General features: G+C 37.7%; 14 protein-coding genes across 17 annotated transcripts; 6 read left to right on the top strand and 8 right to left on the bottom strand.

Annotated features, from left to right (window-relative positions):
- Positions 1 to 64034: 64034 nt before the first annotated feature.
- Positions 64035 to 64877, bottom strand: LOC105217590 (collagen alpha-2(IX) chain). The gene is made up of 2 exons (XM_011192663.2): positions 64850 to 64877; positions 64035 to 64787 (listed from the first exon to the last, which is right to left on the bottom strand). The coding sequence occupies exons 1-2, from the start codon at positions 64875 to 64877 to the stop codon at positions 64225 to 64227; spliced, it is 591 nt and encodes a 196-aa protein (XP_011190965.2). The 3' UTR covers positions 64035 to 64224.
- Positions 64878 to 65297: 420 nt separating this feature from the next.
- Positions 65298 to 65939, top strand: LOC105217581 (collagen alpha-1(I) chain-like). Its single transcript, XM_011192652.2, has 2 exons — positions 65298 to 65407; positions 65482 to 65939. The coding sequence occupies exons 1-2, from the start codon at positions 65380 to 65382 to the stop codon at positions 65937 to 65939; spliced, it is 486 nt and encodes a 161-aa protein (XP_011190954.1). The 5' UTR covers positions 65298 to 65379.
- A 4763-nt stretch (positions 65940 to 70702) lies between these two features.
- Positions 70703 to 71984, top strand: LOC105216398 (uncharacterized). Its single transcript, XM_011190873.3, has 2 exons — positions 70703 to 70858; positions 70987 to 71984. Exons 1-2 carry the CDS (start codon positions 70828 to 70830, stop codon positions 71874 to 71876), a joined length of 921 nt encoding a protein of 306 aa, XP_011189175.2. The 5' UTR covers positions 70703 to 70827; the 3' UTR covers positions 71877 to 71984.
- Positions 71985 to 74528: 2544 nt separating this feature from the next.
- Positions 74529 to 75676, bottom strand: LOC128921411 (uncharacterized). 2 transcript variants are annotated; one of them, XM_054229053.1, is made up of 3 exons: positions 75516 to 75676; positions 75021 to 75390; positions 74529 to 74783 (listed from the first exon to the last, which is right to left on the bottom strand). In XM_054229053.1, the coding sequence occupies exons 2-3, from the start codon at positions 75327 to 75329 to the stop codon at positions 74574 to 74576; spliced, it is 519 nt and encodes a 172-aa protein (XP_054085028.1). In that variant the 5' UTR covers positions 75330 to 75390; positions 75516 to 75676; the 3' UTR covers positions 74529 to 74573. The 2 variants fall into 2 exon arrangements, with proteins under 2 accessions (XP_054085028.1, XP_054085029.1); XM_054229054.1 differs by lacking the exon at positions 75516 to 75676 and having other exon boundaries at positions 75021 to 75437.
- A 5446-nt stretch (positions 75677 to 81122) lies between these two features.
- On the bottom strand, positions 81123 to 82219 carry LOC128921412 (uncharacterized). Its single transcript, XM_054229055.1, has 3 exons — positions 82072 to 82219; positions 81576 to 81946; positions 81123 to 81361 (listed from the first exon to the last, which is right to left on the bottom strand). The coding sequence occupies exons 1-3, from the start codon at positions 82097 to 82099 to the stop codon at positions 81152 to 81154; spliced, it is 609 nt and encodes a 202-aa protein (XP_054085030.1). The 5' UTR covers positions 82100 to 82219; the 3' UTR covers positions 81123 to 81151.
- Positions 82220 to 82747: 528 nt separating this feature from the next.
- On the bottom strand, positions 82748 to 86360 carry LOC105216389 (collagen alpha-1(IX) chain). The gene is made up of 7 exons (XM_011190862.3): positions 86130 to 86360; positions 84665 to 85119; positions 84409 to 84600; positions 84040 to 84351; positions 83497 to 83986; positions 83343 to 83444; positions 82748 to 83286 (listed from the first exon to the last, which is right to left on the bottom strand). Exons 1-7 carry the CDS (start codon positions 86212 to 86214, stop codon positions 82880 to 82882), a joined length of 2043 nt encoding a protein of 680 aa, XP_011189164.2. The 5' UTR covers positions 86215 to 86360; the 3' UTR covers positions 82748 to 82879.
- A 5286-nt stretch (positions 86361 to 91646) lies between these two features.
- Positions 91647 to 93411, top strand: LOC105216381 (uncharacterized). Its single transcript, XM_011190850.3, has 2 exons — positions 91647 to 92296; positions 92356 to 93411. The coding sequence occupies exons 1-2, from the start codon at positions 92266 to 92268 to the stop codon at positions 93300 to 93302; spliced, it is 978 nt and encodes a 325-aa protein (XP_011189152.2). The 5' UTR covers positions 91647 to 92265; the 3' UTR covers positions 93303 to 93411.
- A 3727-nt stretch (positions 93412 to 97138) lies between these two features.
- On the top strand, positions 97139 to 98893 carry LOC105217566 (rho GTPase-activating protein gacF). The gene is made up of 2 exons (XM_011192627.3): positions 97139 to 97557; positions 97635 to 98893. Exons 1-2 carry the CDS (start codon positions 97503 to 97505, stop codon positions 98819 to 98821), a joined length of 1242 nt encoding a protein of 413 aa, XP_011190929.3. The 5' UTR covers positions 97139 to 97502; the 3' UTR covers positions 98822 to 98893.
- A 1284-nt stretch (positions 98894 to 100177) lies between these two features.
- LOC105216373 (transmembrane protein 19) lies at positions 100178 to 104083 on the bottom strand. 2 transcript variants are annotated; one of them, XM_054228568.1, is made up of 5 exons: positions 103943 to 104083; positions 101734 to 101882; positions 101397 to 101645; positions 101175 to 101327; positions 100178 to 101103 (listed from the first exon to the last, which is right to left on the bottom strand). In XM_054228568.1, exons 2-5 carry the CDS (start codon positions 101849 to 101851, stop codon positions 100622 to 100624), a joined length of 1002 nt encoding a protein of 333 aa, XP_054084543.1. In that variant the 5' UTR covers positions 101852 to 101882; positions 103943 to 104083; the 3' UTR covers positions 100178 to 100621. The 2 variants fall into 2 exon arrangements, with proteins under 2 accessions (XP_054084543.1, XP_011189138.2); XM_011190836.3 differs by having other exon boundaries at positions 103939 to 104075.
- Positions 102138 to 103951, top strand: LOC105216359 (ruvB-like helicase 2). The gene is made up of 2 exons (XM_011190815.3): positions 102138 to 102761; positions 102818 to 103951. The coding sequence occupies exons 1-2, from the start codon at positions 102294 to 102296 to the stop codon at positions 103778 to 103780; spliced, it is 1431 nt and encodes a 476-aa protein (XP_011189117.1). The 5' UTR covers positions 102138 to 102293; the 3' UTR covers positions 103781 to 103951.
- Positions 104084 to 104389: 306 nt separating the features above from the next.
- LOC105216346 (lysophospholipid acyltransferase 5) lies at positions 104390 to 108034 on the bottom strand. Of its 2 annotated transcripts, none has more exons than XM_011190794.3 (5): positions 107714 to 108034; positions 106491 to 106622; positions 105692 to 106429; positions 105338 to 105630; positions 104390 to 105272 (listed from the first exon to the last, which is right to left on the bottom strand). In XM_011190794.3, exons 2-5 carry the CDS (start codon positions 106600 to 106602, stop codon positions 104928 to 104930), a joined length of 1488 nt encoding a protein of 495 aa, XP_011189096.2. In that variant the 5' UTR covers positions 106603 to 106622; positions 107714 to 108034; the 3' UTR covers positions 104390 to 104927. The 2 variants fall into 2 exon arrangements, with proteins under 2 accessions (XP_011189096.2, XP_011189105.2); XM_011190803.3 differs by lacking the exon at positions 107714 to 108034 and adding an exon at positions 107290 to 107441.
- Positions 108035 to 108297: 263 nt separating this feature from the next.
- LOC105216337 (BET1 homolog) lies at positions 108298 to 109207 on the top strand. Its single transcript, XM_011190783.3, has one exon. The coding sequence runs from the start codon at positions 108623 to 108625 to the stop codon at positions 108968 to 108970; it is 348 nt and encodes a 115-aa protein (XP_011189085.1). The 5' UTR covers positions 108298 to 108622; the 3' UTR covers positions 108971 to 109207.
- Positions 109120 to 110591, bottom strand: LOC105216324 (protein max). Its single transcript, XM_011190764.3, has 5 exons — positions 110340 to 110591; positions 110159 to 110224; positions 109824 to 109931; positions 109636 to 109759; positions 109120 to 109578 (listed from the first exon to the last, which is right to left on the bottom strand). Exons 1-5 carry the CDS (start codon positions 110382 to 110384, stop codon positions 109418 to 109420), a joined length of 504 nt encoding a protein of 167 aa, XP_011189066.1. The 5' UTR covers positions 110385 to 110591; the 3' UTR covers positions 109120 to 109417.
- An 830-nt stretch (positions 110592 to 111421) lies between these two features.
- LOC128921413 (uncharacterized) lies at positions 111422 to 113347 on the bottom strand. The gene is made up of 3 exons (XM_054229057.1): positions 113174 to 113347; positions 112239 to 113056; positions 111422 to 112174 (listed from the first exon to the last, which is right to left on the bottom strand). The coding sequence occupies exons 1-2, from the start codon at positions 113345 to 113347 to the stop codon at positions 112262 to 112264; spliced, it is 969 nt and encodes a 322-aa protein (XP_054085032.1). The 3' UTR covers positions 111422 to 112174; positions 112239 to 112261.
- Between the last annotated feature and the right edge of the window lie 30832 nt (positions 113348 to 144179).

The raw sequence follows: 144179 nt of genomic DNA, 5'->3' as shown, positions 1-144179 counted from the left end.
AACTCTTAGAGTGCTTGGGGGCGCTGCTGGCGTCTGAAAGTCAATGTCACTAACGTTTAATATAACTTTTTTTATTGTACCCGTGGGCAGGTGTTGCACAGTGTATAATAGCGGTCTTAACCGAACAGTTATTTGAAAACCCCGTACAGAAAAATATCCATTAGAAGTAGATATCTCTCACTCAGCTATAACAATCGGACGAAAAATTTGTTAAACGAATATTTACTTGGACAAATTTGATCCTCAAGCTCGCAGAGCTCTGTTTTTCTCTCAGAACAGGGTGTTATCCATACTGAGAAAGTAACTGAGCATAATATACTAGACAGAAAGCTCAGTGTCCTTATGCTATGCTGACCACAGAACTGGTGCTAGGCTGATGAACGATATTTTGGGACTAAACTGTTACTATTCTCACTACAGTTATTTGGAATAGTGGTACAGGAGACTGCGTGACACGAGTGTAGTACATCTTTATCGGCTGAGATCTCGCATCCTGGCTACTTCAGCGTGACCTTGCGATTTGATAACGATTCGAGTTATGATTTCAGAAGTGTAAATAGTTAAAGCCCATCTTTAAGAGTATTTGCTAGTGGATATTATGGAAAGACTTGTTATGGAAAAATTACATTCGGAGCTTGAATGACCATTTTTAGGAAACTATTTTTGATGATGGTTGGAAACTGATATGGTGCTTAGGTTGTTGTTGTTGTCGTATCGGCTTAAAACGTTCTCCAAAAAATTTTGAGGAATGCTTCTTTGGAAGTTGAGAGGCCGGATAAAAATACGGGTACGTTCCGGTTATGTAAAACCGTTCAGGTCCAACGAAGCTGGTTTTAAAGATAAGAAATAATTTTATATGGTTCTACAATTCGTTTCTTCATACCATAATCCACTTCTGACTTCTAATGTTTCTACTCTGGACCAAAAAAAAGACGCTCGTTTGGCTGATCTGCTTAGATAATCTTACAGGTGGATTTCGTGCCAATCTGATTTCATTGAAATTGAAGGGCTTCTGAAAATGGCACAATAATCGTCGATATTTATAAGCTCATGTATCTTCCAGATAGTTCGATTACACTCGAAGTTGGTACTTCCTTACCAGTTTAAATTACATTTCTATACCTCGCATATATAGAATTTCCTGCGGCTGCGGTTGGCTTGCAAGTTAATGGTACACACACCTAGTATAAATGTATATGTAAAGTATATATGGCTGCAATGTGTCTCGCATTGCCAATGAGCCTGCGAAGTTATGACAAACTTTGCCTGCCACTTGCGCATTGATTTCCAATCAGTGTGGTGGACTCACTGCCGCACATGGCCGGAAGGCCTAAGCTAGGAAGAGCACTTCACACGAATGACCGTGCCGTCTTAGGACATGAGTACATATTCAACAGCTCATGCTCACGTTGCACACATGCCCACACGCACACACACACGTAACTATATTAATTTGATACATGGCTGTGGCTTGCTGGCAGCGTTTCTTCGACTGTGTCTGCTTGATATGAAATTTATGAATTACGATCACGCGTTCTGCCACTTAGCAGCCACAGCAGCAGTGGTAGCAGTAGCAACTATAAAAGCGGCAACAGCAACAGCAAATATGACACAGAAGTGCTGCTCTTCTTGAAGTCAATGAGTTGCAAGTTGTCTTCGCGTCGCAAAGCAAACTTTTACGCTCACAATCTTTCTTCAGTCTTCATTCATTCATTGATGCGTTGAAGACGTTTCTCTGTGTATATATATGTATAAATATATATCATTCTATTATGTTGTTGCCGTCTAGCACGCGTTGCATCGCAACTCATAATTTTCATCAGTTTTCAAAGACCACTTAGTTGCTTCTGTAGTTCTTAGTCTTCTCTCAACTAACTTTTCATACATTTTTCTTTCGTGTAATTTTATTAGCTAAGCCAGTTGGTATTTGTTAGTTTTGTTATTGCATTTCAGTACACAATGGCGAGACGCGTTTGACATGCCGTCGGACATGACTTTTAGAACTACGAAAACACTTCAATTCAATTCACTACTACTTACTTCGACATAAATGATTCTTTTCAAGCAAGTTTCACTGGAGTTTCTGTACATACATTCACCGTTATTTTCATATACATACATACACACAAATCGTCAAAGAAAGGACACATTTAATACGAACAGTAGTGCACTAGTTTTCTAAAAGTGCTTTAGGCTGGATATCTTTTTGAGAAAGAGTCGAATAAAAAACTGAGTAAAGTAATCTGTTTGAAGCTTCCCTTCTAGTTATCACGACTTTAAAGTTGGTTGACGAAAATTTTAGGAGAAGGTCAACAGCTCTCATTTATCAAGCTCTCAAACATCCGCGAACCCAACTCACATCTATTAAGTAAGGATTAAATATATAGAGCTGAAAGCAGATGACATATAAGGATATAAGACATATATCCCCTCAAATAGGCAAACCAAGCACCCAGTAACTACACCCAGAATTTGACTACATTCTCTTGAAATAATCAAGTGAGATGAACGAACTGGAACGAGATCTAGAGATTTTCTTGTGTGAATTTTCAATCACATGAATAGATATATACAGGAACGAGAGATATATATATAGAAAGGAGCTAAAGTCTCTTTGGATGACTGCGATGTTATTCTAAGGAAAGTCTAGAGGTACAAACTATAAAAAAAGTAAATAAATTTCTGTCTAATATATTATATATCAACAAAAGAGAGAGCTCTAGACTCAAAATATTTTATGTCGATATATTGTCCGTTGGAAATAATCATGAGAAAACTACAATGAATAGAAATGGATGGAAAGGGGCCCTACGATAGGGATATATACAGAAAAGTGAGAACTAATGAACCGCCTGAAGCTATAGACTCTCTGGGCAGCGAAATAACACTTTGTTATCCGCTTAGAATAATCAAGGAATAACTTAATTTAGAATTCAGGATTCATAAATGCGATCTTGAGCTGCATCATTTTGTCTTCGCAAAAATAATGCACTTGAAAATGACAAATAGCTGATGAGTCGGACAAGACCACTTTAAATCCAAAAAAAAAATGAAAAATCTATTACTGAACTTATAAACAGTGAAAGAGAAAGAGAGAAAAAGACGAGCTAGTTAGCTAGTGCTGGATCATTTCTGTGTGAACCCGAAGATGTACAGTATGTTCCCTGAAACCAAGAGGAATAACTTTATACTAATTGCCAACAAGCAGCTCACAAACGAAGTCTTCCTTCGAAAAGGCATCACAAAATGTTATGAAGATTTTGGATTATTTCAGGAAAAAATTGAATTTGATTATTTTTTTAGAATTCCTATCAATAAATCGTCTCAATAGTCAATAGCCTTAACTATTCATAAAGATCAAAATTTATTCTCTGCTAACAACCAATTTATACTATGTACGTACTTTGCTCTTTGATAGCACCACAAAGTGCTCACCAAAGTGCTCATTGTACCAAGAAGTATTCAAAATATAAAGTTTTCAATGTTTTCAAAATACATTACAACAAAACACGTCCACGAACCATTGAAAGCAAGCTCCAGTCGCAGCTGCTGCGCTGCCTGAGGCGAAGAAAAACTTCTACTAAGTAATAGTAGTAGTTGATGATGACGAGACAACGATGACAATGGCGTACGATGAATGAGTACAACAAATACAAGTACTGCAAATTTCACTGCCAAGTCTCAACTGCTAACTACGTGAAGTTTTGTACGAAAATTGACAGAATATTAAAGAACATGAAAAGTATTACGAAATACATAAAGCAATTTGAAAGATGGAAGAAAAGGAATATAGCGAACTATAAGTCGTAAAGCAGACGAAGTGGAAAACATTTTAAAGAGGCAAAAATGTGTGTTGTGAGTCCCCAATGAGAAAATGTGATTTTTGAAGAATCGATTCGATATGTCTTTCGGTAGTTTAGTTGCCTGTTGTTCTCTAAATTTATACACACCAAATTACCAATCCCGGAAGTATCTTTGAATGCGTTTTCAACTTCGTTAAATGTTCGACCAATCTGGCAAATAAATAGACCTACAATTTTGATCACTTATCCACCATCTGATGAAATTTTCCAAGAAGCAGATTTAAAATAGCATAAGGCTAAGGATATCTCACCCGAAGATCGACAAACCCGGTTCACGGTTCTCAACTAAACTAAATAAGATAAGCATGAACAACTTGTGAGTATTTCGTTCGCTACAGCAGGAGTTTCCTACGAAAAACGTTCATCTTTTCCATCTCTGGGGATTCTGATATCCTACCGCAGATTTCTAACACATCCAAGAACTTGATTTCTCTCAAAGGTCTTGTGAGAAAACCTCTAATATTTTGGAAGAATCATATAATATCACGAACTCCAAGAACTCGAAGATATCATTATTTTGTCCAGTCTTAAATTAAGACTAGTACTATCATTCGTCCGCCTCTTTCATAACAAGACAAACCGATTTGAGTGAACTTTAATAACAAATATATTACAGACACTAAAAATGTGATTCCTCTGTGGACCCATGAATCATATGCGGACTCCAATGTTTAAAATTATAAATCGTACATCTTTCCTAAAGGGTCCGTTGCCTAACTATAGGTGTCAGCTGCCTAGCATATTGACTAAGGTGAGTTTATATTGTATATGCCAAAGTTTACGTGCTCACTGAAGACGCGGCTGTTAAGTGCCGTTCAGCTGTCTGACGACGCAATGGCAGGCAGTCGGCGCTTAGCCCCCAGGGAGTCGGTGTAAACTTTTTCATAAATATTATTAACAGCAATAATGGCGAGTGATAGAGACACAGCGCATACAGAGCTTTAAAGAGAGAGATAGAGATAAAGACAGAGGCGACGACGAGACGTGATAAAGCGTAAGGGCCATATTGCTAACAATTGGCTGCTGCCGGCTACAGCGACACAACGAAAACAACCAGCAAAGTTACTTAACAACTACCGCGCAGTTTATTATGCAGCAACAACAGCAAAAACGAGACCAATGCAACACTGCAGCCGTTTGCAAGCGACACTCGGTTAGGTGCAACAGCTACTCTGTAGAAGCACGCCTGCGGCACGCAAACGCAAACCAATTTCAGCGACAGCAAACGACCGACCAAAGTTGTGTACGGTGGCGTCTTACATTGTGCGCCAGCAGACACCAGACGCTAGACATGTTTCTTGAAATTTTCATAAGATTTTTAGTGTACGCCAAAGTGCATTGTCCTGTGCGTTGCAAGCAACAATTACTAGTGGCCAAGCAAGCGCTTGTTGCAAGGCGCGCGTGCAACTGCGGTAACATTACTTGCTACTAAAGTGAGTTGTTTTCTTGAGCTTTTTTATTGCAAGCGTCCAGCTTGTACATGACCGCTGTGCATGTGTCGCTGAAAGGGTTTGTTAAACAATTTAATTTCGTTGCAAGTCCTGCGGCGCGTACTTAGCGCGCACTCCACGCGTCTAACTACGTTTCTTTATTAAAGAAAAATGGCCGGCGCATGAGCGATGATAGCGATGTTGCTGTAAACGGTGTACTAAGAAGACGTGCTTTTAGAAAAGACGCTTACAAGACACAGCATAAAGCTTTTGGCCGCTCATATTTCTAAGTTTAGCCTTTAGTTAGCGTTTTTATACCCTCGCACAATGTCTCAAAGTGTGAAAATATCTGTTAACCTAACGGTTATTCCAAAATATTTAAATTTAGATTAATGAAACTGGGTACTCGTTCACTCGCTTTGTAAGACATCTCATCTCATCTGTAAATATCTCATAAACTACAGACATACACATAATATAATAATTGGGAGTGACCCGCCCACTTTTGGCTGAAATTTCATAATTCAGAAATTCCTCGATTGATTTAGATTATAACTGATTTATAAAATTCCCATTATATTTTTAGGATACAAATTTCAAGTTGTTAGAAGATGTCGAAATCGAGCCATGACCACGCCCACATTTCTAGGAAATAAAGTGAACATACGAAATATGAAATATTACTTACATCACTATTTATTCCTCTAGTCCCTATATAGTCAATCCGATTATCGTTTATACCGATATCTGGCGCAATAAGTGGGATAACTTAGCCCGATACCTTTTTGGAATAAATTCGATGAATTCGACGTTAGACCCCATATACCTAATTATACATTGACTAAAGTATATATATAGTGACAGATATTGTAATGAAACTGGATAACAATATAGACTTATCCGATATGTAAAATAAATGGTCTCGATCTATATATAACTCCATTCCTCCTAGACCGAATATATCAATTGGTCTTCTACCAAAAATTTGGCACAATCGGTCCAAAAACCAAAACCGATATCCAGATACCTAATTCTTATATTATACATTTTTATTACCTCAATTTCAGAGTTTTCTGGGTTCAGTTCCGCCCGAAGATAGTTTTTGTTAAATTTTTTTCTTATCGCTCATTTTTCAACAGCGTCAATTTCTTCAAAATGCTGCCAAAAAAATAGCCAAAAAATATGAGAAAATAAAATAAAAACGGAAAAAAGTAGGTAGCTAAAGACATGGCAAAAGTTTAATTGAGAAAGTTGTGGAATTTCAATTAACCCAGGACATTCGTTATTTTTTCAAAAACGCGCACTACCAACAAGTAGCGACAATCAACCTACATACATAGGGTCGTCAGCAGCTACCGCTTCGCCGACGACTTCCTCAACTTTAGACTCATTTGGCTTGTAGCTGCTTCCGCCGGCACTTCAACACACACCGGCACCCCGGAGAGGGTGGGGAACGATTTTTTTAACCTTTTTTCCATCTCCAACTATTCAACATTCAGCTCAAAGGCAGCAAGCGGTCTACTGGCACTCCTTTCCTTTCTTCATCTCTTCTAGTACTTTTCTTACATACCAATCACTTCTTTTTTTGCTGCTTTTAACTTTATTTTTTTTCTTGAAATCACTTTTCATATTATACAAATATACATACATACAATTAGCGTGCATTTAGTAGGTGGAGCTGCTTAAGTAGCGCATTACCGCTACCATTTTTATTTGTATAAGCGAAGTAGCAACAACAACAGCAAATTCTATGAAATTTGTTAAACTTCAATCGCTGCCACCCACTAAAGTGCCGGAGCTGCCTTGGTTAACTTATGTATGTATGTATGCATGTATGTATGTATGTGCAACATCGACAAATGTTTAGTGGCTCATACGCCCCGGTGGCCCACACTTTAGTTGTTATTCAATAGCATTGCTTTCTTTACTTTGCTTTATTTATTTATTTATTTTATTGTTGTTGTTGTAGTTGATGTTGTTGTACTGCTTCGGCGTAATCGCATACGAACTGTTGCTGATCCTGGTAATTTTCCTTAATTGAAACTTTTGTGTATTTAATTGAATTGGCAGATAAGCTAAGTGAACTAGTGAGATAGAAAATAAAAAAACACAGTTCATGCAGTTGTACAAACAAGCATAGATGAGTATAATAAGTACAAGGTACAATAGAGCTTAAAATACAGCGCTTATCGTCAAGTAGCTGTGGCAATTGCAGAATTTCTAAATTAAGGATGATTTAAGAGAGTTGTACCTGTTTAGTTGTATGAGACATACATATATGAATAGAGAATATATATTATTATTACACATATTTATCAAAGCATATACAACTTCCAGATATTCGTACCTTGCGCATTTATAAATGACTTCAAAAATACTTCCAGGGTCAGAAAAACAAAATACTTCAAATTTCGTTTTGGGTGCCTTCTCTCGGGAGTTTGAAACACCAAGATTAGTAAATAGTCAACATAAATGCTGTAGTTTCGAATAGAATCTCTTCCAATTCTTCACCTTCCTTATATAATCTGTAGAATTGTGAAATTTAAGTTTGATTTTGAAGTGCTTTAAAAGGTTACAAATTTGGAATAGATTACAATTTAAAGATAATTAAATACTTATATACTAGATAAGAAAGCGAAGCGAGTGTGTCTGGTAGTGAACGAGAACAAGCCGAAATATCTCCTGTCATTACACAAACAGTCGACGCATTCGGGACTTGGCTCTCAAGTCACAAGCCAAGTCTCATGTCACAGTCATAATTTGGAAATTGTAGATAATTTCGTCTACCTTGGAACCAGCATTAACACCAATAACTGATTGGCATGCCATCCGAATGGACGAAAACACTTCTTTGAAGGTGTTCCCTGCAGTACCCGCTGGCGAAAGCCGAGCCTTTCCACTCCGTTGTTCTCCAATAAATTTCGAGTTCTACAAAAGATCGAAAATAAAATTCGATTGATTAATACGATATACCTGCATGTATTTATTTTTTAGCTCCGAGGTATTTAGGAAGCCTTTCTATACTCAAAAATACAAATTGAAGCCAATTTCATCGCTCCACGAATTTGAAATTTATAACCTTTCTACTTACTTAAGAGAATAGAAGCAGATGAAAAACTTACTTTCCATCAGTTGAAAAGGAATTATTATTTGTATTTTCAGTTTTTATTCCGTATTTTGACTGTAAGTCGTACTCTTCTATAACTATATATTACCCCAACACTTGTCTAGCTAAAATGTTCTTCTCAAAACATTTGCAAGAAACAAGGAAATGTTTCCTTTGCCTCAACTTAATAGGAACACTGAATAATCCCAATCAAAGCTACAACTCCAATTGCAGAGAAGTCGCTTCAAGCTACATCTAACAAGTAAGGAAAGGCTAAGTTCGGGTGCAACCGAACATTTTATACTCTTGCAATTTATTGAAGAAATTTAACCAATACATATATGCGGAATAAAGCTCACCGTATTTTTGAAAAACCTACAATGAGGTATATGGAAATGTTATGACCCGATTTTAATAATTTTTGGAACAGAGACACACTTATAGAAGAAAACAATTTCCTCTGAATTAAATTGAGATATCTGAGATATTTTCGGTTAAAATTTATCCTTAGGCGCTGAGTTCAACATGTTCGATATCTGGGGCCTTGAAAAGTCAATTTCCGTTTTCGACAATTTTTTCACAAGTGAAGCCAGAGATGATATGCACTAATTGTGTAAAGTTTTATTCCGCTATCTTCATTGGTTCCTTATTGTTTACATTATAAAGTGAAGGAATAAGATGGATTTCAAAATTGAGTTATAAGGAAAGTAGTAGTGGTTGTGAACCGATTTCGCCCATTTTTTGTCCGTGTCAGGGTGTCAAGAAAATGTTATATACCGAATTTCATTCGAATCGGTCGAGTAGTTCCTGAGATATGGTTTTTGACCCATAAGTGGGCGATGCCACGCCCATTTTCCATTTTGTAAAAAAATCTGAGTACAGCTCCCTTCTGCTATTTCTTCTGCAAAATTTAGTGTTTCTGACGTTTTTCGTTAGTTATTTAACCCACTTTTAGTCATTTTCAACCTAACCTTTGTATGGGAGGTGGGCGTGGTTATTATCCGATTTCAACTATTTTCATGGTGTGTGGTGGGGTACGTAAGAGAACCGACTGCAGAAAGTGTGGTTTATATAGTTTGCGAGATATATACAAATAACCGATTTGTGGGCGGGCCCACTTCCCCAAAAAAATTACATCCAAATATGCCCCCTCCTAGTGCGATCCTTTATTCCAAATTTTACTTTTATATCTTCATTTATGGCTTAGTTATGACACTTTATGTGTTTTTGGTTTTCGCCATTTTGTGGGCGTGGCAATGGTTTTCTGCCCATTTTCGAACTTGATCTTCTTATGGTGCCAAGGAATATTTGTGCCAAGTTTCGTCAAGATATCTCAATTTTTACTCAAGTTACAGCTTGCACAGACGGACAGACGGACAGACGGACGGACGGACAGACATCCGGATTTGAACTCTACTCTTCACCCTGATCACTCTATATCTAACTCTTTTAGCTTTGGGTGTTACAAACAACCGTTATGTGAACAAAACTATAATACTCTCGTAGCAACTTTTGTTGCCCTATCTACATATAACAAAATTCATTTGGAGAATTCAGAAATATGTATTAACATTTGGACGGAAACTCTGCCCTATCTTCATATAACAAAGTCCTTCTTTATATGCAGATACGCAGTCCGGTTTGGACTAGTAGAATTCAACTTTGGGGCTGCTCAAATCGTAGTACTCTCTCACAAATCCAACGACTTCAAAACAAAATCCGAAGATGGATCGCCAATGGGTATATTCACAGCCATGACTATGGAGGCGATCTCGGAATTGACTCAGTTGACGCATCAATCCACAAATATGCAAAGTCTCACATGCAAAGGCTTTCTCATTATGTTAACACCGATGTTTTTTGATATCGATATATACGATAAACCTGACTATAATTATGGAGTTGCAATACGTGACTTCCTTGGACCGGGTTCAAAATTGATTCAGCGCCTGCAGTATCAATATAGTTAAAGGTTTCAGTTTTTATATTTTTACGACATCCATTGTCCTCTTCTGATTTATAACTACATATTTGTAAGAATCCAACCAACCTGTCAATAACCGTTCAGTTGGCTGAAGAATCGCAACTATTTTCACAGTACAAAAAATGCGTCCGGAATTTCTTTGCATAAACCAACATTTCACAAAATTAAACGATCGCTTTTGCAGTGACGACTTCAAGCCTACCTTTTCATCAGCATCAGCATCAGCGTAATAACGCGTCCGTTACCGCGAGTTCCATTTGCGAAAACTAAACGAAATGCGTCGTACTCGCCAAATCCAATGACAGAAATGTCAAATAGAATTCTAAAAGCCGTAATGAAAGCGTAGCCAGCAATCAGCGGGCAGTGGCCACCCAACAACAAAGCACCGCTAACAGTATGTACTAGTCATCGCAAGCGAGCACACTCATCCCATCGTATGTTGTGGTCATTTCGTCGAAATGTGTTAATAACGTTCATCGAGCGAGTCACAACAAAAGTGTGCACGCAATCGATTTGAGTTTTGGAATTTCGAGTTGGTCGCAAGTTTGCCGTACCGCAAATTTCGTTGATTGATCGCATCAGCTAATTTGCTGGTAAGCTGCACTTTGAAGTTGTTGCCACGTTGATGCAACTCCGCGCTGGCGGATGGCACAAGTACTTTGTATTTATGCCGAATTGTTGGCGAAAATAACGTATACCAATGGAAAGGCTGGATGGCAAAGCAGTCACCTAAATTGAAAGGGACTTTACTGGTGTTTATGCAGCATTAGCGATGCAGCGACCAATAAACGAATAGGCCCTAGCAGCATCAACAATGGGTGTACAGTGGAGCAAAAGGGAGATGGTAGAAATATAAAAATTGGTTTAATTTAGCCGATGGTTCCATATTCCACAGGAGTTCCTAAACAGATTCCTAATATAAGTTACAGATTCCAAGTTAGCAATCGGGAGTCGTTTCCTCCTAGCTTTCTTCCACTCCGGAAACGCCATAACGATCTCTAGAGATTTCCTTGTTTGAGATGCGGTAGCAACCTAAGACTAAAATAAAAGAGGGATCCACCAGAATCGACAATCCTAATCGGTTTATGGCCGTGTTAGTCATCAAAAGACGCCCATCCCCTACTCTACAGAATACAAGCAAGAAAATTCAACGACGAACGAAGCAACTAGATGGTTTCGTAAAGGTTGAAGTTCATTTATGACTTCTTGGTTTCGATCATCTTAACGTCATCAACCTCAAAGAAGTTAAGAGGAAGTCTAGATAGGCAAAAGGAATAATGATTTAGAATATTATGTTAGATTCATTAGGCAGCGCCCTGTAGTCATATCCAGAATACAAGGACCGAATCCGTTGTCACTTACGACCAACGTACTGGAGAGTTTTCATGGAAGGTACATAGGTTTCAGTTGAGACTGTCAGGTTTCCTGATGGAGGTGACATTTGAAGATATATAAAATCCTGTATTCTGACTGAAGTACTAAGAATTTAATCTTAACCTTCATAAGTAACTACAAACTCAATTCCTTAGTGTTAAATGATTGTACTCTCCAAAGATTCCGCATGACCTTGGATAAATTTCCTCAAGAAAGATCTACAGATCTACATGAAGTCGACGCTGTGAAGTATTCTAAAGAGTCTGTCAAAATCAATCAAGCTACACTAAAGTAACCTCTGTAGCACTTCGAATTTAGTTAAAACTTTTCTAAAAACTCTTCACTTCGGAAACACAGTACAACATGAGCGCTGACATTTTAAGAACCCCAGCAATAGAACGCAGACAAAGTGCGAATGCGAAAATGTCGCAAATGCAGCGAAACGACAAAACAATTGTGATTGCTGAAGCCGTTAGGTCTAACAGCAGAGCCCCAACTACACTAAAAGCGACATTTATGTGCGCCAAACTGTCGGTCTAGGCACAAAAGGGTGGATGGAGGATGGTGGAATGGGGGACGTGGAGTGAGCAATGAATCTCATTGATTTTAGCAATTTGTGGGCATTTGTGTTTGGTGGCCGCTGCAAAGTTTGCTCAGGGCATTATTGGTCAGCATATGGGACGCATTTGCCTCATATGTTGCGAAATTCCGTTGCAATGCTCGAAAAGTTTCGATGTACTTAGCCATGCCACGTAATATGGATATGCACGTTGATGTGGGTGCGGCGTACAGAGTTGTTACGCTGAGGCAAGTATTAAAAATGTTGGTCCATACTCTTTCCATAAATACTGCAATTTCGCCAATTCAGCATACTCATTTATCTTTCGGGAAGGATATTTGAGTGACAAGTGGGAGTGGGAGGCGCATTTATTTCCAGTATGTTAGGGAGATTTGGAAGACAGGGTACATGGCGTGGTATTTGAAACGTACTAAATGGTTCACAGAGGCTTTTACTAATTAAACCAGATTAAGTCTTAAGAACATAAAAAAACAGATCGAGAAATATAAAAGCATTCTCTTTTCGTACCGTCGAAATATAATGTGATGTTTAAAACAAGATTTATCAACCTCCGAACTCTGAGTAACACTTTTCCTAACTCCGAGACAACAAATCTTGACCTTGTTGAGTATTGTTTTACGGGTTTTCTTAGTCTCGATAGGTGTGAAGGTTATGAAACAAATAGTAGTTGGGTCCTTAACATCACTTATTAAATACTCTGAGTTTAATAATCCTCGAACTTATCTCAGTGCCGTATCAACTGGGGAACGATTCTAAGAGAAAAGTACACTTGGAATAGACGACGAAAGGAAAGCTTAGATCCTAGTCAAGTATGAGGTTAGTCTTTTACCGGAGCCAGTTTAAACTTGGAATTCGTTATGGAGCCGAAGAAAGAGAACTCGATAAACGAAATCCAACTTTACCTCCAAGAGGTAATCAACGAAGATCTCTTTATGTGGATCCCCCATTTTACAATTTATTTCGAATGAACGAAGCTTTGTAGACCCACTCGCAATCTGATGTTAGATGACAGGTCAACAATTACAAGAACTAACAAAACTTAGCTCCTGATGTTAGAAGTTAGATGAACTGATGGTAAGTCCCGGAGGCTATAGAGTTCAATACATACATTCAAAGCAGAAAATAAGTTAAGCTAGTAAGTAAATAAATTTCACGAGTCCTCCTGTCCATCTGCTTTAAAAATTGAATTTTTCTCACTCAACCTGGCATCCCTTTGATGTAAAAATATTAAATTGATCGGTCATCTAACATTTTGCCACAAAACAAGAAATTCTATTTAGATCCATGTATCTTAATTAAAAAAAAAAAAACAAAAAACCACGAACGCCCTCTATTAAATACCAATGAATACCCCCACCCCCTATTATATGTAAATTAAAAATTTAATACTTCAACCATTTGTTAATTGCTCCTTTTGTCATTCAGAGTGCACCTATGAATACACTTGTATGACTGTGTGATTTTCCAAATCATTGCGAGCTCCTTTCAGCTCATGCCACAACAAATGCTCATATGTAAATAAATAAATATTTGTTTGTTTTTCCGCGCAGCTGTTTACGTCCATTCGCATTGCCAAAGCCACGCACAGCTGTGCGGTGCCAAAAAGCCGCAGTCAAAGCGGTTAACCGAAATGTGCAGCTGCAAACCGAGTTTTTATTTGCCAAAATACTATACGGGACAATGAAAATATTGTTGTAACACTATTTGTTTGTTTACTTACTATTATCCTTGCTGTTGGTTGTTGTGCCTTTTTTTATTTTGGCTAATGACGTTTAAATTTCACGGAAACGTTTAACGGGTGTATTTTCAAATAAATTTAGTTTTGGATTTAAAATTAATTTTGATTATAATGTATTATATGTTATTAATGTTATTGATATTTTTAAAGTGAGAACTGAAAAGATTCATATACGTAATTTCACCGTCACATAATTTTAAATGCGTTGAGATTAAAATATTTCCTATGGTGTTCTTCACATGAGATTTAAAGACTTTGACTCATTTTGGCTTTCACTATTTAAAACTTTGGACATGTTCACCTGATGTTATATACTATCCCAAGTTCAACTTCCGATTTTTGTTATATCTCTGAGGGGCTTTGAAAATTCAATTCATAGTTACGAAGTTATGCTATTTGTATTCTTCTACATTCTTAAGGTTAATTATTACGAGATTTACGAGGAAACAATAAACAAAATTAAGCAAATTGCGTGATCTCATTAATCGTTTACCTGTTCCTAGTGTGTATCATATTATATAGAATATAAACTCTTGAATACCAATAAAAAGTACCAATAAGGATCTACTGAATATAAGGAGTACAAATTATTTACAAGAGCTACTTCGAACTCAGTAGGTCACTCAGTGGTAGAGACCTCAGTCGCCAAATAAAAGTAACAATACCGTTACATCACATACTCTTATTAGAAGAAACATATTCCCTCTGAATTTCTTCTAAATATCTGATATTTCTTCTAAATATCTATATTTTCGGCCAAAAATTTGTTAGAAGCACCGATGTCCTCAAATTCGATATAAAGGGCCTTGAAAACTTATCTACCGATTTTGACGATTTTTAGAAGGACGATTCCACTCTTTAAATTCAGTATGTTTACAAAGTTCTATTCCGATATCTTCACTAGTGCTTACTTTATATATTGTAAAGTACACGATTCAGATCGAATTCAAAGTTCTGGTATATGAGAAGTAGGTGTGGTTATGATCCGATATGAACTATTTTCACAACACATCATTGGAAAGCTAGGAAGATATTATAAACCACATTTCATTGAAATTGGTCGAGTAGTTTCGGAGATATGGTTTTTGACCCATAAGTGGACGGAACAACGCACATTTTTACCATGCATCTTTACAATGAAATTTAAGGTTTCTAGTGGTTTTCCTTACTAAATTAAAGCATTTTTAGTATTTTCAACATAACCCTTGTATGAGAGGTGAGCGTGGTTATAATTCGATTTCTTTCATTTTTGGACTGTATAAGGAAGTGGCTAAAAAAAACGACTGCAGAAAGTTTGGTTTATATAGCTCTATTGATTTGCGAGATATGTACAAAAAACTTAGTAGGGGGCGGGACCACGCCCACTTCCCCAAAAAAATTACATCCACATATGCCACTTCATACTGTGATCCTTCATACCAAATTTTACTTCAATAGCTTAATTTATGGCTTAGTTATAGCTAAGGTTTTTCGGTTTTTACCATTTTGTGGGCGTGGCAATGGTCCGATTTCGCCATTTTCGAAAGTTTCATCAAGATATCTCAATTTTTACTTAAGTTACAGCTTGCACAGACGGACGGACGGACAGACATCCGGATTTCAAATCTACCCTGACCACTTTGGTATATATGACACTATATCTAACTCTATTAGTTTTAGTTGTTACAAACAACCGTTATGTGAACAAGACTATTATACCCCCTTAGCAACTTTGTTGCGAGAGTATAAAAATTACAAAGATCGATATACCAAAAGGCTTAAACTCTCATGCTTTCAACTATCCAATACAGGTCTATAATGGAACCCACTCCGCGTTGGATATATCGTATGGAGACTTGCTCCGAATGTGAATTAGTGTCAACTTCTGCAGAATGGAACAAAAGATTATACAACTATATTTCCCTATTATATAAGCCGGAAATCTATATTTCACGTTGTTGCTTTTCTAAGAGTCTGTTGAGAGCCACCAGAGACTCGAGCTTATGCAGTGAACTGCTCCTGATTCAAAATCATGAATTGTCCACCGTACCAGACAATATATTTTAATATAATGCGTTAGAGAAGCTCCGAAAACCACTCGATTCAAGGTTCACGAAAGGAACAGAGAAAATTTGTCTTAATGACATCAGTCAAGTGGTTTTCATTGGGGCGCTCATAGTGTTAAGTTGCTTATATGTAGCCGGAATGAACCTCTAAATATATTCGACCAATGACTACTAAGGGCGAATTTATTCCCAAAACTATTTCGGAAATATTTTATACATACCAACAACAGCTTTAAAGCACCGTTTCACATTATTCAAAATATAGAACAATAGGTTGTTTTATATATTATTATTGAATTAAAATGGGAAATTTGATATAATTTACAAAAATAGTATCAATAAACAAGCAATGAAAAATTATCTTCATATCACATTCAATAAATTCTAAATCATAATATCTTCCAATCAATCTCAGTAAACTTTAAAGAAATACTTTAAAATGTATGCTATCAACTCAGTTTAACAAGATTCTCCCCCCAAAAAATGCAAAGTTGCACGATGTCGAAAGGAAATGGAAGATTCTCGCAGTAGAAATAACAGCAAGTAAAATTCGTTCGACAAAGTTTGCCAAAAAATCACAGCCAAAGCATTCAACAAACACGGATCAATGGATCAAAGACGCGCCGCAGAAAATACAAAATCAAACGAATACTCTCACTACAGAAATTGTACTTTTAAAAAGTTCCAGGTAGGAAAAAGAAAAATTTAAGATAGGATATTCTTTCAGACATTGACTTCTTTCTCCATATGTTCTATTTGCTTGGGGTTTTTTTTTGTCAAAAACAAAATTGTTTCCGTAATTGATTTGGTCGAAACTTTTTAGTTTATAGTTCACATACTCATAGATTCCGAAATGATCTCAGAGAATATTCCTTTTTTATTGTCCACATAAATATATCCGTTTTTTTAATCCAACTGATTGGTCCAGAGTTACCCGTGGTTTATTTTAACTTTATGAGGTTCTGATTGTTTTACGAATATCATGAAATCGAAACTTGAGATTCTTGGGATATAAGTTTTTTTTATAATGCATTCCTACTGGGTACACCCACAAGCAAAGTTTTAGACCGTTTCGAAAATCAAAGCGACGAGTACCAACGACAGCGCCACGGGGGAGGGCACAAGTAATCCCAGCTATTGAATCAATACTATTTGAAACCAATGGCCAGCTATGCGATACCAACAGCCAACACTATTAACAATACGAAGACCGGGTAAGCTGGCTGCGGGCTCGTGACTGCTGACTGCTGAGTGCTGGTCGAAAGCAACGACGTTTGGCAACAGTGCCAAGCTTCAAATCGCCGCTGCTGCACTGACAATCCATCAATCAAAGGTGTTGGACATAATAGGAAAATGTCAAAAGTTTGTGTCATTTATATCATTCGCACGCCAATAGCTGGCAATGGAAAGGTACTGGACCGGCTGCGGTGTTGAAAGCGAGGGCGGAAGAAAAAATGAAACCGCTGTAACGGCAGTGTGGGATGACAATCCAAGTGTAGATTGTATCGACGAAGGGCAGTTGTGGCGCAAAATAAATGATATCCAGCCAGTTTAAGTTGCCTCAGGTGGGTCGACGTTGAAAAGCTGTGTGCGACTCTCCTGAGGATGTAATTTTCTCACCCTCTAGAGGCGCGCGTGTGGCAGACCAATTTCTTATTGATTTTATCTTCACCTTTTTTTTCTTTTTTTCTTGAATATTTATCCACTTATTTATATTCGTAACGCAAAATACTATTTGCATTGGTATGCGGTCGGTCTCCTTTTCTTTCACTGAATTTTACTAAACTTGGCAATTTTTTATTGGATCAACACAAAAACCATTAAAAGTTTTGAACTACAAACATTAATTGACAGGGAATTTAAAATTACAAAATTTTGTTTGCTCTTTCAAGGATATCGATACATGTAATTGAAATTGTAATTAATTATTTAAAGCTATTTAGGCTATTTAGTCTTCAGAAAAAAAGAATGCGGATGTTTGAAAACCATCTATCTTGGAAAACAGGACAAACACAAAATTAATTTTGAAGTTTTGGTTGTGTATGAACGAACCCAATTATAGAGACGCGATTTATATGTGCGCCTTAGGATTATACTTCTTCTTGGATTATTATTCTTCTTACGCGGTTATAGCCGAGTCCACAACAGCGCGCCATGCATCCCTCCTTTTGTCAGTTTGGCGCCAATTGGTAACAGCAAGTGGAGTGGAGGCTCCATCTACCTCGGCTTCCACCAGCGGGTACTGCATCGAACACTTTCAGAGCTGGAGCAATCTCGTCCATTCCAACAACATAACCTAGCCAGCATAGCCGCTGTCTTTTTATTCGCTGGACTATGTCTATGTCATGGAATAACACATACAGCTCATCATTCCATCATTTGCGGGATTCGCCGTTGCCAATGTGTCCCTTAAACATAAATCTTCCGCAAAACCTTTCTCTCGAAAACTCCTAGTGCCGTCTCATCGGATGTTGACACCGTCCGCGCTTCTGCACCATAAAGTAGGACGGGAATGATGAGGGACTTGTAGAGTTTAGTTTTTGTTCGTCGAGAGAGGACTTTACTTTTCAATTGCTTACTGCCTTACGTGAGTTTCACTTTTTTCAATAAAAATAGAAATTTAATGAACTTGCAATATTCCAAAAGTCGACAATAAACAGTTAACCGGATAGTTGGAAGTGAGCGGTTAATCGAATATGATATGGTTGATAAGCGAAATTGACAACAATTCAAAAGAGAACATTTGGACTACCTTTCAGGCAAAAATGGTGAGGTTCCCCACAGTAATATCAATCTTCTAATCATTTCTATATAGACTGTGTATAAACCTTACACCTCATGAAACCAATACATTTTGTGACGAACTTTGAGAGACTGGATAATAAAATCAAGGAATGAGTCGGTAAACTAGTCATTTTCATAATGTGATATCTATTGGACAACTTTTTCAGAGCAATAGTATTTGATCTATGCTGTTAAACGACTAACCATTTTTATATATATTTTGGGATGTTATTGAAGAGATATGCTAGACCAGTCTTTATAAGACTTAGTCACTATAGCGAAATGAAAGAAAATTTGTGTAAGCATCATATAAAAAAAAGAACTCACAAAGTCCTGAGATAATAGGAAACTTATCTTGTCCATCACTGTCTGTTAACGACGATACATCGGTAAACTGATTAAAGTTGCATTATCCTACGTTTGACCCGATTAGCCTAACTATTTTTTTAACGAACGTCAATATATGTAAGTTTGCAAAATATACACTGGCAATTAGCTTAGATTTTGCAGCGTGATCTTACTACCTAGATTGGACTACATGTGGACTCCAAATTCTATTATTAGTTCCTGGTAACGGACCATGAGTGTATTTGGTGACGATTTTGTAGAGTATGGGTCGGTGAGAGACTATCGATATACAGTTAATCAACGATCAAGACCACCTAAGAACATTCTTCTTGTTGACTGGCGTAGACACCGCTTACGCGGTTATAGCCGAGTCCACAATAGCGCGCCACGTATCCCTCCTTCTGACAGTTTGGCGCCAATTGGTTATACCAAGCGAAGCCAGGTACCTCTCCACCTGGTCCTTCCATCGGAGCCTCTTCCTTGGCTTCCACCAGAGGGTACTGCATCGAATACTTTCAGAGCTGGAGCACTTTCATCCATTCGAACAACATGACCTAGCCAGTCATGTCGCTGTCTTTTTATTCGCTGGACTATGTCAGCTCACGACTTCCGGTCTTAGACCAAGTATCCTCTGGGTAGCCAACAGACATCCGTTTGGAAAACCCGCTTATGCGGTTGTCGTAAAACACCCCCCAATGAAAAGGAAGCAACAGCCTCGGATGAGAGACCTAAGGATATTAGGGAGAATATTACCCAGCATCCAGAAAAGTAGCCGTCAATGGAACCAGGCTGCTGTCCATTTTGAAGAATGATTTGAAATTGCTTCAAAATATAGGAAAATTAACACACACAATATTAAAGTTGCAACCTGTATTAGAACAATTGCTGGTATATTTGTATTGACTCAAAATAGAGTTGAAGAGAGAAGAAGATGGTATAGAGACCCCGCGTATCTCACCAATTTTGATATAAGTATGATTCAATTAATTATATATTCATAGTTATAACACTCAATTTTATTGTGTTCTGAATAAAATCTACAAGTATTCCTCTAACAGCACAAAAGTAAATAAAATTATCCTACAAATGGCTATTTTACTACACAAGAAATTCGCCATGTAATCTAAATGCTTGTAAAAGGACAAATGGGCAGCTGCAGGACTTAGTTGCCGTAAGTATGCAATATATCAATCTACTGGAAAAAAGTGTTGGTACAATTCCCTGCCAGCGAAAGCAAGCAATGGCGGCACTCGTTTGAAGCGCAACAGTAGCATAACGGATATTTTGAGGCTAAGGGCAAAGAACATATACATACATACCGTTACATAGTTTGTCTATCTGCATATATATTTACTATACATCATTTTCTAACTAAACGAGCACCACTTGATTTTTTTCCCGAACAAATCCGATATATTTTTAGGCAATTTTGGCCAGTAGCTTTCAATGCCACACATACACTCACAGGTGTCTGTATGGCTGCAATTGTTGCCAATTTCAAGGCGTAACTCTCCAATGTATTTTTTTCGAGATTTGTTGTTGCTGTTTTTTTTTTCTTTTTTCGTCCAGCAATGATTGCATCCAAAACCTGCTGCTAGAGTGAGTATTGTGAATTCGCCGAATCGATTTGAGTGCGTCAAAGTTGGACGGCAGGAAGACATGCAGCCGGTCATGAGGGTCTCACCGTGTATGGCGCGTACATTTTAAACGGAACCGGATGCATACAAATCGAGCAATGGCCGCCAAAGGCGCTTGCCAAAGTGCAGCAGGCAGCGCCACACGGCAATCGACCAAATCGAAATCTGGATGAAGTTCGAATAAAAGAGAGAGATGACCAAACAAAAAATATCGGCGAAAAAAAAACAACCGGATAAAAGTAAAAAGCAAAATCAAAAGTGTGCAAATCGAAAAAGCGAAATCGCGCCGGCACGTCCAACTTGCACTGAATTGGATTGCTGGCGCTGCTGTGAAGATTGGCTGCGCGTCGCTATTGCTGCAGGTCAAGGTTTGTGCGGGTTGTAGTGCTTAGGAATAGTATTGTTGTTGTTATTGCTTTCAATTTTCGTTGTTTTTTTTTGTTGGCTGTCAGCTAGCTGTTAAATGCTGCAAATGCAATTTGCTTCATTCTTTTCAACTTAGGCGACTAACAGCAGACAGGAAGCAGACTTGCCACACATGTACTGCATGTACAAACATATGCGTGCTTGTATATGTGCACTCACACATATGTATACTCGTATATCACAAGTTGAGTACACACTCAACCAATTGCTTTACTACTCAATTATTGGAGCGACCACCTTCCTATTGCTGACTATCTCTCTCTCCCTGCCTCGCATACGCTCTGTCAATTATCGCATGCACGACTTGACTTTGATACATACTGATATATGGATATAGTTGTAACAGTATGGACCACACCAAAAATTCTAGAGGTTAATCGCAATTTTCAAATAATTGCATTCGACTCGAATTGCGAGAAGTGAGTAAAAGGATTGGAGTTTTCCGACAAACTGTCGGTTTTGGTGGCGCAAACAAGTTTCGGTTGTCGGACTTACATATATGACTAATAATAATTCCAATTTAAGTTTAAAAATGTTCAATATTACCGTTATATTCTAGATAGATGTAATAATTATACGATTTTATATATACATATTTCAAGTTCCAATAGATAAAGGGTTAGACCGATGGCACTAGACGATGAAAGTATTCAGTGAACAACACCAAAACCTTTGAAACATTTTCGAAAAAAAATTCCGAACCTTCCTAGCGATTCACCCGGATAACCCTACCTCTCATTGGACCACCATTCATTGTATACCGGTTTGACAAAACAACAACACCAGAGTCACCCTGACTTCCTCGAAACTAAAAGCTCTAAGAACGGCAACCAAAACAACTCAAATGGCTGGCCCAGCTATGATCTCGAAGACCTTAAGACTCGAAAACTCTCTCTCTAGTTACGTCCGAGTACCTATATAGCTCGAATTAAAAGGCGAGCGTCTTTCAGCCTTAGAATAGATTAAGATATTTATGATCGCACTGTGACATATGGTCTATTGTGCCCCTACCGTGTCACGTCAAACAAGCATAATAGCGTACCAGGGCTGATGGACGTGGCAATGGTACAGAGCCCCCATTACCTGACTCATTTTCCTCGCGATCGCAGAGCAACCAAGGAGTAGATGTTTACGTGACTCCGCAAAGTTTCCTGTTAATATTTATATTGTTCTAGATCACAGAATGGACATTAATCCGACGATCACATTCCTAAGTTTATGCAGAAAACACCTTATTCTGCAGTGTTCAGTATACAGTGCCACTATTAGTCTTAGTTGGTTTCTTAGGAGCTCGATCCTTTCTGATTAATCTTTTCTGATTGTACCCTTCAATATACAATTTGGAGTGGCCAAGTACCTGCAATTGTAGTCAGTAGCGACTCCAACTTGCCCGTTCGTCTTCTTGTAGGCGACTTCTAAGGACAAGTCGACCAACTGCAAGAAATGGCTTCGACCCTACCGGTCTGGTGGCCGCAGTATTTTTGGTCAATTGGTTCGCAAGTTCGTTTCCTGTTACCTATACTGTCTGCTGTCTTAGATCCGTCCGTATACCATTACTGGGTGCTTCTGCTTATGTATTCATTGAGTGCGCCCATTCCCTCCTGTTTTTCAGAGCTATTCTCATTAAAAGTACCGACCATTCCTGTCTTTATATTACGATCATTCTTATTACCAAATACCGCCATCTTTTTGAAGGACTAATAATAAGATACGGAGCCGTTTTCATCCCAAGAAGGAATCCAAATTTATGTTTGACGAATAATCAAAGAAAAAGGAGCTAATCGTCCTAAGCTCTTATACGATCGAAGAGTTTGAAACATACCCATTAGATTCGAGTCGCTTTCCAAAAAAATTTATCAATATTCTAGAGTTCTTCGTTTATCAAGAGGCATGATGAGGTAATTAAACACCTTAAATCATAGAAGGATGGTTCCTCTTATGGTAACAGAAGTAATGCTTGGTTTTTATTATTGTGAAGAATTGAGGTCCCAATTGAGGTCACTACATCCTAGACCGCGAATCACAATGTTCTGTACCTACAGGTATCTTTCGACAATTTTTAGAAAGCTCATAAATTGCCTTGGCTTTTTTTCTCAAAAATTACCACTGTCGTCTTCAACGAGCTGCTTATTTTAAATTACCCACAATACAGCCGAAATGGATTGTGAAAAAAGAAACTGAAAAAGTCACTTACATACAAACATTTGACATTGCGGCAACTACAAGTGTCATTGTGTGGCGAAATGCTCAAGTACGAGTAACAGTCCAAGTAGTTACCGGCTAACAAACGACAGCACAGCATATGCAACATGGTCCACAAGCATATTGCTGCAGCATCGCTCAATTGCGCCAAGTGCTCGTACGTTTAATTTCTATTTTTATACCTTCCATTTTATTGCTCACTCTCTTTTAGCCAATCTTTTATGGCAATTTAGTGCATTTCGGCAGGAGCAAATATGTATGTTCACTGTCCCTTGGATATAACACACTCATACAAAGTACTTTCGTAGGAAACTATTAAACACACATTAGGGTGGGGATTAAACTCGAATTAATGGTCGGTTGCCTTTAATGGTGGCCTATCACCTATTGAGACCAATATAAAAATATATATAATATAATAATGTCTAAAGAAAAAAAATATTGGTCGAACTTAACATTATTGTCTGAATCAAGGACTATCCACTAAGCTTTACATGCTTGGAACCCTGCTATACAAATTGTCTTCCAGTATGAAATTTTAACAATTTAAAGACCACCCTAATGCACTTCTTAAACAATTTCCTCCCGAACACAGGTCCACCACTACACTAACAAACCAAAAAAAAATGACGTTGGTCGAAAATGGTCGCCGTAGCTGTCACTAACAACATCCCATTTTATAGCGAATGTAATTTCGTTTAACTTTGTAAACGTTTCAATTAACCTTGGCAGTCATGTGGCGCATTGTAGCGCCGTCGCCGTGGGAGAGCGCTTATTGCATTTGCTAATGCTGCTGCAAATGGCCATAAAAGAGGTGCCAGCCAGCCTATTTTGTACGTTTGTCTGTATATTGTCAAGTAATATAATCCATAATTATGCCATCAAAAATACACTAACGGTGACCCAAATTTTAGTAATAATGGGTGAATTAACGTACATTTAAAAGGATTAAAGTCATCAAAAAATGTAAAGTAAGCGAAAATGACGTTATTCACAGAGGATGGCAGGGAATTTTTAATGTGGTATCTGAAAATTGTTTATTTTTTCTAAAAATATATTATTTAATTTGTTTTCCTTTTTGAACTTTTGCGGAGCGGGTCTATAAGAGTCCTTTAAAATACCAAAAGAACAAAGTCCCAATATTTCCCACCGTACGATTTTTCACTTACTGTAAAAATTATACCGCAATAACCGATGCCAAACCCTTATTGAAAAAGAATAACGGCTGAATGGATCCATCTGATTTGTTCCTAGTTTGTCTCGAAAAGTAGGATAATGGAACCAACGAATGGAGTCTAGATGGTTCCCAATCATTAGAAGCTCTGGTAGGTTTCTGGAAGTCTCCGTTCCCAGTTGACCAAATCGATTTTTTAAAACGATTATACATAGTAAGGGAGCGATTTACTCTTAAAACTGAGAAAAGCTCCGGTGCTTAGCTAAATACATAGCCGGAGTCAGTGGATATTGACTACCCGAACTAATGTCCGACCGATCCCCAAACTTTGACCGATGTCGATCCTGAATTTTTTTGGCAGATACTAACCGATGCCGGTGCCTAGGCCAATTAATCGATCGGGCTCTTGCCCAAACTAGTGCTCTGCTAAAACTCCTGAAGTTTGTAATACGACTACGGACTGCTGCGGTCACAGGATGTTCGTTTATGTCAGTTGCAATAGACCCACAGCCCTGGGGATCAACAAAAAGAACTTGCTTACTGACCACATACGGAGTTGTCGCGTCAGTTTAACCAAGCCGTTATCGGAAGACCCGATTTCATTGGTCAAATATATCTCGACCTGTACTGTCTTGTCTCGCTTTCGGAAAACTAAAAAATCAATGCTACGATGAACCTTCCTTGACTTTTTAGAGCTGCGATGATGCATATCCATATAAGTTATAACAGAGTAGACATACATAGGACTTTTTGTCGTGCAAGCCGAACTTAACCTCGTTGTTCGAACTTTCCTAATTTGTTTCTTATTTCACCAGATATAAATTAAATACTAATGATTTTATCCATGCAAAATAAGAAATAAATTCATTAAAATTATGCAAAATCAGAAACTTCTTTCATTGAAGAACACTACGAAATGTTTACCCCCAAAAAATCACAAAAATTACCAACATTAAAATTCCACGCATTTCGCTTTTCATTTATTCATAGAGATGCAACCAGGGATTTATTAATAATTATAGCAAATAAAGTGCTAATTACCAACATTTTTTTGCCGATCCCTTCGTTTCAAACAATTTACACCTCAAACAGATTTTTCAAATATTTCACATTTTTTTCCCACACACTAATATTTAATTGCCATCTTTGCTGTACCGACAGTAAATTGCTCCGACTTTCGGTTAGTAGCAGTAAATGAGCAATCAAACGAAAGACCGCATAGCATATTGATGAGCTGCCAACTTGTGAGAAAGATGGCGTAGTGATAAGCTGCTGACCGAGCAAATTTCGGGCGGCGTTGAAAGGACTTCAATGAGTCCGAGCGATACGAGATGTTATACTTTTGATGGTTATGTGCGAATATTGGCTAATTTTCAATTAATACATGGCAGAAATGCACATAGAATGCGAAACGTCGAGTAATCGAGAAGTGGCAATCGAAAGGAAATACAAAAATTACAACAAGAACAACGAAAGTCACAAATTTATGCGTGTCTTTATTGGAAATATGATTGCGTGAGTATGTTGCACGAGTAACGGTTGGTTGATATCCGCAATTGACCATTTCGCTCTCTCAGTGTGAGATGAGGTGAAAAGAAGCGTGTGAAAATCTAACGGCGGAAATTGGCCGAAATGCGCTGTTTTACTAATGTACAGTAATTCGAGCTGTGTGTATGTGCTGTTATTTACTACAAAAGTAGTTGTTTTGCCACTACAACAATTGCTTACTAATTTGTTGCACTGCTTGTTGTTCGAGATTTTCATTGTTGAGGTTAGAATTTTTGCTGTCCAACGGGTGTGTGTGTGAGTGTCGGCAAAAATATGCTCACACACGTAGACGTGACTGGTTTGTTAAATTCCAAACATTTCAATAGCTTTGATACCCACTTTGCTGCCATGTCCGATCCGAAATTTACTGAATAGACCGACATGAAAGGTCAACTCGTTAACCAATTAAGCGTGTTGCCCAAAAAAAGGTCAGTCATATTTCGGTTAGTAGGCGTTTGTAAACCAAAATATTATTGTAAAGCATCGAACAGTTGAGTTATTAACCCTTTCAACCCCGACTTTTTTCCTGTGGTTTTAAATTTTTTTTATCCAATGGGACCATAAAAGAATGCCAAAAAGAGATTACAAACAAACTTTTACCTAGCCACGCATTCTATTAATGGCGCTACAGAAGGTTGCTTGTGAGTAACATTGGAGCATGATGGTATACAAAAATCATAAAGCGAAGATTTTAAATTCATGAAAAAATGCTATAATACATTTCGAACAAAAATGCATACTCATTTTTTCATTGAATTAAATTATTATAATAATTGGATCGATTCTAACAAACGTTTGCAAATTTTCGTTCACAAATTATCAACGACTTTAATGCACTATGTTAAAAAAAACTATAAGAATAAAGATAAAGAATGTTGTTAACTGTTTTGATTTTCATTTTTAATATATTAATCTACAAGTAGCCACTTAAATCAAGTTAAAACATTGAACGCAGCTTTTGCTTTAAGTCATAAAACTGGTGAAATTGCTCACAGGCATCGTCGGGGTCGAAAGGGTTAAGTAAACTTGGTTTAAGAAGAATTTTCATATTTGTAGTGGAATCAAAAATTAAAGTATAGTTTGTAAAATTGAATAGAATCTGTATGGAATGAGCTAAATCACACAGTTTGAGGCTCTCACTACCACTAAACAAGGTCTGAGTTTAACCATACTTCTAGCTGAATTAAAAGGGTTTATTACAAGACTTAGTTTGTATTTCTTCTATGAAATTGAAACCAGAGATAAAATCTCAGTCGTTCGTCTTAATATTTGCTCTGTCAATTTCTTTATATATTTCCTAACTACATACGAAGAACCTTAGCGAAAGGCAGTCTTCCTTTGTTTTAGGCAAAATACTTAAATCGATTGCGGAGCGGAGATGCATAAATTGATACAATCTCTGGCATTTCCAATAAAGCACTTTATAACAATATTGATCTAACTATGTAGCCATGAAAACAATGTATCATACTAAGTTACGATATCACTTGGCAAATTCAAACAGAAATTCGATATAATTTCAAAATCAAGAGGTTAATAAACCATGGCCAAAGGACAATGGCCTCTAACAAAATATTAACAAACCCTGGCCATAGCTTAGTTACCTCTACCAAAATGTGTGCAAACACCCTCAAAAGTCATTGATCCCGACCAAAACGTAAAGGAACACCCGGCCAAATATCAATGACAAAGGTGATTGATTTCGACCAAAATGTCAATAAACCCTGACCAAAGGTCAATGACCCTAACCAAAATATAAAGAAATCGCGACATAAGGTCAATGAACTTTAAAAAATGTAACAAAACTCGGCCAAAAATCAGTGAGCTCAACCAAAATGTAATCAAACCCCAGTCAAAGGCCAATGAACCCTACCAAAATATAAAGAAACCGCGACATAAGGTCAATGAACTTAGAAGGGGTTTGTTGAAAATTTGAAGGGCACTTGGTTCCAAGTTCATTTACATTTTGAAGGGTCATGTGATGTCAGATTAGTTTCCAAGTTTGGGGTACCGTTAGAGTAAATTTGTCTATTATGGGTCAGGAAAGCTTAGACTTGTTTACAATTTTAAAGGTCTTGTGAGATCAGATTTGTTTGGGTTTGGTCACGAAAGAACAGGTTTCATAGACAATTTACACGTGAGATCAGATAAGTTAAAATTTTAAGGATCTTCTAAAGTCAGATTTGTTTCCATTGAGAGGGGTCTGTCGAGGTCAGATGTGTTTACATTTTCAAGGGTCTTATGAGGTCAGTTTTTATTAAATTTTAAGGGAGTGAGTTGGGGTAAGGTTTGTTTACATTTTGAGGGGTGTTATGAGCTCAGATTTGCTCATATTTTAAAGGGTCATGTATGGTGTGCAGATAGATACAGTCGATGCTTATTAACAGAAGGATAATAGGATAAGGATAATAAAAGGACACGAAAGAGTTACAGTTTGTCAACAAATTCTTTGCAAAATGAAAATTGACTCAAAAAATCAACTTTGACATTAAATTTCTTTAACAAAGGTTTAGTTTTTTATGATTTTTCTTTTACAGTATTATTATAGGATATATCTAGTCATAGAATATGTTAAAAAAAATAACAAAAGTAAAAACAAAAACATAAGATAGGACTCAAATAAGCAAAAACAACAAAAAACCAATTGTCAATCAATTCTTTGCAAAATGCAAGCACATGTCGAAGAACGAATTCATGAGAAATGAACGGGACATTTTCAAAAAAAAAAAAAAGCCAACACGTGTTCTTCTCGGAATATTCTGGCATATATTCATGTTTCGAATTGCACAGATCTAATTGGAACTACCGATCTAGTTGAAAATAAGAATCGTCAAGTAAATGAGTTCATGAGAAATTTAACCAATTGGTATATTTTCATTATTTCACAGAAAAAAATAAAAAATAGGTGTCCAAAATTTTTAATATTAAGCTAAGGACTATATACAACATTATTCAGGTGCAAAAAATAAAATATACTGCATTGAAAGAACTCTGGACGCAAACTTTCAGAGCTTTCATTTTGGGATTTTTCTAAAATAATACAATAAGTAGATAAAAACCCCAAAAATTTGACTGAAAGAGATGGGGAAAAATAAAAAATAGTATTACAGCAACAACAGTAACCATGAGGAAGTTTTTTATTTTGTTAACTCCAGCGTAGTCCGTAACTGCAAGAAGGCATGGAACACTCTGAAAGACAAAGTACAATTAGACTTGGTCTGGGTTCCCGGCCATAGGAACATCTCCGGTAACGAAAAGGCAGACAAGTTGGCAAAAGCAGGAGCCGTTCTAGACGAATCCTAAGCTATGCCAATACCATGCCCGCTAGGAACGATCAAAAGAGAGCTCAACATACAATTTGAACAATTAGCAGAGAACAGATGGAAGAATACAACAAAAAATAAAATAACTAAACAGATATGGCCAAAATATGATAAGACTAGATCTTGGGATTATTTAATAGGTCCAGGAAAAGTATTTTCAGACTTACAGCTACTCTATCGAGTCATTGGCCATTTGAAGAACATGCAATTAAAATGGGCATACCCTATAATAACATTTGTCGAGGCTGTGAACTAGAGGGGAATAAGGAAACAATATTCCACTTTCTCTGTGAATGCCCAGCCCTATCGCAGATCCGACACAGGACACTTGGAAGCCATCAGGCATCAAGCCTTGAATGGATGTCCACTAAAAGCATATCGGACATACGTAGCATCATCGAAAACACATAGTGGTTTGAACGGAAAGATGAAACGGGATAACAGTAAATTATAAGGTCTACGAATAGTGCATCAAAATGGCACATCTAGTGCTAATTGGGCCATATAATTATATGGCTGCACTCCTACCTACCTACCTACCTATAACTTATTTGTCCACGGATTGTGATAAAGTAGCGCTTGGTGCTTTGCGGCACACAACCGATTGTTCTCATATGCGGTTTTGATTTATTCAGTCCTAACAATAAGTACTTTTGTACTTTTGAATGAAACTCATCCGTTCTGATGCTGACTTCAATTTACAATGGAGGAATTGCTCTGTATAATGGAAGTGAGTTCTTCACCCAAAAGTATAGATGTGTCTTATCCAAGTACTATCGTGATGTTTATTCGAGAAAACTTTGACATAAAACAACATTGGGCCTAAATCTTCTGTGGATCTAAGCTTCTTGCAGGAAACCTTTTGAAAGCACATTAAAATGAATTTTAACCATTTTTTATACACACCGAAGGAATAAAACTAATGTTTGATTTAAGAAACTCACATAAATCTTCAGTATCTAATGAAAATTTGCACTCCATATAATATTTCCATTATTCCATTCCAACAGTAACAGAATTCATTTACTAACTTGCAGCATTGAATGCTTGCCTGAATGTATTTAAACGCCACCATAATACTCTTCATTAATATTCTTCAACGAGCGAACGAACGTTCTGGTCCCACTGGAAAAAGAATTATGGCATACAATCAGATTAGATTGTCGAATTGAAAAAGAGTAAGAGAAATCATTGACCCAAATAGATGCTAATTTATCCATTGTATGCGTTGGCATTAACAGGCAACAGATGCAACAACAACAACCGCAATAACAATAAAAACAACAAAAAAAGTAAAAACAACAACAAACAGGAACAACAACAATAAATGGGAGCAACAACAACAATAATTACAAGCATACCAACAAAAGCAGAAATCTGCAAATCTAACAACCTCCCAACAACAATAACCCGCATGAAACCCGTATTATAGCATGAGAGCAGCAGAAGAGAAAGACGAATCAAAAGAAGGCTATCGATGAAGGATACCCAACGGATTGGCATTTGCTTCAATGGCGTGTACGTGCCGGCCATTAGGTATTATCGACCAACAGCAGCAACAGCCGCATGCAAACAACAACTACAAGTGTGAATTAATGAAGCAACTGAACATGGTCCTCCGCCTACAGCGCCACCACCGCCACTGCCACAGCCACCCACGGGCCACACGCTTACCACATGCCCACACTGGCCCAGTGAGTTGCACGCTTCAAATGAGTTTTATGGCATTTTGCGGCTAACATACGAGTACATAGCGCCACTGCGCACGCCAACAAGACCAACAACGTCCGCATGCGAAGAGTAATTCCAAATAACGTATCATTATTCAAGAATCAATTGAAAGTAAATCGCCCACGAGCGCACACATGCGTAGGCACATACACTGGTTCATATGAAACACTTGAGTGAATGTAGACAAATGGCTGGACAAAAGCGCTTTGGCAGCAGCTGAAGCTGCAACAGCAGTGGCAAGCATTAGCGAGTGGTTGGTAAGGACCAAAGACTAAAGGAACGCTGGATTTTGTACCAGCGCCTGTGAAGGCAAGCACATGTTCGCATGAGTCTATAAGTGTATTAATAGATATATGAAAATATACACACATGTGTGTCTGTGTGTGTGTGCTTATAAGCTCAAACATCCTGCTGCGGCTTTAACACATTTGTTGTAATTTCCTTTATTGCTCGACTCGCTCATTTGTTTGCTCTGCTTTTTAACACTTTTTTGTGAACGAAATCCACAGGAATGAGAGATGTGAAATATCACTTAAAGCTGCAACAATAGCAAAAACAAGCTATTTTAGAAAATGTAAAAAATTGCCTGAAATTAAGGGCAGGTTTAAGCGTTAAAATCGATTGACACTCAATATGTTACTCATACGCCATGGTGCGCTGAAGAGTGAAGAATAAAGTTATGGCAAATGTTTAAGAACCTGGAAATCGAAATTTTATATATGTTTGGGTATGGGGTCATATGTAGAAGTTCACGTAAGTGAGGAAAGTTTCAGACTGACATTCACTTGAGAGTGACCCGTAACGATTCTTTTACATATGACTCAAGCAGCTCACGGTTTTAGACCAAGACATCATTTTGGAGGCGAGCTGATGTGAGAAGGCAAAGGCCACTTCTGCGTTTGGATAGGTTTTGGGACCCACCATGTAAAAAACCTCCACAATGAAATACCAAACATAGTCTCTGATGAAAAACCCTACTTTTGATGACGACCCCTACAAATGTTTTAAGGAGCATGATTTAAGGACATGCACCTGGAATGTCTCCACCCTTAATTGGGAAGGTGGCTCTGACCAGCTGGTTGATATCCTCATACAACTAAAGGCTGACATCACCGCCATCCAAGAAGTGCGATGTACGGGACAAAAAAGGAAGGTGGGGCTTTGTGACATCTACTACATCGACCATATAAAGGAGCGCAAATTCGATGTTGGGTTTGTGGTGGGAGAGAGATTCCGTCGCCGAGTCCTGGCATTCAACCCGGTGGATGAACGCCTAGCCACAATCCGCGTCAAACACGCCCCAACGGAAGAACGCTGCCGCCGCCACGATGTCAAAATCGTGCTTGGAGATTTTAACGCTAAGGTGGGTAAAGAAGGTGTCTTTGGCACAACGTCGGAAAATTCAGCCTCCATGGCGAAGCATCGCCAAACGGCATGAGGCTGATCTTCTTCGCTGGACCCAAAATATGGTCGTCTGTAGTACCAGATTCCAGCACAAAAAAAATCATCAAGCAACATGGCTGCCTCCTCATCGAAACACGCATCGATCATATTGTGATAGGCGAAGACATGTCTCCCGTGTTTTATACGTGCGTACGCTCCGAGCACCAAACATTGACTCGGACCATTATCTGGTAGCAGCGAAGATACGAACTCGCCTCTATGCAGCAAAGAACGCCCGCCAACAACCACAAGGAAGGTTCGACGTCAAAAAGTTGCAATCGCAACCGACAGCCAAGAAATTTTCTACTCGACTAGCACTATTGCTCTCTGAGAGCACTCATCAGGATCTCGATATAAGGCAGCTGTGGAACGGCACTTCAAACTCATTGCATACCGCTGCAGCCGAAACAATTGGTATTCGGCAACATCAAAAAACCAGTTGATACGATAAGAATTGTCGTACCGCAGTGGAGAGAAAACAGACTGCCTACCTCGCAACGTCGCGATCGACCACAACATGTTCGGGGTGGGATAGATATCAAGAGCTGAGAGGGAAGCGAGACGTATTTACAGACGTAAAAAGGAAGAGGCCGAAATGCGTAAGTATGAAAAGCTTGACAAGCTGGCCGACAGGGGTAATGATCGAAAATTTTATGAAAAAATGAGGCGATTTACACAAGGTTTCCAACCGGACCGGAGCATTATCATCTAGTGACCGTAGAGGTAATCTAGTAACGGATGTCCCGAGCATACTGGGATTATGGAGGGACCTGCTGAAAGTACAACTCCAGTAGAAGGGGAACCCGATTACCCAATCAATGATGATTGATGTTCTAATAACTTTCAAACTAGCTTACCTAGTTTTGAGGTCGGATCAGTTCTCCAGTCTTACTAAACATTAGCTATAATTTCTATCTAAACGTTTCTTTGAAGAAAAAAATTGAAGGACATTGTATTTGAGAACAGCAGAAAGTTGAATACAGTCTTTTATACCATGAAGAAGATGTCACATTTGTAGGACTTCGTTCTAAAAGATTCAATTCACTCTACAGAGCCCTTTTATTACTTTCGAAATATTTAAGAAAAAACTTCATTTTATTTAAATTTTTTAAATTTTTATCGAATGCATCAGTAAAAATGCAAATTTCTGTCGCGACAGTTCGTTCCCTCACTCTCCCACCAAAACGAAAAAGCCCACATGACTGTCGGCCAATGATTGGATTACCACGAAATATGTAAAGGAAATTTACATATTTGCCAATGGCGACGCAACGCTAAATTCCACTAATAAATTAGTAAAGTAACGGAATATTGATGCGACGCTGCGAGTCGCTGATGGCCACAAGTGATTTGCCGAAGTAACGAAATTTCAAAAAACATAAAACCAAACAAATTACCATCACACTGACGGCCAACTATTGTATTAGTCAAACGAGTAATACAAACAGGAAAAATGACCGGCAAACTGATTGCCAATTTATTGTGAAATGTTTTCTAAAATGCATAAAACATGTTGCAGTGTGATATATGTTGCAGCAACGACAGTTCGGCAGGGGAGGCAAGCGGCATATTTTAGGAGTAATATTTTTTAGTTTTTCGGCTGATATACGGTCACTTTGCCAATGCTGCAGGCTGATATGCGCGGGCGAGTCGTCGAATTATGCGCATACATACATTCATATATAAAAGTTATGTTTGTGTGTGTGTGGGTAAAAGCACGCCTGCCAACATGTCCAACAAATCAGTTGTCTGTTGTCTATACTCCGCTATTAGCCATAATTTCTAGTTTTGTTTGGCAGTTTCAGCGATAACTTTGATAGATGCTCGCCTGCTCGCTTGTGCTTGCACACACTCAACCCACACCCACACACACAAGGCCATCTGCATGCACTTAGTCGGTTATGTATAATTCTGTGTGTGCATTAGAGTTTCGACTAACGCGGATAACTGTCAGATATGCGCTGACATTTGCATATGTCGCTGCGGCAACTGGAATATTGTTGCATGAATAACTTCAAAATTTACAGCTATGTATAAAGTGAGTACACACGCATATATACATACACAGGGGTATGTGAAATAAGTACCCAGCAGGAACGTTTAGTACTTCCGACAATGTTCAGATCTGCAACTAAAACAATCCCATAAACGCCCTACCTGTGGAAAGAAACAAAAAAAAATGTTAGCCATCCTCCAATTCATATATTGAACATACACCTTTCTCTCTGGTTGAGACTTTTTAAGAGACCTTAGAGATCGCACTTCATATCAGAGACCAGTATATCGCATCCAATATATACCATATTCAAATTACCGTAAATTGGAAACCTCAGGTAATGCCAAGGCTTGTCCCACTGGATCTTTAGGAGCCTGTGTATATTCCGGTTCTATGTCACTAGCGTTTACGTCACCGACTGGAACAGTCTTGGGTTAAGATCTACCAAGAACTATCTACTCGTCAGCATTCAGATGTATATCTGGAGTCTTCAGGAAAGCTTAACTCCCATGAAACAACTCAGAAACAAAGCATACGTATTTGAAAGCATTTCCCATATTCAGTTATTTATGCTTAAATTAGAGGTCTGTAATTCTTTTCATCGAGAATCAACACAATAAGTCCTATAAGTACCTCGTCTAAAAAAACAAAAAATTTGGATTTTATTTTTCAAAATTTCAATACATTTGTTCTTGCAATGCTCCATCTTTTTAAACCCCTCCGAAATATGCTTTCTTTGAAGTTCTCGAAATATGCCATTCAAACTCTTCTTCCCTCTTCAAACTATACAAATTTGTGATCTGATCTGCGACGGACTTATTACCGTTTCGATATCAAGAATAATCCCATGCTGTCAAATCTGGAGAATATTGAGGATTGAGAAACAGTTCATAGACTAATTCGACCAATTTGAACAGAGTCATGGGAAAATTCCAAATTTTTCTTCGCAAAAGGGAACTGGAATCAGCCCAATAGGTACCGTTTTGCCCTATCTCCAAGTAGTCGATATACATAGATCACACCGGCCGATAAAATAGTTTTCATCCGACCAAGTTTCTTCGGGTGAAATCCACTGTTTCGACTGTTTTTGTCTCTGAAAATTATATTTCATACTACTGATGTGACATCGACTATATTCCTACCCTTATCACTGGGGAAACCTTAAACATTTGAGTAGGTAGGCTAGATAACCACACTTAGACCAGTATTGATCCTTTGCGATACCAGATGGAGTGCTGTCACGTAGTTAATGAGAAGTAGTCATCCTTTAAGATGTCTTCGCTTGCCGCGAATTTCAAAAGGTTATATGGTTTCACTAACGATATCTCTTCCAGATTAACGTACTGTGAATCTTTTAAATACTGAAGCCGTTTCCTTGATAATGCAGTACAAGCGCTCAAGAGAAGTTCTATGGAACCAATGAGTATCACAAGCATGTTTCTACATTTCCTTCTATCGAACGTCAGTAAAAATCTCGTGTACTTCTGATCTACCGTTTTACATATAACTTTAGCGGTTCCCAACTTTCTGTCTTCATTGCATGGCTTTACCATGCTTTCAGATGACAGTTTTACGCCTGGTAATATCGTCCACTCTTTCGTTACCCTCGAGGATGAAGGTAATTTCGGAAAGATAAATATTGGAAATTAAAGGAATAACAAAGCTATGCAAAGAAGCTCAAAGGCGTAATTAGATCAATGGAAACATTCTCAGAACTTTATTTATACTTTATTGTGATAAATGGCGACTTCACTCTCAAGCTTAGCTTTGAATAGCAAAATGTCCTAAATATTATAAATTAATACCAAATATTATTACGCTGTGGTAATTAATTCGAATTAACCACATCTTAACTAGTAGCATACTACCTTTTAATTAGAGTTTTTCCTACAGGCTAGCTACACATAGATATCCCATATCAGTCGCTCGTTGCATGCCATAAGCAAAGACAACACACGCCTACACATCATCGAGGAGAATCTCAGCCTTGTCACAACTCGCTGCCAGATAAAGTTGCCACTTGGTTGACTTTTGTTTAGTTAGTTTGGCTTAGAAGTAACACGCTGCTACACTTCATTCTTTTGTTGTATGAAATTCAAATTTGTTTCAACTTTGCAATCTTGGCGTTTCAAGCCGTTTTTAACAAAGTTTCTCAGCTAAAATATGTAATCGCACATATGCACATACGAGTACATGCATACCATTAAGACTAGATGTTCTCATATGCATGTGTCGGTGATTTTTATAGAATCCCACTCAAGGCGAATGAGAAAAGTTTGAAATTTTGCGTATAATCAAGCGCTGATTGAAGTGTGTCGAAAGAGGGAAAAGCTCGCACTTGTTTTTAATTTTTAACGGCAATTTGAGAGAGCAAGCATTTCTCTTTGATATTGTGTAATTGGAGGTGCAATTTAACCTAAAAGTAAGGTCTAAAGTGTTTCAAGATTAAATGTTTTCACAAATACTCACACTCACTAAAATGTGTCGATTTCATAAAGCGATATCCAGCTAGAACCCACAACAAAGCTAAAAGCAAAACAAAAACCGTAAACCATCAATGGCTGTTTTTTTATATCAATTTCTGACATTTATGATGCCTTAAATGTTATCATTAAATTTACCAAATGATCTAAATTAAACCATTGCAATTTTTTCGTTGTTCTCTACATTTAAATCAGCTAAATAAAAATGATTCATTGTATAATGAAGCGCAACACTTTTCCACTTTGTTGCCACATTTAAATTGTAATTAAAGTCAAAATGACCACTGAAGCTTTTATTAAAACCAGTCAAATTAATTAAAATGTAAAACCACTCAACTATTGAATTAAATAAATGCCGTAACCAAATCAAAAGTGCTGACCACTAATGCTATTACCGCTATGCAAAGTGTTACATTTCTATACGGAAAAAAGGCTTTGTTCATTTTTTTGCCTATTTTATTTAATAAATTAAGGAACATTTATTGGATTAACACTTATTTAATGTCTCTTTGTCAACACTCAATATAAAATGTCACATGTTGTTAAGTAACAAGTGGTTAAATGAGGACAAAGGATTGTTGAGTTTTTGTTTTGACTATGTAATGCTTTAAAGGTATTTAAATTTTTTGTAGGATACAGTTTGAGAATGTAACTGTAAATTGCGATTTTAATAATTTTGCAATTTTATATATAGTTTTATCTTCGCTTTATTTTCCGAATATGTGATCCCAGCAGCACGATGTTTTATGCACGATGATTTCAAAGCAACGATTAGTGCTCTAGAGTATATATATATATATATATATATATATTTGGCGTAGGAACCGGTTTAAGCGATTATAGCCGAATCCACCAGAGCGCGCCACTCATTCCTCCTTTTTGCTTTTTGGCGCCAACTGGAAACACCAAGTGAAGCCAGGTCACTTTGCACTTGGTCTTTCCACCGGAGTGGAGGTCGTCCTCTTCCGCGGCTTCCTCCAGCGGGTACTGCATCGAATACTTTCAGAGCTGGAGTGTTTTCTTCCATCCGTACAACATGACCTAGCCAGCGTAGCCGCTGTCTTTTTATTCGCTGAACTATGTCAATGTCGTCGTATAAATCGTAAAGCTCATCGTTCCATCGTCTGCGGTATTCGCCGTTGCCAATGTTTAGAGGACCATAAATCTTACACAAAACCTTTCTCTCGAAAACCCCAAGAGTCGTCTCATCGGATGTTGTCATCGTCCACGCTTCAGCGCCATACATCAGGACGGGAATAATGAGCGACTTATAGAGTTTGATTTTGGTTCGTCGAGAGAGGACTTTACTTTTCAATTGCCTACTCAGTCCAAAGTAGCACCTGTTGGCAAGAGTGATTCTGCGTTGGATTTCAAGGCTGACATTGTTGGTGTTGTTAATGCTGGTTCCCAGATAAACGAAATTATCTACAACTTCAAAGTTATGACTGTCAACAGTGACGTGGGAGCCAAGACGCGAGTGCGCTGACTGTTTGTTTGATGACAGGAGATATTTCGTCTTGACCTCATTCACCATCAGACCCATACGCTTCGCCCCTTTATCTAGTCTGGAAAACGCAGAACAAACGGCGCGGTTGTTGCTTCCGATGATATCAATATCATCGGCATACGCCAGGAGCTGTACACTCTTGTAGAAGATTGTACCCTCTCTATTTAGTTCTGCAGCTCGTATTATTTTTTCCAGCAATAGATTGAAGAAGTCGCACGATAGTGAGTCACCCTGTCTGAAGCCTGGTTTGGTATCGAACGGCTCGGAGAGGTCCTTCCTGATCCTGACGGAGCTTTTGGTGTTGCTCAACGTCAGCTTACATAGCCGTATTAGTTTTGCAGGGATACCAAATTCAGACATCGCGGCATAAAGGCAGCTCCTTTTCGTGCTATCGAAGACAGCTTTAAAATCGATAAAAAGATGGTGAGTATCGATTCTTCTCTCTCGGGTCTTTTCCAAGATTTGGCGCATGGTGAATATCTGGTCCATTGTAGATTTTCCAGGTCTAAAGCCACACTGATAAGGTCCAATCAGTTCGTTAACGGTGGGCTTTAGTCTAACACACAATACGCTCGACAAAACCTTATATGCGATATTGAGGAGACTTATACCACGGTAGTTGGCGCAGATTGTGGGGTCTCCCTTCTTATGGATTGGGCAGAGCACACTAAGATTCCAATCGTCAGGCATGCTTTCTTCCGACCATATTCTACAAAGAAGCTGATGCATGCACCTTATCAGTTCTTCGCCGCCGTATTTGAATAGCTCTGTCGGTAATGCATCGGCCCCCGCCGCTTTGTTGTTCTTCAAGCGGGTAATTGCTATTCGAATTTCTTCATGGTCGGGTAATGGAACATCTATTCCATCGCCATCTCCTGGTGTTGTACTTTCACTGCCATTGAGCAGGTCGGAGAAGTGTTCCCTCCATAATCCCAGTATGCTCTGGACATCCGTTACCAGATTACCTCCTCGGTCTCTACATGATAATGCTCCGGTCTTGAAACCTTCTGTAAATCGCCCCATCTTTTCATAAAATTTTCGAGCATTACCAATGTCGGCCAGCTTTTCAAGCTTTTCATACTCACGCATTTCGGCCTCTTTCTTTTTACGTCTGCATATGCGTCTCGCTTCCCTCTTCAGTTCTCGATATCTATCCCACCCCGAACGTGTTGTGGTCGATCGCAACGTTGCGAGGTAGGCAGTCTGTTTTCTCTCCACTGCGGAACGACAATTCTCATCATACCAACTGGTTTTTTGGCGTTGCCGGAGACCAATTGTTTCGGCTGCAGCGGTATGCAATGAGTTTGAGATTCCTTTCCACAGCTCCCTTATATCGAGATGCTGATGAGTGCTCTCAGAGAGCAGGAGTGCAAGTCGAGTAGAAAATCGTTCGGCTGTCGGTTGTGATTGCAGCTTTTCGACGTCGAACCTTCCTTGTGTTTGTTGACGGGCGTTCTTTGCTGCACAGAGGCGAGTGCGTATCTTTGCTGCTACTAGATAATGGTCCGAGTCAATGTTTGGTCCTCGGAGCGTACGCACGTCTAAAACACTGGAGACATGTCTTCCGTCTATCACAACGTGATCGATTTGATTGCGCGTGTTTCGATCAGGGGACAGCCACGTTGCTTGATGAATTTTTTTATGCTGGAATCTGGTACTACAGACAACCATATTTCGGGCCCAAGCGAAGTCGATCAGCCTCAGGCCGTTTGGCGATGTTTCGTCATGGAGGCTGAATTTTCCGACTGTTGTGCCAAAGACACCTTCTTTACCCACCCTGGCGTTAAAATCGCCAAGCACGATTTTGACATCGTGGCGGGGGCAGCGCTCATAGGTGCGTTCTAGGCGCTCATAGAAAGCGTCTTTGGTCACATCGTCCTTCTCTTCCGTTGGGGCGTGGGGCAAATCAGCGATATGTTGAAGAACCTCGCTTTTATGCGGATTGTGGCTAGACGTTCATCCACCGGGGTGAACGGCGACGGAGTCCCTCTCCCACCACAAATCCAACACCAAATTTGCGCTCCTTTATATGGCCGCTGTAGTAGATGTCACAAGGACCCACCTTCTTCCGTCCTTGTCCCGTCCATCGCACTTCTTGGACGGCGGTGATGTCAGCCTTTAGTTGTATGAGGACATCAACCAGCTGGGCAGAGGCACCTTCCCAATTAAGGGTCCGGACATTCCAGGTGCATGCCCTTAAATCTTTATCCTTAAAACGTTTGCAGGGGTCGTCATCAAAAGGGCGGTGTCTCATCCGAGGCTCTGTGTTTGTTTTCATTGGGGAGATTTTTTTATGTGGTGGGTCCCAAGCCCTACGCACAACCGCAGAAGCGGGCTTCGCCTTCTCATTTTAGCTCGCCCCCAAACGGATGTCTGTTAGCTACCCAGGGGATACTTGGTCTAAGACCGGAAGTCGTGAGCTGCTTGAGTCATATGCAAAAGAATCGTTTCTGGCCACTCCCAAGTGAATGGCAATCAGAAACTCTCCTCACTTGCGTGAACTTCTACATATGACCCCATCCTCCCCTAGAGTATAGACTGCTTAAAAGTAAGTTACGACCTTACTTGAGATGTCTGAATTTCCAGCTTTACTCTTGATAATTCCTGAGTTCTTTAAAATTAAATTAAATAAGCAGAATCATGATACATATTCTTGGGAGAGGGAAATTGGATCTTGTTGAGTTGAATGTGCAAACTAGATCAACGAAAAAGAGGTCTCTCATTGGTCACCCAAGTTTATCTAAAGCTCTCTCTTGTTTTATCCCATATACACCATCTTTTGTTGGCGATAAATTTGTTTTATGATCTTTTCTAATGAAATAATGTGATTTGGGTAGATCTACATATTTCCATTTACAGAATACGTAAGATTCAAAACTCAAACTTTACGATGAATTGAAAGCACATTTTAATGATGAATGAAGTTTAATCTAACTACTATATAAATACATAATATAATCAATTGATATTAAAAAACTGATATTTTTACCAACGACATTCTGTATTTACTGCCTATAGATCTATACTACAAATCAGTTGCAGCAAGGGACATTCTAACATACTCAGCAAGTTCCCGTTTCTACCAAATATTACGTACTTTCGTACTCTTTTAGAAGTGAAAATAAATTTGGCCCTAAAGATAGCCTTCCCTTCAAGGGAGGAGTAGAATAAGGGCAAGGTGGACAAAGTTAAGTTAGAGATAAGTATCTACACAGATGGATCCAAACTAGACTCGCGAGTGAATCAGGATCGCCTTCCGGCTACCGGCGCAGATGAACTAGCGAAACTTACGGTTAGATGCCAATAAAGAGGGAATTTCCATACCTCTATGTACATGAAAATATATAATCGACAAATATGCTGTAGATATAGCTGAGTATCGGTGGATACATTCATTGCCTTACTCAACAAGCAGACAAACGCACTTGCCGACTATTGATTTTTAGAAGTAATGACATAAGGTCCCTTGTAGGGATGTTAATAAGCAACACAACAGGTCACTGTCTGACTGGGAGACACGCTAGCAGCCTGGGGATGTCTTCCAATAAATGCTGCAGAACCTGCCAATAAGTAGAAAAAGAAATGGCTATAATTCACCTTTTATGCAGATGTAAGGCTCTATATGTGAAGATAATCGCAACAATCGGACGCGGTTTCCTCGGCAATATGGCGAAAGTCGCACATATCAGACTTTGTTAAGTAGACGAGTATAATTTTATCAGGACCATAATTGGTTCAGAGAGGACATAATAATATGAGGGGATTCCAATCCCGGTGGTGCCGGCCTCCCAAAGGCTTAGATGTCGATAGACAACCACTAAGCCAAACCTAACCTACCGACGGCATGTATAGCGAAATAAATCGCTTTCGACCTGATCAATATTATAAATATAGTAATATTAATATATTATATAAATGTATTTCCAAAACTAAACTTTTGAAAAGTCGATGCCAGAGAAGTCAGCAACTCAAAAAGGAATAATATTAGTTTCAAAGCCAGAACTCAATCCATACTTAGATCAGTTATTTGGGTTCTCGAGTTATCTACCATCCCACCGATATCATTTGGCCACTGTAGAGCTAAGACGGAACGCCGTTAGACTTTTCTGATGAACCTTGGTTTGAAAGAACATTTTGAAGTTCTGAAAAATTCGGAATTAATCAATTTGTTTAGCAAGTAAAACAGAGTTTTTCCAAAAGTAAATTCTAGGAAATATTTCAAATGAAAACAATATTAGATAATTTAAATATTAGATATTATAAAGTGAGATATAGACTCACATAAAACCATTATAAACGCTGCCCGGCTGAGTCTAATCCCTAATAAAAGAATAATACTACGCATAAAATGTAACCAAACATTTTTTAACTTCCAACAAGCGTGTCACAGCTGTGTAAATTTTTGTGTACCACTGTGAGTAAATAAAAAATATGTAATTACTTAAATGTGTTCAAATATATATGAAGTTACCTATAATATGGGTTTGTATGTAAGTAAAAGCCGTTGATTTATGAGCAAACTCTTTAACTGTGGGTCAATGGATAAACCGGAAAATACAATTAATCACGGCTGGTGATCAATTTCATTTTATTTCACTTTTATTCACAATATTTTACGCTCTTTTTTGATTTTTCTTTTTTATTTAACTGCCCTTTATATAACCTCACTGTCATTTCACAACTTTTTTACAGCGTTGCTGGCAGTAGTTTGTGTATAACCAATGCTACCACTACCATTTGGCTGCCAAATGATTTTTATTTTCTTTCTTTTACACTACAAACACTGCGCGTGAGTTAAATGTGGCAAAATTATATAGTGGAATTCCATAATATTCATATTTTTTACGCTTTTTGAAATGTTGTATATATTTTTTTCAGTTATTTGACTATGAATTATGAGCCTGTTGCTAAAACTTTGTTTAAATGTTTCTTGGAAATCTATGATCTATGAATGAATGTTTGAAGAATCAGTAGAAAACTATAGCAACACTAAAAAACTATATCTGATTCTAACAAAGCAAAGAAAAGTCACAGAAAGGCGGGCCAAAAGTGCATTGTTCACGCAGTCAAAAGACTCAAAGGTTCTTGTACAGAGAAACATATATAAAACAATCAGATTGGATGATTTTTCTTCGAGTATTTAAATTTGATTTTTCCTATTAGATTTTTATACTTTCGCAACAAAGTTGATAAAGGGGTTTTGTTCACCTAACGGTTGGTTGTAAGTCCTAAAACTAAAAGACTCAGATATAGGGTTATATATACCAAAGTCATCAGGGTGACGAATAGAGTTGAAATCCGGATATATGTCTGTCCATCTGTCTTCTTGGCACTATAAGAAGCTTAAGTTCGATCGAAGTTGGCGATAACCGAAAACATATAAGGAGCTATAGGTTAGGTTAGGTTTGTAGGCAGATCTTTGCAAAAACAAATTATCTCACTTAGACAGCCTGGCGCTGTCCATTGTGGTACCAATAAAACTCCCTGTGGATCAAAGACCTTTAAGATTCAGCAAAACGCTTGGTATCCTTTACTATTTTCTTAAGACGGCTAATATCGATTCTAGCCAATTCGCTAGGATCGCCGAAAAAGGGCCTTCCGAGGTGTTTCAACCTCAGTCTGGCAAAAGCTGGACAATGAAGAAGGAAATGCTTAGATGATTCCATCTCGCCTTCCTCCATACAGCTTTGGCAATTTGCATCTGCCACGATCCCAAATCTCACCACATGTGTACCCATTGGGCAATGCCCAGTAAGTACACCAATGATCGCGCTGAGGTCGACCTTGCCCAGAGAAAGCAGTTGAAAAGACTGCTTACGCTCCACAGAGGGCCAAAAGGACCCCGCCACTGCACAAGTACTGGTACTTGACCAGCGCTTGACGAACACATGCGTAGTCTGCATGTCCAGCGCTCTTGCGCAGGTGGACCATGGACTACCAATGCGCTCCCATTCCGACGTCATGTAGCTAGGGTACCCCCCCTGCTAGCTTGTCCACTATACAGTTACCAACGATCCCGTGGTGACCGGGTACCCACACAAGTCGGATCGCAAAATAGCTGGAAGCTATTGATAAGGATCTAAGACACTCCTTAACTAGCCCAGAGCGTACTGTCATCGATTCCAATGCCAGTATTGCCGCTCTGCCGTCGGAGTGAATACATACCTCTCTAAAAGAGGTCACCATACGGAGCAGTGCGTCCACTGCTGCTTTGATCGCAGCGACCTCTGATAAAGAGCTATAACTCAGGCATAAATTATGCTATGAAAGTGAAGTTTGATACAAAGCATCGCTCTAAGAAGGGGCATATTTGGATGTAATATTTTTGAAAACGTGGGCGTGACCACACACCTTCTAAGTTTTTTGTACCTATCTCCCAAACTACTAAAGCTATATCATCGAGTTGTTTTATCAATAGTAGTTTTCTTCAAGCTCTTCCTTATACAGACTAAAAATGGAGGAAATCATATTATAACACGCCCACCTCCTAAACAAAGGTTATGTTGAAAACAACTGAAAACGCTTTAATTCAGTAAGGAAACCCACCAGAAACCTTAAATTTCATTATAAAGATGGTACAGAAGAGCTACACTCAATATGGTATACACAATTTTAAAAGGGCGTGGTCCCGCCCACTTATAGGGCAAAAACAATATCTCTGAAACTACTCACTCTTCCTGGCTTCTCAATGATATGTTACGAAAATAGTCCAAATCAGTTCACAAACACGCCCACTTCCCATATACAAAAACTTTGAAGTCGATCTGAATCATTTAATTTACAATATATAAAGTGACACTAGTCAAGATATCGGAACAGATCTTTGCACAGCGCCCTTTTCAAAATCGACGAAATCGACAATATACATCGACCATGAGGACGTCAGACCTTCGAATCAATTTTTGACCGAAAATATAGGTAAGTCTCTCACATATTTTAAGGAACTCAGAGGGAATATTTTTCTTCTAATAATATGTCTCCGACCCAAAAATTAGTGAAATCGGGTCATAACATCACCTGCCTCCATATTCTCGGAGCATGGCTTCGTGTGACTTTTTCCTATTTCCAAAAATAAAGAGAGCTTTAAAGAGTAGTCGTTTTATAAGCTTAGAATAAAATGTTGGAAGCTCTCCCAAAAATCGAGTTTGAGATTATCTTTTGATGTTGCCCATCCCGTTCACACCGGCGACTCGATTCGACGATTTGCTTTATTCCCTTTTATATCATTCTCTTAAATTCTTATAGGCTTAATTTAAATGGTTCATAAAAATATTTTTCAGTAGCTAATTTTTATCTTAATCTAACATACAAAATAGAGTCTTCGTGTTTAAACTGGTCCTAAGTATTAGAAGAAAAAAATAATCAATTCTAATTGAAATTATTTATTTACTAGCTTTTAGCCGCGGCTTCGTCCGCATAAGTTTTTTCGTTTTCTCCCGGCTGTAAGTCCGCTTGCAACAATGTCCAACTATCGTGTTCCGGTCCTCAACTTCACATCAAAATCTCTTCAAAAGCAACCTAAGTACATCATGGATAGTTCCGAATGTTTCCTTAGTAAATATAAGAAGTAAATAATGTAAAATAATAATGTAAAAATAATGTAAATGTAATAATGTAAATCGGTTTAAAATACTACTAACTATCTGCCAACCCCCGATTCTGTGAACTTGAAATACGTGAGCAAGCCACGTATAATTGTCCGTGGGTAAAACAACTCTGTTCTAAATTAATGCCGGCTTCTTTTAATGTTTGCCCCTGAGCTTTATTTATCGTCATAGCGAATGCGATTTTCAGCGGAAACTGTAATCTCTTAAATTTGAATGGCAAATCTGTCAGAATTATGGGTATACGGGGGATTAAAACATTCACTCCTTTTGCCATTCCAGTCCAATCATTCCAAAAGCAATCATTCTTTTACAATATTGCGACCGAGGTGTGTTACTTGCAACCGTGTGCCAATACACAGTACACCTACTTTCAGCCTCAGTTTGTGTGAAGGTACTCCCGACAGTTCTAAAGAATTAAGAAATTTTACAGGGTATGATGTACTTGTTCTAAAGAATTAAGAAATTATAAAGGGTATGATGTTACTTGTTCAGTATCCATTACAGTGTCTACAGACAAAAACTCAACAATATCACCTCCCACGCGTGACATAATTTGCTCGTTTATCTGTCCCACCATTTCATTCGTCGGCGCTAAAATTGCTCTTTCATATAACCATTCTCTATTCCACATATTAGTTAGCATTTCGCTATAGACGAAGTTATTTAGATCATCTGGATTATGCACAACATTGCAGAATTCACGATCCAATGTAATCATGCACTGTGTAGTTGCCCTCTCATATTTGTAGACAGACTAAACGTTTTTACGTGCACCCATAACGTTGACGCTTTTAAACACGCATTTATTTCTTCTGCAGGGGTGCCTTTAGTGATAACCGGCAAAGTCTGTCTAAAATCGCACTTGAAAACTATACCATACCATGTAGCATAAACAATATGCTACATACATATGAACATGCACATGTATTGGGAATTAACAAATGAAAGCGACTGCAAAAATAAAGTATAATACGTATCTCAGTAAACCTAGAGATATGAATGATTGGTTAAGAAAATGCCTACATCTAACAGCTACTTTAACTACCTAATAATAAAAATGTAACTAAGTACTATCTATCACCTAACTAAATTTCATCAAAATCCGTTCAGCCGTTTAGGCATGAACAAGAGCAAAACTCCCTGCAAAAACCATAAAAAATCACTAACTGAATTCAGTTTTCTGCCTACTGCCTAACACATAAGAACGATGGCGTGATTATGTATAGCCTATGACCATTTCTATGTTATCATCCATCACCATACCAAATTTCATCAAAATCCGTAACAGACAGACAGAGTTACTTTCGCATTTATAATATTTATATGGATTTACTTTGGGATTTTTTATACTTTTCCTTGATTTTTTAATTTAATTATATTTTTATTGCCGTTGTGAGTTCCATCGTAAGCTATTTGACATTACATTACAACAATTTCGAAATTATTTACCATTTAGCTTGAATCTTCTTCCACTATTAATCTTACTATTATTGCACCGCTGTTGCTTTCACACTTGGGATTTTTATTGGCGCGTAATAAATTTGCACTTTTGAAATGCTATAAAATTGTCAAAGATATGCCGTCGCGTGTCAACGTTCAACAAATGCTAGTAAACAATAAACGCCGCGAATGGTCAAAGCATAAAACGAAATGTGCTCAACGGGAATACTTCTTCGCTTACAAAAAACCATTTAAGTGCAGTGTGTTAAACGAATGAGTGCATCAGCCAATAGTCGGCGATATAAACTGCGAATAAACGGAGTTGAAAGCTTGCATTTGACATTTGTCAACAATGAGGGCAGTATTGATAAGCTGACAGTTGCGGCAAAAAATCAGTTGACAAAAACACTAAAAAGAATTAATTTGCAATATAAAATTCGCACGAAAATTTCTTGATTTTTCATTACACGCCATTCATTGTGTGTTTTATGACCCCGTTATTTGTGGCCAACAGGTTTCATTGCAACGATGGCGAGTGTTTTGTGCTTGCCATGTACACTGTGTCACAATACACACACGTACACACACACACAATCGCCGTATGTCAATACCCATGCCATACGCCGTGGCGCACCTGGTCACAACAGAGTTACTGTCACCCGGATTGCTGCTGCTTGTTGACACATTCGAGTTTCTTTTTTGTTTGGTGTCTGTGTATATGTGCCATTTCAATATTATAGCACTGCATTAAATTCAACAAATACGTCGCAAATGCAGAAGTGTGTTGAAAAAAATGTCTCCCTTGTGTATTTGCATATTCTCTTGGCAGCAAACAAGTAATGCAAATAACTGTTATTTTTTTTTAATCTGACAGCTGTTTTTACTTGAAATGTAATTTTAAACAATTTTAATCTGCTCGTTGTGAAATTGCAGCTTCATACTCAAAGTAGAAATAATTTGAAATGATAGATTCATATGGCGTTTTGAGTAAGATTTCCACGATTTGTTTTGCTATTGCAGAAATCGGTCTATCGATCTACATAAAATTAAATTAAATTGTAAATGAGCGCAATCATATGACTGCTATTATTTCAACCCAAATGAGTGCATTGGAATTTCGTTTCTTTTCCACGAAAAATTGATCACATATGACAATATCAAGTGGAAAGGGTCGTGGTCGAAGGCCGATGAGTCATCCCAAACAGTGGCCAAGCCAGGATTGACGGCCAAGAAGGTTTTCCTGTGTGTTTGGTGGGATTGGTGGGAATCATTCACTATGAGCTGCTCCCATATGACCAGCGCTTAATTATACCATCTACTGCTTGAAGCAGGCGATCGACCAGAAGCGTCCAGAATTGGCCAACATGAAGGGTGTAGTGTTCCACCAGGACAACCCCAGAACACACACTTCGTTGATAACTCGTCAGAAGCTACGGGAGCTCTGATGGGAGGATTTATCGCATCTACCCTATAGCCTGGACATAGCGCCAAGGGATTACCACCTGTTCCTGTCCATGGCGAACGCCCTTGGTGGTGTAAAGTTGAACTCAAAAGAGGTTTGTGAAAAGTGGCTGTCCGAGTTCTTCACAAATAAGGATGGGAGCTTCTACGAGGGGGGTATTATGCAGTTTCCGTCTAGATGGAACTAAATCCGATCACTGTAACACCTTTTATAAAGCATTGAATAAAAATCAAAAAAGCGGATATTTGCCAACCTAATATTAGCTGTTGTCGATTCGTCAAGCATTAAACCGACAGTACTTGTGGTGCAATCATGCGTTAACCAGTTATGTAAAGCAAAACTTTGCAGCACTAAAGATAGCGGTTATACCAATTTAGAGTGGAAACCGCGAACGCTCTTGCATCTCATACAACTCGATAGCTTTGTTGTTGCTTTCCAAGTATATTTTTTGACAATAGAGCAGCACGTAAATATAACAGAAGAATTGCGAATCGAAGAAATCTATTATGAAGTAGTTCTCAGAAGTCTTATCTGATGGTGATCGTTGTCAGATGAAATTTGGTGGGAATATCTTTATATATAAAACTCTTCTGTACGTGTCACTATCACTATGTCACTGAACTCTTTCTAAACGGCTGGACCGATTTGAATGCAATTTTGTGTGTGTCTGCAGGTGGATTCGAGAATGTTTTGTAGAGACCATTCTGTCCAATTTAAATAGTACATTTAATTAATTTTAAATTTCTAAATTTTTCGATGTTTTATATTGGCCGAAAATTGATGGCGCCATTGTTACTAAGCGCCTAAAGGTATATAAAATTGTGTTTGATTGGAAAAATGTTTTAAATTGGATGTCGCTACTGTCGGTGTACCAAATCATCAATTCAATTATACATATAATATTTCCAATTATTTTATTATGTGTGCTTCTCTTCATACTTCATTTCATATCCTAATAACTTTAAATATCATGCAGGACAACGACTCTCAGATCCGCTAGTCTTTTATAAAATCTGACTCGAACGCACAAAGATATTTCACTGTTCCTGTTCTATAGTTTTTGTCATTAGAAGACTCATTCACTTCTAAACTACGTACTTAGTCTTTAAAATATTTTGGCTTTCATGAAAGAAATTATCAACAATTGACAAAAGTAAAAAAGTCGGAGATTTGAGGAATTATTTGAAAGCAGTAGGTGTTTGCAGATGTCAACGTAAGCCTTTCCCTATTTTCACCAAAGTTTTCTCCAACATGGAATTAAGGTAAATAGTTGCTGTGTGTTAACTTGGAGATCTTAGCGGAGAAAAACCTCACACCACAGATTCTGTCATGATGAAAGCCAAGTAAAGTGTTGTACCAGTGTTACCAAAAGTGAAAATTTATCTTTATAATTAAGATTTAATTTATAAAAAAATATCATTGAAATCTGAAAATGAAGATATTAAAACGAACGCCAAATTTCATACAAAATTATTTTCTCTAACAAAATAACTGACAGTACTTGAAAAATTTCGGAAAGTAAAGAAGTAAAAAAAAGTGCTTTAAAAGATTTATACAGTTTTATTCAGAGTAGACCAAAAACTTGTTAGTTATAAAATTCCAAATGTATTTGATCTGAAACCACATACGTTTTTCCATCCGAGCAAGACCTCTTTAAATGACTGCAGTTCGATAAGATAAGTTTCGGACTTTATGAAACTACCGAACACCTAAATGCAAATGGAAAAATTAATTTATTCAAACGATGAATTTTCGTAATTTTAAGCATTTTTGAAGATTTAATTTTCAAATGGCAGTTTTTTCTCGAAAACATTCTGGCAATACTGTGTTGTATAATTCAGTATTTCGAGCATAAATAGAACTTTTACTGTTATAGAAACTTTCGAAACAATGGTGATTCGTTTTTCTATTATATTTCCTCAGTAAAGATATCTTGGGCCTTAGTTAAATTGTATGGTATTAAATTTTCATTTACTTCCTTCGTTCCATAAAATTGGAAAAAAAATATTTCAATTTTAACTTCTAGATAACGACATGTTAATTAAACTTTTTCAACGTGGTCGTCGGAACTGTTCGGCTCCTATATTGTTTTTAAAACTGTTAGTGCTAAGGTCTAAACCTATTTTCTACGATCCCGACTTTTTCTACACTATTAAAAAATATTTTTTCATATACAAATATTTAGTTCCTAAACTTTCTAAAGCAATACGCAATTGTCGCTTAGTCTGTCATTGGCTCAGCTAAAGAGCACGTTACAATGCAAGTGCAAGTTTTCCCATCCACCATTATTCAGCGCTATTACACGACCATATTGCTTTTATTCTAAACTATATAAATTTTGGTTAAAATTTATTCCCTCAGATTGTCTCATGTTTTATATTAATCGTAACGGAGTAAATATTCAAAAAATAAGTCAATCAAAAAAAAAATAGATCGAGTACATTTTCAGCAGCACTCATACGCCCTGTTGGACCAAATCAATGAACATCGTCTATATACATACATACATATATTGTTGGTGTACACTATTCTATGTTGACAATATAGATAGCATAGAGATCGCTATACATACATAGGTATTGAATGTCTACACTAAAACACTTCACAGCCAAGAAATGCTTAAGAGTATTGCAAATCAACATTCAAATTCTTGCATTCAACATTTTTTGCAAGCATGTCTATGCGCTCACACAAAAGCCGCACAACCACAAATTGAACCGACCGCCTGCAAAATGATATCAAAAATTCCAAAAAATAAGCCAGTGACAGACAACCGCTGAAGTGCGGGGAGGGGGGAAATAATAGAATGGCAATGACAATGATGTCAAAGACAAAATCATACTTCCCTTGTGGTCGTACGTAATACAGTTAAGCGAAATTTAATATTAAGCAAATTTACAGTTACGCAGACAAAAACACACGCGCACATACACAGAAAGACAGAACATAAGAACGACATGCGGAATAAAAAACCCACAGACATTTGGTGCAAAGTCTGAATTGTTCATTACGTCTGGCTTTTCAGCCGCTTTATTCACATTTTTGCTCGTTAGTTATGCAATGCAAACGCAGACAGCGACGATTTAATGTTGATAAAACATCACGAATGCAAATGCACTATTTCCACTTTTTAAATTTTTTTTATTTTTCTTTTTTTCCTTTTTTTTGCGCTCTGAACACATTTTTCTCTTCAACAGTGTAAATTGAGTTGAATATGCTTACAGCTGTGTATATTGCTCTTGCATTTGAATGCAACGCTGGCGCAATTTTGTCTTGGTACGACGCGTAGTGCGTTAGCCGGCTAGTCATCGTCTGGCTGGCAATATAATATGGCATCGTTTGACTTCTTGTTTGACCTCGCGTTGTTAAATAAATTTAACATTTCGCGGAAAAAAAATTCATTAAAATGCCTGCGTTGGTTTTGTGTGAGGGTTAAAAGAGACAGGCGTGATTTCATAGCATATGTACTACAAGCGGAAATGTAGGAAGTACTTTAAGTCAGAGCTTTAATTTTGATACTAATTCGAGTAAAATAAAAAAAGGATAAAGTAAGTATTTTCTCCGATTGAACACAAAGAAATAATTTTACTGGCCTTTGGACTTATACTCGTAAAGTGTCTTCTATTCGCCTCGCGATAGAGAGTAGTGAAACGTACACATTATTACCAACCGTTCAGGCTGACTGACATCACTTCCAAACAGCTTACATTCGTCTTATTTTCTATAGTGGGGGTCTTTACTTACTGAAATAATTAATTCGATTTATCTTCTTATTTCTTTGTTCTTTCGTCGATTTGAAGCTTTATATAATACATACTCAACTCGTTAAATGAACATGTAAGGAAGGGCTAAGTTCGGGTGTCACCGAACATTTTATACTCTCGCAATTTATTTATTTAAATTTAATATAACAAACAATTTGACACAAATATTCGGCATACATATATATGGTATAAGGTCAATTGAAAGTTTGAAAACCCTAATATTAAGTATACGGGAGATAGATGAAGTTATGACCCGATTTCACTCATTGGCACAGAGACAAATTGTTAGAAGAAACATATTGTCTCTGAATTTCTTCAAAATATCTGAGAGACTTAACCATAATTTCGGTAAAAAAATGTTTAGAAGCACTGAGGTCCTCATATTCGACACATAGGCCGACTTCAAAATTCTGGTATATAGAAAGTAGGCGTGGTTGTGAACCGATTTGGACTATTTTCACAACATATCATTGGGAAGCTAAGATATTATTATATTAAGATATTATGAACCGAATTTCATTGAAATTGGTCGTGTAGTTTCGGATATGTGGTTTTTGACCCATAAGTGGGCGGAACCACATCCATTTAAAATTGTGTATACCATTTTGAGTGCAGCACTCTGTACCATCTTTATAAAGAAATTTAAAGCTTCTGATGGTTTTTCTCACTGAATTAAAGCATTTTTAGTGGTTTACAACATCCATCGAGCAATGGCCGGTTAATTGATCAATTAACTCCTGAGCGAAAAGCCTATAAGCCGTCCAAATTGTATTAAAAATTCCAGTAATCCATTGGGAGTACTAATATTAACACAGCTTGAGCGGAATTGTTCTCCAATATCTGCCGAAGTTAGAGATGGAATATCAACTAGAGGAAGTTACTGACATGGACACTTTATACTGAAATTAGTGTTTTTAAAACCATTTAAAGGAACTCAACATTCTGCAAATATAATTCTAATACCTGAGAAGTTAAGTGAGTTCTGCATACGCCGCTGTTAGAGACATTTAAAAGATTCCCTATGAAGAATTTCGTTCACTTCGACTTCTTTCATCAACTGAAGTCTTTAACTCCACAACCTATATATATTTTTAGTAGAAAATAAGAGATTTATTGATCTTTCAGTAGGTTCAAAGCAAAATGAGATCCTATGAAGAGCTTTTTTAGGCCTTCAACAGTTCGGTCGAGAATTTTAAAACATTTCTTCGCTGAACGAAATTCAACAAATAATTTTTTCTGCAACCAAACCAGCAAGATAATTGAGAGTCTATCCCTTTAGACTTCCTCTTTCCTCTGTGTTTTTCCAATTAGAACAAGTGAGAGTTCAAAGGTGACAGGAAAGCATAACCGTTTTATTTCAACTAACAGCTTTTTTATTATCATTTTGCTACTCATTCCACTTAAGTAAATATTCATTACTTGATGGGTGACCGTGCGTGTATTAAATGCATGAAAGTCAAAGTGTAAACGGTTTTCGAACACAACTCAATAAAACTGTAACTTTTGCATAGATGGATCGAGCCACCATTTGATGAACAAATCAAGATAAACACCAGTGAAACTTTGCTACAATGTGGAATATATGTATGTGTAGGATATATTGATGAGAAGTGAATGCATTTATACTTACTGGATATATTTTTGTCGAGTCGCCCACCTTTCCAGTTTCCTCGTAACGCTTTGTCTCAGAAATTGACTGCAGTTATCTTTTCGAATGCATTCGACTAGAAATTACTATGACTTTTTGCTAACGTGATAGCAAACTTACAATACCTAGATAGTGCTTCTACTTCTCCACTTTTCTTCCCCTTACAGAAATTTCTTCTCTTCCTCGAAGTTGACCCTTTGTTTGCTGTCTGCTGCTGTTGAAATGACGACAACATCGCCGATTGTTTGCTGGTCTGGTCGGTTGATTTGTTTGGCTCGGCGTTTGTCGACATTTGACTGGCTGCTTAGTTGACTGCTAAAGCATTTAGATGAGCGACAGACGGCTGTGTATACATGCAATCAAATAATCGAAGTATTGAATAACCGAGGTATTCTTTTTGCTGTTTCAGCTGTGAGCGAAGCGTGTTCTTGCCTCAATTTGTTTCAATCGGTAGACAAAACCGTTTGCATGTTGCTTGCACAAGTTAATATACTTAGTTGTTCACGAGTACTTACATCTTTGGCAACCCTGCTAGTACGAGGCTACATCTACTAATTTCAAGCCCCCACAAAACAATCTTTTTAGCTCAGAAATACTATCGAAGGTTCGATAATATTGCAAAAGATCTATTGTTCCCTCTACTGCTGAGATGAGTATCCACAATCCGCAGTGATATATTCACAGGTTCCACATACTAGACATATTACGAGCACTATAATATTTCGGAACGATTACTACTTCCACTCAGCAATGATGGAGAGAAGATTGTAACGATTAACGCTATAGTGTTTCAACGGTTTTATGTCTTACAGAGTTTCAGAAGTAGTATGGTGACCTTGACCAAGATACCTCTGGTTCAAACAAAGATCCCCGGAAAGATGGTCTCATATTCTGTGTTTTGGAATGGAATTATCTAATTTAAGGGTTCGAAGTTCCACCGAAGTTTAAGGTAGACGAAATGGAAACAGACTTCGCTGTATTTATTATTTCGCGCTCACCGATTTCCGTAAAGAAAATGTTGATACTAGAGATACATAGATACTACCATATAAATATTTCCTTCGAGGTCGATTTCATTACCTAATATTTAGATATGTAGGACAGACATCCAGTTCCATAGTAGTAGTCATGTTTGATTACCATATACAAACCAACCGTTAGAGAAAAAACTAAAACCGGCGCTGCTCAATTTGTTTGCCATCGCCTGCTCGCCATTTGACGTTGTTGCCACAAAAGCGACAGGTGGACATTGATGCTCAATGGACAGCAAATGGCTTTCCAAAAATTGCAATATGAAACTATCAAAGCGTAGATGTAGAAGAAAACGAACGCCGCATTCGGAGGCAACCAAGCGACGACGACTTTTTGCATATAATTTCCCTATAGCAGCTCCACTCCTGCGACGCTGCCGGATTAGACAGATGCATGAGTGAGCGCTGTGCAACATTCAACGAACCAGCTGTTTCTTGCGCTATAAGACACACTCACAGAAATGACTGAGAGGGGTGGTGGGTGGCTCTAACTGCACACTCCGACAATATCAATATTACCAACGGCAGCAGCAGCAGCAGCCAGTTATCATCTCAATCAGTCGTTTCTTGCGCATCACTGATTGCTCATTGCACAGTTTGCAAGGCGTCGCTGCACACTGGCTGATATGAACGCCATGCCGATGGTTCGAATCATTCAATCCTCCAGTCACCACATACTAGTTATTGCTCTGCCAGTCAGCTACCGCAGCGTGTCGTCCCACCGCTCTGCTGTCTTGTCGCATTCATTCGATTTCTCATCTAAGCAGCTGGCGGCAGCAAGCAGCCATTCAACAGCTTTTTGGAAGCCAGCCATACGCTCCGCTTGGTTGCGACTAAGAGTCAGCCAGCCAAGTAAAGCCGCACGGCACACAGCACACTAACTGACTGACAAATATTTTTGCACGGTTGAAAGAAATCGAAGGAAAAAAACTGCACTAAAAAGCATTATCGATCAGGCGGTCGCTGCTGTCTTCGATTGTCTATTTCTACATTTCGCTCGCAATGATAAGAAGCTGAAAACTATCGTTGCAATTGTGTGTGAAGCTGCAAGAGGTTGGAGTTATTAGAAATTGCACGATGTGTTCTGCTCACTTTCAATATTGGTGTCATTGCCAAGTGCAGAAAAAATATAGGAAGTGTGTAAAGAATAGGTGGACATTTTCTTCGTGTGTATTCTCCATTTCCTATTTTAGTACCGTGACCAGCAGCAGAGTTCAATTTCATAAGAAAGCAAACGCATATACTAGAAACTATGTATTCTTCCTTCCGCTTTTTTCTCTTTATTCAATGCTTTATAAAATTCCAGTGATCGGATTTTTTTCAAATATGCGCCATTTCGTTCGATAATCTGTTTCTATCTAGACGGCAACTTCATAATACACCCCTCGTAGAAGCTCCCCTCCTTATTTGCGAAGAACTCGGACAGCCACTTTTCACAAGCCTCTTTTGAGTTCAACTTTACACCACCAAGGGCGTTCGCCGTGAACAGGAACAGGTGGTAATCACTTGGCGCTATGTCCAGCCTAAATGGTGAATGCAATAAAACCTCCCATCCGAGCACCTGTAGCTTCTGACGAGCATCAACGAAGTGCGTGGTCTGGCATTGTCCTGGTGGCACACTACACCCTCCCTGTTGGCCAATTGTGGACGCTTCTAGTCGATCGTCTGCTTCATGCAGTCCAGTTGTTCGCAGTAGATGGTGGAATTAAGCGTCTGGCCTTATGGGAGCAGCTGATAGTTGATGATTCCCTTCCAATCCCACCAAACACACAGCAAAACCTTCCTGGCCGTTAATCCCAGCTTGGCCATTGTTTGGGACGATTCACCAACCTTCGAACACGACCTTTTTGTCGTATGTGATCCATTTTTCGTCGCCAGTCAGCATCCGCTTCAAAAATGGGTCGGTTTAAATTGGTTTGGTGACTAACTCTGATCTCCTGGGAGACGTTACGAGATGCCACATGCCGGTCTAACGCGATGTTTTCCATGATTTGATCGTCGTCACAGTTCTTCCGCCGGCTGTCTTATCCATAGTGTCCTTTTCACTCGCTCTGAATCATCGAAACCATTCCTTCGCACTTCGAAGTGATAGAGTACCATCCCAGTACCATCCCCAAAAACAAAGGAACACTTTAAAATAGCGCGAATTTCAACGTTAGTGAACTCCATGTTTACACGTCTATAACTGTTGAACGCAATATCCAAACTAATCAGGCATAGCGTTGTTTTTGTAACTCCTAATTTCATTCATGAAGTAATAAATGTGGATATTTGAAAGGCGAATTGGAGTTGAAACCCGAAAACTTAACGGAATACTTTATTGTGTTGTGGGTAAATTCCACAAAAATCAAATATGTGTAATTTGGAGCTACAATCGTTAGGACTTCTAAAATTAGCAAAATTTTTGTCCGTCTGATATTCATCAAGAAATTGAAACGAAATTCTCTACATTATTGGGCATTAATCTTCTAATTACGAACTGCGTACTTTAGGAATATATGATGTTAACTGAGTTTGCTAGTAAAACTCTATGGAATACCTATTTACGTACATACATAACCTTACAAAGATGTACTAGTCTCATCAGTTAACTGTAGCTTCTGCGACATGAAGTCTGAAACTCTGGTACATCTTTTGTTTGAGTGTGTAACACTTTATAGAAAATGGAGCAGAATCTTCGACTTATTAATCCAAGCGAGGGGAGCATCCACTCTCTTATTCCCAGCACTGTTCTGGAATACGTTAGAGTGCTGGGATTAATGAGGTCGATATACATCGATGTAGGGCACAATAGACCACAGGTCACAATGCATTCCTCGAATTACTATCTAGTTATCTGCCTAATACACAATCAATAGATCGAAAGAGAGAGTTGTAAACATTTAATTTAAAGCTAACATCTGTGTGGAGAGTTATACAGACGAATTCTAGTTCTATACCTGCTACATGGTGTATGTGTGGTCATGTGTAGAAGATCACGCAAATGAGGAAAGTTTCTGACTGCCATTCACTTGCAAGTGGCCTAGAACGATTCTTCTCCACATGGTTCAAGCAGCTCGCGGCTTCCGGTTTTAGATCAAGTATCCTATTGGATAGCCAACAAACAGCTATTTGGAGCCGATCTAAAGTGAGAAAGGCTTGGACACAGCACATAAAAAAGAACCACCCAATAAGAAATCAAGCAGAGCCTCGGATGAGAAATAACCACACCCGCTCCCCATTCGGTGACAATCCCTGAATGTTTAACGTTCATGATTTGAGGGCATTCACCTAGAATGTTTGGACCCTTAATTAGGAAGGTATCTCTATCTCTGCCCAGCTGGTTGATGTCATCATACGACTAAAGGCGCCATCCAAGAATTGCAATGGACTGGACTAGGACGGAAGAAGGTGGTTCCTTGTGATATTTACTAGAGCGGCTAAATAAAGAGACGGAAATTGAGTGTGGGATTTTTGGTGGGAGAGATTCACCCCGGTGAATGCGCCATTAAAGTTTCTTTTAAACCAAAACCTGTTGGCTGTTATAGAACAATTTTTCTTCAACTTTTCTGAACACTCTTAAAATCCAGTCATAGGAATCAACGTAGATGTTTGGGGATTGTGGTAATTCGACTCTATATATAACGGGTGTACTCAAAGCAGTCACACAAACTTCAATAGATACTCGGGTAAGACTTCTATTGAAATCACTGAAATCCTCGAAAACCCTGTACACACCTACATATTATATGTATGTATGTGAGTAAGAAAATATCACCAAAGAAATTGCTGCCGTTTTATTTACATTTCAATGGCTATGTGTCGATTAAACTTATTCATTTTATGCGAGAGGATATTGAGTAAATATTAGCTTAAAAATTTATAGGAATATATGTATGTGTGTGAGTATATTTGAATTTAGTTACAATAGTTATGCGATGGCATTCAATAAGAGTTGAGAAAGTGGCCAACACACACATATACGTACATATGTATGTATAAAGATATTTTCATAATGCCGAGTGCAAGAGTTAAAGTTAAGACAAGAATAATACTGTTATCGAAGAAAAATATATGCTTTACAAACAAACAGGAACAAAAGCAAACACTCAAACCACGCATATTAAGAAATACTTGATAAACTTCAAATGTTCGTGGTTGAATTGCGCATGTATGTATGTATGTATTTGTGCATTTCATTTAGACCTTTAGATTATTAAGACAGCCGCTAAAAGTGCAAGCACGCTCAAATTGATAGACTGCCAGTCAAGAGGTTGTAAGTCTGTAGGTAGTTCTGGATGACTATATTTAGTTAAGGCTGGCAGTCAGTGAACACATATGTGTGTTTGTGTGCGTAAGTCAGCAGCTAAAAGTTAATTTTTAAGACAAATTAAATGCAAATATTCCTCAATTCATGCATAGCTTAATATTCAAATGCACACACACTCACACACATCTGTCATTGTCAGCTAACAGTTATTTGTATAAGTATGTCTGTATGTATGCGCATTGTTCTCTATGTTTTCATTATTGGCAAAATTTTGAAGCTTTTGTAGATTGAAATATTTTAATTGAATCCCACAAAACGATAAAAGAAAAGAAGAAAAAAGCAACAACAAAATAACAAATGCATCAATGCGTAATTTCTCATGCATATGCATAACTATAGTACAAGGCATACTACATATAGTGCCTAGAGGCAATCATGTCATTTGCAATGCATTGAATTCATGTAAATATCAAAATATCCACAGAAGAAATACTGTTCGGTAAAGAAATGCATATAAATTAATATGTATGTGAGCGCATAAAATGCATACACATATTTTTTGGCAATTTCTGAATTATTAATATTGCAGTTAGTTTGAAATCAATCACGTTGTGGTCGAAGCAAAACAATAATTCGGCATTTTGTTGGTGTTTACTATGCTAAAACTATGAAGCGTGTGAGCAGGCTACAAGGAAACTGTGCACTCATAGTAAAAATGTATTTCCTCTCTCACTCAAGGTGCTTTGTGTCTTGAAACCGACTAATACTGGAAGCGATATTTATTGTGAAACTCCATACTAGTGTTTTATAATGATTTGACATACAGCACTAACTCAGCTAAGAAACGAATAGCTGAATAAGTGCTCAATTCGACTCGCTGTGTTGTAGAAATCCAACTGAAATGATTTCGGAATTCCATACTATGATTTTCTAACTCTTTCATATTCAGCACTTATTCAGCTTGTGAAACGGAAAGCTGCATAAAGTGCGCAGTTTGACTTAAATGTTTTAGAAAACCAATTGAAATAATTGTGCATCTCCATACTATGATTTTCTAACTCTTTGGTATTCAGCAATAATTCAGCTTAAGAAATAAGTGGAACCGAATAGCCGAACAGCACTTATTCAGCTTATGTAACAGTTGGCTGAATAAAGTGCTCAATATGACATAGTTGTTGTAGAGTATATATATATATATATATATATATATATTTGGCGTAGGAACCGCTTTAAGCGATTATAGCCGAATCCACCAGAGCGCGCCACTTATTCCTCCTTTTTGCTTTTTGGCGCCAACTGGAAACACCAAGTGAAGCCAGGTCACTTTGCACTTTGTCTTTCCACCGGAGTGGAGGTCGTCCTCTTCCGCGGCTTCCTCCAGCGGGTACTGCATCGAATACTTTCAGAGCTGGAGTGTTTTCTTCCATCCGTACAACATGACCTAGCCAGCGTAGCCGCTGTCTTTTTATTCGCTGAACTATGTCAATGTCGTCGTATAAATCGTACAGCTCATCGTTCCATCGTCTGCGGTATTCGCCGTTGCCAATGTTTAGAGGACCATAAATCTTGCGCAAAACCTTTCTCTCGAAAACCCCAAGAGTCGTCTCATCGGATGTTGTCATCGTCCACGCTTCAACGCCATACATCAGGACGGGAATAATGAGCGACTTATAGAGTTTGATTTTGGTTCGTCGAGAGAGGACTTTACTTTTCAATTGCCTACTCAGTCCAAAGTAGCACCTGTTGGCAAGAGTGATTCTGCGTTGGATTTCAAGGCTGACATTGTTGGTGTTGTTAATGCTGGTTCCCAGATAAACGAAATTATCTACAACTTCAAAGTTATGACTGTCAACAGTGACGTGGGAGCCAAGACGCGAGTGCGCTGACTGTTTGTTTGATGACAGGAGATATTTCGTCTTGTCCTCATTCACCACCAGACCCATACGCTTCGCTTCTTTATCTAGTCTGGAAAACGCAGAACAAACGGCGCGGTTGTTGCTTCCGATGATATCAATATCATCGGCATACGCCAGGAGCTGTACACTCTTGTAGAAGATTGTACCCTCTCTATTTAGTTCTGCAGCTCGTATTATTTTTTCCAGCAATAGATTGAAGAAGTCGCACGATAGTGAGTCACCCTGTCTGAAGCCTCGTTTGGTATCGAACGGCTCGGAGAGGTCCTTCCCGATCCTGACGGAGCTTTTGGTGTTGCTCAACGTCAGCTTACATAGCCGTATTAGTTTTGCAGGGATACCAAATTCAGACATCGCGGCATAAAGGCAGCTCCTTTTCGTGCTATCGAAGGCAGCTTTAAAATCGATAAAAAGATGGTGAGTATCGATTCTTCTCTCTCGGGTCTTTTCCAAGATTTGGCGCATGGTGAATATCTGGTCCATTGTGGATTTTCCAGGTCTAAAGCCACACTGATAAGGTCCAATCAGTTCGTTGACGGTGGGCTTTAGTCTTTCACACAATACGCTCGACAAAACCTTATATGCGATATTGAGGAGACTTATACCACGGTAGTTGGCGCAGATTGTGGGGTCTCCCTTCTTATGGATTGGGCAGAGCACACTAAGATTCCAATCGTCAGGCATGCTTTCTTCCGACCATATTCTACAAAGAAGCTGATGCATGCACCTTATCAGTTCTTCGCCGCCGTATTTGAATAGCTCGGCCGGTAATCCATCGGCCCCCGCCGCTTTGTTGTTCTTCAAGCGGGTAATTGCTATTCGAATTTCTTCATGGTCGGGTAATGGAACATCTATTCCATCGTCATCGATTGGGGAATCGGGTTCGCCATCTCCTGGTGTTGTACTTTCACTGCCATTGAGCAGGTCGGAGAAGTGTTCCCTCCATAATCCCAGTGTGCTCTGGACATCCGTTACCAGATTACCTTCTCGGTCCCTACATGATAATGCTCCGGTCTTGAAACCTTCTGTAAATCGCCTCATCTTTTCATAAAATTTTCGAGCATTACCCATGTCGGCCAGCTTTTCAAGCTTTTCATACTCACGCATTTCGGCCTCTTTCTTTTTACGTCTGCAAATGCGTCTCGCTTCCCTCTTCAGTTCTCGATATATATATTGTAGAGTATAAACAAAAATAAATATACGACTCTATACAAGATTTTCAATGATTTTAGCTTTCAGCACTTATTCAGCTAATGAAAATCATAGCTGGATAATAGCTCCGAGTATATTGTTGTAGAAGATCCAAAGATATAACGTGAAACTTCATACCAAAATATTGAAAGTTTTTAATATTCAGCACTTTGTCAGCAGATGAACTAATAGCTGAATAAATAACCAACAGAAATAATATTGCAACTCCCTACCAGAGATTTCTAATATTTTTGTTTTCAGCACATATTCAGCCAATAAAAATTATAGCTGAATAAAGCTGCATGTGCTAAAATCATTGTAAATGTCTAACTGCATATACAAAGCAACTCCATATCAGAGGCTCCATATCAGGCTCTCAGTACATATTCAGCTTATGAAAATAATAGCTGAGTGAGACCGTCAATATGATCTAAATTAGTTTAAAAAGCTAGAAGAAATAACAGTGGAACAATTTTCAGATGTTTTAATATTCAGCGATTATTCAACTTAAGAAAGTCATAGCTGAATGAAATGCTCGAAGTGTTCGAATTGTTAGAGAGTACTAACAGCAAAAACTTAACAACTCGACATCAGAGTGTTTTGGTTTTCAGCTCTTTTCATCTTACGGAAATGAAAGATAAATAAAATGGAAATTACCTTTTAGAGGAGATCTTTCTGATAACATTTTAAGAGGAGATACTTCGGACCAGTTGAGAGTAGACAAATGTCCTACTTACAGAATATTTACGTTCCTTGGTCGGAAAGTTCGAATCGGTTACTGATCAACTCATTAAGAGCTGCATAAAAAGAACTAAATCAAATAAGAACCACGCCTACACCTCACATAACGGTATTGAACAAAACTGCTATACAAAATATTTTATATTATATTCATTTCTGATCGAATCTGAAGTTTCCTTACTTCATTTATATATTTTATTTGAAAAATTTTATTTATTATTTTATTTGAGAAATTGAAATTCTACTACAGGGTGACCTCGGTAAGTCAATGGAAATGCCTTATAAACGCATTGGTTGCAAGCTTAGCTACAAGAATGTGCTTGATTCCACAACAGCGCCCTCTAACGGTGTATATGAACAATAAACTAAACGTTACCAAGTATGAAATTAATAAAATACATACAAAAGCTTTAAGCAACAAACTTGATTTAAAGCAAAAATATATTAATAAACATTTTAACTATCATCATATTCGACTGCATCATAGGCGTAATCGTCAAAATTATAATTAGCTCTACCCGTTGCTGCCACCGCATTTACGCCGGGCAAACCACGCGGTCCCGGCGCACCGGGCGGACCACGTCGACCCATTGGACCAGCAGGACCCGTAAAACCACGCGGACCACGACGACCGCTCTCACCAGGCGGACCACGTGCACCGCTGCGACCATCATTGCCACGTTCACCCGGTCTGCCTACAGGCCCCACATCACCGGGATCACCAGGCGGACCCTTCTCACCTGGATCGCCATCCAGGCCGGGTTGACCATTGGGACCGGGCAAGCCTGGTGGACCTGGTGGACAATTGCAGCCACCAACACCGACGCCAAAGCCAAAGCCACCACCACCAAAGAGCTGACGTGGCGTGGCGTACAGTAACGGTTGGTAGTAAGTGTAAGCTGTGATGTTGTCCAGTGATTTCTGTTGCAGCGTTTGGAGATTGTTGGGCGAATATGCTGCATACGCTGCTGACTGTTGTGGAACAAAGGCGAGGTAGGAGCGCCAACAGCTTATGAATACTGAAAATAAGAAATTTTAGTAATTTATTTTTAGTGAGTAGTGTTGTAGAAGAAGTGTGTACTTAGTAGAATGCTCTTGACGCGCTGCATTGTTGCACTGTAAATGCTGACGCGCACGCGTGCTTCAGCGCTTATATACCAACATTGTTAGAAATTTCGGCAGCACAAATTCTTTTATTGCGAGATTTATCTTAATTTAATTAAGTAGAACATATAAAAATTTATGGCAGCCCTTAGAGTTAATCTACCATTTATGGCTTAATCAAATTGATGCATTTTCATTGTGTGGCGGCGCTTTAATTTCCACAAGCGTTTGCCATTAAAATGAGCGTAATTAAATTTCAAGTGTCATTAAATGTCATCAAGTGCCGTTGGAGCGTTTAAAAATATATATTTCGGGGAATAAAATATAGACTGCAATAAATTACCTTAAAAATATAATAAAAACTTAATTAAGATTACCGACGAATTGGAAAAACTGAATTTTCACCTAAGTTTCTAAACAAAAAATCAACTTTTTATTCTAATTTACGGAAAATTTTCTATAAATAGTCTTAGAAGTGCCGTGCTCACGCGCAGACTGCTCGAAAACATGACGCTAACAACACTTACTTTGTGCTGTAAGTACATAAGTAGAAGAAAATTTCCGTTCCTCACACTAAAATCAGAATTTACTCTTCCACACAACTTATAGCGCTACTCCTACCCACACTCATCTACGCCGCCATATCGTCCACGGAACGTGAACCACGCGGTCTACTCATCCATCGCAATCGCAATAATTATCCCGCTTATCCGACACCGCAATGTATTTGTGTGCCGGGCGCACGCGGTAGTCCTGGTGAACCGGGCACGGCTGGTGTGAAGGGACCACGCGGCGAAACCGGTTTAAAAGGACCAAAAGGCCCACAAGGTGCCATCGGTCCGCCGGGTCAACAGGGTGCTAACGGACGTGATGGGCCAACTGGTGCGCCCGGTTTGCCTGGTCCCAGCGGCAGACGTGGCTTCCCCGGTTCGCGTGGTCCGCCGGGGCCAATGGGTCCACCTGGCTTGCCAGGACCGCAGGGTGCGCAAGGTGCACCAGGTGTTGCTGCGCCAGCGCCTATAAGTCCAACAGTCATACAACCGTCTCCGTCGTCTTCGCGACGTTAAGGAGAATTAATTGTAAATATTTTGTGCTGAATCGAATTTTGATATAAATTGTAGAATAAATTGTGTTGAGAATATCTGTTGTTTTTTTTTGTGGGCAGGATTAGAGATTTAGTGGAAGAATAAATGAGCATCTTCCATGTGTGAGCTTTCCGCTTTCTTTCGAGGTCAAAAACCATTGGCACCAACAAGGTGGACATTAAAATATTACGCTTGCAAAACTTGAAGGTATAAAGGGGTTTTCTAAAAAAGCGCATGACCGAGGCTGCCAATTGACTGGGCCATTTAGTTTTAGTTTTTAATAAATCGATTGTGACATGCTGGTCTTGATCATCACGGAAGAAGTACGGCCCGATAACGCCGCCGGCCCATAAACCGCACCAAATTTGAATTTTTTCGTAATCCAGTGGTGACTTATGGAGTACGTGTGGATTGCTGCCTGACCAATAATGCAAATTTTACTTGTTGACAAAGCAATTCAGCCAGAAGTGAGCTTATGATTGGATGTAGCGCCCTTAAAGTTGAGGCCACTAACTCCGAATAAAGTAAATTTTAATAATTTCGACTCGATGTTGGATCGTATATTTTTCCTATGATGAAATGGCAAACCTTACTGAAGAGAAATGTCAAAAGAGCGGGAAAAAATATGGTGCCGTTTGCTGTTCCTATCGTTCTACTTTTGTAGCGTCCCTTTTGAAAAACGCTTCAGTTATTGAACGCAAACTAGTTTATGGGTATGATTTTTTCTCTCCCATGATATTTATGTGCGTTCGCTTTTTTGCTCTTTATTCAATGCTTTATAAAAAGTGTTACAGTGATCGGATTTAGTTCAAATATGCGCCGTTTCGTTTGATCTTCTGTTTCCATCTAAACGGCAACTTCATAAAACCCCTTCGTAGAACCCCACTCCTTATTTGTGATTAACTCGGACAGCCACTTTTCACAAGCCTCTTTTGAGTTCAACTTTACACTACCAAGGGCGTTCGCCATGGACAGGAACAGGTGGCAATCACTTGGCGCTATGTCCGGGCTATATGGTGTATGCGATAAAACCTCCTATCCGAGCTCCCGTAGCTTCTGACGAGTCGTCAAGTGTGTGGTCTGGCGTTGTCCTGGTGGAACACTACACCCTCCCTGTTGGCCAATTCTGGACGGTTCTAGTCGACCGCATGCTTCAAACGGTCCAGTTGTTCGCAGTACATGGTAGATTTAAGCGTCTAGCCTTATGGGAGCAGCTCATAGTGAATGATTCCCTTCCAATCCCACCAAATACACAGCAAATAAATCTTCGTCAATCCCGGCTTAGCCACTGTTTGGGACGATTCACCGACCTTCGACCACGACCGGTTTCGCTTGATATTGTCGTATGTGATCCATTTTTCGTGGAATAAAAACGATGCACTCAATGAGTTGAAATAATCATATGATTGTCATTTACAATTTAATTTAATTTTATTTACATCGATAGACCGATTTCTGCAATAGCAAAACAAATCGTGGAAGTCTTACTCATAAAGCCATATGCCCTTAAGCTTTGTTTATCAACATTTTCATTATAACAAAATCACTATAATGATGCTGTATATACATATATACATAAACACACGAAATTAATTTTCTTTTTGAAGATCACTAAAAAATCCCCGCGCACCTACGCCCGCTTCCCCACAAACACGCTTAACACGCTTCACCACAACTTTCAACAATTTATTTATTTATTTTTGTCTATTCCTTTTGCAGCTAACATTGCTCACAGCTCACTCCAGCATCACCTTAACGCCGATCATGATCATTAATTATGCATAAGCCAAAGTGATCTTGTCGATCTTGTCGAAGAGAGCAAGCGGCATGCTACTTACTACTCGTGTGATGCTCGCACCACTGTTTTGGCTACATTTTATGTTTTGTTTTGGTTCAACTTTATTATCATTATTATTATCTGCTTTTTGTTGTTTTTTTATATTTCTTCCTTTGTTTTCTTCTATTTTTTTCTGGAAGGTTAATGCACCTTCTGTCACTAAGCACCCAATCAATGTGTGTTATTGTGTCTCTCGGTTAGTCGAAAAGCAACAGATGCAAGAGAAGTTTGTGGAGGAGAAAAAATAAGAAAATGAAATGAATATTCAAATCGTTCAATTTAACCAATAAGCAATGACGTTGCTTTTAAGTGGCAAAGAAGAAAGTTCGGCACAGTCAATCTTTTGAACTTGAAGAAAGTTGTTGAAAAGCTATAAAATTACAAAATAAAAAAATGATAACGAAGTAATGTTAATGTAAAGCACGTACTTAAGAAAGGGCTAAGCGCTGGCAGTATTGAACTCGCTACAAGTTATAGAAATGTACATAATTAACGATCAGTATCATTTATGTATTATTTAAGTCCTACCGATTTTATGGCGTAGGCAAGACTTGTGTATAATAGCGTTTATAGACATTTACCATACATTTTATAGATACATTCCAAACACTTGGTGTGTATTAAGTTGAATTTTAGATTGAGATAACAGACTAAGGAAAGTAAATATAACTATTATAAAATTAAATAAAATGATTATTATTGGGAAACTTCTTTAAAAATTAATCAATGATAATGTTCAGAATATTTCAAGTACTTGCAGAACTTGTAGACATTTTCTATGCAGAAAACCTTTAGCGAGTGACGATAAGAACAAAAAACTGGTATAAATTGGTATACTGGTATAATCAAAGAGAGTTGTAATATGAAATATTATTTTAATTAGATATCCACTTACTCTCTTGTATTAATTTGAACACTACGATCGTGTTGTTGCTTTCACATTGATTTTCTGTAAAGAGAGTAGAGCTCCATTTTAATAATGAGCAGAGAAGTGGCGAGTCGAAGGCGTGAAACTTCGTTAAAATTGATCTAATGATTACGATGCTTACAATTTATAACTTAGTCTATATAGTTTTTCACTATCGGATGATCCAAGTAGACTATTTTCAATGATATTTTTTGACAGTCTAACGCCTGAATAACGTTTAAAAAGTGTCCAACTTTATTACGAAAATTCAGGTTCTGTAAAGAATGTATTTCGCGCGATTCGCGCAACTTATGGTCAACATAATTGGCCTACTGAGCGTACTATTCACTATACCATCAACCATATTGAGACCCAGCATTTATTATTGGATAATTTTCGACCGAATAGATCACGGCAGTGATCTGTCGTAGCTGACAGTGTACACGAAGACCGTGGGATAGACGCTTGTGCAGCTTGTGCACGAACTAAAGCCGCCCGACCTTCCCAAACGACATCGCTTCGCTCTATGGGCGATTGAAAAGTTCCAAGAAGGTCCGACGTTCAGCGATAAGGCCCATTTCTGACTCAATGAGTATGTAATAAAGCAAAATTGCCCCATGTGAGATTAACAGCAACCTGAAAAAATACATGAGCTGCCATTTTATCCAGAAATAAAGTTTCGGAGTGGTTTGTGAGCAGTGTATTCATCGGTCCACTCTTTTTCAAAAATGATGTCGGTGAGAACGTAACAAGACTACGCCACTTCTAACACATCGCATCAATCAATAGATTTATTGAGAGAACTCTTCGGTGAGCAGATCGTGTGATATTAAACCGCTATACTTTTTCCTGTGGGGATATGTAAAATATAAAGTCTATGCGAACAATCCCGTTTTGATTCAGGCCTTGGATCAAAACATCACGCTTATGATTTGCCGGTTACCAGTGGAAATGCTCGAACGAGTCATCGAAAATTGCTCTCAACGGATGGACCATCTGAAATGAAGCCGCGGCCAACATTTGAAAGGGATAATGTTGAAAAAGTAAATGCTAAATAATGTTCTTTCGAATGATAATAAACAGTCTCCATTAAATTTAATATTTCAATGACGTTTTCTTTAAAAAATTAAGGATATGGATCACCCTTTATATGGTAGAATGCTTACAATATGTAGATTCAGTGTTATCATCTCTTCTCTAACCATTCTTAATTAAATTGCTGTCAACGACCGCTTGAAATATTTGAAACCTTCCCAGTATTATATAATTTATTTTTTCTTTGTCTAATGTCTTACTAAGTTAACTTGATGAAGCTATTATACATATACAGATTTCTTAAAATATAAAATCGTTCAGAGTTGCTTATGTAAGCGTAGATGACCTATTTACGACTGTATATTCAACACTGTCGGTGTGACTTTGTGAGGATAAATATATTTACTAAATTTTTTGGCGAAAATAAAGCTAACTATTACTTGCTTGATGCAAACTCATACATATTTACCAGACACAGTGACTCAAATACAACAACAATGAGTCAACAACAAAGGTGTCAATAGCCAAAATCAATATGCCAATTTTAAAGCGACTATTTGAACCGTATAACTAAAGGCAAATTTAAATAAACAACAAGAAAAAATGAAGATCAGAAGCGCAAACAATTTCGCTTTCTTTTGAAAACAGATTAACAAAACAAATACAAAAACGATAACATAAAGCAACTAAAAACGTACGTCCGAAATTTCAAGATGAGACACCGAGCTGAGTCAAGCAAATCGAGCATAAAACACATTCAGCAAATTTGAACGATGCTGATTGAGCGCATTACGAGCAGCGTGTTTTTTTCCTGCGGCAAGCGCGAGCAGCGACGCCGCCAACACGCTGCCATTATTGTCATCGTTAAGCGGCGAAATTGATTTGGATTTTTACTTTCATTTTTTACATGCGCCAGAGCAACTGCTGGTACAATTTTTCGAATACATATATTTATATTTAAGGGTATGTCTGTATGTGGCTTCAAGCCGCCGAATGTCCAAACATGGCTGGGTATATAAAAGACGACGGCGTTGCGCTGAATTCGCTCATAAAGATCGCACAAACTGCAGACTGAGAAAGTAAAATACGAAATGGGTGTCCGTGTCTTCAACTGCTGTGCCGGTGGGTTTCACTAAACACTAACAGTTAACATCAACAAAACAACAATAAAAATAAAATAAAATTCACAAAAATTTCAATATATTGTTTAGAATTCAAATTTTTACAACAAACACTTTTGTCACTTTCAGTTTTATTGGCGTTATTTTACATTTGTTTCGGTGCTATCGACGCCGCCGCCATTAACGGTGGTCCTCGCAGCGCCAGCGCCTTGACGCCAGCCAGCGAAAATGTGCATGCGCTGCGCGTCGCGCGTCAAGCATACTCCGACGAAGATGACTCTGAGGAGGAAGATGATGTGCAAGCGCAAAATTTCGCACAACATCAACAACAATTTCCTGACGACTCACAGGAGGATAGTGATGAGGATGATGCCGATGATGATGGTGATGACGATGGCAGACGTCGACGTCGTCGCGACACACAGGCCGCAGAGGCTGAGAAACCCGAGTTAGTTGAAACCGTCGCAGTACCAGAACCTTTGTCAGCGCCCGCGATGAACGCACCAACCGCTGCGCTCGATAAGGAACCCGAACAGAACGCGGAAGCTGGCGCACCAACTGTGGCTGCGACGCCGAATGCGCCATCACGCAACACATCTGTGTTAATACTCATACGCGATGCGCTGAAGAAGGTCACCACGCTGCCCACCGAACAGGTGGCCACCAACGCGTTGCAGTACTTCCAGCTGTTCGAGCATTTCATACAGCAGACAATCGAGAATGTGATTGGCGATGACGATGATGATGAGGATGAGGCAGCAGCTGGTGGCACCGCAGCAACCACTATTAAGCCGGATAGTATTTTCACGCCTGAGGAGGAGGAAATTATTGCCGGCGTTGAGGAGATTCTCAAGGAGCCCGAGTTGGTCAACAAGCAACCGCAGGAGCCGGCCAAACCAGCCGAGGAAGTTGAAAATGTAGTGGCAGAAACTATACCAGCTCCCAGCGCTTCAAATCCTGCATTGGTTGCGGAGGAAAAACCTGCAACTGCTGCGGAACCAGCTGCGAGCGCAGCTTAAATGAGCTAATTGATTTTATTTGGCGCTCTATAGTGTGTAGTTGTATGTACTTATTTATTTATTGCATAGTTATTTAGGAAAAAATATAAAGAAATTTCATTGAAGAAATTCGAAGCTGTCGTTGTTAGTTTTGAACTGCCTTTGAAGAGCTAATGTTATTTTCGTAAAGTCGTCTAGTTTCTTTCATGTACTTAACCGCCCCGACTATGTAGGTATCTCCACAGCCATCAGAAGGATTAAACGATCCCACGTCACTCAGTTGTAGGTATCCGGAACGGACCCATATTTATATCCGGCCAAGTAATTACTCAGTCCAAGGTGGATTGATTTGGAATTAAAATTTAAGGAAATAATTCCCAGGCTAGGAAATGCAAAGAAGCAGACCTTCAGACTAACCATTCAAAAATCGAAAGTTTTAAAAGCAGAAAAGAGTCCACTAAAATATTGTAAAGGTTCCAGAAGTGCCACGTTCACAAAGTCTACGTAAGTCCTGGATGTAGGATATTCATTTATTGCCTCCAAAGAGGGAATCGTAAGATTTCGGTCGAAATGAGTTTGATACACCTTGCCACATAGCATTGAGCTCAAAATGCAAGACTAAAAATGAAACTTTTGAGAGCGACCCCAGATGTGTGATTCTCGAATGTTCTATCAAAAAGATTTATATAGTCTACCTAAGTTAGACAACTTTGTAAAACGGCGACCAATAAAAACTAAAACTACACTAGATTGTGATACTAATCAGATTTTAGACAACATTAAATAGAAAGTGAGAGCCTCCGCAGTTTGGTTTTTGTTTCTTGAGGCCTCTTTCAACACCAAAGTTATACATTTATTTAAGGACAAAAGCTCTAGAAGTCTCTTGTGTTTTCTTGTGTTTTCTTGAAGTCAAGCACAGCCACAAATAATTTGATAATTTCTTTATTGTTTCTAGTATTTGAAGTTCAATCTCATAAAATAATGTCCAGATATTCCAGAGATTTTTTCATAAAAATCCAACAACTATGAAATGGGACCTAAGTTCTAAAACTATATTCGTTAGATAATTTCTAGAAACGCATCCCATCAAATAAGAAATGTCTACTTTTTTTCTCCTGTGAGTATGGACTAAACTCTTCTATATGTCCTTCTATATTCTTCTATAATCTTTTATGAGAGCATATAATTGCTGGAACGCGATGAATATAGATTGCTTCAATAATCGAAATTAAGTATTTAAGGGAAGAGTGGGCGATAAACTTCAATAGACATGAAAAAGAACTTGAAATCTTCGAGTTGTTTAACGAAAAACTTGATAGCACACATTCGAATTCTTACAGAAAGCTCTTTGATTAATGTAGATGACTATTACATAATATGTTCTTCACGAAGAATATCAAGGCCACATATTAAAATTATAGGCATTATTAGAAATAATTTAACAATAAAAAAATCGTAATTTCTTTATGTATTTTAAATCAAAACCTTTACGATTACAAGTCGAGATAAAGCAAGTGTGCAGCATCACTTTCACTTTCCCAAACAAAACTCAAGATGGAAATCATATCGTGCTGGGAGAGGAAAACAAGTTCTATGCAGCTAGTAAAATGTAAATTTTGAGTGCATTCATAACAATAATTACATCATTCAACGATAAACGCGTGTATAAAAAGTCAACGATGACACTGAAGTGGCGGCAAACGTCAAGTGGAAGACAAACCGAGGAAATGCAATTGATAGAAGCAACAACGGTCGGCTGTTTATGTTTAGGTTTGAAATTTAAAAAAAAATAGATCCCTTATACACTTATATAACAACCTTTTCACACTTTCCACATTTTTACTCAAATTCTAGTGTTGATTTGGTGCACTTGTTTGCCGCAAAGCGTGAGCGCTGCCGGTGTTGCACGCCTAGACGCAAATGCACACGCGTCCCAAAAGCATGCGGACACAGGTGCTCGTGTGTTACCGCGTCATCATGTTGCAAGCTATAGGCAAGCCGATTATGATTATGACGAGGAGGAGAATGAGGATGAAGAAGCAGAGGAGGAGCTTGAAGCGGCTATAAGTGGTGACACTAAGATCGGCGACGGAAATGTGGAAGCGGAGAGTGAGAATAATACCGACGATGATGAGGAGGAGGAAGAAGAGGAGTATGAAGAAGATGATGCAGACAATGGTGGTGAGGAGGGACGTGCAGTAAAAAGAAAATATTTAATAGAAAAGTTTATGGGAATAAAAGTTTAAAAGGAACAATTTAGTTATTTTCATTTCATGGAACAAAGGGAAACATATACGGAGGACCGTGAACTTAGAGAATTGAGAAATCCAGGTAAGCTAAAATGTCACATGAGATCCAACTATAGGTACTTTTCGGGTTGTACAAATCTGATGCCAATTTAACAACCAAGAAGTGTTAATCTTCCTGTTAAGTCTGGGAGTTTTGTAGAACTAAAAATGAAGCCGACGATACCGATGATGTTGACCTCATTCTGGTCGATATCAATCTTCTTGAAGCCAGAATCGTCGAGCGGGTATCCCCTTCTATAGACAGAAAATCGGAAACTAGCAAATACTGACTAAAACAATGGCCGATGAAGCTCATAGCTTCACACAAGCTCCCTTCATTCGACTTGATCTAACAACAATCACATGAGAAATAAGAGAACGAATACATATTTATTTCAGAATATACGAGTATGTTTATTTTATTTATTCCCTATGGTAATTTGTTGTATAACGATGTTGGAGAGACCTCTCTCTTCAGCGCACCTCTCAAACTGATACGATTCGCTTTGTGCGGAATCTGTTGACCACCAATCGATAGTGTCACTGGCAGACCGGGCATTGAATTCACGTATATTGGTATTGTTATATAAATAGGATTTCCGCCATCTGGGTTAGGAGTTTTGATTTTATGCGGCTTCAACTGGGAGAATAAGAAAAGAAAGCGATAACAAGTTTTAAATGAATCACACCAGGTATGATTATCATAAATATTATTATATAAATATTGAAAAAATAGATGATTATTTTACGATAAAGTAAAGATTACTTTATGTCATTGTAATGATTACTTTACGTCATTGTAATGATTACTTTAAGTCATTGTAATTATTGGTTTACGTCGCGGTCATCATTACTTTATATTACTGTACACACTTACCACAGCACTATCAGTAATACTTTGTGGATTCTCCTCGATATCTTCAATGGTATTAATTAATTCACCGTTCTTAATCTGCTCCACTACTTCTTTTTCATTTGCCACCTCTGCATTTTGTGTGTTTTCTTTTTCCACTTCACCACCCGATTTCTCCTCAGTCACAACAATTTCCTTAGCACGTTTACGCGATACTAACGGTACTTCTTTATATTCATAGTCCCCAATTCGTGCAACGTTTGGTGTCACATGTAATTCAGTTGCAACAACAGTTTCTTTGGGCACCAGGGAGACATCAGCGGAGTCAAGCATATCAAATGCCGATAAGGCAGTGCGCTCACCAAAGCAGCACAGGCATTGAATAAGAGAAACGCTACAAATAATTAACACTTTTGATGACAATAGTATCAAAAACATTCACTATAAACTCATATATAAACTATATATTTATGTTTCGAAAATGAAAATAACAAATTGAGTTTTTTAATAAACTCATACCAGACAATTTGGTGCTCGACTGCTTCATGGTTACGGCTTGTAAATAAAACTAAATTTCTTCTCCAATATTTTCGCCTTTTTATAGAAATAGCGAAAATCTGTAAATGCGCCAACTCTAGCGAGATTATGTGTGTTAAAATTTTTTTAAATAAAGAAATGTAAAATAATAGTAAATAACAAGAACAACAACACCACATATGATGTGCAGCTTTGATAATGAAAACAACAAAAATGTATGATGGAAGATGTAAAAAGGCGAAAGAATTTATTAATTGAATGTGGCAACTTTCTATAAACAAAAAAAAACAGTTTAGATAAAATTAATGACTATTTTGAAAATCGAAAATATATTTATATATGTATTTTATTGGAAGTTTGTTTGAGGTACTAGTTCGCACTATTATAGCCTTTACGCTTCCAAATAAGCTCTTAAATAATCTCCATATGTAGTTTGACAACTAAACGACAGGTACGTATTCAACCCTCTCAGAAACAATACTTTATTGAAAGTACAGTGGAACTTCCATAACTCGAACTTCCATAAGTCGAAGATGGCCATAACTCGAACTTTTTCATTGGCAAGCGTTTAGAAATCAAATTGCATACATTTTCCTTCCATACCTCGAACTTCTATAACTGGAAGTTCTCCATAACTCGAACTCTTGAAATGACAAAGAAGTAAAATTCCATACAAAATTCATTCCATAAATCGATCTTTTCGACCAGGGGATAATAAAAAACTTAAAATTTTACTATCGAAGCAGTATTTTAAATGAGTCTCTCTATATCGTACGGAGGCTAACAAAAAATATGATATTATGCTTATGGATTACATAAATCGTGTAACAAAGGCATGGGATACAGACGTCAAGAGCCAAACAATAGCCAACTGCAACAAAGAAAAGCACAGAATACATGTTTTAACGTATGTATATACATGAAACTTTTTCCGAAGTAAATTACTAAAACTGTGTATAAATCTATATTTTACAGGTTTTTCAATAATATATTATTTTTGATTCTGGATACTCGTACTCGTACTGGTACTGGTTTGGGTTGCATCCGCGAATAAGGGTAATATTCTTGCTTGGGTTCGCTAGGTGCACCAACAGTACCAGGTTCACCAGGCCTACCATCCTCACAACGACCTTCAGGGCCTTTTGGACCCGGTAACCCAATTAGTCCGGGTTGACCCGTCTCACCTCGATGTCCACGCAAACCTATTATGCCTGGATAGCCCCGTTCACCGGGCGGTCCTTGTACTCCAGGTTCGCCTAGAGAAAACATGAATGTAGCAAATATTTTCGTTGTCATGTTAAATGTGACGTACCTTTCGCGCCGGGATATCCTTGCGGTCCAGGACGACCTTTACCATCAATACCGGGTAAACCAGGATATCCTTTCTCTCCAGGCAAACCACGTGCACCGGGTTGACCAGGTGGGCCAGTTAATGTTGAGGAAATTTCACTTATGTAATCTAAGCGGTATATTGTTAATATATAATTATGAAACACAATTATGTTTGTTACCTTTTACAACAGCCAAACAAATCTCTCGAATTTCGCGATCTTCTATATTTTGAATTTCGATATTAACTGTATCAGATTCATAGAGCGATGCAGGTGGCCCAGAGGGTCCTGGTGGTCCTGCAACACCTCTTTCTCCTTTTTTACCCGGTAGCCCTGCTAGACCATTAAAACCTGGTAAGCCGGGAAATCCAGGTTCACCTGTTTCACCTTTACTTGGGCGACCATCCAGCTGATTGGCATGTGGAGATTTCTGTCCCGGCCCAACCACTTGTCCCTTTAACGAATAAATTAATTTTAATTGCCTATAATATAATGTGATTAGCTTACCGGTGGTCCTTGTGGACCTGGAGGTCCGGGTGGCCCTCTTGGACACTCTTCAGGACATTCATGCAATTTCTGTTCATAAGTCTCTAAGTCGATGATATCTATGTAGAAAGAATATTTCCCTTTTTGATTGCAATTATGATGGCAACTATCTGATGTCTTTCGTTTGAAAATCAGTTAGTCAACATGAGATTCAATAAGTTAAGACCAACAACTTAAGACTTAAACAAACCTCAATGCATATAATAATACCTAAGTTAATCAGCATTGAAAAATTTACAATGCACGATATACACGGGTATCTTACAATTAGGATCTGAGTCAATGAAACAGTTTCAGATAATATGTCAAACACGTAAATCCTATTAAGCTAAAGTAAGTTCCTCTGATTCGTGATAAAAACTTGATATACCCCTAATTTATTTTCCATCCTTCCCTGAAGCTTTCTGTTCTCAATTATTGATAAATAAATTAATAAATGGATATCAAACATGAATCAGAAATCTCTAGAGTAACTCAAATCTACTTCAACTACTGAAACCTAGTATTAGCGCTGGAATGAAGTAAAAAACTTAAAAAAATGTGGTGATTATAGTTCATAACCTTAAATCAAAGACATTAGATATTTAGACTAATGATTTATTTGATGTGCAATGTGATGTGCACGCGGTCGCTGCCAGATAGAGAAGGGTATTACAAAGCTTACGCGCTATGTTTTATAACAGCAGGCGGACTTGAGCCTAACTGTTGCTTATGTATTGGCAGTTCCCTTTTGTGTTATATTCGTTTCAGCAGTCCTGGAATTAAGTAGGACTTGCTGACTTGCTGACATGATGTTGCCATATAATATAATGTTATAAATATATTATAATATAATTAAAGATTGTGGTATGTCCCACAAAAAATCAAGTTTTTCAATCAATATTTTTAATTCTTTACATTAATTGAAAGCACGAGAGCGTTTAATGTTCAGCTCGGAAATTTGCCCTTCTATGCTTGTTGGTTCTTTTATAACTTCCTCCAAAAATTTAATACATTAAATACTAAAAAGTCATAAGTCGACTTATTTGTTTTTGTCACCAATTCACCAAATTAAAAAAAGCACAGAATTCTAGTCGAGTTTTATAGTATTTTGTTTATTTACCTATACTTTACTATCTTTTCTATTTGTATTTGATCATTTACTATTTCGACTTTGGCAGCCGTAAGCATGGAATGTGTGCTCTTTTGCGAATTTTGTGAATGTCTAAGGTTATCAGCAATGTTATTTTATTTTATTTTATTTTATTTTATTTTATTTTATTTTATTTTATTTTATTTTATTTTATTTTATTTTATTTTATTTTATTTTATTTTATTTTATTCTATTTTATTTTATTTTATTTTATTTTATTTTATTTTATTTTATTTTATTTTATTTTATTTTATTTTATTTTATTTTATTTTATTTTATTTTATTTTATTTTATTTTATTTTATTTTATTTTATTTTATTTTATTTTATTTTATTTTATTTTATTTTATTTTATTTTATTTTATTTTATTTTATTTTATTTTATTTTATTTTATTTTATTTTATTTTATTTTATTTTATTTTATTTTATTTTATTTTATTTTATTTTATTTTATTTTATTTTATTTTATTTTATTTTATTTTATTTTATTTTATTTTATTTTATTTTATTTTATTTTATTTTATTTTATTTTATTTTATTTTATTTTATTTTATTTTATTTTATTTTATTTTATTTTATTTTATTTTATTTTATTTTATTTTATTTTATTTTATTTTATTTTATTTTATTTTATTTTATTTTATTTTTTTGTATTTTTTTTCCCCCAAAATTTTTAACACTGATACACACCACTTTGGCTGTTTGAATCAACACCTATACTTGACAGAGTCCCGAAAACGAGCATAACAGCCAATATGTTGTAGAATAACGTCATCCTTTTAGCTTTTTATTTTTCAAAATTATTTATAATATCACTTTATTCAAATCGTTTGCATTCTAAGTTCAAATAACTAACTAAACCTCTTCAATCTATGAAGACCGTCTCGCAACTAAAGTATAAAATACTTGAAGTGTCTTAGCAGCCATGCCCAACCAATATATTAGATCATATTGTATAGCCTTAATCACATTAACGACATATTATATATTTACACTATACGACAAAATCGACTTTTTTACAATACAATACTATTCATCTTATCGCTCCTCTTTACGTTTGTTGCTTTGAAACAAGATTTTCGGTTTATGCGATCTAACAGTAGAACCATTAGAACTTATATGTATGTGTGAGTACCAAATGTTGACCATTTAGTGTTGCTAGAAGAAAGATCTGTTCACAACTCTACTCTCCCAATGCGATAAGTATTGAAGCAATTGTTGGTAAGTCCGTTCTATGTTTATATCATTAGATGATTTTTAAACTGTTTATGATTTCGCAAAAGTAACTTACAGTAAATTATACCCATTCCCAATATTCTTATTATATTAAATAATACTTAAGTGAGTCTTCTTAACCTAATTAAGGTACTGCAATGGATCTTCGATGTACCACAAATATCGTCAGCTCCTGTACGCAAGTCTATACAACTTTCTTTTTTTTTCAAAGAAATGTAACAATTCAACTTGCTCGAGATTCGACGTTGTGCTCCCTTAAATATGACTATTTTCAAATACACAAAAACTTAATATTAGTTTTACATATGTAAGTCTTCTTTTGATACAAAATTTAGATTAAATTATAATAAAATTGAACATATCGAAAATTGTATATACTCGCAATTTATTTATGTAATTGTACTATGAGAATGCACAATGCGATATTCGGCATAAAATTCACCGGAATAACGACTAACATATACTATATATACTATTGTACAAAGTCCACTGGAAGTTTGAAAACTCGTATAACAGGTATATGGAGCTAGAGGAAATATTGACTTGTACAGCGACACACTATTAGCTAAAACAAAACAATCTCCTTTTAAGTACTTTAGAATATCTGAGATATTTGCCGAGTTTTCGGAAAAAAACTAGCCACAAGCACTTGAGTTCTCATGTTCGATATATGTACATATGTGGTCTTGAAAAGTTATAATTCGATTTCGGCTATTTTTTTGTCGAGAGATGTCGCATTAGAAATACACATTGGTGCTAAGTTTGTTCCGATATCTTCACTGGTGCTTAATTTATACTTGTAAAGTGCACGACTCAGATCGTCTTCAAAATTGTGTTATAAGGAATGTAGGTGTGGTTGTTAACCGATTTCGCCACATTTCAACCTATGCTATTGGGATGCCCAGGAAATATTTTGAACCTACATTTGGTCGACACGAAATTGTTCGAGTAGTTCCTGAGGTATGGTTTTCCATCCATAAATAGGCGCCGCCGCGTCCACGCAGCACTTCTGTGCCATATTTACCATAAAATTTAAGGTTTCTAGTGTTTTTATATTGTCACAATATGTTGCAAAGAGAGTATAATAGTTTGGTTCATCTAACGGTTGTTTGTAAGTCCCGAAACTAAACGAGATATATTTAGTGTTATATATGGTATGACAAATCAATGAAGTGTTCTAATACTATATAACACTTCACGTTAAAATAAAAACGTTGTATTTCTACAGCAACAAGAAAGCTTGCCAATGAAGCTCATAGCCTCACAGCTATGCTCCCTTCATTCGACTTGATCTAACAACAATCACATGAGAAATAATTGAACGAATACATATTTATTTCAGAATATACGAGTATGTTTATTTTATTTATTCCCTATGGTAATTTGTTGTATAACGATGTTGGAGAGACCTCTCTCTTCAGCGCACCTCTCAAACTGATACGATTCGCTTTGTGCGGAATCTGTTGACCACCAATCGATAGTGTCACTGGCAGACCGGGCATTGAATTCACGTATATTGGTATTGTTATATAAATAGGATTTCCGCCATCTGGGTTAGGAGTTTTGATTTTATGCGGCTTCAACTGGGAGAATAAGAAAAGAAAGCGATAACAAGTTTTAAATGAATCAGGTATGATTATCATAAATATGTATTATTATATAAATATTGATAAAATAGATGATTATTTTACAATAAAGTGAAGATTACTTTATGTCATTGTAATGATTACTTTACGTCATTGTAATTATTGATTTACGTCGCGGTCATCATTAATTTATATTACTGTACACACTTACCACGGCACTATCAGTAATACTTTGTGGATTCTCCTCGATATCTTCAATGCTATTAATTAATTCACCGTTCTTAATCTGCTCCACTCCTTCTTTTTCATTTGCCACCTCTGCATTTTGTGTGTTTTCTTTTTCCACTTCACCACCCGATTTCTCCTCAGTCACAACAATTTCCTTAGCACGTTTACGCGATACTAACGGTACTTCTTTATATTCATAGTCCCCAATTCGTGCAACGTTTGGTGTCACATGTAATTCAGTTGCAACAACAGTTTCTTTGGGCACCAGGGAGACATCAGCGGAGTCAAGCGTAATCAAATGCCGATAAGGCAGTGCGCTCACCAAAGCAGCACAGGCATTGAATAAGAGAAACGCTACAAATAATTAACACTTTTGATGACAATAGTATCAACAACATTCACTATAAACTCATATATAAACTATATATTTATGTTTCGAAAATGAAAATAACAAATTGAGTTTTTTAATAAACTCATACCACACAATTTGGTGCTCGACTGCTTCATGGTTACGGCTTGTAAATAAAACTAAATTTCTTCTCCAATATTTTCGCCTTTTTATAGAAATAGCGAAAATCTGTAAATGCGCCAACTCTAGCGCGATTAAGTGTGTTAAAATTTTTTTAAATAAAGAAATGTAAAATAATAGTAAATAACAAGAACAACAACACCACATATGATGTGCAGCTTTGATAATGAAAACAACAAAAATGTATGATGGAAGATGTAAAAAGGCGAAAGAATTTATTAATTGAATGTGGCAACTTTCTATGAACAAAAAAAAAACAGTTTAGATAAAATTAATGATTATTTTGAAAATCGAAAATATATTAATATATGCATTTTATTGGAAGTTTGTTGTTGGTTTCATTCTTTACTCTACTCTTTTTCGCATGGGTTTCGGAAGCAAACCTCAGTTCAGCTGCGTACAAGTCACAAACTAAATTCAGTTGATTACGGCAGTTGGCAAACTTTGTAGCCAGAGCGAACTCCGATTATACATAGTATATTTATAAAGTATCAGTCACCATTTTGTATTTCTCAAAACCCTAGATAATAATAATAGATAATAAATAATCTACATATATACATAGTTTGCATGGAGCACCTCTTTTCTAGGGACCCAATCAAGCCATTTATACGACAGATTTTACGTATTTAACCCTCTCAGAAACAAAACTTTATTGAAAATACCATAATTTCCGAGATACGAAAACATTACTCTTTTTTAAAGAAATGTTTCACATAAACAAAAAAATGTCAACATTGCACACAATAATTGTAATTTTAGCCCTTATTGTAATAATTGGACGGCCCTTTGTTGTAATAATTCGGAGGTCCCTTATTATTTTGTTGTTGTTGTGCAAGCATTATTGGATACGCGTAAGCTGCTTGATAGGCATTACAATCCGGGCAAACTCCAGGCTGTCCAGGAGGGCCATGTACACCGGGTTCGCCAGGTGCACCAACAGCACCAGGTTCACCAGGCCTACCAGGTAAACCATCTTCACAACGACCTTCAGGGCCTTGTGGACCCGGTAACCCAATCGGTCCGGGATGACCAACTCCATCTTCGCCGCTATCACCTTTCGGCCCCTCCGGTCCGCGTGGACCAGTCTCACCTTGTGGTCCTTGCAAACCTATTACGCCCGGATAGCCCCGTTCACCGGGCGGTCCTTGTACTCCAGGTTCACCTAGAGAAAACATGAATGTTGCAAATAGTTTCGTTGTCATGTTAAAAGTGACGTACCTTGCGCGCCCGGATGTCCTGGCGTTCCAGGGCGGCCTTTACCAGGTCGACCGGGTGGACCAGGTGGCCCAGTTAATGTTGATGAAATTTCACTTATGTAATCTAAGCGGTATATTATTAATATATAATTATGAAACACAATTATGTTTGTTACCTCTTACAACAGCCAAACAAATCTCTCGTATCTCGCGTTCTTCTATATTTTTAACTTCGTTATTTATTGTGCCAGATACACCTGGCGGTCCAGGTGGACCAGAGGGTCCTGGTGGCCCTGCAACACCGGGAAAACCTCTTTCTCCTTTTATGCCTTGAAGTCCTGACTCACCACGTTCACCCATGCCACCGTCTAATCCGGGTAAACCACGCTCTCCTTTTTGGCCATTTAAACCGGGTAAACCAGGAGCTCCCTTAGTTCCGGGAAGGCCAACAGTCACATTTTGTATATCCGCCGTTACAACGCCAGGTGGACCTGGTCGCCCAATTAAACCTGGTTCGCCTTTCGGACCTGGTATACCATCCCAACCCCGTACTCCGACTTGTCCAGGTATGCCGGGAAGTCCAGGTTCACCTTTTTCACCTTTACTTGGGCGACCATCCAGCTGATTGGCATATGGAGTTATCTGTCCCGGTCCAACCACTTGCCCCTTTAAAGTATAAATTAATTTTAATTGCCTATAATTTGTTATTAGCAGCTCACCGGTGGTCCCTGTGGACCTGGAGGTCCTGGTGGCCCTCTTGGACACACTTCAGGACAGGCATGCAATTCCTGTCCCTGCAAAGCAACTGGTGTGGATGACAGAAGCGTTGGTCGATAAGTAGTAGTCGTTAGAAATGTTAAATCCGGACGCTGTGGTGTTGACGATGACGGCAACACAGTTGAACGCGGCGTGGTATATGACTCCTTAGCCGAATCTCCCTTAGGCGCCTTCGCATATTGCAGTATGTCTTCACATGTGGCACGATTAGGTTTGTCAACATCACAACTGAAGATCATCCATTGCAAGTCAATCTGTAAAGCGAGACTTTTAACAAGTGTTCTTGACATTGTCACAGTTAGTTTACTTACTGGTACTGTGCTTTTAGTTTTGCAATCACGTGCGACAGTAAAAGCACCTTCGGTCGCATCAATCGGACTGCGCACATCTAATCGCGTATTCAAACTGCCACTACGATCTGGCACAGGTTTGCAATCGATCCAAAGACGTACAGCATCCTGTGTAACACCAAGCATTACTTTGTGCCATGAATGGTCAAAAATCTGTTGAAGTATATGCAGAAAATTAACAAGTGGCAAATATCAGCAGGTTCATGCAATTATATACTTCCAACTCCTCATATGTAACCGTCTGCAAAGAACCATCATATTTGGGTAGTGAAAATTCCAGCGCATTGTAAAGTGGATTCATAATGACGCTCATCTGTGATTCGTATCTATAATTCGAGATTTCGAAGAGGAACCACTCATTTGGTGGATCAAATTCTGGCACACGAAATGTGCATTCAAATGAGAAGGCATCGGGTACACCTTTAGGGAAAGCCTGTGACGACTCGATTGTCATGTTGGAGTACTCTTCGAAATGATATGCGGTCTGATAGCCAGTCGAACCGACAATTTGTTGAACGCCTTGATATTGATGATACGCCTCGTCGAAGCGATACGAGGAGATGATATCATAGTTGGTGAGATCAGGATCACCAGCACGTTGTATGCTGCATGGGCTAACCGGCACAAAGTCGTCATCTTCAAACTGATCATAAGCATCCACGCCGATGTTGTCTATGGAAAAAAATATTGAATGAAAATCAGTTAGTCAGCATGTGAATCCATAAGTTAGGGCCAGTAACTAAAATCTTAAACAAAACTCAAATAAGTGCCTTTTCATTTATTTTTCACCCTACTCTGAAACTCTCTGTCCTCTGGTATATCAAAAAATAAGTATATCAAAAATCTCTAAAGTAACTTAAATCTACTTGAGCTATTGGATTAACCTTGGAATGAAGTATATGAGAAACTTTTTAAGAATCAAGCTAAACTAAGTCGATTCAAACTCTCTCCCTCTCTGTATCTCACTTATTATCGAATTATAGTGCTTATTCACACATAGAATGAGAATAGTTTTTATACTCTGTTCTATTTGAAGGCACGAGAGAGTTTAACGTTCAGCTCGGAAATTTGCCCTTCTATGCTTTTTGGTTCTTTTATAACTTCCTCCAATAATTGAATACATTAATTATTAAAAAGTCATAAGTCGACTCATTTGTTTTTGTCACCAATTCACCAAATTAAAAATAAAACACATTTGCAGGTAATTAACTCCACTGATGCACAAGAATTTTAGTCGAGTTTGGCAGATAGTATTTAGATTAATTTCATATACTTTACTATATTTATAGCACTTTCTATTTGCATTTGATCATTTAATATTTCGACTTTGGCAGCTTTTTAACGTAAGCATGGAATATGCGCTCTTTTGTGAATGAGGAAATAGTGTCAACAGCTGAGGTTATCAGCAATTATGTGGACTAATTTTAATTTAGCCGGACGCTAGTGTCTTGTTGGACTACCGAATGTGATATTTCTTGATATTTGATTTCGTTCTTATTTTTCAATTTCTTTTTTTATAATTTTTTTATTTATTTTAATTTAATTTTATTTTATTTTATTTTATTTTATTTTATTTTATTTTATTTTATTTTATTTTATTTTATTTTATTTTATTTTATTTTATTTTATTTTATTTTATTTTATAAATTTTTTTTAACAAATTATTTAACACCGATACACACCACTTTCTCGTTTCGAAACAGCAGCCAGATTCGGCACAGGCCCGAAAACGAGCACAGCCACCAATATGATGTAGAATAACTTCATCGTTTGTTTTGTTTTTTCAAAATTATTTAATATATCACTTTATTAAAATCCTCTGCATTCTAAGTTCAGTTTTAATTCGTTTTTTGTTTCTAATTCAACAAAGCTCCTCGATCTATGAAGACCGTCACGCAACTAAAATATAAAGTACTTGAAGTGTCTCAGACAGCCATGCCCAACCAATATATTAGATCATATTGTATAGCCTTAATCTACGCAATTGTCACATTAACGAGATATTTTTATGCTTGCTGCTCTTTTTATTTTAATAATTCTTATTCCATTTGCAACTGTCTACACTCCTCAGCTTATCGCTGCCCGCTTTTGTGCTGTCAATGGGATCAAGATTTTCATTTTAAGCGATCTTGCAGTAGAGCCATTAGAACTTATGAGTACCAGATGTTGACCATTTAGTGTTGCTAGAAGAAAAATTTGTGCACAACTCTACTCTCTCAATGCGATAATGAATGAAGCAATTGTTGGTATGTCCGATGTATTTTTGTGTCATTACATGATTTTTAAACTATTTATGATTTCGTAAAAATGATTTACAGTGGGATACCTAAATTTGAGTACGATTCAAAACGCTATATGAAATGAGAAAGAATCAAGCAGAAACGAACGAATTGAGTTCGGTGGTTTGAAGAACTTTGAGACAAAATTCCATTACCAAAAACTTTATTATATTAAATAAAATATAAGAGAATCTCTTTAAGCTAATTCCAAATTACGAAAGCTAGAACGGATCTGCGGTAGTATTCTTTAGTTTATATAGGGTGATTTTTTTGAGGTTAGGATTTTCATGCATTAGTATTTGACAGATCACGTGGGATTTCAGACATGGTGTCAAAGAGAAAGATGCTCAGTATGCTTTGACATTTCATCATGAATAGACTTACTAACGAGCAACGCTTGCAAATCATTGAATTTTATTACCAAAATCAGTGTTCGGTTCGAAATGTGTTTCGCGCTTTACGTCCGATTTATGGTCTACATAATCGACCAAGTGAGCAAACAATTAATGCGATTGTGACCAAGTTTCGCACTCAGTTTACTTTATTGGACATTAAACCAACCACACGAATGCGTACAGTGCGTACAGAAGAGAATATTGCGTCTGTTTCTGAGAGTGTGGCTGAAGACCGTGAAATGTCGATTCGTCGCCGTTCGCAGCAATTGGGTTTGTGTTATTCGACCACATGGAAGATTTTACGCAAAGATCTTGGTGTAAAACCGTATAAAATACAGCTCGTGCAAGAACTGAAGCCGAACGATCTGCCACAACGTCGAATTTTCAGTTAATGGGCCCTAGAAAAGTTGGCAGAAAATCCGCTTTTTTATCGACAAATTTTGTTCAGCGATGAGGCTCATTTCTGGTTGAATGGCTACGTAAATAAGCAAAATTGCCGCATTTGGGGTGAAGAGCAACCAGAAGCCGTTCAAGAACTGCCCATGCATCCCGCACTGTTTGGTGTGGTTTGTACGCTGGTGGAATCATTGGACCGTATTTTTTCAAAGATGCTGTTGGACGCAACGTTACGGTGAATGGCGATCGCTATCGTTCGATGCTAACAAACTTTTTGTTGCCAAAAATGGAAGAACTGAACTTGGTTGACATGTGGTTTCAACAAGATGGCGCTACATGCCACACAGCTCGCGATTCTATGGCCATTTTGAGGGAAAACTTCGGAGAACAATTCATCTCAAGAAATGGACCCGTAAGTTGGCCACCAAGATCATGCGATTTAACGCCTTTAGACTATTTTTTGTGGGGCTACGTCAAGTCTAAAGTCTACAGAAATAAGCCAGCAACTATTCCAGCTTTGGAAGACAACATTTCCGAAGAAATTCGGGCTATTCCGGCCGAAATGCTCGAAAAAGTTGCCCAAAATTGGACTTTCCGAATGGACCACCTAAGACGCAGCCGCGGTCAACATTTAAATGAAATTATCTTCAAAAAGTAAATGTCATGAACCAATCTAACGTTTCAAATAAAGAACCGATGAGATTTTGCAAATTTTATGCTTTTTTTTTTTTAAAAAGTTATCAAGCTCTTAAAAAATCACCCTTTACAATATGGAAAAAAAGCCTAGCAAGCTCAAAAAGTATCATGAGAAAAATTAGAATAGTCTTCCATACTTTCCGAAGAATGGAATGGAATGGAGAAAAAACAATTATGTGTCATAATAATTACTTCGATATATCATAAATATCATCAGCCACTGTATGTACGATGATTTTTTTCCAATGACCTTGACCAAAAAAAGATTTTATGAAGCAAGTCACATTCATACCATATATAAAATCAAAATGTAAAATTTACAAGGGGTCATATATTTAAAGTTAGACACACACAAATGAATTCTGTTAGTTTTACAGATGTCTACTTTACGTAGACAATTGATTCGAGACTCGATGTTGAGAACAAATCCTCTTTTGGGAGATACAGAGGCGGACATAATTATTCACACATCCTTCAGTTTTCCACAAAAACTGTTGTATCTTGGAAATCATAAAAACTAGGTTATAGGTTCGTGCTAAGGAAATCTTTATTCATATCTTAGGTATTTAAAAATAAAAATAATTTAATAAATTGACTTTCTATTTTAAATAAATCGACCAAAATTGCAAATTACTTCATTTATGCGAGGGTCAAAATTATTCACACAACTCAAAGTCATGCCATTTAAATCAAACATTTTAGCAATAAAATGTAACGGAAGCATTTGGAAATGTACTACTATGAATGCTACACTGGAAATTTATGATTTTACATTGAATTTCCGACATTCGGTATTGTTATTTGCGCAAGTGAGTTGTCATTATTTGAAATGTTCCGACACAAAAGAAACTACCGTTGTTTAAGTTCAGGTATGCAATCACGTACTTTCAGTAAATTGAAATATAACTTAAGCAGATCATTGGAGGATGGAGTAATATGTAGAAGTTCACGTAAGTGAGGAAAGTTTCTGACTGCATTCACTTGGGAGTGGCCAGGAACGATTCTATTACATGTGGCTCAAGCAGCTCACGACTTCCGGTCTTAGACCAAGTATCCTCTGGGTAGCCAACAGACATCCGTTTGGAGGCGAGCTAAAGAAGGCGAAACCCGCTTATGCGGTTGTGCGTAGGGTTTGGGACCCACCACATAAAAACACCCCCCAATGAAATCGAAGAAACAGCCTCAGATGAGAGACCCCAATTTTGATGCTTACATCAGCTTCTTTGCAGAATATGGTCGGAAGAAAGCATGCCTGACGATAGGAATCTCAGTGTACTCTGTCCAATACACAAAAAGGGAGACCCCCCAATTTGCGCCAATTACCGTGGGATAAGCCTCCTCAACATCGCGTATAAGGTTCTGTCGAGCGTACTGTGTGAAAGACTAAAGTCCACCGTCAACAAACTTATTGGACAATATCAGTGTGGCTTTAGACCTGGAAAATCAACAACAGACCAGATATTCATGATGCGCCAAATTCTGGAAAAGACCCGTGAAAATAGGATCGACACACACCATCTCTTTGTCGACTTTAAAGTTGCTTTCGACAGCACGAAAAGGGCTGCCTTTATGCCGCGATGTCTGAATTTGGTATCCCCGCAAAACTAATACGGCTGTGTAAGCTAACGTTGAGCAACACCAAAAACTATGTCAGGATCGGGAAGGACCTCTCCGAGCCGTTTGATACCAGACGAGGTTTCAGACAAGGTGACTCACTCTCGTGTGATTTCTTTAACCTGATGCTGGAGAAAATAATACGAGCTGCAGAGTTAAATAGAGGAGGTACAATCATCTATAAGAGTGTACAGCTACTAGAGTACACCGATGATATCGATATCATTGAAAACAACACCCGCGCCGTTAGTTCTGCTTTTTCCAGACTGGATAAGGAAGCGAAGAGTATGGGTCTGGTGGTGAACGAGGACAAGACGAAATATCTCCTGTCGTCAAACAAACAGTCAGCGCATTCGCGTCTTGGCTCCCACGTCACTGTTGACAGTCATAACTTTGAAGTTGTAGATAATTTCGTCTACCTGGGAACCAGCATTAACTACAATAACAATGTCAGCCTGGAAATCCAACGCAGAATCACTGTTGCCAACAGGTGCTACTATGGACTAAGTAGGCAATTGAAAAGTAAAGTCCTCTCTCGACGAACAAAAACAAAACTCTACAAGTCTCTCATCATTCCCGTCCTTCTTTACGGTGCAGAAGCGTGGACGATGTCAACATCCGATGAGACGGCACTAGAAGTTTTCGAGAGAAAGGTTTTGCGGAAGATTTATGGTCCCTTAAACATTGGCAACGGCGAATACCGCAGACGATAGAACGATGAGCTGTATGTATTATTCGACGACATAGACATAGTCAAGCGAATAAAAAGACAGCGGCTACGCTGGCTAGGTCATGTTGTTCGAATGGATGAAAGTGCTCCAGCTCTGAAAGTATTCGATGCAGTGACCGCTGGTGGAGGCCGAGGTAGAGGGAGACCTCCAGTCCGATGGAAGGACCAGGAGGAGAGGGACCTGGCTTCGCTTGGTATAACCAATTGGCGCCAAACTGCCAGAAGGAGGGATACGTGGCGCGCTGTTTTGGACACTGCTATAACCGCGGAAGCAGTGTCTACGCCAGTCAAGGAGAAGAAGCAGAGCAAGATTTTAGCAAACGCTACAGAAAGACTACTTCACGTATTTTTAAACTTACGGCTGTGGTCATTCGTTGGTTGAGAGGAGAACCAATCAAAAAGCAACATTATTTCAAAGATTGCAAAAGATTGTAAGAGAATGGGTAGGCAGTCTCAACGGTGTAATAGTTAGATATGAGCACTACTACTATGTTGGACCAGGGTTCGATACCTATAGCGGATCAATACGTTTTTTTTTTCGAATAGCTACAGGCAGCAATAAGCAAGGACTAAAAAACGCGCCAATTTTTGATATTAAAAGCTTATCTTAAAATCAAATAAACTAAAAACTTCAGTACAGAGTCCGTTTAAACTAATAAGATCCATCATTTTTCGGTCATTTCTAACACAAGAAAAGTGATGTTATATATAATGAGAGCGTATATGTAATGAGAAAAACTCTATAGAAAATTATTCATGAAATCGGTTAAATAAAAAACGAGCAATGCAAGCATACAAGAGTTTCTCTAAGAGACCAAATCTTTAATGCAAATTCTTCATCTTTCAGAAGTGCTCAAAAACGTGGGTGACCTATATGAGATATAAAATAAGGAATTATTCACGCCGCTGTTAGCTTAAGCATCCAAATTCGCAAAGTCTTCTTTACATTCTGGTAAAGAATTTTGCAAAAACGTGAGGCGATTTGGTGAAAGTAACGCACTCCAACTGAACTCAAGTACAAGTACCTATCATTTACACAATTTCTTTTTATCAAACAAAAAAAATAAAAAATATTAAAAACAACAGCATTTCAATTTCTCTCAAAACTTCTTGAAGTATACGATTTTTTTTATGCCGTTGAGTGCAAACAATATAGCAGATGAGAGATAATTCAAGCGAATCAAAATAAAAATCAAATGACCCAATTACCGAAAAACCGGCTGCTACTCCTATACTGAACGCAATAAACCGCATCTCCACGCGATATTTGTTTGTACGAAACATTAAGAAGCTGAAACTTCTAGGAAGCTGACTGGCGGCGCATTCAAATTTCACCCAAACGAACCAACGAACTGCGGCGTTGACTTACACGCACGCAACGAGAAAGCGGAGAAACAAACAGAAGCTGGAACTGTGTGTGATAAACAAACCAACGATCTAAGCCGAAGATACTCGAAAAAAAAAAATAAAACGAAAAACAAACAAAGCTTGCGCAAACCAGTCCAGAAGAAGCCACTAAAAGAATTCCCAGTTAAACGTCTGCTTATTTTATTTTGTACTTTTTTCAACTCACCTTTACAAATTCACTACTTTATCTTTAAGTTACTTAAGCAGCCCGCGGCTTGCTAGCGAGCGCAGTTGTATTGCGCCTGCGCTTACATCCAGTTAATATTGAACACATACGTTCCCCGTTTTCCAACGCAACAACATGCAGTGCTACAAAATCACTTTTATTGCGGGTAAGTTTTTGACTCAGCGTTACACGGCTGAACCGTTAACTAAACTTGCATACTTCTAGTGCTCATTGTCTTACTCGCCATCGCCGGCGGTGACGCCAAAAGGCACAAGAAACACCGATCCTCGTCCAGCGGCGCACCCTCCAGCAAGGCCAAAACCAAAACGAAATGGTCCACCTCCACCGATTTGGGACACAATGGCGCACAGCTTGCCACCGAGGAGCACGGCTACTATGTGAAACGCACGTTCCTTCCGCTGAACGCAACTACGGCAGCAGGACGCAGTCCACCCTACTTGGCCATACCGATTGCTTGGTACGCTTGCGATGGTGCCGCTTGCAACAGAGCCAATACGGCCGCCATAAGCGGTAGCGCTGTGGCGCTGCAAGAAGGTTTCCTCTGCGATGACGATTGCGTGGAGCCGTACGAGCCGATCTGCGGTAAGACAGCCAGTGAGTTGGCAGTGTTCTATAATAAATGCAAATTAAATGTGGCCAAGTGTCGTACGCATGGATTGTGGTTGGACGTCGCGTACGAGGAGTGCCAGAAGTCACATCCAAAGGAGGTAGCATATGCCGAGCGCAAATTCAAGACATCGCCATTTTTCAAAGACACCAAACGCATTGTGGTGCAGAAGAAAAAGGACGAAGACAACTCATCCTCCGAGGAGAACGACGCTGTGTTGGATGTCGCATTGCAGGCATTGGATAAAATAGGCCATCAAATTGCGGCAGCCGAGGCTGAGGCTTTGGACGAGGCCGCCACGAACACAGTGGTGAAAAGTGAAGTGCACGCGCCCATTGCGAAACCAGTTCAGGAAAACGCGTCGAGCGTTAAACCTGCAAAAGAGATCAGCACAACCGCAAAGCCAGTTAAAGCGAGCGTTGCACCAGCAGCGGTGGAGAATAATGTAAACAAACCAGTTGAGAGCAGTCACTTGCAGCCCACAGTTGGCATTGCTGCACCAGAGGCTGGTGGTAATGCCGCTAAAGTAGTTGTTAAGAAATAATTATGCTTGAGCATAGTTATGTGATATTCCTTTATCGATACTTTTAGAACGCAAACATACTTATATCTAATATATATTAGCGAATAAATATTTATTACTTCAAAATTTACGAAGCTATAGGTTTTATGGAGTTAAATTTCTATGCAATAAAGCTGGTTTGAGGGAAGAGAAGTGTACTTTACTTAGATTACTTAGATGGATTTTAGAATATATAGTCAATTCATTTTTGATAGGACAAAGAAGCGGCAAGAATCTCAAAGTCTTCCTCAACAAGTTTAACAAATTAAATCAAATCGTCTTGAACATGATGGTTGAAAATTTCAAAATGATCGAATCATGGATTAGATTATGAAATGAACGATCAATAAAATATTAGAAGTAATCATTTTGTGCCGTCTTCTAACTAATATTTCAAAGAAGGAGCAATACTTTGGCGGTATCGATGTACTAAGGTCAACTTCAAGATCGTCTTCCACTCACATGATCGCTGACGTTTATATAATAAAACCAAAAACTCATAAGTGCAGGATGAGAAGTTGAAAGACATCTTCCACTAACTCTTCAGCAGAATAAGGTCAGTGAAAGCAGGTTCAACGATTGTTATTTAGGCATAGCCATAACCTTCGAGTAATACTCAAATAATTATAAACGGTGACCCTTCATTAACTTTTAAACATAATAGGGCCAGATCAAGGAATCTATAAGTTGCGCCATCTATCGTGCATCTTTTATTCTAATTCTGAGAACTGAGAATTGAATAATTTGAAAAGGAAACACAAAACTTAATAATAAGTCGAGTGCATAGCTTCAAAGCCTTTTCAAAGCACAAATTTTGATAAACTTACGACTTGTTTGAGATGTTTCTGAATACAGAAGGTTAAAAAATGACGCCCTTTGAATTCATAAATATACCTACAATTAAGAAGAATGTGTTTAAGACGACTACTAGTCTTTTCTACCCAAACATCACCGTTAAACTTCGTTAATGGCTACGGAAATTATTCAACAACTGAGACACTTTGCTTTCTGTTGGGATCGTGCCAGATATCCTATTATGAAACGATAACGAACCAAAAGCATAGAACTTATGTTTGCGTTATAAAGGAAACTATAATTTGGTATTCGAAACAGATTACTGGATCACATGGGTTTTGTAGATATACTTAGTTGCAAGGTTGAGTTTGATCTTATTGAAACCAAATGTCGCCGGGATCTTCAATTTCAGACATCAATTATCATAGCGCGTCGAAGCATGGACCGATGATTCCACCGATACATAAACCATACCAAATCGTTGATGTTTCTGTATGAAATTGTAGCTCTTGAACCTCTTCATCCTATCATCATTCTATTCAGTCCATAATAGGTAGGTAGGTATGAGTGCTGCCATATCATTTTATGGCCCAATTAGTACTAGCTGTGCCATTTTGATACACTGTTCGCAGACCTTATAATTTACTGTTGTCCCGTTTCATCTTTCCGTTCAAACCACTTTGTGTTTTCGATGAAACTACTTATATCCGATATGTTTTTAGTTGATATCCATTCAAGGCTTAATGCCTGATGGCTTCCTAGTGTCTTGTGTCATATCTGCGATAGGGCTGGACATTCACAGAGAAAATGGAAAATTGTTTTCTTATTTCCCTCCAGTTCACAGCCTCGACAAATGTTATTATAGGGTATACCCATTTTCATTGCATGTTCTCCAAATGGCCTGTTAGAGTAGCTGTAAGTCTGAAAATACTTTATCTGGAGCTATTTAATAATACCGTAGATCTAGTCTTATCATATTTTGGCCATGTCTGTTTAGCTATTTTATATTTTGTTGTATTCTTCCATCTGTTCTCTGCTAATTGTTCCAATTGATTGTTGAGCTCTCTTTTGATCGTTCCTAGAGGGCATAGAATTGGCTCAGCTTCGGATTCGTCTAGAACGGCTCCTGCTTTTGCCAACTCGTCTGCCCTTTCGTTACCGAAGATGTTCCTATGGCCGGGAACCCAGACTAAGTCTAATTGTACTTTGCCTTTCAGATTGCTCAAAGCTTCTTGCAGTTGCGAACTACGCTGGAGTTAGTTAGTGACGTCGACAATGCCAGGAGCGCCGCTTGACTATCTGTATAAATAATTGCTTTTTGTATCCTCTGGTAGTTGACCAATAGAGCTCCATTGTTGGTCCCACGAGTAGTCCAGAAGGGGTTGGTCACTCGTACGAAGAGCCGGTATGCGCAGAGAAGGCATTTTGATACCTCCGACCTCGCCCGGGCATCGGAGGGGACCGTTCGCGATCAGCTACTCGTTACCGCCCGCTGACCATTCAGCCATCGGCACGGGTGCCTCAACACCTTGGCTTAGGGTGGTGTTGGTGCGGGTGTCCTAACAATTCCACAATAGGATACAGACGTAAAACCGTAGGCTTATTCATCTGTATCCCCATTGTGTAAATTGTTAAGTATCCCTCTTAGTTCGTAAAAGTAAGTGCGTGTTTCCATTTGGGATGCGCGCATTTACTCTTACTTAAGCCCCTTCGCCACGACAAGGCGACCAACGTAGAAGGAGCAGTCCATAATCATATTATCAAATAATCAATGGATCTGATCTGAGTCGATCTGAATAATGACAGGAACCTGAAGGTATTTTCTTTCAAATCAAACTCTATGTAGCAGTGTTCCAGATGTATCGCCGCCGCTTAAAGATCCCTCAGATTTGCGATCCAATTACGAACGGAGGAAACATTTTATGAGTTATTTCTCGAATTTTCGGAAATATACGATCGATTTTGATATTGACTAGCTAGTATAAACTTTTGCTATATATTTTTTCTAAGAAGTCTGCGAACTGGGAATGGATTCGAATTGTAGTTTTTACATGTTATAATTAAGATGTTGATAAATTCTGTAGAAAGAAATTAGTTTCAACCGGGATTCGAGCAGATCCCTTGCTTAATTGCCAAAGAAGTTTTATTTAAATTTAAGAATAAAGGAAATGAGATTGTTTCTCTCGATAAGAAAAGTAAAAGTTTTTTTCCTGCTCACTTCTACAACGACAAAAGCATTACTAACGGTAGAATATATGTATATTCCCACACTCTTCTACATATGAAGTATATTTCTGTAGGTAGCACACAATTTTTTCAAAAGCTTTAACTTTCTTTTATTACTCTTGAAATTGTCGGCGCCTTTTCGGCTCCATTTCATTAATTTGAAAAAGGTAAAGTCAATAATTGTAAGTAATGAGCCACCGAAAGCAAAATCTGTGCCCCAGGCGGGCTAAACAGAAGTCGGTGGTTGTGTTTAGACAGTTACAGTTAAGTACCACGCTACTTTCTGTGAATGAGCATTCATTACCGCTGCGCCCGCCCACAACCCGCTGGTAATCAATATACTTATGTACATAACAGATATAAATAGGGTACCTTTTTAGAGCTAGAATTTTCTAAAGCGATATAGCTTTCAAAGTGCATTTTATATTATGATTTTTAGAGCAAAAGAAATTGAAAGTGACATGGCTGTCAAACATCATTTCATCGGGTGCTTTAGAGCTAAAAAACTTCAAAATTTGATAGCTGTCAAAGAGTAGTTTATAAGATGTTTTTTAGGGCTAAAAAAGGTTCAAAGTGACATAGCTGCCAAACCAACTGTCAAAGTAAACAAATATTTTTGACAATTACATTAAGTATTTTTTGACATTTGAAATAGAAGCTCTTCGCCTCTAAAAATATCACCCTCTATATCGAACTAATTATCTATGCAAACAGTTAGATTATATATGAGCGATTGTGCGCAGCCACCACAGAGTGATTAAAACATGATGAGGCACTTTGATTGTTTTGATTGTGGCTCGAGAGCGGTATTAAAGATCACTTCACATACAATTTAATGAGCAACTCATTAAAAGAATTTCTAACCCGAAGATGTTTGTTACTTTGCTGCGCTCATTACGTTTTATTGATACCTCTTGACTCTCTATGGCGGCGAGAATTTGAAGGGTCATCGCAAAGAATTAAATTAGCTGCGAGACTAGCACAGTATAGCTAAAGGAATAGCTTAAAGTCTCAAAATATATATTTTTTCTTTCTTGACACAGTTTTTTTTTTTTAGATGCTGAAGCACTTGCTTCCATTGCTCAGCTTAGAGGAAGTGAACGCTGACAAGATAACGGTATAAAAGCATGCGCAAGGTCGACGCAGTGATGCATTAACAGAATGGCTACACGAAAACTAACTACAGCAACACTATTCTACGGCTTGTTTTGTGTTGGTAAGTCGACGGTCTTCTGCTCGAAACACGGAACATAAAAATTTATGATTTTCTCAAAATTTACTATTTCCTTGCAGCGCACGCAGCCGCTTTGGAGCCTACGTTGGTTAATGGCACCACCACAAGCGCGCCTGCGACAGTGAGTGTCAACACGAGCACAACAGCCACCACAACTACAACTACAACACCAATCAATACTTTGGACACCACAATTGTAACACCAAACGAAACTGAGCTCGAACTCGAAGTGCTCGACGAGCCTATGGCGCGTCAGGCTGTTGAAGAGGGACGCGCTGTCACACCGATTGGCACCAAAGATTTAGATGGACGTAGCGCCTACATAAACAATCAATATGTGGCCGATGAATCACCGTTATCCTACAATGATACCTCGCCACCGCTCTATCAATTTCTGCAAGAACAAATGGAGCACATACTCGCTTCGAGTTTGCCCGGTGAATATCGTCTGGAGAATAAGGAGAGTGTCTCAAGCAATGCGGTTGGCAAGGAGATGACCGTTAATGGTTATGGTATGCCAGCGTTACAAAATGCTGTCAGCAGTCCGGTATTCGCTTATGGCAGCACTAATTTTCAGGAAGAAGATGATGATATGGTGGGCGCGTATGGTAAGGGTCCTGAAGATAAGTACTATCAAGGTACAGCGCCTACCAAACCGAGCACACTGGAGTTACCGAAACCAATGAAAGTACATAGCGTTAACACGCGTCCCAAATTGACACACACAGCGACAACAACAACAACAACCACCACAACCACAGAGGCACCGAAAGCGCCCAGCTTAGGTGGCTATGGTGGCAGTCAGTTGTCATTGGCCGCGGCACAGCAGTACAAACCACAAGTCTCCAACAATAATAATAACAACAACAACAACAACAACAATGGTTATGGCACACAACATCTGTCCAGCTATAAGCCCCAAATAAAGGAAGAGTACTACACACCCAACCCGAGCAAGTACACTTATGTGCGCCAAAATAGCACCGTACACATGCGCAAGCGGCGCATCACATTCAAGACGGTGGCGTCTGCCTCGCAGATTATCTCCACACCACTGGCAGATTTGATGTTCAAATATTCGATTGGTGTGGCCAAGCCCTCGATGGCGGCCGGTGGCAATTCTCTGTACGAGCAGGATGATCAACCCATACGTAATACCATATCCAGTGGCTACAATGATAATCTGGATCTGCCTAAGCATTCGTACGGCGGTAAAATTTCGCACAGCAGTCACAGAAAGAATTAGGCGTGCTAGCTTAGAGATATTCTTACATATATTATTTATTGCATAAAATAAAAATCGAGACTATAAATTGAAGTATGAAGTATCTCAGTTCTCTCTGACACTTTTTTAGTCACAAACGGGCCGCATAAACCTTTTCTGTGTGATGTTTGAGTACGCAAGAAGTTTGACAGAGCTCACAACAGCTTGTATTCTTTTTACTAGTGTGGACACCGCTTACACGGTTATAGACGAGTTTACAACAGCGCGCCACTCATTCTTCCTTCTCGCAGTTTGGCGCCAATTGTACTATATATCCAAAAAGCAGCCATGTTCTTCTCCACCTGGTCCTTTCAACGGAGTGGAGGTCTTCCTGTTCCTCGGCTTCCATCAGCGGGTACAGTTCATCGTTCCATCATATGCGGTATTCACCGTTACCAATGTTTAAGGAACCATAAATCTCCCTCAAAACCTTTCTCGGAGACTCCTAGTGCCGTCTTATCGGATGTTGACATCGTCCACTGCTCAACGTCCGTTTACACAGCCATATTAGTTTTTACAGTGGTACCAAATTCAGATCGTGGCATAGAGGCAACTCCTTTTCGTACTGTCGAAAGCAGCTTTAAAATCGACAAAGAGATGGTTTGTGACGATCCTCTTTTCACTGATCTTTTCCAAGATTTGGCGCATGGATTTGGTCAGTTGTAGATTTTCCATGTCTAAAGCCATACTGATAAGGTCAAATCAGTTTGTTGACGTTGGCCTTTAGTATTTCACACAGTACGCTCGATGGAACCTTATAAGCGATCTTAAGGAGGCTTATCCCACGGTAATTGGCACAGATTGTTGGATCTACCTTTTTATGGATTGGGGAGAGCACACTTAGATTCCAATCGTTGGCAATGCTTTCTTCCGACCAAAGAAGCTGGTGCATGCACCTTATCAGTTCTTCGCCGCCGTATTTGAATAGCTCGGTCGGCAATCCATCCGGCCCCCGCCGACTTTTTGTTCTTCAAGCAGGTAACTGCTATTCTAATTTCTTCATGGACATCTGTTCCACTAGATCATCTCTGGGGATCCTACAAGAGAATCTTCCAGTCTTGAAACCCATTTACGTCGTGCGGCTTGATTTTGACCAGCAAATTGGGATTTCCAATAGTTTTAAGGCTCCTCCATTGATTTCTAATCTCTTTGCTTGCTAAGCTTGTTACATCTTGTATTCAGCAAATCAAACATGCTTGAAGCTCGGGTTGTCTCGAGAAACTAGAGTCCTAGACTGACTACAATGAAAACATTAAACGGAAAAGTTCTATAAACCTGGGAACATTAAATTGGTCCATAACCTAAAAATCTGTCACATTCTTTTCGATTATAAAGACCTTATTCTTACTTCATGCATATACTAATGTTTATTAGTCACACTTACATGCATATTATATATAAAAAGCTGCCAACGATAATTTAATAAAAAAAAAGTTCTTTTTTAGTTACATTTTGAGACACGTTACCTAGAGTTAATAATTAAAAATGTTTATATACGTTTCGCGTCATAGATCAGTCCTAGTAGTTGCATCATAAAACAGGATTTATAAAAATTAATAAATAACCCTCGTTGGTATTCGATACCACAAACATACATACACACATGCAAAACTATAGATAGCTGCACATATGAATGTTTACAAAATTCGTTCGAAAATGGCTTACTGTTTAACAGAAGCCTTTACAAAAAGTACACTATACTCAACTAATTTTCATATTTTGCCAAATCTCAACAGTTTGCACAAATGTATAAATATCAAAAATCATAACGCTGATTCTCACTCAATGCATGGGCCAAAACTTTAACGCTATTAAAGGCATTGTCACACCCGTTACAATGCTGGAAATCAAATTCACACTGTGATTATCCAATATGCGTAAACCGCTAATATGGCGCACACCCACTCCTGGACATTCAACAATTTTGCCTTCTTTATCCACACCAGAGTACTGCATTGTAGCACCGAGTAATGAATCCAACAAAGAACCAAGCAACCCAGCCACGCCGCCAAATATAATAAGCGGCCACTGTGCAGGCCCCGCTTGTAAGGTATGCGCATCAACGGTATAACGCACAGTTATGTAGTAGACGAAACCAACTAGCAGGCCACCAGCAAGACTAGCCACCAGACCTGGTACAGAAACACCACCATTAGTGCCACGTGGTACACGACGACGCGTTGTGATAAGGAAAGGTTCCTTTTTGGACAGTACACTGCCGAGTTCGCTAGCCCATGTGTCGCCATTACAGCATGCGAAGGCGCCTGTTAAAAATATTTATTTTAAAAATAACTTTAATAGTTGATTCAGAGTCAATTAATAGATTTTTGCTCACTCATAACTGCAACGCCTAACCAACTGGAGCGATACTCATTGCTGAAGTCAATGGCACGCTCACAACTACCGCAATCTATGAGATATAATATGGCTAACTGTGTCGCCATGCCGCCATTGCACAACACCTGCACCCAATTGCGTTGACCCTCACCTGTGTAATGCATATTTAAAATAATTTCGTTTTAAATTTTAATTTTTTAATGTTCAAAACGACACTCACCAGCCTTGAAGTCCTTTTCGAATTTTCGCTTTAAACTCGCACGAAATTTGGTGGCACGTGATGAAGTGAAGAAAAATGCCGCTAAGCTAGCGAAGAATGCATGATTGGCGATGGACAAAATAAAGGCAAATATGATGCCCAATGCAGCACCGGAATAGTTAACGGATTTCCTGCGCAGTGCAATTGTCATAAGCGTAAGCGGCGCTAATGTTGAAAATAACCAACGTGTTGGCGGTATAACGGGCGGCTCTACATTAGAAAATATAAAACTTTCAATTATTACATACACACAAATACGGGGGTGTGGTACTTAATAGTAAATTATGCATTGATTAACCTTCAAACTCATTATAATGCCAGAATTTCGAAAATGCCAAATTGCCCAACCACATGAATAACGATAATGGTATGGAGAGACTGCAAAAGATCACCGGCAACCAGGCGTGGACGTCCATCGCGATCAAATAAATTTGTGTATTGCAATCACTGAAAATAGAATGCCGACGAGTAAATGAGGGATAAGAGAAATTCTTCACTTTCTTATCTTTTTTCAAAAGCTTTTCTACTGATGTGCGCAAAAATGGCGAAAAAACAATATAGTTGCGAATGTTGATAGCAAAACAAAATAAAAGTAACACATTTTTTGTCATATTTTTTCTAATTAGACATACGAAATGAAAACAACCCTGTCTGTGCTGCGACACAGCACCCAAATTATTTTAACGAATGTCAGAGGTGGTAAAGAGAAAAACACGTTAAACAAATGAAAAGGCAGGCGGCCGGTAGTATTTCTTAGCAACGGCAAACAATTATAACTTCCAGAAAGTTTCATCAATAAACGATTGTTAATTGAAAATATATTTTGTGCAAAAGAAAAAATAAAATCCAAAACTAAAAATGGCTGATGGTGATAAAATTGAAGTACGCGATATTACGCGCATCGAACGCATTGGCGCGCATTCGCATATACGCGGACTTGGTTTGGACGATGTGCTGGAAGCGCGTGCTGTCTCACAAGGCATGGTCGGGCAGAAAGATGCACGTCGTGCGGCCGGTGTGGTGGTACAAATGGTGCGTGAGGGTAAAATAGCTGGACGTTGTATTTTACTAGCTGGCGAACCTAGTACTGGCAAAACAGCAATTGCCGTGGGTATGGCACAGGCTTTGGGCACAGAGACACCATTCACCAGCATGTCTGGCTCAGAGATTTACTCGCTGGAGATGAGCAAAACTGAGGCACTATCACAGGCGCTGCGCAAAAGTATCGGTGTGCGCATTAAGGAGGAAACCGAAATTATCGAGGGTGAAGTGGTGGAAATACAAATAGATCGACCAGCAACGGGCACGGGTCAGAAGATTGGAAAGGTAAATTTACTTATATTTGCAATAACTTACAAAATTTTAATAATCTCCTTTTGTAGGTGACTTTAAAAACGACTGAAATGGAGACAAATTACGATTTGGGCAATAAGATCATAGAGTGCTTTATGAAAGAAAAAATACAAGCCGGCGATGTGATCACAATCGATAAAGCGTCCGGTAAAGTAACAAAATTGGGACGTAGTTTCACACGTGCACGCGATTATGATGCTACCGGCGCACAGACACGTTTCGTACAATGTCCCGAAGGTGAACTACAGAAGCGCAAGGAAGTTGTACACACTGTCACACTGCATGAAATCGATGTTATCAACAGTCGCACACACGGTTTTCTCGCGCTCTTCTCCGGCGACACAGGTGAAATTAAGCAAGAAATACGCGATCAAATCAACAATAAAGTGCTAGAGTGGCGTGAAGAGGGTAAAGCAGAAATCAATCCGGGCGTACTTTTCATTGACGAAGTACATATGCTAGATATTGAATGTTTCTCATATCTCAATCGCGCTTTGGAGTCGGATATGGCGCCGGTTGTCGTCATGGCCACAAATCGCGGCATCACACGCATACGCGGCACAAATTATCGCAGTCCACATGGCATACCAATCGATTTATTGGATCGTATGATTATCATACGCACAGTGCCATATTCAGAGAAGGAAATTAAAGAAATATTAAAAATACGTTGCGAAGAGGAGGATTGTCTAATGCATCCAGACGCATTGACCATTTTAACACGCATTGCAACAGACACCAGCCTACGTTATGCTATACAATTGATTACCACAGCGAATTTAGTGTGCCGACGACGCAAAGCGACGGAAGTAACCACAGAAGATGTGAAGAAAGTGTATTCACTATTCTTGGATGAGAATCGTTCCAGTCAGATATTGAAGGAATATCAGGATGAATATATGTTTAATGAAATACAGGAGGTCAACGAGTGTGAAGTAGTAACAAAACGTGAAGAACCTGGCGCTGGTGACGAGGAGGCAATGGAGCACTAAATGCGTCTACTTTGTGGGGGCACAAACGGGAGGACAAGTTCAATTCAGTTTAGTTGCATACACACACACACACCTACATTCGTAACATAATTTGCACTTTAATTGAAACGGAAACCATGTTATTTTTAACGCTTTAATAATAAAAAATATATATATACCTACGTATTATAATAGCGTGACAATCGTTTTTTGTAGTACAACAGCAGAAGTAAGTACTTAAGTTGAAGTGTTGTGATTTTTCTTAATGTGTTTTATATGCAATTACGCGCTTAAATTAATTTATGTAATTAAAAATGAAGTTCGTAATTAATAACTTCTGTTGAACATTGCACAGTTAAGTAATGCATATAATTGCTATATGTATTGCATGTGTTGTGGTTACATATGAATTTAAATCATTTTGTGTAAAAATATTTTGCTATAATACTACACGCTCATATATCATTTTCTGACGCAGTTTTTTTCACAATAATACATTTGTACATACATATATATGTACCACAAATAGCCTTTTATAGCAAAAAAAATATATATATTTTACTTATTAGAGTTTGTTGTTGTTGTTAATTACAACACAATATATACAATGATGTGCCTGAGTGTGTTATAAATTAAAAAAAATAACTACTGACTAGAAGGCTGTAATGTATGTAGCTGCATAAATTCAAAAGTACATATTTTTTGTAAGAATCGAAAGGCAACAGCGTTTTATGAAAAATTTAGTTAAATGTGTAAATGTAACACTTTTGTTTACTAAAATAGTATGAAAAATTTACTTAAATGTAAAACTGTAACACGTTTGTTTACTCAAATAGTTTTTATGAATTTGAAAACGAAAATTTAGCTTAGTATGCATTACAATTTCGCACTGTAACAGCTGTTTTTTGTTTTGTTTATTTATCTTTGTTACACAATAATGAAATTTTGGCGCATCCGTTACGCGCATAACACACGACAAACTTCAAAACGTTTTTATAAAAAAATATGTCCTTAGCAAATTTCACTTTCTTAACAGCCTTTTCACTTGCACAGTTATGACATTAGTGCTTATAAAAAATTAGTAGCTATATAGATTTTTACAAATTTCACTATTACACAACGCTTGTTCTGACGCTTTTTAACAACTAATGTTTGTTAAGTACTTTTACTAATCTCTTTTATCATGTGCGTCAGCATTAATTGTTGGCGAAAGTGTTGTTGCACGTCCAAAGGTTGAATCTTGCTCACGTCGTTTTGCGGCACGTGCATAGTATTTGTATGTTTGATAGAAAATTGTCCAAACAATCACACCAATCAACACAAAATAATTCACCGCGCTATATGCCTTCATCCAACGTGAGTAGCTTAGCAAGATAAAGGGTGTCATGCACCAACCGATAACGAAGAGGTCGTAAAGTTTTTGAACGAAGTACTTAAGTGCTGGGTAAACAAATGGTGGACTAACGATATCAGCGTACATGTCAATATTGGTTTTCGCCCAGACGCTGGCAAACTATGTAAGAGAAATTTATACATGTATATAAGTGATGTATTATATATTAATATATGTATACTCACTTGTTTCTCCACCGTCACTGTCATGTATTCATTGAGGAAAGCCATGTAGTAGCCGCTGTGGAAGCCATGCCACACAGCCAAGAAACCCAAAGCTGCAGCATAACTAATCGTGCGATTATTAAGAAATTTAAGTCGCTTATAAACATATTGTCCAAGCCATTGATTTGTATTAATATTGAATGAATGCACATAATGTTGCATAGTGTAGCCGGTCTCCAATATGATCAGATTTACATTAGAACAACCAGACCAATCGTGTTCGCCATTTTCCTTTTTGCCCGCATAGGATATGCCTGGTAAAATTCAAAGCCATGTCATTAATAATTATAAATTGTAATTTTCAAAAATATTTACCCAACATTATGAGCGCACCCTCCGTTAGCAGCCAGCAGGCCACATACTTGTAAATTGCCACTTTCGCCCACACGCCCAAGTAGGCTAGACGCCAAAAATATGACACCTGCGTATATTCATCCGAAAGGAAATAGGAGTTCGGGAAATATACGGCACCAATTTGGCTAACAATTAAGTACACAAATCCTACGGACATACGTTTAAGGCCTGCCTCCATGTTGCCATCATGCTGCTTGAATTCGCCCTCGATAAAACTCTTATAACGCCGATATGGAAATTGTGGTCCAATTAGAAACGAACAAGGTAGATAAGCGAATGCAAAGAGCTCAAGTGGTGAGGGTAGCTCTGCAAGCGCACTCTCCTTTTGTTCTTTTGAAAGTTTGTCTTGCTCTTTCAGACCATCTGCCAAATCAAAACCGAAACCGATTAAACGCAGCACCAACACACAATGCGGCATTGTCCAAAGTATATCATATTCATCACTTTCCGTGTAATAGTAGCCAACAAGCAAATATGACATATGGAAAACGAAATTGAGAATTTTGAATTCACGTGGGCTGCCACGTAGTAAACGCGCCAGTACATAAGTTGTGGTGATTGCAATGAGTGAATGATATGTGTCAACGCCAAAATTGAAGAGACAAATCAGCAAACCGCAAATGACGAAATACAGGTGATGCAGTTGTTTATTGTGCTGAAATGTGACATATTTGCGATATATTATAGCAAATGCATAGCCTGAAAACAATAGAAATTATTAGAAATGAATATAAATGATAATTTTTTGTTTATATTTTACCGGCAAAAATTGAGAGCAACAAGCGCAGTGCAGCCTCATTCACACCAAATGACTGCGCCAGCTTTCCGACTAGGTTCAGCGCTGGCAACGCGGCAGCCTCCACGGACGACATGTCTCAAGTCTCAAACAACACTAAAATTACAAAATAAAATTAAGCAAAAATTTACACAACTTATATATGTATATACATGCATAATACAAAAACAGGAAATTTATAAATGGGCACAGTTCTTATCATTTTAAATATTTTTCTTATATATAAGTGCATTGGAACACAACACAAAGGCCTAAATGTATAATTTCTAACATCGTAATAACAGTAAATAAGTCTTATTAAAACAAAGTTCAAAATGACATACTGACCTATTTGCAAGCAAAACCAGTTATAGTACTAATAAGTCTGGCTTCATTTATATATATAATCAACGTATTATAATAATAAATATAACCGCTAATGTGTATGCAAATTGGCACATTTAAGTAGAGTACTATGAGAAACATAAAAATAAATATTTTATTTGTATTTGCGCCGGACAATGGCAAAACGCCAAGAGAAGTCACCTTAGAAAATATATATTTCTTTGTACAATAAAAAAATATTTGCTGATAAGCATTATATTTCTATAAAAACAAAGAAATAAATACAATGATAATTACGTTAATTAGTTATAAATCCTATTATAACTTAACCCTCGACATTTGCGCACTTTTATACACATATTTTTATTTATAAATGTTATTGATTAATGCATGCTTATTATTGAATTTACGGTCAATTCGGTTGTCACGTAAAACTTACACAAGACGCACAAGGAAAGGTGAATAAATGGCGCTGCCTCAAGCGAAGTGTGAATGTTTAGAGATAACAGCAGACACTAAACGAATAATATATTTAAAAACACATTTGAGGGGAGTAACTGATAGATTGACAAAAATAGACTACGAAAATATTTGCAAACAATAAGTGTGCGTACGTGTGTATATGCATTCGAATATTGCATATATGTTGCTACATATATAACCTGCATTTGATAACTTATAACGTACAAAATATTCATGACTAATATTTTCTATGCGTTTAACTGAAGTGTGTGTACATTTTTGTGTTAGTTAAACATATTACTGTATTGATAAATTTGCACTCTGCTCGAAATTTAAATTAATCTTTATTACGCTGATTACGTCAAGTGCTTTGTAAATAAGGTCATTGCATCTTTGTTTACCTTGACTTTGTTATGATTTTGATCAGCGTCCTTCCACCAAACCGCTGCCGAGTTTATACGATTTAACCACTGGCTAATAGGGTACGTGATTCTAATCGCGACTTAAATTTGTTATGAAATATGATTTCACTACTGCCTTTTGTGTGAAACACACTAACTAAATTAAGTATATATTGTAGTTACGCCGTTTTACACTACTACGTATTGATTTTCAACATTTTACCACAAATAATTTAGTTAATTTAAAATACATGTTTATCCAAATAGGTATAAAATAATACTGAAAAATATACAACGAATCCCATCAAATGCAGAAAACAATTGCTATTCACAGCTGTCCGATTTTATTTGTTTACGCCATTGTGAATGAGTTGTTGTACCATTGTAAATCATTTAATGTTGAATTTAATGAAGAGTGTTGTAAAGAATTTAATATAAAATCTGATATTAAAGTATTTCCATAAATAAATCTATTAGTCAATATTTTTATGAATGATTAAAAACAAAAATCAATTAAATATTTTCATTATAACTTATAACATTTTTCTTGCTTAGGTTTTTTGCAATTTATTGTGAACACACTACCTAAATGAATAAAAATCAGTTCACAGTTGTGAGTTGTAAATTCCAGCAACTATAGAAAATTACTTATGGGAAAACAACTAATTGTGTCACTAAAACAAAGTAATTGTTAAAAATAAGTTCATTGAATTCATTAACAATTAGGAGCGTAGTTGAAAAAAGAAACAACAACAAAATTCAAATACAAACTCCTGTAGCACCTACTATCCACTTAACTGACGTGTCAACACAACCTGCACTAAAACAACAAAGTTTTCCTTTCATAATATAAATTAAAAGCAGTATTGTATTAATTCCAACGTAAAACTGGCGCATTCCAGCAACAGTATGCGTCGTAATAACTATCCGTATCAACCTCTCAACCAGACGGCAGGTCAAAGTGCACAACCACACGACGCGCTGGAAGAGGAGAACGAACGCGCTGCTGAGGAACTAAAACATAAAATCGGTGCACTGAAGTCATTAACTATAGATATTGGCAATGAAGTACGCTATCAGGACAAGTTATTGCGTGGTATTGATGATGACATGGACAGAACGGGTGGATTTCTGGGTAACACAATGGCGCGCGTCGTACGTTTAGGGAAGAACAGTGGTGGCCGTCATATGTGCTACATGTTTCTTTTTATATTGTTTGTGTTTCTGATATTGTACGTTGTTATTAAAATTAAGTGAATCGATTGCTGCAACTAAATTAGAATCAAGTGTTTAGTTAAATTATTACGAGAAACGAATGTGTTGTGGAGCTACATGCAGCCAAACTTCTAGCGACTGTTTTATAACGAGCTATTAACAACATTGCGACTACATTTAATAGATTAAACTATTTTTGTAAACATAAAAAATATATATATATATTTGTTAGATTTTTTAAATGTAAATAAAATCTAAAAGAGCATAACCTACAAACTATTTATAAGTATTGTAAAAGAATTTATATGCCATCATCATTACACTGCACGCGTACTTAGCTTAATTGATTCGTCTCTCTCATAATTGAAAGGATTGTTCTTATAGTTAAAAAAGTGGTGAGCCACCTACAAAATATTTTTGGACGCCATTTGCGCTACATATATAGTTGTTTATGGGTAGCAACATTGGGAGACAGCCGTTCGACATTGTCTATGTTTGATAGGATGTCTTCATCTTTTTGCTGCGACGACTGAAATCTTGTTCATCGCCATCCGAACTATCTGCCGCTGAAGCTTGATACTCTTGATTCAATTGTTGATATTCGTTGGGGTCTATCACATAGCCTTTCTTGGCCTCCTCTAGCATGCGAACTGTAAAAAATCATTAAGATAAAAAATCGCCACCTCACAACTCTCAAGTGTACTTACTTTGTTGCTCCAAAATTGCATTTTGCTTCTTAATATCCTCGACATCTTTTTGATTCGCTTGTATCTTTCGTCTCATTACCTGTATGCATTCTGTTGTTTTCTTCAGTATTTGTGCACGGCTAGCCTGTAGTGGGAGTTGTGAGTCACAAACATTTACACAATGTTTTGAAAATATTTCAGAGCATTACCTTTTCACCCTTAAGTGTTGGCACTGCCTCACGTAGACTTGTAAAACTCTCTTTTATATGGTCACGTCTCTTCCGTTCCAAAGCATTGTGATGTGCACGCTTCTCAGCCTATTTAATTTAACATAAATTATGATTTCTTATTTAATTTTTTATATCAAAAGTCATGACGTCTGTGTATGTAAATAAACAACGAAAACGTAGGCAAAAACGACCATCACCACCACCCCCCAAGTTCCAATTAGTTTGATAGGTGCATATGTTTGTTTGTGTATGTAAGCATGTGCCAGCAGCACGCGCTCGCCAACACACAAGTTTACATAGTGACAAACACTCACCTGCGTAAAATTTTGTGTACTTGCATGCCTTGATGACTGTGCACCAGTATCCGAATCGTTATCATCCTATGAGTGAGAAAAAATAAACGGTGCAAAGTATCAAAATGAAACAATTTAAATGTTTGTTTTGTTTAGCGAATAATTTGTTGTTGCTATTTGTTATGACAAACAGATTCCTTACATCACTTTCAATGTCAATATCCCTTTCTTCGTCGCTCATTATCATCAATGCGAGGCCAGTACTTGGCTGATAAGCTCAATTAAAAATCGTTGCTAATTTATTTTGCGTAAAACACGGTTTTCACCAGTATATTTTGTAATCTGCTTGAAAATAAATCACAAATATTGAAACGCACTTATATCTGGGCCTCAAATTTTCACGCAAAAGCAAATGCGACACTCAAACAAACGAAAAACGTGCAAGGTAAAAAAGTAAAAATGAATCAGAATGATAAGAAAGACAGAATGGTAAATGGGCAATAATAAGAGTTGCCATGTAACAAAAATTAGCTAATTGTGAAGAATTGCCGTAATATATAAAAACAGAACATGAAATTGTTTACATGTTAATAATAAGTTTTGAATAATAAAAATAGGGGAGATTTTAGTTACTGGGGCGCCATGATTTGAGGCCTGTTTCATGTTAATTAGTCCAAAACAAACACTTTTTAAAGAATAAGATTTGAAATAAGTAATATATAATTAACACTGGATTCAAAAGAACACATTGAATACTAAATAAAATATAACATGAATATGTTTTGAAATATTTTTATAGAAAATGATGTCGCACAAAATTAAATTAAAATATTTTTTTATGTATTTATATATTTTTTAATTATTCAATTTTCTTGATTTTTCTGCTTGCCAAATATTTAAGTCTATAAATTCACAATAGCTATAATATACGGTTTTTGTCTTCGATATAGAAACTAACCGAATACTCCCATCATTTACTAAAAGCATGAAATTATTTATAAATATGCTTTGAATAAGAAGTCATGAATAACCCTTTATAGCAGTAGTAAAAGCTATACAAGTTATACGCTAAACAGTTTTCGAACATATTCGAATTATAGTTCACTTATCTTCGTTAAGTTCTTGGCTTTTCATGCCAATAAGGAACTATGAGTATTCGAAAATAATGGGATTTCGGAAGAGCAACCTCTCGGCTATAACCGCGTAAGCAGTGTCTACGCCAGTCAAGAAGAACCTGTTTTATGGCAAGGAAATCTAAACTCTGGAGCTTTGGAACCAAAAGCTTTTTGAGAGCAGCTTTATTTCAAATTTTATAACATTGCTGTTGCAGGTTGTATCGTATTTAAAATATTTATAACTTAAACAGAGTGAGTAAGGGAATTTAAAAAAGTTCTTGTACGGTAGTTTGTTGAAAGGTGTTATGACAAATTTCTGGTGCGTGGACTTTTCGTCTAGAGGAAATCAAAAATTTCACAGTCTCTGCATTCGCAATCAGTTAAGTCTCCAAAAAGTCTTCAAATCTATGTACATACGTATCGATATTATAGGTATTAAAGTTGTCTTGTATAAAAACGATTATCATATCATAAGTTCACTCGCCTCAATGAAATCTTTAACTTTCTTCAATCATAACACATTAGAAATATCGTTATATATAGTATATACATAGGTCCTAAGGTCTTACCAGCTTTCAAAGAGTTATTGTATGTGATTGGCGTTGAAACCGTTTAGCCGAAGCCGAATCGATTATAGCGCCCCATACCTATATTTCCTTCGCAGTTCGGGGCCAGTTGGAAATCCTAAGAGTATCGATATATTGTAATAGCGACTCACCTCTGGTATTTGTACTGGAGCTAACCCAATAGGGTGTGCCTGGCGTTGGCATCACACCCTATTAGGATATCTTCTCTGTTGTTGTTTTCGATTACTTTTCTGAGGGCTGCGGGTGGTACGTCCCCATCATGTGCCATGTAGGTTGAGATCATAAAGAAATGTTTTTCTTTTTGCTCCACCTTTACAACTGTGGTATCTGCTGTGCTGTAATTTGGACAAAGAAATGCATTTATATTTTTATTGATAAGAATGCATGCCCTTGGTTTACCTTCATTACGCATATAGAAAAGATTAAAATTGCTGCTGTTTAGCCCTTTGATCGTGTCCTCCTTGACCCAGGGCTCTTGTATAAGGCTGAGGTTTACCTTCATTACGCATATAGAAAAGATTAAAATTGCTGCTGTTTAGCCCTTTGATCGTGTCCTCCTTGACCCAGGGCTCTTGTATAAGGCTGATGTCGACGCCCCTCTCACTTATGAGGGTAGTCAGATTTGCTGTAGCACTCTTTGAGTTTCCCTCCAAAGGGGGTAACCAAATGCCTACACGAGGCCTCTTTGGAATTTCACTGGCGGGTATAAGCCTCAATTGGAGGCTCTCAAAGGCGTTGCTAATCTTATCTACACTACTCGTCAGGAAATCAAGAGAGGACTGGTTCATACATTTGATCACCCTGTAACCATTCAGGGTTTCGGAAGAGTCAAACTCCGGATGAGGACCCGCAGGATTGTCGAGCACATAGCTTAACACTGAACCCGACAATCTGACGTCGATCTCCACCCATCTGTCCTGTATAGTATTTGGTGAGGATGAATTTCCGTCGATAATGGCTACCTGTAGGCAGTCCCTGGCTACATCGCTGAAGTGTCTTGCAGCATTTGTACTATTCTTCTCGCTTTCACCCTGCCTAGGTTTCTTGAGCTGGGTTCCTTGCGGTTCATTGAGGGAGCGATTCCTTTTCTGGGAACTGTTCGCCTTCGTATTCTCTTCCAGTGGTTTTGATTGCTTCCTTTTCAGGAAGCTTTCATACTCCTCCACTGTTTCCTGTAGCCTCTTTATCTCCACTTCATCAACGGATTTACCGGCTACCTAATCCTTGGCTATCTTGCTTAGCACAAAGACTGCCCTCTGGTACCGGTTTTTCCGCAGTTGATTTTGCGATTTCTTCCTTTTCTTTTTTGTTGTTTCGCCTTTAGCTGCCAGTACACTTTGGTTGGTGTTCTTGGCGGCGCTGGAGGTGGAAGCTTCCACATCTGGCTTACGAGTACCCTGATTGGTACCCACTGCTGTCACAACCGGTGTACTGTGGCTGGTACTCCCGGTAGTACTCTTACTCGTCTCCGGGCTGGAGGCGAGTAACTCGTCCTCATCGGATTCCATTATAGGACTCCGATATGTAATAGCATTTCCGGTGGTCATAGCATTGGTCGTCAAGTTAGTTGTTGTAATTGTTGTTGTTGTGGTTGTTGTTGTTGTTGTCTGGTTCATAGTTGGTCCCACGAGTAAGCCGGAAGGGGTTGGTCACTCGTACGCAGAGCCGGTATGCGCAGAGAAGGCATTTAGATACCTCCGACCTCGCCCGGGCATCGGAGGGGATTGAGGACCATAAATCTTGCGCAAAATTTTCCTTTCGAAAACTCCAAGTATCCGTCTCATCTGATGTTGACATCGACAACGCTGCTGCACCATAAAGCAGGACGGGAATGATTAGCGTTTGATAGAGTTATTAGGATTTCCAAATAAAAAAGAAAGACAGTTGGAACCGTTCGCCAAATAAAGCTACTTACTTAAACAATATTTGTGGATTTACGGTATACGCAATATATCACGGACGCTTGATCCATTCTTCTTTTTTAGTGACAGAAAATTCCGATTTTTTCATCTCGTGCACATGTTTGGTTTAGTAAGGATTTGATAATTAGTTCGTATAAGTTATTGAATCCAAAGTTGTTTCCAGTGTGGACCAATGGTCTAAAATTTAAAGAAGTGGAGTCTGCACAGCCTTTCGGAATGTGTCAAAAAAGTTCTTCAGAAGTTCTGTTCGTAGTCCGTACGATCCTTGGATATACTTACATGTGTACATTTATACGAGGCTTGCGACTTACAACTTATGTATCTAGGTTTCATTACGTGTCACTGGATAAAGAATCGTCGGGGATATTGAAGATGATTTCGTCGTCTCTTTTCTTTCATGACATGACTGAAACATCCAGGTTCGAACAATTCATTCGTTTTGTAAAGCCGTATATTGTCAAAGCTGCTGTCTAGTTTTCGCAAGACTGAGAAGTCTCTGCTGTCCAGTTTTCACTAGACTGAGGTTGATGCATCTTGGATATCGTACTTTTGATAAACACTACACATTTACTGGAATCGTGCTGCCTTTACAGATTTGTGACAGACTCAAGCCTTTCTTCGATACATTAGGGTCTCCAGTAATCAATACCTGGACGTTTTTGGTATGATCATGGAACGGTGTTTCAGTTGTTCAAGTGAGATCCCCGAGACCTAGTTCCTGTTGATTACTCACGATTGCTCTGTGGAAGTAGGCTTTAAAGAAAGAACGATAACTGTTTGTTTACTCTGCCTTTCGATAAACAGTCAGTACGTGGAACACCTACATTGCTCCAACGTTATACTAGAGTAATTGCCTCCTCTAAATTCTCATGTGAAAAAAGAACCTTCATATTATGTAACAATACTCTCTAATCTCATGAGATGCAAAAGTTTCGATTTCAATAACCTCAATTACGGCCAGTCATATAATTTTCTTGTGGTCTCATTAATCTTGTTCGTCGAGTTGAAGACCTGGCTTAAGTATTACGAATGTTTTTAACCCATTCTATCTTAAATATATCCAGTGTTATGATGAGTTCGACGTTTTTTCGGTTGGGAAGTGTAGGGAGGTCCCGATCGTATTTACTGTTTCACGTTCATTTACTCCTTCAAATGAAGTTTTTACATTGTGAAGAACGTTCCAGGTACAGCTTTGAAACTTGAAACAACTGATATTCCTGCATATGACACAACATGTTGCCTGAAGGAGAACAACTACCGTTAATGTTAACATGCACCCCTGCAACATGTGCTGAATCTGTCTGACGCTGTTAATCCGCCGAATAACAGTGGATAAAGAGTCGCTTAACATTGGCTGAATACTTTTAGGCGCAAAGCGTATTTCTTACTGCAATTCCAACATTGCCGAGAGCGCGCGAAATTATTTAAAAATAGCTGACTGGGCAACGCGACAGACATTCACGTGCGTCTACAGCAGCAACATGGGTGTCATGGGCTTTGCCTTACATTAAAACCGATGTGTTGTGTGTTCTACTGACGAGAAGTGCTTACCCACATATGTATGTATAAATACAACGCTGGTCATGTATGAATGTACGTGTGGAGCTAACGGACACAACCTTTTCACGGTGTTAACGTGCATTAGGTGCCGTGCTTAATAGAAGCGCGCTAAGCTATAGACGCTATATGGGTTGAAAGGGCTGCTTGCTTCGTATGTTGAGCTGAGCTCGTTCGTGACGTCTATATTTTTTTGGTGATGAGTCTTGTACGGCGTGTCCTTCAGGGATAGCGGCAGCACTGCTTATAACTGCATACCTATGTATGTGTGAAAGGTACAATTAGACAAACAAGCAAGTGGGACAAGGGAACATGAAAAACAAGAAAAATAAATGAAAACAAAACAAAAGGAAAGGAAAACACAAATAAACAAATACTCGAAATACGGGCGACTGCCGAGCAGACAAACAGTTTAATATACAGGCATAACATACTGGAGACATCATATATATATCTAGTATATATGTATATAGAAAGTGAGATCTAGCTATGTGCGTCCAAGTGGCCATAAAAGCAGCAAACAAACTGTAACATAGACAGTTCGTAAAACAGCTGCTGCCAGCACTTTGGTGACAATGACTATGCCATACTAAAATAGCATTGCCTTGCGTGCGTGCTCGCCGGTTCCTTCTTCGTTTTTGTTTTTCTTTTTTCCACTTTGCGTGATTTTCCTAACCCGTTTAACCTGACGTCAACGTCATGTGCTGTTTGTGCGCGTCCCTTAAGCGCATTATTATCCATAGTTCTTGGCTGCTTAGCGTTTGCATTCTGGTGACACATATTTCCTCCACTATGACACTTTTCGTCATAGTACCGTTATTAGCTTTGTCGCTTTCGTCTGCTTAAATAAGTTAGGTTATGTAAATATCTAAGTTGATATACTTAACTCTATTTATGCCGGAATTTAGTGCGTAAAGGTGTGAAAGGTGCGCAATTTAATAGATTGCTTAGTTTCTTTTTCGATATGGTTGGTGTGAACTGATACATAGAAACTCCGGGTTGATTCCCTATTAGTTGATATGATGGATTGTTTCTGAAACAAATTTCCTAATTAAATAGAGTGGAGCTTTCACCAGCTTTCGAGCAGTGTTCATACCTATTGAAAATACCAATGGCGAATGCCTTCAGCACTTCAACAACTTATGAAAACGTGGAAGAAATTAGAAATATAATGGAATGGACCGAGGAATGAACGTTAGAAAGTTTTTTGGAGTTTTTGTCAATGAGTTTCCTAAGTTCATAATTTTTTCAAAGACAATCGTCGCATGAGCAATGCTCAGGTGCACTTGAGCATACTTGAGAATTCTTTAAATTTGCTTAAAAAGCGTGTGGTTATAACCAGAGTCCACTGTGAGCAATAGAATCAACTGGTTGGTGGTTTTAGGACTGAAAAATCTACCAGTTGTTCACCATGTGCCATATCTAGGAAAGGACCCATGAAAAGATGATCGAAGCACACCATCTCTTTGTCGATATTAAAACTGCCTTCGACAGCACGAAAAGGAATTGCTTCTATGCCGCTATGTCTTATATAGCTGTGTATACTGCCGTTAAGCAATACCAAAAGTTCCGTCAGGATCAGGAAGGACCGCTCTGAGCCGTTCTAGGAGTTTTCAAGTGAAAGATTTTTCGGAAGATTTATGGTATTTTGAACAATGGCAACGTCGAATACCGCAGACGATGGAACGATGAGCTGTATGGGTTATACGACGACATTGACATAGTTCAATGAATAAAAAGACAGCGGCTACGCTGGCTAGGTCAAGTTGTCCTAATGGAAGAAAACACTCCAGTTTTGAAAGTATTCGATGCAGTACCCGCTGAGGAAGGAAGAGAAAGATTTCTTACTCCGTTGGAAAGACCAGGTGGAGAAGGACCTGACTACAATTGGTATCCCTCTCTCCCGCTTTCGAAACTGTTGCGGAAAGCTCGCGGAACTTACGACTATACTAAAAGTACCTTTAAACTATGGATTTGCAAATATCAGATCCATGGATTTTAGTATTATTCTTGCCAAGATGGGATAGTCATGAAGAAAACGTTGAGCTGACCAACTAACTTCTACAACTGGCATTAGGAGAGAGAGCTCTTACCACGAGAACTCAAGCAATTATCAGTTAAAAACCCTACATCTAGGGAAAGGTATATCATACTGATAGTGAAGAGTTAACTATATCTCGGAATTGATTGTAGCTCAAAAATTAAAAATTTTAAAAATTCAAAAAAGTTAAAAAAAAATATTAAAAAATAAAAAAAAAACAAAAAGGGATTAAATGTCTGCTACGTCCACGTAGTTAATCCTGGGTTACGCTAAATTCTGATAATAATAGTGCATAAATCAATGATTTTTCATCATGTTTTGAGTTAGTTTTTTATTTGTAGCTCATACAAATATTGCTGTCCCAAAATTCCCTTTGGGGGGTAAAAAGGTGATGAAATAAGGAACATTTTAAGATATTTTCGAAAAAAATCGAAGGGGGCATAAGTTGTTAAAAATTCCAAAAAAAAAAATTTCTTAATTTTTTGCTATGAAATATTAATTTTAAAAATTTTTATGATATACAGTTTCAAAGTTTGAGAAATTCTGTACAAAAAAGTCAAATGGTGTCTGTCTGTCTGTTCATTAGTTTTAAAGTTATGGCGGTTCGAAATTTTTTTTACAAAAAACTTTGGCCCCTTATAATTTGGCCGCGTTACACAGACCTAAAACCATATGTTTTATTTTAGGTTTTACATGTACTATAAGATATATAATTGCCACAGAAAATAAAGAATTTTTTTTTTCAAGTGGCTTTTTTTCCAGATAATGCCCCATATAAATGATCAGGATGACGTGTGAAATAGAAATCCGAATGTCTGTCCGTCCGTCTGTCTATCCGTCTGTCCGTGCAAGCTATAACTTCAGTAAAAAATTAGATATCTGACGCCACGAAATGAGATATCACTGCCACGCCCACAAAATGGCGAAAACCGAAAACACATAAATCCATAAATAAAGTTATGAAAGTAAAATTTGGAATAAAGGATCGCATTAAGGAGGGGCACATTTTGATGTAATTTTTTTTAAGTGGGCGTGGCCCCGCCCTTAAATTGGTTTTTGTATATATCTTGCAAACCAATTAAGCTATATAAACCTAACTTTCCGCAGTCCTCTCTTTTCGACATTTCCTTATACAGACCAAAAATGAAGGAAATCGGATAATAACCACGCGGACCTCCCATACAAAGATTAGGTGGAAAATTACTAAAATTGAGTTAACTCACTAACGAAAAACGTCAGAAACAGGAAATTTTACATGAGAAATGACAGATGGCAGCTGCACTCAGATTTTTTTACAAAATGGAAAATAGGCTTGGCGTCGCCCACTTATGAGTCTAAAACCATATCTCAGGAACTACTCGACCAATTTCAATGAAATTCGGTATATAATATTTTATTGACGACCTGATGACACGAGTGGAATATGGGCGAAATCAGTTCACAACCACGCCCACAACCCATATACCTCAATTTTGAATTCTATCTGATTCGTTCACTTTATAATATTATATATACATAAGGAACCAATGAAGGTAGCGGAATAAAATTGTACACAAATACTGTATATCATCTGTGGCTTCATTTATGGAAAATTTTTTCGAAATCGGACTATAACTTTTCAAGGCCCCGGATATCTACATGAAGAACTTAGTGCCTAAGGGTAATTTCTCACCTAAAATATCGGCAAATCTTTCAGATATTTTAATGTAATTCATACGAAATTTTTTTCTCCTAATTGTGTGCCTCTGTTCCAAAAATTATTAAAATCGGATCAGAACTTCCCCTAGCTCCCATATACCTAATTATGTGCGGGCTTTATTCCGCATATATCGGTTAATAAGTGAGATATCTTAGCAAAATTTAGTGAGCATATAGTCTTGGAAATAGTGTAGATTGGTGGTGCATCGAGTGGAGTCCGTCCGTCTGTCCGTCCGTGCAAGCTGTAACTTGAGTAAAAATTGAGATATCTTAATGAAACTTGGAACACATGTTCCTTGGGACCGTGAGAGGCTTTCGAAAATGAGCAAAATCGGTCCACCCCCACAAAATGGCGAAAACCAAAAACACATAAAGTGTCATAACTAAGCCATAAATAGAGACATAAACCATATCTCAGGAACTACTCGACAGATTTCAATGAAACTTGGTTTGCAATAGTTTCCTTACATCTCAATGATATGTTGTGAAAATAGGCCAAATCGCTTCACAACCACGCCTACTTCCTATATACCAGAACTTTGAAGACAATCTGAATCGTTTACTTTACAATATATAAAGAAAGCACTAGTGAAGATATCGGTGCAGAACTTTGCACAAATACTACATTTACATTGTGGCAGCCCCATTCTAAATATCACCAAAATCGGACCATAGGTTTTCAAGGACCCATATATCGAACATGAGGACCTCGGTGCTTCTAACCTAATATTAGGGTTTCCAACTTTCAATGGACTTTATGCCATATATATGACGAATATATGGGTCGAATTGTGTTATCTCAATAAATTGCGAGAGTATAAAATGTTCGGTCGCACCCGAACTTAGCCTTTCTTATTTGTTTCAGCATCTATTTCTCCGATAGTTTAATTTCTTAAAAATATTCTACTGGATTTTCATTGGGAAACTAGAAAAAACCCTCCTCTCTTTCAATCAAAACGTAAAGTTTTAACTATTTTGTCTACAAAATATATAAAATTCTCTGCTTTCGATCCACAAAGTATTCACAACCCTTTTATGTGCCAAACTCCCACAGCATAATTTAATTTGTTGTTTTTATTATTTATCAACAGCAACACCCTGGTGCTATGCGGCATGAAGAAGCTGTAACGAAGCCACGAATTATTGTAATTTACACTTCGTTAAGTTCATAAATCTTTAAACATTGATTTTTAATGGAATTTCCGGTACAAACGCACCGCTAATTCTATATTCTGGTGTTGCTGTTGTGTTTGTTCTTATTATTGTTCTTGTTATTAGCTGTACTCAACACTTTGCTGCAGTTGTGTTGGTGTGCTTTGCAATTCAGGTCATTTAATAGCCACTTTATTGTTAGTTCGTGGTTGTAAGCGGTAATTTGCCGTTTTCTATTTAACAACTTTTGTTGGTTTTTGTTATTGTGATTATGCATTATGATTATATACCATGGTTGCTAAAATATTGATTTAATAACGGGATATCCAATTAAAACTTGACCAATGGCTAAAATGGTCTTTAATGGATTTTGTGTTGATGGTCTTGAAGTTGTAAATGTAAAGGGTGCATTCTATGGGGTATGGAATTTTCCTTTCAAACAAAATTATGATCAGGATAGATGGAAATTTAGGATTTCATATCCTAAATATTTTGGCATTTGGCTTTTGATAAGAATATAGTTCGTATATTATGAAAATTTGTTTTAGAAAAGATATGGAATTTCGGAACCATTTGTATGTAGACTTTTCCATTGATTGTGGACTCCACATTGAGTGACCAAGATCACTCTCCCCGTATTTTAATATTAAATCACAACCGCCACGATACTCACCGAGGCCCGTCCGCATGAGTAGGTTGGAGCAAACTCCAAGGGCTTCTGCTCTCCGTGGTACCAGAATTAAGTCCCTACCTCGTAGCCGAAACTACTATCAGTTGAGTTTCCATACTGCACAACTGCTGGTGACCAGGGATGAACTCTATAATCCCATCCAATTCACACAAGAAGCTAACTCCGGTTTTCAGCTAATTGTTTTCGCCGCCTGAACAACACATCCGCAAACCTTTCAAACGACCTTAACTGTTCGGCACTAGCGACTAGCAGAGATCATACCACTAATATCTAACCGTCCATCAGTCCAACTAGTCCCCATACCCCCGAGTACATCGTTCATTCTGCTATAAAATGCACCCAATCCTTAACACGCGCCCTATACATACACTCTGACCTATTTGAAAGGTACATCTGATGCAGAAATGGATTCATTGTAAGCTACATACCAAACGTCCCGAATGTACTCATAAGTCATCCGGCCATTCCTTGCCACCTACCCCTAACCCTATCATCTAGAAGCCTCTTGCTCCCTATATATCACTCCCTCTCCACATCATCATCAGAAATCCAATCATTCCGTAGCAATAACACACTCGGATCCCTTATTAAGCTGAATGCAACAGCACGCTGTATGACATCACCTACAACGCATCCATAGAAACCGTGCGAAATACAGGGAAACAGGCGAGCATCATACAACGTTGTACGGAGATGAGTTTTAGGCGACCCAAGACCGTCGTGGCTTGTTTCCCACCATATATGTACGATGCCCGAGATGCCCGACGTATTTACTACGCTGATAAAAAGTAAAATCATTTTAAGGAACCTTTGAGATCATTTCTAACTTTATTCTTTTGAGAACAGCTGTAATAGAGGAACTCATTTCAGATAATAGGATATGAGGATGTCTACTTATTTCGTACAAATAGTTTGATTTCTATTTAAATAAGAATAGTTCACAAGCACCATAAGGAGAATTAGAAATTACACAGCCACAAAAAAAAAACAATATTTTCGTTCCGACCTGGGTGTATCTTATGTTTTAGGGTCGCTGAATCCTAATCCGAGAGCCATATAATAAGGGTTTTGGCATAACCCAAAAAAAACAATATGGCGGCTTTTGCAAAAATTCACCGGATTCGCTTGAAACTCGCTACTCAGAATTTTGGGTTACTAAGTCCGAATCCGGAATCTATTTGACTCTAATAATTTTGATGGATTTACATTAATATTTTAATGGTTCTATTTTTTGAGCTAAATCGAGAAAGATATCTAGATCTATGTCCAGATTAACGTCCCATAGTTTCTGATAGCGAGTTTCAACAACTTTAATGTCTTGGCAAAAACGTCGATTGCCCTACGTTGTCAGCAAATTTGTCAAGATGAGAGTGCTGGAAATGCAGCTTCAAACTCATCAAGCATACTAGTTTCTCGTATTTTTAAATAATTTTGGCCACTTTTTCTTTGCATTGCGGACCTTTTTGATTTTCCAAGTAGCAACCTCTCGAAAACTCTACTTTCTTCGATATTCATTGTGAATATTGCTGAAATTGTTTTAAAAATAAAATCTTTTGACTTCACAAAAAAGAAAACACTTAAAGAGCTATAACTAAGCCATAAATTAAGCTATGGAAATAAAATTTGGTATGAAGAATCACACTATCTCAGGAACTACTCCACCGATTTCAATGAAACTTGGTTTGTAATAGTTTCCTTACATCCCACTGATATGTTGTGAAAATAGGCCAAATCGCTTCACAACCACGCCTACTTCCTATATACCAGAACTTCGAAGATGATCTGAATCGTTTACTTTACAATATATAAAGTAAGCACTAAAGTTTTCAACTTTCAATGAACTTTAAACCATATATCGGACGAATATGTGGGTCAAATTGTGTATTATATAATATTAATAAAATTAAATAAATAAATTGCGAGAGTATAAAATGTTCGGTTACACCCGAACTTAGCCCTTCCTTACTTGTTTTTATTTGAGATGCTTTTTGCGCACCCGTTCCGATAAACTATGCAAAACTGGAGTTAAAATTGCACGCGGTTACGGCTCATCATATACTTTTAGATCTCCACTTGAAGCATTTGGCATGAAACTGTTCTTATTAAAAGATCCGTCACATAAAACAGACTTTTAATATGTATTATTATACAAAAGAAGTTCAACTAAACAACTAAACAAAAGAAGTTCAACAGCTGAATAAAGCGCTGAATATCAAAACGTCCGCAAAGCATGCTCTTAGCACTTATTCAGCTTAAGGGATTTGGAAAGCTTCGAGGGTATAGGATTAAGCAAATTCATTATGCTTTTTGATACATTTTAGTTCTATATAAATACTGACTTTCATACATAATAGCTTATTTCACTGAAGGCCAGTAGTATATTAAAGTCGCTTCAAGAAGAATTAAATAATAAAGGCCAAGCACAAATCAAATTGGCAAAGAGCATATCAAAATATTAAGAAACATTAGAACTACGGGGACTGACTGAAGCAAGCACACAAATTTGTACCTTTCTATGTGTGTATGTAGGTATATATGATCCACATAAATTTGAAATCATAATAATTTTTTTATACAGCACATCCTGCCTCCCTCTCCCCGCAATTGTACTTTCACTGCAAAGCGTACATCTTAAAAATTACAATTTGCATTCCCATGACACCAACTGTCCGCAAATGTCAGAACAGCAGCAACACGACGAGACAGTGGTTACAATAAAATTACAACAATGCCAATGGAGAGGCAAAATGCGGGAGTTATTTAAAAATGTAGGAGAAAAAAATTTTTGTAAGAAAGCGAAATCATAGCAAAAGTAAATAGCAGAAAATATTTCAAAATAAAAAAATTCCCACACACAACGGGGCATAAATATGTGCATAGTGGACAAAGCCTTCTTGTTGCTTAGCCATGTCAGCTCGGTGAATCTCAGTGGAGAGAGCTGACAAGCAAAAAAATGAGAAAAAATTATTTTTTTTCAACTGTATGAAGGGAAATAGAAACCCAACAATTTTGAAGAAATACCAACACGTTTTCTTTAGCTTTTGTACTTATTGTTGTTTTTGTTGTTGTTAATCTTTTTTTCATTTACCATATTTGGAAGCTTGTGCAAGATCAGCAGCACACACACATTATTGGCGTTATGTTCAAACGTTCAAAACGCTGTCCAGCGTTGGGTCAGTTGAAGCTGCAAGCTGCGCTGTGAGGCAACTAACTGTGAATTGCTGAGTGCCAACTTGGCGCAGCTGCCAAACAATGTTACACGCATACACACATACACAGCGGTGTAAAGCCTGCTGTCAGGCGCCCTTGACCTTTCATTCGATATTCACACAAATACACGCATAGCTAACACGCACACACACACATGCCGTTGTATGTTTGTATGTATTTTTGTTGAAAGTTTAATGTTTTATGCTTACTTTGAGTTTTTTGTTGTTTTTCTGTTTGTGAACCTTTACCCAGCGTTTGTTTAGCCCTGACTGTTTTTGTTGTATTTTGGTTGGAGCTTTTTATGCATTTATTCTGTCTACGCGTCAGGTTTCTATGCTCCGCCAATTTTTCACTTTTGCATTATTTTTTGTGTGGCTTTTTCGCCAATTTTTTTCTATATTTTCTATTTTAAGTGAAAAGTAAACATTCTCAAGTCTTACGTGCAGGGATTATGTTAATTTCCAATGCTTTTTATGCATGCAAATTTTTTCACGTTATTACTATTATATTCTTCTTGCTGCTTACTTACTTTTGTGTGTGTGCAAATTTACAATAAATTTGAGAGTCATGTTGTAAAAATTGCCTCACCGGGTGGTCTTCTGCATAGTTTGATGAGCATATAAAAACTAACGGTGTTGCAGGCCCACCCCTTTTCTGTGCATAATGCTGCTTCTGAATTGAATTTATTGCATAATGTGTGTGAAAGAGAGTGAGAGAAAGAGAGAGTAGAAGTTAGTCGTTGCAGTAGCATCTAAGTATTAGTAGTTGCGGTTTTGTATCAAATAATGAGCAAACATTTGGAATTCATTCTACATTACGGCAATTTTCGTAAAAAAACGTTAATTTTGTCGGCTTCAAACTAGTTCTCATTGGATCTAATTGTCAAAACACTTAAACATTTCCCAAACTAGTTTTTGGGGATAGTATTTAGCTCTTTCAGCCATATTATATAACATTGTTCACTGTCTTCCATACTATCTAGAATCAATCTCATCGGAGTAGAGGCTTCCACCATCGGGTACTGCATCGAACACTTTCAGAACTGGACCACTTTCGTCGATTCGAACAACATGGCATAGCCAGCGTATCCGCTGTCTTTTTATTCGCTGAACTATGTCTATGTCGTCGAATAACACATACAGCTCATCATTCCATCGTCTGCGGTATTCGCCGTTGCCAATGTTCTGAGGACCATAAATCTTACGCAAAATTTTCCTCTCGAAAACTCCTAGTGTCGTCTCATCTGATGTTGACATCGTCCAAGCTTCTGCACCGTAAAGCAGGACGGGAATGATAAGCGACTTGTAGAGCTTGATTTTGGTTCGTCGAGAGGACTTTACTTTTGAATTGCCTACTCAGTTCATAGTAGCAGCTGTTGGCAAGAGTGATTCTGCATTGGATTCCAAGGCTGACATTGTTGGTGTTGTTGATGCTGGTGCCTAGGTATACGAAATTATCTACGACTTCGAAGTTATGACTGTCAACAGTGACGTGGGAGCCAAGACGCGAGTGCGCTGACTGTTTGTTTGATGACAGGAGATATTTCGTCGTTCACCACCAGACCCATTCGCTTCAATTCCTTATCCAACCGGGAAAAAGCATAACAAACGGCGCGGTTGTTGCTACCGATGATATCAATATCATTGGCATATGCCAGTAATTGTACACTCTTATAGAAGATTGTACCTTCTCTATTTAGTTCTGCAGCTCGTACTATTTTTTCCAACATCAGGTGAAAGAAGCCACACGATAGCGAGGCACCTTGTCTGAAACCTCGTTTGGTATCGAACGGCTCGGAGAGGTCCTTCCCGATCCTGAATGAGCTTTTGGTGTTGCTCAACGTCAGCTTACACAGCCGTATTAGTTTTGCGTCGATATCAAATTCGAACTTATCGGCATAAAGGCAACTCCTTTTTGTGCTGTCGAAAGCAGCTTTAAAATTGGCGTAATGGTGGTGTGTGTCGATCCTCTTTTCACTGGCCTTTTCCAAGATTTGGCGCATGGATCTGGTCAGTTGTAGATTTTCGAGGTCTAAAGCCACACTGATAAGATCGTATCAGTTTATTAACGGTGGGCTTTAGTCTTTCACACAGTACGTTCGATAGAACCTTATAAGCGGTGTTAAGGAGGTTTAACCCACGGTAATTGGCGCAGATTGTGGGATCTCCCTTTTTGTGGATTGGGCAGAGTACACTGAGATTCCAATTGTCGGGCATGCTTTCCCCGGACTATATTCCGCAAAGAAGGTGATGCATGCACCTTATCAGTTCTTCGCCGCCGTATTTGAATAGCACGGCCGGCAATCCATCGGCCGCTTTGTTGTTCTTCAAGCGGGTATTTGCTATTCTAATTTCATCACGGTCGGACAATGGAACATCTGTTCCATCGTCGTCGATTGGAGAATCGGGTCCGCCATCTCCTGGTGTTGTGTTTTCACTGCCATTCAGCAGGCTGGAGAAGTGTTACCTCCACAAACTCAGTGTACTCTGGTCATCAACAACTAGATCACCTTAAGAGTCAAATTAGATGATTCCAATTTTATGCCGTTGATTTTCGGTTTCCTACACGAAAGATGAACAGATTTCACACATTTTTGCCACCAAGCTTCAATATAACCAAGATTTCTTACTTATTTTTCTAAGATTTCTCACATATTAACCGATATAAAGTAGTGCTCTTGGTATTCGACAAACCGACTAACCAAATTAAACGGATACGACATTATTCGATTACTAATATTCGGTTTGCAGTATCCGGATATTCGTAAGTCGTCGACTATTCGATTAACCGCTCAAAAGAAAAAAGTTCCCTCTGAAATTCTTTCAAATATCTGAGTGATTGAGTTCGTGATATATGTATGGAAACTGAATCAGAATGATTAAACGGATGTTAGATGAGCTAACAGTACAACGTTTTATTCCATAATTTTTGTATTGAGGTACCAGCAAGTTGCGGAAATACTCAATCTATTCAATCAAAGGTGGATCGGCAGAAAACTGTTTAAATTAATATTGGTTATTATGCACTTATCGGAAGAAATCATGCCCGACGATTGGAATCTCAGTGTACTCTGCCCAATCCATAAAAAGGGAGACCCCACAATCTGCGCCAATTACCGTGGTATAAGTGTCCTCAATATCGCATATAAGGTTTTGTCGAGCGTACTGTGTGAAAGACTAAAGCCCACCGTCAACAAACTGATTGGACCTTATCAGTGTGGCTTTAGACCTGGAAAATCGACAATGTACCAGATATTCACCATGCGCCAAATCTTGGAAAAGACCCGAGAGAGAAGAATCGATACTCACCATCTATTCATCGATTTTAAAGCTGCCTTCGATAGCACCAAAAGGAGTTGCCTTTATGCCGCGATGTCTGAATTTGGTATGCCTGCAAAACTAATACGGCTATGTAAACTGACTTTGAGCAACACCAAAAGCTCCGTCAGGATCGGGAAGGACCTCTCCGAGCCGTTCGATACCAAACGAGGCTTCAGACAGGGTGACTCACTATCGTGCGACTTCTTCAGTCTAATACTGGAAAAAATAATACGAGCTGCAGAGCTAAATAGAGAAGGTACAATATTCTACAAGAGTGTACAGCTGCTGGCGTATGCCGATGACATTGATATCATCGGTAGTAACAACCGCGCCGTTTGTTCTGCTTTTTCCAGACTAGATAAAGAAGCGATATATATATATATATTATGCACTTAAATCATGTATTCTATAACAGTTCCCAATAAAAAAGGATGGTTCTACAAGGGTCTACTACATTTCCTGTCATTATTAAAGCACTAGTAGCCACCACACCGATAACAGTCACTTTATAAATCCATCATAGAATATTTCTTGGAGTAGGGTTCTTCAGCTTTTACCAGAGTGGACAGAGCAGTAATTTTCCATTCCACAATATAATAAATAAAACTGGGTTCAAGAACTGCATTAGTTCATTCGCTGTGCCTCAAAAACCTTAGACATTAAACTGCGTTCGCTAATAGTCATCTCCAGTTAAAATATCTGTGTACAGTACCTTATATTAGGGGGGTATATCATGCAATCATCAATACAATGCAAGCAGTAACCACATCAACATCAATCACTAACAGTTAAGGAACTTTTCAACGCATTCGTTGTTGTTTTGCTATACTGTATTTTTTTTTCTAATTTTTATTTCAGCAGCTGTGGAATTCCATTTGCAATCAATTAAAAAGCAACGTTCAACAAAATTTCTCCATTAAATTAGCATACACCCACGCCGCGCCAACTGCTTTGTCTCTAATTTCGTTTTTATTTTTTCGTTCTATCAACATTTCTCCAACGTCATTATCAAACTAAATCGCATTCGCATTTTGAATGAGTTGAACGTGAGTTGCACTTTTTTGTTGTTGTTGTTTGGGGGATGGCAGATGAAAAAATTGCATATCACAACGGCACCACCCCACCAGGCATTGCCGTGAACGAGGTCACCGCCGCCTCTGCAGACCATAGTCGTGCTTACAATGTTAATCAATACAAAGCCATGCAAGATAAATAGTGGAAGTGATCCGCAAATGATAAACAACTGCATGCAGCAGAAGGACAACGTATGCGTATGCCACACACACACACACAACACACACGCACACATTGACATGTGCATATGCAAATGTAACATACACCCAAACCTGGACATATGCACATATCTAAGTGCAAGTACAATTGCCAATCCCACAGTTGCATGCAAACGAACTTATTAAATCACTCAATCACTGCAACGTGCACCGCAGGAATGAGCGAGTGTCCGCTGTGTGTATGTGTGTGTGTGCGCGCCCAGGGCGACTGTAGTGGCGTGAGCGTGGTGCGGTGCGCTGCGGTTACAGTGGAATGCGGCTGGCCAAGCACTTTAGGAATGCAAATTCAAAACTGACAACGGAAAAAACGCGAGACTTGCAGAAAAAATGCACGACACATATACTCGTTTGTGTTATGTTACGGTATCGTAATAGCAACAACAACGACTAAAATTAGAATGCAATAGAAAAAATTGTAAAATCAGTAGCGTTTTGTGTTTGGAGACTGAGGATTGTGGGAGTATGCAGTGTTGTTCAAACATGCGAGGAAGCTAGGGTTATACTAGTGAGGTTAGCATGCCATGAGAAAACCAACAGATGAGAAAACTGTTTCGTTGTATAATTTGACTGTATTTTCGTTGTATCTATTTGACGCATTTATTGTTAATATTCATAAATATATATAATATTTGAAAATATATATAATATTTAAAATATAAATACTTTATTAAACATTATTTGGAGTATTATGTTTGAAAAGTGAATTTTTTATATTTATTTTTTTATATATGTATATATATATTTTTTTTTATTAAAAAAGTATATATTCATACGAAATTACTATTAAGTATAGGCATAGTTATATCTTTTTCATGTCCGATAGCTGTTTATAATATTGGGTCGTTCAATAACTAACTACTAACTAATTTCGTTTGAAGACAACAGCTGATTTTGTTGAATCTTTTCGCAGGCTACTTCACACTAAACCACATTGACGTTATACATTCGAACATCTGATTTTTTATAAAAAATTATGTTAAATGTTATTAAATAGAAAACAGCATTTTCAGCATATTTTAGAAGATGTGTTGACCGAACGCCAAAGCCAAAATTACATAAATATACAGTGGAGCTTCTCTAACTCGAATCACCATAATCCACAAAGAAACTTCGAGTTAGAGAGACTTCGAGTCATAGAAATGTTCATTAAAACATACATTTTTCAAAAAGCTGTAAAATATAGATTTACCCACAGTTTTAGTTATTTACTTCGCAACAAGTTGTATTTAAATACATTAAAATATGTTTTTTGTAATTTTGTTTGTTGCAGTTTGCTATTGTTTTGGCTCTTGACGTCTGTATCTCATGCCTATGTTACACGATTTAGGAAATTTATAAGTATAAAATCATATTTTTTCTTTGCCCCCATACGATATAGAAAGACTCTTTAAAAATTGTTCGCTAATAGTAAAATTTTAAATTTTGTGTAGTGTCTTGGTCGAAAAGTTCGATTTATGGAAGGAAATTTGTATGAAATTTGACTTCTATTGCCACTTCAAGGGTTCGTGTTATTGAGAACTTCGAGTTATAGAAATTCGAGTAAGGGAAGTTCCACTGTATATATTCCGTCAAATAAATACCCGGAAATTCTCATTTTAAACGGATAAAAATATTGGACAAATAGTTTGTGTCACAAATAGCAATAAAAATTGTCAGAATAGTGGCTGACAGTTGTGCCAACCTGGGAAAAAAATTTGAAATATTCTCAGCGGGGAAATTTAAAATCAGAATTTCCGGGTACTTATTTGACGGAAGTATATATTTGGCATTGGAACCGCTTAGGCGATTATAGCCGAATTCACCAGAGCGCGCCATTCATCTTTACGTTTTGCGTTTTGTCAGGTCACTTTCCACTTGTTTTTTCCAAGGGAGTGGAGGTCGTCCCCTACGGGGGCTTCGAACAACATGACCTAACCAGTGTAGCCGCTGTCTTTTTATTCGCTGAACTATGTCAATGTCGATGTTTAACTCGTACAGTTCATCGCTCCATCGTCTGCGGTATTCGCCGTCGCCAAAAGGACCATACATCTTTCGCAAAAGCTTTCTCTCGAAAACTCCCAGAGTCGTCTCATCGGATGTTGTCATCGCAAATGCTTCTGCACTCTACATCAGGACGGCGATTTGTAGAGTTTGATTTTGGTTCGTCGAGAGAGGACTTTAATTTCATTTGACTACTCAGTTCATAGTAGCACCTGTTGGCAAGAGTGATTCTGCGCTGGATTTCGAGGCTGACATTGTTGGTGTTGTTAATGCTGGTTTCCAAATAAACGAAATTATCTACAACTTCAAAGTTATGACTGTCAACAGTGACGTGGCAGCCAAGACGCGAGTGCTCTGACTGTTTGTTTGATGACAGGAGATATTTCGTCTTGTCATGTTTTATTACATTAGTTATCATTATTCCATAAATTTTGCTTGGCCAATAAATATGTGGTTATTTCGAATAAATATACTAAAATTTTAGAAAAGTCTCTAAACATATATTTTGATTAACACATTGATCAGAATATTACATATATTTCTAAAATAATGTTTTGCTAGATCTAAGATGGTTGGTAATGTTTGAATATTATTTATTATCACCATAAAATGTTGCCTAAATTTGTATGATTTTTCTCCAATGATTGACGAGCTAAATATAAGCCTTCGAAGTGTCCTAGAAAGTTTATAGCTCGTAAACTCAGTTCTAAGAATTATTTTAATCTTAAAACCACTAATGTTTTAAATATCTAATTTAATGTTACTGATACGCCCCGGAGTCCATATGAAAAATTTAAATTCAGTAATTTTTTGTATTTGTACGCATTACACAATTTATGAATACGTGCAAAAATAAACAAAAATTTATATGTATTGTGTAAATAGACCAACTTGAAGATAAGATGATTTAGTTGCCTTCAATGGACCACATGGCGTATACGTAATATGCAAAAAAGTCGAATACTTTATTCAATTATTTACAAAAAAAAATTGCTACAGAGCACAGTGGTTGCGCCCATAGGACAAAATTCAAAAAATTCATAACAACAAAAATTTCCGAAAAGTTGCCAAATCGTCTCTAAAATGTCCAAGCTTCTTCATGGCAAACCGGTTTTTTCTGCAAATCTAACGGGACATTCTAAAAATAGAATGCAAAGCGTGATCAACTGTTCAATTTTAAAAACAAAACAAAATTGAATTTAAAGTGGTCAAACGTTTGCTAGAGAGGTCCGATTTTGATTATTTAAAAATAATTTTATTGTTGCAGGTATTTACTTTAATAAATTCATCTTGTGAAATTAATTTTATTGATTTGTTATTTGTTGTGTATTTTTTTAACATAATTTTCATGTTTAAATAGACATTTAGTTATGTTACCCCATGATCCCCCCTTTATGAGTGTTTTCAGTGTATTTGTCAATGTTTTAAGGTAATACAAATGTTAGGTGTAGCTGCCGATATTTGCCCATATGTTTATATTCGTGAATAAACTTAAGCTGTCGTCTTACTGTTGCTCAAATTTGGTTTGGTAGAGCAAAGCATTAAAAATAAAGGCTACACAGTAGAGATGAGAAAACTTAACATTTGTATTGGTTACATTTGCAAAAAAAATTAGTGCTTATTGGACTAAATACAATCGTTGTAAGATTTCAATTGTTCAGTGGTTCCATCGTAGGCCAAAAATCAAAAAATTCATCTCTCGATTTTTTGACAAAATGTAAACCGATGGCCTCTAAATTGTCCAAACTTCTTATTTTCAAACCGGGTTTTCCCAAAAATCTAACGGTACTTTCTAAAAATAGAGTTAAACGCATGAACAACTGTATTTTTTTAAAGCACATCAGACATTTTTTTTTTAAATTCGCAGCAACAACGCACTTCAAATTGTTCAGGATAACGAATCAAGATTATTTTTAATGGCTTTTGAAGCTAAAGGTATTTATTTTAACTTGTGAAATTAATTAAGACTAACGTGATTTGTATTTTTTGTGAAATTAGTCTGCGTCTTCAATGTGTTTACATAAAGTTTTAGTTGTGTACCCCCGCGATTCCCCGTTAGATTTATTTTACATTGTCTTTTCCAGAGTCTTAAGGTAATAAAAGTGTTAAAATTAGGTGCGGAAATTTGCAGATGTAGAAGTAATCGTCAAAATAATAATGGCCTTTGAATTAACTATTTTTATGTTCAAACTCCTTATAATTGGACTAAAAAAGCTTGGAAAGAAGGATAAACTATCTTTATTTCAATCTATGTACGGTTTACTAGAGGATGCATTATAAGTTTTTGTTATAATTATAATGGCTGTTGAAAATGAACTGTATTAAATTGGTTGATAATTTGCTTTTTTCCTACATGACTTTTTTATATGATATGTGGGGGTTGGATGGGGGTAACTATAACGACAAATCGTGTTCAGCTTGTTTATCGCTTTCTTAAATGTTTTTACAAAGCCTTACTGAAAGTTTTGACGCTCCGACCATGACCATGAGAAGCATTTTTGCGCATGATTGCCATATACTGCCAATTACAGTTCTATGGGAGCTATAGAACCTAGTAGTCCGATGGGGCCAATTTTTTTACTATATATTTAAAATAATTTTCTAGATTTTTGGTGAAAATTTCAAAGCGATATCTCAACGGGAAGTATTTATGACCGCACCTTCATACAAGCCCAACCACTGTGCAGAGCTTTAATTCAAATTCTTATCTGCTTTAATTGGGCAGACTTTCGAAACACTCACATGTAGACCGACGAATATCTCATGTACCGATGGAGGTGAAATATCATATAAATATATATATAAATCCACTTAGACATTCAAAATTGCTATACTTTGCCTATGGCTTTGAATACCTTATGTGGAGCTTAGTCAACTCTTTTGGACCAAATATCACATCAGCAAATTAAAGGAATTTTTTTTTTCGTAGACCACAAAATTCGCTTGCTGGGAGTAAAATACAAAAAACAGATTTTGTAAATAAATCTCTCGACGCATACGTAAAAAAAAACAGAGTGCATCCCTTCCAGCTGCATACACGCTTCAAAGTGCATCTTGCGTTAGGATAATGCATTCACATAAAACAACAAATAAAGTATTTTTTACTGAGCGCTATCTATGGGAAAGTGTAGGCATAAAAACAACTCCCGACCTAGACGAAAACACACACACGTTTATACATACATTAGTGGATGACCGCAGCAACCGTTGAGCCATGGTGCACCAACCACCCAACCAAGCGAGCGGTCCTTGCAGTGATTGCCACTTCAAGGACTCGCAGACGCACTCAAATTTCCCGCATGCAGTCGCCAACCCGCCGCGCGCGCTTTGTCAAACGGATGTGTGCACTTTATTACGGATTCAGCGCCGAGTTGGCGTATTTAGATTGGCAAGTGCAACGCTTACGTACGGTACGTACGCTTTACAGTCGCCGAACGTGTTTTTTGTATGCATGTGGCATTGCCCACTGTGGCATACAACAAACAATGAAGCCTATAGAAGCTGCATTCGAATAATGGAAAAAATTACAGAAACAAAAACAGGAATGCTGTCAAGCGCGCACACAAACGGAAAATCCACGAATTTAGCGAGTGAATTGCGGTATTGGCGGGCTTTAGCGGTTGCCAATGTTGGTTTCTGTCTCTTCAGCAGCGCAAAAGTCTGCTCTTAACGCAGAATTATCACCAACGACCAAGCAAACATTTTTCCATTTACAAATGCGAGTGTGTCGCACAACCGCAAAGTCATCAAAGTGTGTGCTGACTAAACGATGAATGCTGCGGCTATACTGTTGTCTCTATAAACTCCATTTTTCCACGCCATAATATGCTCAGTGGTGTATATTTTTGGTAGCAATCAGGTGTAAAAACATGATCGGTGTTATAAAAGGTGCTTCAAAAGGAACGCTACAAAAGTAGACCGATAGGGAACAAACGACGCCATATTTTTTCGGCTCATTTGGCATTTCTTTTCAGTAAGATTTGCCATTTCGACATGGAAAGACATGCTACGTCCAACTTATGGTCGTCATAATCTTCTTGTCAGATCAACAATTCAGCGTCTAGTGGAATAATTTGAATCCACAGTCACGGGACCCAATGTTCCCGTGCCAGGGAGACAAATTACTGTCCGAAGTCTGAGAATATTGCTGTCACTAGCGTATCAATTGAGGAAGATCCAAACCGGTCTCTCATACGTCATTGGGCATCTCTGTGATATTATCGAGAAGAACCAATTTGGATCGGTTGGAGTTGACTTGAGCAGTAACTGATTTTAAGAGACTTATTTCTAGCAACCAATATATCAATAATAAGTTGTGGAAGATCAATGCATTGATCAAAGTCTAGCTTTGGAAAACAGGAACGGATACAAACACTTCAGTTTATGATATAACAAAGACGACTTACCGATACACCTGTAGACTGTTCATTTAATCTATTTTGAATAGAGAGGACTTTAATGAACTCATCAATAATAACTGAAGATAATAAATACACAATATTTGACATGTCATTTGTACAGTTTAGCGTTAGAAAATATGTGAAATAACAGTACTATACTAAGCCATGTTTAAAATTCAGTTTCTTTAGTTAGTTAGCCTTAGTTGAGATGATCTAAAATTAGATGACAAAAAATCAGTATAATTCATTATAAAATTCAATGAGTTAATTCTTTCAGGATTTGGAAAAGAACGCATTTTTCGAATCACTAAAATTTGGATATTACCGAATCGAATAAACATCGCACATCAATCTTATATAATGTTTTTTGCAAAAATAAATGGAATACAGACTAGAAGGAGATCTCAAGATATATGTATATACGAGTTAGTATAGTTGTTACTTATTTCTAAAATTGTCTTAGACAAGAGAGTAATGTTAGCGAGTAATGAAGTGGCGAATCGAACAGACAACAGTTATAACCTAAAAGAGATTGAATATTGCTTATCATATGGTATCTACATATCTATTATCTAGTATTCAAATGATTCACACAATTTTTGTTTTCTTAATATACATTTTTTTCGTTTAAAAGTCAGAGTTCCAATTCAAGTTTAGCGAGTAGAGCAAGCAATAATTAAAATATTGTTATATTCTATGAAAAAATCCAAATCCCTGGTCTTATTTCTTGATTAATTACACAATGTATCACTTTTAAATTAAAATAATTAAAGAAATTTCTTAAAAATATTTATTTTTACTAGCTTCTTCATGTGAATAACTTAAACTAACCAAAATGAATTTTTAAATTTCAAAATACCATATATAAGCTAGATGTATGAGTGCAAAGCTTTGAGCACGCACTATTTATTCTATCTGATTGAAATCTCAAATATTTTATGAAGGCGAAACTGGTTAAAAATATTTTCGTGATGCTCTATAAATATATTTCTTGTAGTTTCCTTTTGCTAATCTTTGCTATTGAAAGAGAATTTTTCAAATTAAAAATACGGCATCACATTGCAAATAGGTGCTTTGCTCACATTTCGGAAGAAAATTCAAGTAGCCACGCTTGAGCATGTCGAAATGAAATCAAAAACCAGCAAGCAAACAAAAAAAAAATGTAGAAAACTGAAGCAAATAAAATGCAATAAATGCAAGACGAGCGCATGGCTGAGTGGGCTAGTAAAAGGGTGATGCGGGTGTTTGCGGGCAGGTGTGAGTGTGTTGGTGTATGAGTGTTTGTATGATTGCTTGTGAGTGTTTATGTGTGTATTTAAGTGTGTGAAAAGTGGAACTAAGCTTCCATTGGAGGTAGTAGTTCGTAAATCTTAAATTGAGGTAAAGGTAGTGTTGTTGTTGTGCAAATTATATATACCCATGCACTTAAAACACATATATATGTATGGTATATATATTTTTGGGTGTGTAGCGTGTCTATGTTTGCTTATGATATGCCAAAGTGACAGACAGCCGGACGGCGTAGTCTGCAGACGCGCACACCTGCCTTGAAGATTACGCTTCCGCATGTTGGGTGAATGTAATGCGCAAATATAACGGTAAGAACTGTATATCCACACATATTAAGTCACCTCCACTTGAGTGCATGTGAGTGTATATGTGTGTGCGTTGGAAATGGGGAAATATGTGGAAAAATTGGGGTCAAACGTGATTTATTCAGACATAAAGTAGCATCAAAACTTAACAAGTGCAAAAAAATAAAGAAGAAGAAGAAGCAGAAGATGAAAACACACACGCTGAAAAATCGTATACAAAATAAAACATATAAGGAAGGGCTAAGTTCGGGTGGAACCGAACATTTTGTAAATAATAAAGATAACACAATTTGACACACATATTCGGCATAAAATACACTAGTATAACAAAAATCATTATATCCCTATAATATATACCGACCGAGGTAATTCCTTAACCGATTTCACTTATTTTCACCACCAAGGTACTTTATATCAAAGACGATATGCTCATTTAATTTTGCTAAGATATATCACATATTAACCGATATATGCGGTATAGAACTCACCGGAAGTATGATAATCCGAATATAAGGTATATATGGGGAAGTTATGACCCGATTTTCACCATTTTTGGTACAGAGACACACTATTAGATGAAAAAAATCCCTCTGAATTATTATACATCAAAGTATTGGAGAGATTTGCCGATATTTTAGTTTAAAAATTAACCTTAGGCACTGAGTTCTTCATGTTCGATATTCGATATTATTTTTCCACAAGTGATGTTAGAGCTCAAATGCAGTATTTGTGTAAACTTTTATTACACTATCTTCCTTGGTTCCTAATGTATATATTATAAAGTGAAAGAATCAGATGTAATTCAAAATTGAGTTATATGGCAAGTAGACTTAGTTGCGAACCGATTTCATCCATTTTCCACACGTGTCATCAGGATGTCAAGAAAATATTATATACCGAATTTCAATTGAAATCTGTCGAGTAGTTCCTTAGATATGTGTGGGCGATGCCACGCCCATTTTCCATTTTTTTTTCAACATCTGAGTGCAGCTTTCTTCTGCCATTTCTTCTGTAAAATTTAATGTTTCTGGTGTTTACAGTTAGTGAGTTAACGCACTTTTTCAATATAACCTCTGTATGGGAGGTGTGCGTGGTTATTATCCGATTTCAACTATTTTTATGGTGTGCGATGGGGTACGTGAGATAAATGACTGCAGAAAGTTGATATAGCTTTATTGGTTTGCGAGATATTCACAATAAACGTATTTAGGGGCGGGGTCACGCCCAATTTTAGGAATATATGTACCAAGTTTCAATTATATATATCTCAATTTTTACTCTTGTTTTCGCTTGCATGAACGGACAGACATTCGGACTTCAACTCTACTCGGCAACCTGATCATTATACCCTGAACAGGGTATACGAGGGCTGCTATATATATTTCTGGCCTAGGCAACACTAAGTGTTGCCAGGTGCAATCTGACATTTCCATTGGAAAGTTTGACATTTTTTAGCATAACATCACACAGAACATTAACGTTAAGAATTAACTCGTGAACATTTTCGTGCGATCATTTTTCACAACTTTCGATGTGGATTATCGCGACAAGAGTGCATCGATGAACCAAAATCTTTGTATGGCTATGAAGCACCATCCTATAGCACTGTGAAAAACTGGTACAACGAATTCAATCGTGGCCGACGCTCGCTCAAAGACGAATTCCGTGAAGGTCGTCCAAAAACAGCCGTTGTGCCAGAAAACATCGATGCCGTACGTGAACTGATAATGCAAGACCGTCATGTAACATACCTTCAGATAGAGGCATACCTATGCATTTCTCCCACCAGCATACATTCGATATTGCAAGAACACCTGGCCGTAGAAAAGGTTTGTTCTCGTTGGATCCCGCACAATTTGACAATCGCTCAAAAAAAGGCTCAAAAAAAGTGCTTCGAAAATTGGTTTGAGCGCATGCAAAAGTGTATAAATCTTGATGGAGAATATTTTGAAAAACAATAAAACCATTTTCGTTGATAAATATTCCTATTTTCATTATTAGGCCAGAAATATATGTATATAGCAGCCCTCATATTAAGTTTGTCACGGAGTTTGTAACACCCAGAAGCACGTATCGGAGGCCCTATAAAGTATATATATAACTGATCAGTACGTTGAACTGAGTCGATTTAGCCATGTCCGTCTGTCTGTCTGTCTGTATATATACGAACTAGTCCTTCAGTTTTTTAGATATCGTTTTGAAATTTTGCAGATGTTATTTTCTCTTCAAGAAGCTGCTCATTTGTCGATATCGGACCACTATATGATATAGCTGCCATACAAACTGAACGATCGGAATCAAGGGAAAACTTCCGCATTTTACTACATATCTTCACGAAATTTGGTGTGAGTTATTGCTCATAGAAATGATTTAATCTCCGAAGAAATTGTTCAGATCGGTTCACTATAGTATATAGCTGCCATACAAACCGAACGATCGGAATCAATGGCTTGTATGGAAAATTTTCGCATTTGACGTGGTATCTATACCAAATTTGACATGGATTACTGCTTAAGGTGATAATATAATCTCCGAAGAAATTGTTCAGATCGGTTAACTATATAAACTTAATGTTTCTAGCAAACAACCCGGCTAAAAAGAATTAGTAAAATGTTTTCTTTTTTTACTTACTTTTTCTTACGTCTTTAGATTTGCTTAAATACATAGTTAATAAAAGAAATGCACCTGTGAAGGGTATATTAGCTTCGGCACAGCCGAAGTTAACGTTTTTTCTTGTTGTGATATATGTTACCCTATATCTAACTCGTTAAGTTTTAGGTGTCACAAACAACCGTTATGTGAACAAAACTATAATGCTCTCTTAGCAACTTTGTTGCGAGTGTATAAAAATATAGGTGTGTATGTGAAAAGTCGCAGAAAAGTTGGCAAGTGTTGAAAGGTTGGAAAATAAACCATATAAATGCCAGCTTAAAATTGCCAATGCTTGGCGGAACACGCAAGGCACACACGTATCTACATATATAAATATAACTGTGGTTGTGTGTGCGTGACAGGTTTAGCTCACGGTTACTGGGTTACCGGCAATTAGGGCCATACATGTCAGGACTATTTGACATACACATACATTCAAACTCACACACCTTAAGCTTAAAGTCATATTTTTCTGTACAAATGTATGTATGTATGTATGTATAAGTAGCACTATCTTACTGCTTTCACGCGCATCGCTGACTGACTGACTATCTGTTGCAACGCGATTGCGGCATTCAGTTGTTGTTGTTGCATGTTAGCAATTGGCAAGTCAGCAGCAGTTGATCTACGCTGTGTTGGCGTCTTTGATGGATGATATTTGCGTAGACGTTAAAGCTGCTTGGCGACAAATGTGGCAAGGAAAGGAAACAAATATGTGACGTATACATACATATACACATTTATAAATATATATATAAAATATTTATATATAAATATGAAAGAATATTTCGCGCGAGAAACGCTTGCACACATACTCGAATATATTTATTATAAAATTGAAAAAGTAACCAATCTTGCAGCTGTTGCATAGCACTTGCAACAGCCAAATTGAATGCATACATGTACATACATGCATATGTGTATGTGTGTAGTGCAAACACTACAAAGGAGTTGTAGCATATGACTTATGGTTATGCATATGAGCACCTACATACATATATATATCTCAAGCTATATCTGCCGTTGCAAGATTTCCAATCATTGCCACAAAACAGTCGCCACATTTGTGTTTGTATGTGTATGTTAGCTAATGTGTATGCAGCTGCACACAGTAGTTAAGTTGTCTTGTGTGCGCGTGTGTCAAATATTTTCAAAAATGTCATTCGCAACTTGTCAAACGTTTGCTACAATATTTATTTTTGCGGATGCGTGGGTGCATCTGTGTCAATGGTTAAAGTGTTGGCAACACGTTGGCATATTTGTTTGTCTGCTATGAGCAAAGTTGATTGAATTGTCAAGTGAATCTGCTCTGTTTTGGTTTGTTATTTCAAATAATGGAACGCATGCTTATTTGAATTTAAAGGAAATGGGGAAAATTTAGCAAAAAACGAAGAGAAAGAGCAGGACTGGAGTTGTCAGTGAATAGGGACACATTTTTTCAAGAATTTAGACCCAAGGAACGAAAGTTATACACCGATTAATGATATCTTCTAGCTTTTCGATACTATATGCGTATAAGGTGCAGGAGGCCAAATAAAAATAATTTGTTGAATTTGGAAGCAAATCGAGCACAATTTGTGATAAGTTTTTTTTTATATACATATCTTGCAAACCAATAAAGCCACATAAACCAAACTTCCTACACTCGTTTTCCTTACGTACCCCATCACACCATAAAAATTGATATAATCGGACCCACCTCCAATACAAAATTACTTAAAGTGAGTTAACTCACTAACGAAAAACGTCAGAAACACAAAATTTTACAGAAGAAAGAGAAGAAAGAAGCTGCACTCACTTATGGGTCAAAAACCATATCCAGATACTGTTCAAAATTATCGATCGTGAGTTCTCGTGGTATACCCTTTGTACAAAGTTTTTTCAGATCCAAATATTATTCTAAACGAAGTACAACAAGTAAGGAAAGGTTAAGTTCGTGTGCAACCGAACATTTTATACTCTCGCAATTTATTGCCATATTTTTATTAAGATAATACACAATTTGACCCATATATTCGGTATAAAGTCTAATAGAAAAACGAAAATCATCACATATGGTATATAGGCTGAGGTAATTTCTGAGCCGATTAAATTCATTTTCATCACCAACATACATTATATCTAAAATTAGATGCTCATTTAATTTGGCCAAGAAATTTCATATATTAGCCGATTTATAAGCCCATCGTATTTTTGAAAATCCTATAATTAGCTATATGAGAGCTCGGGGAAGTTATGACTGATTTCTGATACAGAAACACACTATTAGAAGAAAAATATTTCCTTTGAATTAAACTAAGATATCTGAGAGATTTACCGATATTTTCGGTGAAAAATTACCATAAGTCACTGAGTTCTTCAAATTCGGTATCCGGGGCCGTGAAAAGTTATAGTCCGATTTCGACAATTTTTTCACAAGTGATGCCATGAATCATATACATTATTTATGTAAACTTTTATTTCGCTGCCTTCATTGGTATCTAATGTATATCTTATAAAGTGAAGGAAGTTGTCGTGGAGGTGAACCGATTTCAGTAATTTTCCACACGTGTCATCAGGGTGTCAAGAAAATATTATATACCGAATTTCATTGAAATCTGTTGAGTAGTTCCTGAGATATGGTTTTTGATCCATAAGTGGGAGATGCCACGCCCATTTTCCATCTGAGTGCAGCTTCCATCTGTCATTTCTTATGTAAAATTTAGTATTTCTGACGTGTTTCGTTAGTGAGTTAACTCAATTTTAGTAATTTTCAACCTAACCTTTGTATGGGAGGTGGGCGTGGTTATTATCCGAGTTATTTCATTTATGGACTGTATTAAGAAGTGGCTAAAAAAACGACTGCAGAATGGTTTATATATGTAGCTCTATTGGTTTGCGAGATATGTACAAAAAACCTATTTGGGGGCGGGGCCACGCCCACTTCCCCAAAAAAATTACATCCAAATATGCCCCTTCATAGTGCGATCCTTCATACCAAATTTTATTTCCATAGCTTTATTTATGTCTTAGTTATGGCACTTTATGTGTTTTCGGTTTTCGCCATTTTGTGGGCGTGGCAGTTGTCCGATTTTGCCCATTTTCGAAAGCAACCTTCCTATGGTGCCACGAAATAAGTGTGCCAAGTTTCATCAAGATATCTTAATTTTTACTCAAGTTACAGCTTGCCCAGACGGACGGACGGACATACATTCGGATTATGACTCGCCTCGTCGCCCTGATCACTTTGGTATATATAACCCTACATCTAACTCGTTTAGTTTTGGGTGTTACAAACAACCGTTATATGAACAAAACTATAATGCTCTCTTAGCAACTTTGTTGCGAGAGTATAAAAATGTACTTGATTTACGATTGTTATTCATTTCCTATATGAAGCCTTGCAACCGCATAGAAGATATGCTAGTAAAGTCTCATCGGCAGTTTCTACAGTAGATAATCATTGTATGGTATAGCCAAATCAGACAGTCTAACATGTGTAACATACAGTGTACATTTCAGTAATCGGCATGTGCAATCCATATCCCATTCAGACCATGTTTGCCTGTTTGTGCAACAAGTTAGGGATTGTTTTCACCGAGTTTACAAGTTCCCAATTTCATCGGGATCTAATTGTAACATAGTGCCTAATTTGACTCGTTCATCTGCTTCAGAGTTACCTGTAATAACGCTATGTTCAGGAACCTATTGCAGGTTTATCGTGAAATAGGAAACAAGTTCTACTAACAGCTCAAGGCATTATTTTATTATATTCGAAGAGATTCTTAGATATTTTAGTGATTTTAAACGGCTGACTGTCTGTAACTTCTTTGTCAAAACAAGAAGGACTTCTTTAATAGGAGTAATCTCCGCTTAAAATACCCTACAGTGATCTAGTAGTCAGAAGGCCATTCTGGTATCTAAGTTTGCTGAGAAGACACCAGCTCCGAATCGTTTATCACGTTCGGATCCCTCCGTATAGATACTTAACTATGTGTTTTTGTCAAAATAGTGGGACGCCTCTTTAGAGGTGAGGCAATATTGAGAGGTGAATCAAGATTTATTGTTAATGGATTACGAAAATCCGTATTATTGGTTAAGACCGACTTCGCTGATAAAAAAACAAGTCTATAGGCTGTAAGTAAAGAATCAATTGAAAAGGGTTATATTAATTGAGGGTGTCGAGTTACGATGACGATGAGGCCGATCCGTTTGAAAAAAAGATTGATAGGCTGAGTTTAAAAGTTATAAATTAGGTTTATTTATACGGATGTGTGTTGACAATATTGTTAATTTTTATACTCCAGCAACAAAAGTGGCTAAGAGAGTATTATAGTTTTGTTCACATAACGGTTGTTTGTAACACCCAAAACTAAACGAGTTAGATATAGGGTTATATATACCAAAGTGATCAGGGTGAAGAGTGGAGTTCAAATCCGAATGTCTGTCTGTCCGTCCGTCCGTCCGTCCGTCCGTCTGTGCAAGCTGTAACTTGAGTAAAAATTAAGATATCTTGATGAAACTTGGCATACTTATTTCTTGGCACCATAGGAAGGTTGCTTTCGAGCAAAATCGGACCACTGTCACGCCCACAAAATGGCGAAAACCGAAAACACAAAAAGTGCCATAACTAAGCCATAAATAAAGCTATGGAAATAAAATTTGGTATGAAGGATCACACTATGAAGGGGCATATTTGGATGTAATTTCTTTGGGGAAGTGGGCGTGACCCCGCCCCCTACTAAGTTTTTTGTACATATCTCGCAAACCAATAGAGCTATATAAACCAAACTTTCTGCAGTCGGTTTTTTTAGCCACTTTCTAATACAGTCCAAAAATGAAAGAAATCGG

The sequence above is a fragment of the Zeugodacus cucurbitae genome, chromosome 4, assembly GCF_028554725.1.
Source record: "Zeugodacus cucurbitae isolate PBARC_wt_2022May chromosome 4, idZeuCucr1.2, whole genome shotgun sequence".
In the NCBI taxonomy this organism is placed as follows: domain Eukaryota; kingdom Metazoa; phylum Arthropoda; class Insecta; order Diptera; family Tephritidae; genus Zeugodacus; species Zeugodacus cucurbitae.
This window is presented reverse-complemented; position numbering and strand designations above follow the sequence as displayed.

Bases quoted from the DNA above. Each gene is read 5' to 3' on its own strand.
- LOC105216337 (XM_011190783.3), top strand. From the start codon at position 108,623: ATGCGTCGTAATAACTATCCGTATCAACCTCTCAACCAGACGGCAGGT.
- LOC105216373 (XM_054228568.1), bottom strand. From the start codon at position 101,851: ATGGACGTCCACGCCTGGTTGCCGGTGATCTTTTGCAGTCTCTCCATA. The intron at 101,646-101,733 runs GTTAATCAATGC...TTTCTAATGTAG, and splicing joins GCATTATAATGAGTTTGAAG to AGCCGCCCGTTATACCGCCA. The intron at 101,104-101,174 runs GTGAGCAAAAAT...TATTTTTAACAG, and splicing joins GTTAGGCGTTGCAGTTATGA to GCGCCTTCGCATGCTGTAAT.
- LOC105216381 (XM_011190850.3), top strand. From the start codon at position 92,266: ATGCAGTGCTACAAAATCACTTTTATTGCGG. The intron at 92,297-92,355 runs GTAAGTTTTTGA...GCATACTTCTAG, and splicing joins CAAAATCACTTTTATTGCGG to TGCTCATTGTCTTACTCGCC.
- LOC105217566 (XM_011192627.3), top strand. From the start codon at position 97,503: ATGGCTACACGAAAACTAACTACAGCAACACTATTCTACGGCTTGTTT. The intron at 97,558-97,634 runs GTAAGTCGACGG...ATTTCCTTGCAG, and splicing joins CTACGGCTTGTTTTGTGTTG to CGCACGCAGCCGCTTTGGAG.
- LOC105216359 (XM_011190815.3), top strand. From the start codon at position 102,294: ATGGCTGATGGTGATAAAATTGAAGTACGCGATATTACGCGCATCGAA. The intron at 102,762-102,817 runs GTAAATTTACTT...CTCCTTTTGTAG, and splicing joins CGGGTCAGAAGATTGGAAAG to GTGACTTTAAAAACGACTGA.
- LOC105216398 (XM_011190873.3), top strand. From the start codon at position 70,828: ATGGGTGTCCGTGTCTTCAACTGCTGTGCCG. The intron at 70,859-70,986 runs GTGGGTTTCACT...TGTCACTTTCAG, and splicing joins TGTCTTCAACTGCTGTGCCG to TTTTATTGGCGTTATTTTAC.
- LOC105217581 (XM_011192652.2), top strand. From the start codon at position 65,380: ATGACGCTAACAACACTTACTTTGTGCT. The intron at 65,408-65,481 runs GTAAGTACATAA...CACAACTTATAG, and splicing joins AACAACACTTACTTTGTGCT to CGCTACTCCTACCCACACTC.
- LOC128921411 (XM_054229054.1), bottom strand. From the start codon at position 75,434: ATGTTTTTGATACTATTGTCATCAAAAGTGTTAATTATTTGTAGCGTT. The intron at 74,784-75,020 runs GTAAGTGTGTAC...TTATTCTCCCAG, and splicing joins GTATTACTGATAGTGCTGTG to TTGAAGCCGCATAAAATCAA.
- LOC105216346 (XM_011190794.3), bottom strand. From the start codon at position 106,602: ATGTCGTCCGTGGAGGCTGCCGCGTTGCCAGCGCTGAACCTAGTCGGA. The intron at 105,631-105,691 runs GTAAATATTTTT...GAATTTTACCAG, and splicing joins GGGTGCGCTCATAATGTTGG to GCATATCCTATGCGGGCAAA. The intron at 105,273-105,337 runs GTGAGTATACAT...TCTCTTACATAG, and splicing joins CAGTGACGGTGGAGAAACAA to TTTGCCAGCGTCTGGGCGAA.
- LOC105217590 (XM_011192663.2), bottom strand. From the start codon at position 64,877: ATGCAGCGCGTCAAGAGCATTCTACTAA. The intron at 64,788-64,849 runs GTACACACTTCT...TCTTATTTTCAG, and splicing joins CGTCAAGAGCATTCTACTAA to TATTCATAAGCTGTTGGCGC.
- LOC105216389 (XM_011190862.3), bottom strand. From the start codon at position 86,214: ATGAAGTTATTCTACATCATATTGGTGGCTGTGCTCGTTTTCGGGCCT. The intron at 83,987-84,039 runs GTGAGCTGCTAA...TATACTTTAAAG, and splicing joins CAGGTCCACAGGGACCACCG to GGGCAAGTGGTTGGACCGGG. The intron at 83,445-83,496 runs GTAACAAACATA...TATACCGCTTAG, and splicing joins TTGTTTGGCTGTTGTAAGAG to ATTACATAAGTGAAATTTCA.
- LOC128921413 (XM_054229057.1), bottom strand. From the start codon at position 113,347: ATGGAATCCGATGAGGACGAGTTACTCGCCTCCAGCCCGGAGACGAGT. The intron at 113,057-113,173 runs GTACTGGCAGCT...GCCAAGGATTAG, and splicing joins CCAAGAACACCAACCAAAGT to GTAGCCGGTAAATCCGTTGA.
- LOC128921412 (XM_054229055.1), bottom strand. From the start codon at position 82,099: ATGAAGCAGTCGAGCACCAAATTGTGTG. The intron at 81,947-82,071 runs GTATGAGTTTAT...AATTATTTGTAG, and splicing joins GTCGAGCACCAAATTGTGTG to CGTTTCTCTTATTCAATGCC. The intron at 81,362-81,575 runs GTAAGTGTGTAC...TTATTCTCCCAG, and splicing joins GTATTACTGATAGTGCCGTG to TTGAAGCCGCATAAAATCAA.
- LOC105216324 (XM_011190764.3), bottom strand. From the start codon at position 110,384: ATGATAATGAGCGACGAAGAAAGGGATATTGACATTGAAAGTGAT. The intron at 110,225-110,339 runs GTAAGGAATCTG...TCTCACTCATAG, and splicing joins ATATTGACATTGAAAGTGAT to GATGATAACGATTCGGATAC. The intron at 109,579-109,635 runs GTAAGTACACTT...GATTTTTTACAG, and splicing joins TGCAATTTTGGAGCAACAAA to TTCGCATGCTAGAGGAGGCC.